The sequence below is a fragment of the Protomyctophum parallelum genome (assembly GCF_964188405.1).
Source record: "Protomyctophum parallelum genome assembly, chromosome: 10".
NCBI classification, from domain to species: Eukaryota; Metazoa; Chordata; class Actinopteri; order Myctophiformes; family Myctophidae; genus Protomyctophum; species Protomyctophum parallelum.
The window spans coordinates 13,697,030-13,829,044 of NC_139704.1; the positions used below are offsets into that span (position 1 = coordinate 13,697,030).

General features: G+C 41.9%; 10 protein-coding genes across 26 annotated transcripts; 5 read left to right on the forward strand and 5 right to left on the reverse strand.

Moving 5' to 3' along the window:
- Nucleotides 1–1,471: 1,471 nt before the first annotated feature.
- Nucleotides 1,472–2,839, reverse strand: LOC310865680 (neuropeptide Y receptor type 4-like; the record flags this gene model as incomplete). The annotated part of the gene is made up of 1 exon (XM_083774889.1): nucleotides 1,472–2,839. One exon carries the CDS (start codon nucleotides 2,837–2,839, stop codon nucleotides 1,472–1,474), a length of 1,368 nt encoding a protein of 455 aa, XP_083631015.1.
- A 6,879-nt stretch (nucleotides 2,840–9,718) lies between these two features.
- LOC310866149 (sphingomyelin synthase-related protein 1-like) lies at nucleotides 9,719–18,132 on the reverse strand. 4 transcript variants are annotated; one of them, XM_083775570.1, is made up of 7 exons: nucleotides 17,947–18,132; nucleotides 17,159–17,349; nucleotides 12,583–13,209; nucleotides 12,259–12,354; nucleotides 11,868–11,985; nucleotides 11,532–11,682; nucleotides 9,719–11,356 (listed from the first exon to the last, which is right to left on the reverse strand). In XM_083775570.1, exons 3-7 carry the CDS (start codon nucleotides 13,203–13,205, stop codon nucleotides 11,052–11,054), a joined length of 1,293 nt encoding a protein of 430 aa, XP_083631696.1. In that variant the 5' UTR covers nucleotides 13,206–13,209; nucleotides 17,159–17,349; nucleotides 17,947–18,132; the 3' UTR covers nucleotides 9,719–11,051. The 4 variants fall into 4 exon arrangements, with proteins under 4 accessions (XP_083631696.1, XP_083631698.1, XP_083631699.1 ...); XM_083775572.1 differs by lacking the exons at nucleotides 17,159–17,349; nucleotides 17,947–18,132 and adding exons at nucleotides 13,707–13,950; nucleotides 15,510–15,613; XM_083775573.1 differs by lacking the exon at nucleotides 17,159–17,349.
- LOC310866150 (dual specificity protein phosphatase 13A-like) lies at nucleotides 16,120–17,547 on the forward strand. The gene is made up of 3 exons (XM_083775574.1): nucleotides 16,120–16,361; nucleotides 16,875–17,089; nucleotides 17,186–17,547. The coding sequence occupies exons 1-3, from the start codon at nucleotides 16,165–16,167 to the stop codon at nucleotides 17,410–17,412; spliced, it is 639 nt and encodes a 212-aa protein (XP_083631700.1). The 5' UTR covers nucleotides 16,120–16,164; the 3' UTR covers nucleotides 17,413–17,547.
- Nucleotides 18,133–18,402: 270 nt separating the features above from the next.
- On the forward strand, nucleotides 18,403–19,960 carry LOC310866303 (dual specificity protein phosphatase 13A-like). The gene is made up of 3 exons (XM_083775888.1): nucleotides 18,403–18,568; nucleotides 18,827–19,044; nucleotides 19,201–19,960. Exons 1-3 carry the CDS (start codon nucleotides 18,444–18,446, stop codon nucleotides 19,410–19,412), a joined length of 555 nt encoding a protein of 184 aa, XP_083632014.1. The 5' UTR covers nucleotides 18,403–18,443; the 3' UTR covers nucleotides 19,413–19,960.
- Nucleotides 19,961–21,546: 1,586 nt separating this feature from the next.
- LOC310865354 (dual specificity phosphatase 29-like) lies at nucleotides 21,547–23,874 on the forward strand. Of its 3 annotated transcripts, none has more exons than XM_083774426.1 (4): nucleotides 21,547–21,736; nucleotides 22,068–22,292; nucleotides 22,505–22,732; nucleotides 23,437–23,874. In XM_083774426.1, the coding sequence occupies exons 2-4, from the start codon at nucleotides 22,114–22,116 to the stop codon at nucleotides 23,537–23,539; spliced, it is 510 nt and encodes a 169-aa protein (XP_083630552.1). In that variant the 5' UTR covers nucleotides 21,547–21,736; nucleotides 22,068–22,113; the 3' UTR covers nucleotides 23,540–23,874. The 3 variants fall into 3 exon arrangements, with proteins under 3 accessions (XP_083630552.1, XP_083630550.1, XP_083630551.1); XM_083774424.1 differs by having other exon boundaries at nucleotides 21,587–21,736; nucleotides 22,505–22,728; XM_083774425.1 differs by having other exon boundaries at nucleotides 21,599–21,736; nucleotides 22,071–22,292; nucleotides 22,505–22,728.
- A 650-nt stretch (nucleotides 23,875–24,524) lies between these two features.
- On the reverse strand, nucleotides 24,525–39,199 carry adka (adenosine kinase a). 3 transcript variants are annotated; one of them, XM_083774422.1, is made up of 12 exons: nucleotides 39,127–39,199; nucleotides 38,462–38,626; nucleotides 34,418–34,492; nucleotides 32,475–32,528; nucleotides 28,414–28,492; nucleotides 28,144–28,316; nucleotides 27,469–27,577; nucleotides 26,989–27,159; nucleotides 26,332–26,367; nucleotides 26,122–26,236; nucleotides 25,887–25,973; nucleotides 24,525–25,793 (listed from the first exon to the last, which is right to left on the reverse strand). In XM_083774422.1, exons 2-12 carry the CDS (start codon nucleotides 38,575–38,577, stop codon nucleotides 25,660–25,662), a joined length of 1,149 nt encoding a protein of 382 aa, XP_083630548.1. In that variant the 5' UTR covers nucleotides 38,578–38,626; nucleotides 39,127–39,199; the 3' UTR covers nucleotides 24,525–25,659. The 3 variants fall into 3 exon arrangements, with proteins under 3 accessions (XP_083630548.1, XP_083630547.1, XP_083630549.1); XM_083774421.1 differs by lacking the exon at nucleotides 39,127–39,199 and having other exon boundaries at nucleotides 38,462–38,699; XM_083774423.1 differs by lacking the exons at nucleotides 38,462–38,626; nucleotides 39,127–39,199 and adding an exon at nucleotides 37,172–37,245.
- ap3m1 (adaptor related protein complex 3 subunit mu 1) lies at nucleotides 39,016–46,249 on the forward strand. The gene is made up of 9 exons (XM_083774420.1): nucleotides 39,016–39,087; nucleotides 40,396–40,673; nucleotides 42,140–42,311; nucleotides 42,434–42,571; nucleotides 42,897–42,982; nucleotides 43,063–43,196; nucleotides 44,065–44,272; nucleotides 44,502–44,646; nucleotides 45,150–46,249. The coding sequence occupies exons 2-9, from the start codon at nucleotides 40,401–40,403 to the stop codon at nucleotides 45,248–45,250; spliced, it is 1,257 nt and encodes a 418-aa protein (XP_083630546.1). The 5' UTR covers nucleotides 39,016–39,087; nucleotides 40,396–40,400; the 3' UTR covers nucleotides 45,251–46,249.
- Nucleotides 46,250–46,721: 472 nt separating this feature from the next.
- LOC310866098 (vinculin-like) lies at nucleotides 46,722–96,651 on the reverse strand. Of its 2 annotated transcripts, XM_083775438.1 has the most exons (22): nucleotides 96,211–96,650; nucleotides 78,968–79,038; nucleotides 74,643–74,793; nucleotides 73,985–74,093; nucleotides 73,332–73,454; nucleotides 71,729–71,889; nucleotides 69,146–69,236; nucleotides 68,758–68,905; nucleotides 67,884–68,037; nucleotides 66,767–66,942; nucleotides 65,557–65,747; nucleotides 64,474–64,673; nucleotides 63,802–63,930; nucleotides 63,041–63,190; nucleotides 61,296–61,404; nucleotides 60,522–60,824; nucleotides 59,616–59,740; nucleotides 59,170–59,355; nucleotides 55,566–55,742; nucleotides 52,689–52,892; nucleotides 52,370–52,474; nucleotides 46,722–51,847 (listed from the first exon to the last, which is right to left on the reverse strand). In XM_083775438.1, exons 1-22 carry the CDS (start codon nucleotides 96,376–96,378, stop codon nucleotides 51,701–51,703), a joined length of 3,378 nt encoding a protein of 1,125 aa, XP_083631564.1. In that variant the 5' UTR covers nucleotides 96,379–96,650; the 3' UTR covers nucleotides 46,722–51,700. The 2 variants fall into 2 exon arrangements, with proteins under 2 accessions (XP_083631564.1, XP_083631565.1); XM_083775439.1 differs by lacking the exon at nucleotides 55,566–55,742 and having other exon boundaries at nucleotides 96,211–96,651.
- A 6,838-nt stretch (nucleotides 96,652–103,489) lies between these two features.
- Nucleotides 103,490–108,500, reverse strand: LOC310865316 (urokinase-type plasminogen activator-like). Its single transcript, XM_083774353.1, has 11 exons — nucleotides 108,315–108,500; nucleotides 107,581–107,690; nucleotides 107,429–107,468; nucleotides 107,193–107,337; nucleotides 107,000–107,097; nucleotides 106,710–106,781; nucleotides 105,209–105,383; nucleotides 104,877–105,022; nucleotides 104,578–104,718; nucleotides 104,025–104,173; nucleotides 103,490–103,912 (listed from the first exon to the last, which is right to left on the reverse strand). Exons 2-11 carry the CDS (start codon nucleotides 107,635–107,637, stop codon nucleotides 103,718–103,720), a joined length of 1,218 nt encoding a protein of 405 aa, XP_083630479.1. The 5' UTR covers nucleotides 107,638–107,690; nucleotides 108,315–108,500; the 3' UTR covers nucleotides 103,490–103,717.
- A 7,584-nt stretch (nucleotides 108,501–116,084) lies between these two features.
- Nucleotides 116,085–130,748, forward strand: LOC310865479 (inhibitor of nuclear factor kappa-B kinase subunit alpha-like). Of its 9 annotated transcripts, none has more exons than XM_083774618.1 (22): nucleotides 116,085–116,402; nucleotides 116,953–117,080; nucleotides 117,200–117,294; nucleotides 117,429–117,546; nucleotides 118,783–118,852; nucleotides 119,499–119,587; nucleotides 119,841–119,930; nucleotides 120,024–120,148; nucleotides 120,294–120,401; nucleotides 120,610–120,745; nucleotides 120,836–121,036; nucleotides 121,177–121,279; nucleotides 121,361–121,484; nucleotides 121,982–122,133; nucleotides 122,232–122,293; nucleotides 122,694–122,803; nucleotides 123,187–123,236; nucleotides 123,351–123,459; nucleotides 123,609–123,756; nucleotides 126,950–126,999; nucleotides 127,092–127,218; nucleotides 130,282–130,748. In XM_083774618.1, the coding sequence occupies exons 2-22, from the start codon at nucleotides 116,976–116,978 to the stop codon at nucleotides 130,339–130,341; spliced, it is 2,232 nt and encodes a 743-aa protein (XP_083630744.1). In that variant the 5' UTR covers nucleotides 116,085–116,402; nucleotides 116,953–116,975; the 3' UTR covers nucleotides 130,342–130,748. The 9 variants fall into 9 exon arrangements, with proteins under 9 accessions (XP_083630744.1, XP_083630746.1, XP_083630747.1 ...); XM_083774620.1 differs by having other exon boundaries at nucleotides 127,108–127,218; XM_083774621.1 differs by having other exon boundaries at nucleotides 127,108–127,207.
- The last annotated feature ends 1,267 nt before the right edge of the window (nucleotides 130,749–132,015 follow it).

The following is a 132,015-nucleotide window of genomic DNA, read 5'->3' on the forward strand; positions in this document are numbered from 1 at the left end:
AACCCAATATTTCAAGATATATATTTTTTTTTTCAAAACAACAGAATATGGATAATTAATTGCATTCTCCAGGTAATTACTTTCTCATCACAGTAAAGACTGTTTTTCTGTCCACAAAACAAGTCCAGAACCAAACACATCCACAGACCACAGCCAATTTAGAAACACATTAATGTTGCTTTAAAGTGTGAGTTATAGTGTACTGTGTACAGTATGTAAAATGAAAATGTATCTACAGGTAAGTAGCCTACAGCAGAAAGCATACAATTAAAGACTGATTAAAGGCCATTTATTCACAATGTCAACTTCACATTTGTCTTCCGACTGTTAATGTCTTAGAAAGCATTGTGTAAACATATTAGAATTCAATTGAACAAGCTGGATTCCTTCCCCACTGTCTCTAAACATTTTATTCATTGAGTTTCATTGACAGCCATTGAAATTTTTTGTCTTCAATGAAGAAATTGTTACACTAAATTCACAATAACATCATAGATATCAAATTAACAATGAAATACAACATACAAAAAACATGCCTAATTTAAGGCAATATTCTTACAATATTTGCCATCACATATTTATACAGAATATAACTTGTCATTAAAGTGTTGATTAAAACAAACTGCCACTGCGGTCACAGATATGTTTTGTAATAATTTAGAGGGTAACCTTTCAATGTAGGCTACTGCATTGACATTTATTAGAAACCCCATTATAAACGTCACTCAACTAAATATAATATTTTTTTAAAGTCAAAGCTATATAATACAACTAATATTTCAGAGTACACTTCTGACACAAACTTCATATACATTCTACATAATCAAAGCTAAACCAATTTTAGGCCTACAATTGGGACATTGCTGCCTTTTGGTGCCTTTATCCAGTGCAAACTACATTCACACAGGAAATCATGCAAGGCTTGTTGGGAGCAGTAGGATTTTTTGTGTGTTGCTCACTTGGACAACTTTAATATCCACAATCTCTGAATGCTATAGAGTCTGGAACTACACCTCCCGAAATACGAGCAAGGAAGCTGGCATTTCCGTTCATGAAAATATATTTTTAAATAACTTTACTTTTTTTTTATCAACTTCTGCTTAGCAGCAAGTTATATATGCTTAGATAATTTCGATTTACATTAGGATAAATTCACGCAACTGTAGACAAAACGGAAGTGGGGAGGAGGCTTCACTTCCACTTCATCGCTTGCTCATCAGAGCTTCCGTTCTACAGACTGTATGATGGAAGTCAGAAGCATTTGAAAATTGCTGGAGACAACAGATCTGGCCACGTGAGACTACTTGGACATTAACTCAGGGGATTGAACTGGGAAGTGGGAACCTTCCGTTTCCCAAGTGGCTGCTCCACCTCTGCCACTGCCCATGTGTACAAATGGAACAAATGTGTTCCATTTGTACACTCTCTGAGTTAAATGAACACTCAGGATTGTAAAGCGCATTTGTGCATATCACACAGAGTAGCTCCTACAATTGACGCGCAAGGAGCTGCCTCGGGACATCTCGGTGTGCACGGTGGACAAGTGGAAATGGTCGTGCTCTTCCTCCAGCGTTGGCCTACAGCGACACTGAAGCAGCGCTTCTCTGACCTCCGGGCGGAAATTGGAGTTGAGGAAGCCATAGACGACGGGGTTGATGCAGGTGGAGGACATGGCCAGCAGGTGGCAGAGGGAAAACAGCAGGTTGTGGTGGCAGACGGGCAGGGCCTCCTGGTTCCAGTCGGCCACCGCATTGAAGATGGTGAGTGGCAGCCAGCAGACGGCAAAGGCCGTAATCAGGGCCACCAGCATGATGTTGATTCGCCGACTTTGAATCATGTGCTGGCTCTCCGGGATTCTGGCACGATCCAGCATGTCTTTGCGGTGCCGCAGGCGGATGAAAACCCGGATGTAACAGAACAGCACCAGCAGAAGTGGGCCACAGTACTGGAACAGCAGGAGCCACATGGTGTAAGCCAGCTTCTGTTGCTGCGATGGCCACTGCTCCAGACATGCTTCCAGATGGGCAGACGTGGGGGCATGATAAAACACAGTGCGGTCTGAATTAGAAACCACAGATGAATTAGAATACACGCCAGGCTGTATCAGTGATGTGTTGGGATGAGGCTGGGGGTAGGGAGATGGTGGGCGATGTCCTTGGAACTTTGGCTGCAGGGGAATGTCAGTATAGGGCTTGTCTGTAAGCAGATGAACAACTAGGAATGGCACGGAAGTGAAGCAAGCAAGCATCCAGATGAGAACGACGCACATATAAGCTTGTAGAACGCTGGGTTTCCACCCAGAAGGATTGATGATCAACTGGTGTCTTTCCAGAGCAATGAATAGCAGAGACAACACAGATACACTCACAGACACACACTGGATGAATGGAACCAGTCTGCACAGTTCTGACCCAAACACCCAGTGGTCCATTAGTGTGTAAACAACAGTGGATGGGAGGCAACAGACACATATGACGATGTCAGAGATTGACAGATTACAGATAAAGATGCTGGTAACATTGGCCCTCTCCCTGCTATGGACTATGATGTGGATGAGGCAGATGTTTCCCATCAGCCCCAGAACCATTGTAATGCAATAACAAACCACTACAGACACTGCGAGGACAGGTGACATATGGCACCAGTCATCATCTTCCACCGGCACAAAGGGGTCAGTGAGGGAGGGAGTCTTGTTTCCAGTCCACTCTTCCCCCTGCGCCGACTGGCCGCTGGTTCTGCCCACCTCCCATGGAAGAGGAGGTTGAAAGGTTTTGTTGAAGGGGACAGGCAGCATGGGGCCAAATGCAAGAGACTGGTTTGTACTCCCTCTCCAGGACATCACAGCAAGACTACAATGCCACTAGGATCAAACCACCTATCCAAGCCGGCTGGCGATATCCATCTGAGTGAGGGGGAAAGAGAGATGCAGTGGTAGAAAAAGTACTCAAATGTTTTTCTTGAGTATCAATACTGCAATTTAGAAATACTCTATTACATGTAAAAGTCCAGAATTCAAAATGTAATTGAGTAAAAGTACAAAAGTATTGTCATAGAAATATACTTAAAGTACCTAAAGTAAAAGTACTCATTAAGCAGAATGTCTCATTTAAAAATATATATAAAAATCTTTTCAAAAACATGTAGAGTAAACGTACAATATGCCTCTGAGATGTAGTGGAGTAGAAGTAAAAGTACTGGAAATTAGAAATACTCAAGTAAAGTACCTCCAAATTGTACTTAAGTACAGTACTTAAGCAAATGTACTTACTAGTGGCCCCCAGCTATGGCCACATAGGACGCGATAATGCATGCATGCCCCGTGGTAAAGAGAATGAGAGAATATAGGACTGAATGAGTGAGTCACAGCAGGTGCAAATGCAATTGACAAATAATTATTATAATTCCATAGATGAAATGTAGCTTCACGCTTGTGATGATGATGAATACAAAATACAAATGAGTGGGCTTTTCAAAATCAGCTCAATCATTTGCTGATGTTGGTTTGTCATAATGTGTATTAATCAATCAACAGTTGTTTGTCATACTATATTCTGATTTTAAAAGATCATCTCCATTTATGCATTTATGCATTTAAATGATTATGGCCTTTCTCGTCTCAAAAGTCTTTATTCTCTGAAAAGTGCAACATCTTTTTCAAGATTACAGAATAAGGAGGAATGGCTATTGCCAGACAAATAAAATGGTCCCAGCCTTGTTTCCTGTGTAAACATGTGTAAACAGGGTGAAAATCACCCTGTTTACACATTCTACATCAGATCTAACAGTGTCTAAAGTGCAGAATAAAGAAATAATAAAGAATAATTCAATCTTACTCAAAGTACTTACAGAATGTCCCCTTATCCCATTTTCAAAATGTGTCAAAATCTTAATCTACAAGCTTGTAGACCTATTCTTTTGAATGTATATTTTGTAATAATATTCTAAATATGCAAAATAACCAATAAGGTGTCATGGAGTACAATATAGTAGCCTACAATATTTGCCTCTGATATGTGGAGTAGAAATACATTATAGTATTAGTATAAAACATTTAATGAAATCCTCAATTAAAGTAAAAGCACCTCAAATGTGTACTTAAGTACAGTACCAGTAAATAGTACTTAGTTACTTTCCACTAAAACAACCTCTGCAGCAGAAGGACAGCATGACCTGTTATTCAGTCTCACTCATGTGTCTTTCTAGCTTGTTCATTTCATATCAGCCAGTCAAGAGTTCTCGGTGACGTGCCAACAAATATAATGGTCTTCTGTGCCTGGTTAATGGTCAAATGTGTGAAAGACATTTCTCTAATGAGATGACATCTGCTGATTCTGTGTTCTGAAAAGCAACTTATTAACAGCTGAATATATGTCTCAGTCATGATTCATCTGCTCGGATGGCTATAGAAAAGGTCTATATCATTAGCCCACGTAATGGGCTAATACGGCAGATGATATATTAGAAACCAATTCTTCTTTAGAATTATTTAAGAAAGAAGTCCCATAACTCACCATAGATAAAGAGCGGTGAATCAGACTCCAGAATCTATGTATGCCAGGAAATTAAACAGACAGAGTGAGAGACATTAAAAACACTGTTTTTGTGTGTGTGTGTGTGTGTGTGTGTGTGTGTGTGTGTGTGTGTGTGTGTGTGTGTGTGTGTGTGTGCAGGGCCGGCCCTAAGCAGTTAGGGCGGCCCTAACTGCCGCCCTGGGCAATCTGCCGCCCTAGGCCATGGCCTATGTGGCCACCTGTGTGTGTGTGTGTGTGTGGTACATGCACTTTTATGTACTCATTGTACTGTATATAGCATTGGTTCTCAAAGTGGGGACTTGGGGGGGTTATGGTGTCCACAGCAAAATTATTAGTTATGGTGTGTTTAAAAATAGCAGATCTACAAGCTCACAACGCATCATGATGCGATGCGTTTTGAACTTGTAGATCTGCTGTAAAAAAATAACATTTTAATAACACAAACCTTGTATGGAGTCTCTGAAACAAAATATTTTCAGATGGGGGACCGCAGCCAAATACGTACATTTCATTTGGGGGTCAAGGGTCCTTTACATTTTCATGTAAAGGACCCCCAAGAACCACTGATATACAGTATGTAGGATGGAAATCTGACCTGCTTTCAGCTACCCAAACGTGTTGTTTTCACATACCTCACACACTATTCACACTTTTAAAGACTGTGTGATATTAGGCTATTTGCCAGTATTGGTGAAAATGAATGTTCCACAGCTATTCACCAACACTTTTCAGCATTTCAGCCTTACTAAATTCTAAATAGTATTGAATATCATACATGGTTTGAATGTATGAAAAATATGTGTGAATGTAGCCTATATGAAAGATATTAATGTGCAAATACATTATTAATAATAATAATAATAATAATAATAGGCTACTAGCCTACTAATAATAACAATAATAATCTGCTCAACCTACAAGTGAACAGATTCAGATTTGACAGATTCAGCATTTAATTCATTAGAGAAAAAATTAAAATGAGAAATGTATACTGACCATTTTGACTGATAAATAGTTCAATTGCACAGCACTCACCTGGTAGATTTGTGGGGAAATGGTGACAAAGGATGACAAGATGACTGACAATGTGAGTGAATCCAGAGTGAGTGGTCCAGAGAGCAAAACGACACACAAGCCTGAAGCCAGGGCGTTTGTATGAGAGAATAGAAGCACCTTGAACATGTCTGTTAATGGCTTGTAGGAGCCTTTGATGTCCCCAAATGACTCGCTCTACTGACACCCAGTGGTGAAACTATTGAACTATACCTTGTAAATAAAATAAAAATGAGATAAGAAAAGATGTATTGAAGCCCATGTGGAAATGCACCTGTGTCATAGCAGCATAAGCATGAAACACAGGACAGGTACAGGTATATTGATATGAATAAAAATAAGAATACGATTTAAAAATAAATAGACTTGTCTGACATTCACACTAGACATGTGTATGTTCTAACTGAATAAACATTTGTACATTTTAGAGTAGACTATAGATTAACTATAAATGCACAATCAGACAACTGTGAATATGACACGAGGCTACTATATCCATATGAGAAGCACTTTGTAGGCCTATAAAGACACTGGAACGAGGAATAAATGCAAACTCAATTCAAAATATGCTTTAGGTTTTTCCTGTATTAGAATGATCTATTTCGGATAATATATAACATCAACAGACTGTAGCAATGTGTAACCACATGGGTTTAGATAAAGAAAAGTAGGAAACCCCTTTGTGTTTTCTGATTTAATCACCATGTTGGCAGAACACAGACTGAGTAATAATAATCCACAACCACAACCGAATATACCAAGACATTTAAGATCATTGTAAAATAAACCGCTTTAGGTGGATGTGTACACACTGAAGAACAGATAACACAGAATGGAGGTTTGTTTGAAAAAGATTATGATTATGAAGATACTACATATACTGCTGCCATTTGTGGTCATGTGTGTCTGAAGTCTGGGGTCATTCCTACTTTTCCGGACCATTTCAGCCTAGTAACTTTTTCAAAACTAAATATTTTCTTTCTTTTTTTCTGATCAGTTCAGCTGTCAGAAGCTTGTCCAGCTTAATGCATTATTTCAATTTCCATATAAATATCCATTGACACTGTAACAGGGGGGACATAACAGGGGGACATTTTATGCTAAAGATGGCCATTACTTACTCATGTAATGAAGAATATGGTATCACAATGTGAACATAGAGTAAGATTTTAATATATTTATCAACCATATTTTCAGAATTATGAAAATGTATCAATTTCCTCTATGCTTTACCACATCAGTAATGCAACCTAAAACATTTGGGGGAAAGGCAATTTATACTTCTTCTTGTGTAGGGTTTCCTAAGATTTTAAGCATTAAAACTACATTTATCACAATTAATAACATTTGGTGAGAAGCATTACTATACTATATAATATCATCAATAATCATCAATAATACATAAAATCAATAATCAACATTTTGATTTAGTTTGAATTTGAAATCAAGTGCTGATAAAAAACAATAATACATTTCAGTGTTTCATACATAAAGTCAAAATGTGTCTAGTCAAAAGAACACTTCCTACAGTGACAGTGAACGTCCAAGTGCAATTTGTCCAAAATGTACCTGACCTAGTAGGTACCTAGTCAGTGTTTGTAAGATGTCATTAGGTTGTTAAATCCCTTGCAGAGCTAGAACTCCATTATGGCAGTACTTTGATCAAACTAACAAACTATACATGTTAAAAAATGAAAGAAAACACACACTATATTCAAATAAGTTGTAGATTTGACCTTTATTGGCACTGTAGGCCTAACAGTAGCATAAATCTGTGACAATTTACAGTAATATAAATTATCCACATGCATACTGAAGAATCAGAATTCAGGGAATGATTGAGAGCATTTAGTTCCATTGTGGGTCTAATTGGTCCAATCAGCCATTAACAGCTATTAGCTTATTTACATGCCATCTTATAAGAACAGGTCGCTTTATTCACAATTATCTCACAATTTGCAGGAATGCTCATTGTGATGGAAGCCTATGAATGAAACAGAGTTAAGATATAAGAAACCTGATAACAAGACGCCACCATCAAAATATATAAGCACACAATCCACACAGTGAAGGGTTATATGTTAGTGGGATTTGATTGAGTTCGAATGAGAGAAAAGTCTTACTTGGTGCAACAGCTCATGCCTCGCATTGAACAGGAGCATGCCAAGCAGTCTTTAGTAGTCCAGTGAGAGCCAAAGGCGTGCTCCTTGCTGTCCTTATCCACACAACCTGAACATAAAGAATAACACATAATATAATTATAATACACCTAGGCTACATATCCAGGTCTGACGAAGTGTTGCTAATAATTTTGTGTGTACTGCTGTGGTTCTCAAAGTGTTCTTGACCGCCTGGAACCCCCTCAAGGTCCCCAGAACGGACTTTGAAAACCAGTGGTGTACCGTATACAGACTGTTCCCAAACCTTTTTGCCCATGACTCAAAAGATTTGTTTTCTAATTTATAAAATTCCTTTGATTTTTCTTTAAATGACTGAAAACTTGTTTTCAATTCAACGATTTTCAACAATTTTAGAAAATGTTTCGAAATAATAATTAAATACAAAATGTAGGAAACGGAAAATAAGGGGACCCATAAAAATGTGTCCGAGACCCACAGATGGGTCCCGACCCAGTGTTTGGGAACCAGGGCACTACAGTATGCATGTGAATGTGTGTCCATTTGGTACATTTTGAGTCAGGCGGCATAAAGTAAAACAACTGGAACACCTCATGTCCAGTCAAATAATGGCTCAACCTGACACCAATCTCCTCAGCCTCTAGCGAACACAGAAGAGCCTTTCCTTATATTCCACTGCTCATGCCATTCCAATGTGTAACGTTTAACTTAAGCAGCATTTAATAGGCCTACTTACTTTGTCATGTCACTCAGTAGAAATAACTGATTTAGAAAATCAGTTTAAAAAAAAAAGAATAAGAACAATCAGCTATATTCAGCGAGCAACACTGCTGTATGATAAAGTATAAATTAGTGTTAATTACTCCCTGCGACATACTAGCGTCATGTCCAGGGGGTGTACTTGTACATCAAGCTGCCTCATGCTACAGAAACAGGAGATAGGCTCCTGCCCTATGGGCCTCATGGCTCGGCAAGGCTACTTACTTACTTACTACCGTGATTTATGTCTATCTATTCCACTGTTGACATACTGTATGGAGCTGCACTCACCTGTTGGAAGGTGGAATATGTCTGTTATCTTTAGCCTGTTGATGAAGCAGGAGGACTGACACAGCACAACCAGCCCCAGGAAAACAACGATCACTGGGAGGGAATTCTGAAATAGTATCAAAAACATATAATAATAATAATAATAATAATAGGCAGATAATATATGCATTCTATATATCATTCAATCAATCAATAACCAACACATCCTGTGTAAAATAAATACTCATCACAATGCTGTAGCGGCGCCTAGTGTGTACATCAATGCCAGATATGTATGTACAGTACTCACCATCCTGAGTATTGATGTGACCTTAGACAAGGAGCTGAAGTTTCTGAGAACTCTCAGATGCAGCCTTTATATATGATGTGTGTGCATTGCCCCCAATACTCCTTCTAGCCTTCTCTATATTACTATTACTATATACTTGTCGTAAGTTCTGGAAGGGCCAGTTAGTAGCCTAAGGCACATACACACCCTGTTGAAACATATATTAATTAATTAATATTAATTCCACTGCAAATATGCCATCTAAAAATGTTCATAGCCGAGAGACTCTTTACAATGACCTGATGCTTACATATCGACCAGTTAGGCAAGCATCAGTATCAATATTAACACTACTACTACTACTACTACTACCACCCTCGTGAATCAGCTGCACTCGTTTACATTTCCCATTAATAGAGAACGGGTCCGTCCCACACTTCATAACCTCTGTCTGTGAGAGATTAGTAATCAAATATTATTGCAAAGTTTTCCAGTTGTTTATCCAGAAAGTGATCAGATGAGTTATCTGTGCAGATTAATATAATTGCACATTGGGAACACCAAATGTGACCAATGTCAGGAACAGCGTGCGCAGTACACACACACACACACACACACACACACACACACACACACACACACACACACACTTTTGTAAACCTTTTATTGTTGAGCCAAAAGGCAAATAATCCATACAAAAAGTATTAACAAAATAAAATAACTTTCAGTAGACTGGGATGCTATAGAGTAGGAACAATGAGATAAGATACCCCTGAAAAGCCATGATCCAAATGTTTGGTTTGTTAATGAGGTTATTAGTGATGCAAGTATTAAGAAAGCTCATGATTGAAAAATGAAATCTAAACCTAAATGGATACTTAACTCTTGTATTCCATGGCAATGTATGGACCACAATGGAAACAAGCCTCTGGCTTTTTGTGTCATCCATTTGGCGTGTTCAATAAGGTATTCAATACATTAATTCTGTTTCTTATCATGGTACCCATGGTCTACAGACAATATTAAAACAAATAAGTATGAAGTTTAAGTCGCAAAATACAAAATCATAAAAACATGGAAGTGAAATTCCATGATAAATAAATTATGAAAATAAAAATAATACAGTTAATTGGCAAAATAGAACATATCCTGGATTTTCTGTCTTTCCTTCTTTTTTCGAATGATATTGATCTGGTCAAATAAAACACTTTCAGTATTTCATAAATAAATGGAAAATAAATGGTAAATCTAGCATCAATATAGCGCTTTACATAGATTTATGCATTCCATTCACCCATTCATACACTGATGGCGGAGGAAACCATGTAAGTCACCAACCTGCACATCAGGAGCAATTAGGGGTTCAGCGTCTTGCTCAAGGACACTTCCACACTAACTCTGGGGGAGCCCGGGATTGAACATATGCATCCAGCCACTCTACCAGTGACTCTACCCCCTGAACCACTGCCGCCCCATACATAAAATTCAAGTATGTCTGGTGAAAACAGTTCTACAGTGAACACCCAAATGCAAAAAAATAACCAAACCCCACCCCTCAACTGTTTCATAGCAAAGAAGACCGTGGCAACAACTCCAAAACATGTCAACTATTTAACTATGGTGTAGCCTTTCCATTTCTTGAAAATATAATTCATACAATTGACAACCCCACATTATTAAACCCCACGCTATGTCACCACAGTGGGCCATACAATAAATTAATAAAGTGAATAAAGTAATTAAAAGGCAGGTGTGACTGACTTGTCTCTCTGAAATACAGAAAGAAGTTATTGTCCTCTAATAAACCTCACACAACGCAGGATAAGATTAGTGTAAACACCATCTGTTCATAAATAATATAAAAATACTAGCAACCATTCTCAACAAAGGACCACTTTGCTGTGAGTGTGAATCAATTTCAGGCTACAGAAATTTATATTATAATTACAATATCCTCTATATTATAATTATGACATAATATGATCTCTATGAGTCTTTCAATGTGACATGTCAGCCAATCAAAGTCTTCATGAATGCAGGTCTACTGAAGGGCCAATGGTACTGGTTGGGTACTGGTCCGTTGACATTGCACTCAAAGAAAGAGAACATGGGGAACCATATGCGTGCTCGTCGGCTGTGCTGGTAGGCGCGAGTGTTGGCCAAGGTGTGGTAGTAGAGGAAAAGACGTGTGGTGATGTAGAAGGCTATGAACACGTCAATGGAATAGTGCTCATGAGCCGCCAGGATGAAAAAGATCCCAAACAAGTTCAACACCCAGGAGATGGTGTGGATCAGATTCCAGCTCCGTGGTGTGTCTGTGGGACACAACGATAACAGTAAGCAGCGGTGAAATCCGATATTTCATCCGTTTATTTTCCGGAGAGAAACACTGTCTCACGATTAAGTATAAATTAGGCTGAAGAGTCTTATACCATATGCAAATTACAAAAGAAACAACTTTTTCAAAACACACAAGTCATTAGGACTCACACTCGGTGACAAAGAAGTTCAGCATGGTGATGACAACGGTGTGTCCACTGAACATGTAGTCCCCACAGGTATGAACCCCTGTCAGGGTCATCCCAAAGCCACTCCAGATCGCCAGCGCCCTCTGGAGCTTTCCCCACATATCATCATACGTCTATGGAACAAACACACACCACATGCTGTAACATTTTCATAACACGTTATAATCGCTGATTCAAAGATAACAAGCATACAGTAAAATAATCATTTATTACCAGTGTGTGCGTGTGTTTGTGCGTGTGCGAGCGCTTGTGCATGCGTGAATGCGTTTGTTTGTGTGTGTTGTGCCTGCCTGCCTACCTTACTGGCACACTGTAGATGTTGACCTGGTACAGAGAGGGACGTGACGAACATGGTGAAACTACGGAGAAGAAATACTGTTCCCATCAAAGAACACAGACGTCTAAACAGAATGGATCTGAGAGAGAGAGAGAGAAATACACTTAAATGAGTAATATTAAAAGCAAATTTGTCTGATTGAAATAAAATAAACATTTGTATTTTATTTTATGTTATGTTTAAGTACAGTTGGAATAAACAGAGAATTCATTGTGAATGCATTAAGAAATCTGTGTAAACAATGGAACTACACAAATTCTAGTAAGTAGTAGTATGTCCAATAATATTGATGATATGTTGTTTGGCTTGTAATGCCTACAGTATTCGTAATTACAATGCAGTGGTGAGTTACCTATGTTTATGAAGCAGCAGGATCAAAATAAATATGTAACACAGGATCAGACCACAGGCCTCAGCCATCGCGAAGGCACAGGGGATTCTAGGAACACTGAAAAACAACAGTATCAGCATGTAGATTAGATATCACCTTGACTTGAACACTGATGTCAAGCAAGCAGTCTTGGCTTGCTTGATTATTGCTCGACATGGGGGGGGGGGGGGGTTGAATCTTCAATCCAACATTTACCTCACTGCTATAAAAATGAACAACGCCACCCAACGGCATGAAGGAAGGAAACACAAACGGGGTACCATACATTTTATACTGTAACTGTACCTGTCCAGAAATATGTCCGGCAGTGGCGGGTATGTCCTCATGTCAGGCACGCGTTCGTGCACGAGGACCATGACGAACGATGTGAATCCAAACACAAGCATAACATAGACGGAGCTCATGGCCGTCTTCCACAGCTCTGGGTCCAGACGGCCTGCCAGGTGCTGCCTACACCTCCCATTGGAGTGTGTGTGACAGGGCGCGTCACCCGACGCATAACTGTATCTGTCAATATTCCTCAGGCGAAGCTCAGTTCCATTACACAAGTGCTCACCCCCGTTACACCTCCTGTCGGCCCCGTTACGCCCACATTCAGTGCCTGCTGACGCCACCGAGGCCCCAACTGGCAAGCCGTCTGTGGAGCCGAGACCAAGCTCCTCCACCTGGGCCTGGTTTTGGCTCTGGAGCCGCCTAAGGGCTAAGGCCAGCCTCTTGATGTCGCCCAGCACGCTGAGACCCAGCGGGGGGCCGCGTAAGTCTGCTTCAGTCAGCGACAAAAGGCTGGTGCCGTCCAGACGGTGCGTTGTACACAGCAGCACTACATACTCCCCGAAGCCTTCTTCCCTCAGCCATCGGGCCACTTGCTCACAGCTCCAGGTGCTCACCATCACCTCCGGTGAATCCATACCCCTGCACATTAGAAGAGAGGCAGAAGATATACAGACTGTAAGACCCAAAGCAGAGACAGAGAATAGATTCAGCAACATCGCACACAACTCAATTCACACTGACCCACCCATACTGTTCTCACACAGTCTCTGTGAGAGGTAATCTGCTGTTACTGAGTAGACGGTGACTAACACAGCTTGTTAGCAACTTAGCATACAGTACTTATACCAGTTTGACCTACAGTAATGGTGTGTAAGCTATTTGGTGACGGTGTCATTATTTACAGCAACAGCTCAGTTAACTGTACAGTAGGCATGTAAGTACTGGGACCACATCTATAAAAATGTTTTTTAAAACAGTTTATAAAGTCTGCCAGAACTTGCCAGAACTTCTCCAAATTAGATGTAAAAAACTGTGCTGTATAATTCAAACTATGTATTACATCTAGACTATACATTTCTGGTTTGGTGATCATTGCAGTCTATACAAATAAATACAAACATAGATATAAAACTGACCAAATTAGCTGTTCCGCAGATCTTCAGTCAGTAATCCAGCACAGTCAATAATTCCAGTCCCTGGCTGGGTGGAGGTGAAGTGATACAGTATGTTCCACTCAAACAGCAGGACTTCTCTACTGATGAGACAATCTGCCCTGCTCTTTTACTGTACTGACCTGCTGATAAGCAAGGGTTCACCACAGCTCCAAAGTCTGCCAGGATAAGCAAGCACTCACAGCTTGCCCACAGCTCAATGTGAACACTGCAGTGCCCAGGTAATTTTATAATTTAGGCATTTAGCAGACACACTTTATCCATATCGACTTCACAGTACAGTAAGCAAGGTATATTGATAAGAACAGAATATTACTAAAATTACTCCACAGTCAATTATCTTCTTGACAATGAGTGACCCGTGGGACATTGTTTAGGCTTTTAAATTGCCATTTCTTTACAAATTCCTAGAAGTTCCTTTATGACATGATAAGTGATGGTTCAGATAATTATAGGCTGACAGATTCACTGCATGCCTGGTGTTATATATCAGGCATGCAGTATTGAGTAAATACGTTTAGAACAGCAGCAGTAAATGTTGTATGGTGTAGCAACTAGCCCAAGTGAATCAATCTGTTAAATCTTTATTAACAAATCCTAACTCAACTAATTGACCTCAGAGGAGTTGTTCTGTTCTGTTCTCCCTCATATACACTAGCCAATTCCTTCAAATGGCTAGTGTATGGCTAGTGTATTGTGGTTGCGAGCCAACCTCGCAACCACATTAACAGCATGTAGCCTAGTCTCTAGGAGTCTAGCGTGTCCGTCTAGCCATGTCAGCGTCTCTGTGAGGCTTACAGTAGTGAGTCACATAAGACGGTGACACAGCTGTGTGACACAGCTCTCTCCCGCATGCGCGCACGTGTGTGTGTGTGAGAGAGAGAGAGAGAGAGAGAGAGAGAGAGAGAGAGAGAGAGAGAGAGAGAGAGAGAGAGAGAGAGAGAGAGAGACATGAGAGAAAGAGAGAGAGAGAGAGAGAGAGTAATGCTCAATGCTCAGATTACATTGTGTGACTTGTCCTCATACGTTCCAATATGACAATGACACGTACAAGGAGGATATTCATTTAGGGATATGAAATAACATAAACCATAACCAAGGCTGTTCAAAACCATTCATTCATTACTCCTAGCCATATAGCCATGTGATATTACATATATATTTCATATATCTATATAGATCTATCAGAGGGTGTGTTCTGGCTGTGTATATGTAAATCATGTAACAAACATGTACTGTATATAATATCAAAGGCATTCTACTAGGCTACATTGCTCCCTAGCTGTACTCACTCACTATAATAGTGGTTATCCCCCCTACATAGTGGACTGAATATGTATAACTTATACTAGTACAATTCAGTTAGTACTTACAGTAAGTACTATATAGGCCTAGTGATCTAATCACTGAATTGAGCAGGAAGCTATGGGCCTTCTTGGGTTTAATTTAAATCCTCTTAGCAGACCTTGTATTGAACTGTACTTTCCTGTGCTTTTTTTTCTCCAAACTGTTTATAAAGTATTCAATCAATCAATCAATCAAAAAGAATGATTGAGTGATTTCAGACAGTCCAAAGACTAAACTACAACTAAATCTAAATCTAAAAAATACATGTTGTTTTTCTACACAAACTACTGTACGAGGATGCTCACCCCCGTTTACACCACATCTGTCACCTCACAAACTCGACAGTAATTAAGCCATTCGCCAAAAAACACATTTGACAACATCTAAAAGCCACAGCCTAGTTTCTGTAAAACGCCTTACCAAGAGACTAGTGCCACTCCGAGGACTCAGGACTGTGCTTGTGTTGTCTGTTTAGGTGGACTAACTTGTTTAAAGCAACAAGTGGCTCACAACTGAAGTATTTCATTGCCAACATGCTTCTGACAACTTGGCAACAACATGCCAAACAGGAAGAGACATATGGTGGTCAGTAAAACAACCGTTCAAAGAATGCCTGGGAAAACAGCGCCTCCACGTGCATGGGAGTATGGTTGCACCATTAGATTGCACCATTTGCATGTGTCCACTCCAAATCTGCTGGTAACTTGACCTTTGTCTACAACACAACAGCCTAGCCGTTATATTGCATAATTTGCATGTGTCCAAGTCCAAAACAGAGGTGTGTTGTGGAATGTAGTAGCTTCTTAATTTGCTATCTCATACAGGCGACAGCTTTCCTATTGATGTTTTGAGTTACGAGGAAATATCTGGTACCCGAGTCCTCTCCTGCTGCCTGACACGACCTGCAACACCTGTCTTTGACAGTCAGAGACTGTGAGTCTGTTGCTGCAACAGCTGAAATGTTGTTGTGTTTTACTTTTCACAGAACCCAGTGCGGTTTTTGTGTTGTGTGATTTAGTTTTAAGGCAAAAGAAAACCTTCCCTTTGTATATTATTAAGGCTACTCGCTACTTTGATGATGGACTCTGCAATGAGCGACGTGTCAGAAGTGAGAAAGGAGATGAAAGGCGAGTCAGGAGGGAAGGTGAAGAGTGAGAAGGAGTGTATGTGGAAGAGCCCATGTCTAATGGAACTGGAGCAGGTCTTACATTCAGCACAATCCTCCTGTCGCCATGGAGACGAAGTGTGGCCGAACTTGTATCTAGGAGACATGTGAGTGTCCCGCATTGTAATAGACTGTGAGTGTGTTGTCTGAATTGTTATCTCCGCCAGGCAGAAATCCGGCATAGAGATTTTGTTTTCATCCCCTGTGTGTGTGTGTGTGTGTGTGTGTGTGTGTGTGTGTGTGTGTGTGTGTGTGTGTGTGTGTGTGTGTGTGTGCGTGCGTGCGTGCGTGCGTGCGTGCGTGCGTGCGTGCGTGCGTGCGTGCGTGCGTGTGTGTCTGTGTTTTCGGCTAATCTGGAAAACTACTGGAACAATCAGCACCAAACATGTCGTGTACACTGGCTACGGAAGACATTCCCACATTTGTACACTTTGGCTGAAGTTTTGCAATTCCTTACACACACACCCACAGCGACCAACATATTAATGCACACAGACAAAAACACAGACACACATATTAAAGACCACTGTTAACTTTATCTACACATGATGTGCACAGGCCTGGCGAGTGCCCCTTTCTAGTTATTGATGCGATGATGTACTGTGTGTTATTTCTACCAGGTATATGTCTCATGACAAGTATGGCCTGTGGCAGTTGGGAATCACTCATGTTTTGAATGCAGCCCATGGTAAAATGTGCTGTAAAGGCAGCGATGACTTCTACGGGACAACAGTGACATACTACGGCGTTCCGGCCAATGACCTGCCAACATTTGACCTTTCACCTTTCTTCTACCCTGCTGCTGAATTCATTCACCAGGCTTTGACATCAGGAGGTACAACAAGGCATCACATACATTCTTACACTTTAACAACAACTGTACTGTATACTTTAATGTGCTCACTGTAAATGTAGCTGTTCTGTTTTCCAGGTAAGGTGCTGGTGCACTGCGCCGTGGGTGTGAGTCGGTCAGCTGCATTGGTCCTAGCGTACCTCATGATCCATCACCACCTCAGTCTTCTGAGCTCTGTACGGGCCGTACAGCAAAGACGCTGGGTTTTCCCTAACAGAGGCTTCCTTAAACAGCTTATTACCCTGGACCAAAAACAGAGGAACAGACACAAGGAGATGGACCCAGCCCAACACCCCTCTATTTGAACAATGAGGACCACGCCCGTCAGTATTGGGGAAGTTCACACGTACAGTATGGACATACAGACGGATGGACGGACGGACGGACGCTGTTCTAGACAGCTAACCCCTTTGGTGCCACGCCATAAAAGTGTAATGAGTCTGGAGACAAACTGTATAGTGATTAATATATGAAGTTTATATTATGATCCAGTGTGTAAACACACACATACTGTTACTCATAACAAGTGACATTATTATGTAATGTGTTACTTATATAATGCATATCCCCCCCCCCCCCCCCCAACACTGATTCTCACATGATAGATGGCAAAATAAATCATGCCTCCATACAGACAGAGCTCTTTTAATGCGCATGGTTTAAAGAGTGAGGAAGAATGATGAAAGGTTAAGCAGGTATAATTTACACCATACAAGATTGTGTGTAAAACCGGTAGTTACAGTTTCCAGTCACCAGTTGTACGGTACCACTGTCACCATTGTGAGCCTGTATCCGCACTGGCCAGCCAGGTCCCCTAGCTACTACTGTACTGTACGTACCACTATTCACAGAAAACTGTCCTGATATAATGATCCTCAGTGGTGACAGCTCAATCTTCACATGATGTCCTTGTCTTTGCAGCTTGGTCCTCGGCATCACTGAGTGAGCACGATCAATTTAATAGCAAAGAACATATAACTAGTGAGAGGGAACACACTGAGCCAGCAGCTAATTTTGGAGCTAACCAGGATCCTGAAATGGCCAGCTGCTCATATCTCTCACTGTCAGACTGCACGCACACACACACACACACACACACACACACACACACACACACACACACACACGCACACGCACACGCACACGCAACACACACACACACACACACACACACACACACACACACACACACACACACACACACACACACACACAACACACATCACACACACACACACACACACATGCGTATACACTGAGACAGACACGCTGAGTAACTCCAGTGTACACAGACAGTGGAGTAACAGTTACATTGGGAAGCACTGTCTCTCTGAAGATGTCTGGGAGAACTCAGCCACAGGACTTCGCGCTCATTAAAGAACTGGAGTATATCCTGGATTCCTGTAGACTGGAGCTCACGTCGGTCGACGAGGTCTGGCCCAACCTATACATAGGAAATGTGTGAGTCTCTCACCTGTTTACAAACCTCAAGGAATTATTACACTTACAGTCCCGTCCCCCCCCCTCCGACTTCTGGCAGGGTACAGGAAGTGTTGTACTTTTGGTACTTCTCACTTTTGAGGGCCTCTTCCATTGCCGTTTCATTCAAACTGTCTGTCTATATAGGCTGCATATTATTTAATTAATAATATTTAATTAAACTGTTTCATGTAGTTTGTAATGTTCCTCACTCACCCGTGTTTCTTGTCTGTTTCCCAGGGCCATAGCTCAGAACAGAAGTGCGTTACGTAAACTTGGCATCACTCATGTTCTGAATGCAGCGCATTCCAAACAAGGCAGCATTGGTGACCAGAGTTACTATGGGAACATGTGTGTCTACTGTGGCATTCCAGCAGAGGATTCAGACCAGTTTGACCTCAGTCAGTACTTCAAACCTGCAGCTGACTTCATACAGAAGGGCCTGAAGAGCAAAGACGGTATGCTATGATGTGTGCGTGTGCACTGTGCACACACATCTACATCAAGGCTTGTCGTGCCATCATGTCCGCTTCTGTTTCAATATTAAACAACGCAGTTTATTGATGACAATATGTTTACATCTACACCTTCTAATCCTTCAACCCTTTGTGCAGGAAAGGTGTTTGTGCACTGCATCATGGGAGTCAGTCGCTCTGCCACTTTGGTGCTAGCATTCTTGATGCTTCGGCAGCGCCTCTCTATCTCTGATGGCATCAAGCAAGTGACCCAAAAACGTGCCATCTACCCCAACAAAAGGTTCCTGTCGCTCCTCCTCACCCTTGACAGACAGCTGACACGCAGGAGGAGGCTGTGTCCTCTCCTCTGACATGTTCTGGTTTTACCCCCTGCACTCACGGACGGATTATAGACAGTGGGGCTGATGAGAATTACAACCATTAATGCATGGTCGGGCCCAGGGGCCATTAACCCTTCCTATATTCCAACTGTATATACTGTATATGACAGTAATTGTGCATTTGCATGCCTGCTATTTCAAAGACAAATATTGTACTTTGGGCCTTGAAAGCTAACTGGCCCAGGGGTCCCCATGAGTCATCTGCCTCCACTGTTTCTGCTAATGAATCCTTCCCCAAGGGTACATGTAATTAGTTATCTTGTCATCTTTTCTAAACTATACTTGAGATTATACTTCTGTACATAATATGATTAATGACAATTAGACAGACCAGGAAGATTTAAAGTATCTTTAAAATATATGTTTTGAATTTCCATTTCTGCCAAGCAGCTATAGCTGTCCAGCCTGTCCCTATAGACTAATCTATAATTAGATTTATAGAAGTATTTACATAATTGCCCCGTAGAGTTAAATAAGTGTGTGTGTGTGTGTGTGTGTGTGTGTGTGTGTGTGTGTGTGTGTGTGTGTGTGTGTGTGTGTGTATGTGTGTGTGTGTGTGTGTGTGTGTGTGTGTGTGTGTGTGTGTGTGTGTGTGTGTGTGTGTGTGTGTGTGTGTGTGTGTGTGTCTCTGTGTGTGCAGTGTGTGTGTGTGTGTGTGTGTGTGTGTGTGTGTGTGTGTGTGTGTGTGTGTGTGTGTGTGTGTGTGTGTGTGTGTGTGTGTGTGTGTGTGTGTGTGTGTGTGTGTGGTGGGAGGAACATGCGCTTTATTTTCTACTCATTTTCTGAGCTTCCGAATTACAGATTGTTAGGCAGAAGCATTTGAGAATTGCTCCCTGACCCATGGGCATATTTCACCACTAGAGATGGAAAGGCTTTTTCAAGTTTGTTGCAAGTGGACTTGCCTGAAATCTTACCACATACATCCTGATGCCTTCCCTGCTTGCACCCTAAAAACACCTCATGACACGACCTAACTATGTTCTAAAAGAGGACCCAAATGTTTTCTTTGCTATCCTGTGTTGTTGCAGATGATAAGAGCTTTTTCTGATAGTATGGTCTCATTCATTCATTCGTTCAACCAATCATTCATTCATTCATTTGTTCATTTATTCCTTCATTGTTGTAATATTGACTGAAACTGAGATGGGTTTTGTACAGTATGTCACCTCACCTGTTATAGGAAGAGGTCAAAGTTTATCTCTCAGGGTGTCTGGTGGCTCAGCCAGACCACATGCTCCCTGTGAGCTGGATGGGTCTCACATCTCACATGCGTATCTCTCCTCTCTCTGCCTTTCATTTCCTGCATGTTTCTCTAAACTGAACAATCTGAAAGGGAAAAAAAGCATGAACAAAAATCTTTGAACAGTTCCACTTTCAACGTGATCCATGCTGACAACAACCGACCAAAATAAACCAACCGAGTGAGCTGTCAACCCTTGATCTTAAAGATGTAAATTAAAGAGTCATAAATAGTTTTAAAAAGAGACAAAGACACCCTGCTCAGTCAGTGCACCTGTCTGCTCATCTGCTAACCCTAACACATGACTGTTGCAACGCTTGCAACTGTTACTGTAGGTAAAATGTTCCTAATGTTTCAACCGGATGACTACCACATGCAGTAATAATTACATCCGCAGGATGTTCAAAGTCACATTACAAGCTCAGCTCACTTTACTCAGGCTGAGTGAACAGTGTGTGCACACGTGTGTGTGTGTGTGTGTGTGTGTGTGTGTGTGTGTGTGTGTGTGTGTGTGTGTGTGTGTGGTGGGAGTGTGTCTGTGTGTGTGCATGTGTGTGTGTGTGTGTGTGTGTGTGTGTGTGTGTGTGTGCGCGCATGCATGTGTGTGTGTGTGTGTGTGTGTGCGCCTGCATGTGTGTGTGTGTGTGTGTGTGTGTGTGTGTGTGTGTGCGCGCATGCATGTGTGTGTGTGTGTGTGTGTGTACGCGCATGCATGTGTGTGTGTGTGTGTGTGTTTGTGTGTGTGTGTGTGTGTGTGTGTGTGCGCCTGCGTTGTTTTGTTATATGAGTTAGGTTTACAATGTGTGTTGAGTCTCTCTACTCACCTCAATGAATAGTGAGACGTTGTGGAGGTCAGGTCTCAGAAGGCTAAAAATACACACCTTAAACATAGCGCCTGAGAGTGCAGTCCCCTTTCCAGATCTGCATTTTACACAGCAAGTTCTACACACACACACAAACACACATGTAGGCCAACTCAGACGAGCACAGAAATCCTCTGTTTGCAAAACTGCTGATTAGAAAAGGATTAGTGCATCAATCATTGTGGGAAGAGGTGAGTTACACTCTATTTCTACTGCATTACATCAAAACCGTATCTATAACAGGGTTGTGCTGACAACACATTTTGCAGTTAATGAAGAGTCACGCTGCCAATGATTTGAACAAAGAGTTTAGTACAACTGAAACATGTCTATATACCGGTACGGACCATTCATGTCTGTCTATGACCAGCATGTTCTTGGTCCTGCTAGAGTTATTACCACACGTTTCCATGTTGAAAAATGGCCATACATTTTCAAGCATTTTTTTAAAATAGCAGAATGAAATTATTTGTGAAATTGTGTGACAATTAACCGTCAACTTAAATTTGTAATCATCTGAAGTAGAGCTGGTCGCTGGGTGGTGAAGGATAGGACATCAGAGGTGATCATGTCATCTTGTGTGGTGAAGTCCAGAGGTAGGAACCCGTACACCGCAGTGCAGGTGGACCCGGACAGCGACTACGCCACACCAGGAGCTCTAACCCTAGAGCAGATGTTCTGGGCTGGTTCTTTGCCTCAGTACACACATGTAAACGAGGTCTGGCCTAATATCTATATAGGGGATCAGTAAGTAAATATGCATATTGTACAGATTCTTAGACACAGACACACACACACACACACACACACACACACACACACACACACACACACACACGTTTTCATATTCAAACATTTGTGTACAATTCAAGTGTGTACAAATGGACCGTTACGCGTCCATTTGTACACTCATCTAATTGTACAGGTGATTTTACTACTGTATCTGTGTGTGACAACAGGAAAACTGCCCTGGAAGGTCCTGGTCTGAAGGATATGAGAATAACACACGTCCTGAATGCGGCCGAGGGGAAGTTTAATAACGTGATAACCGGTGCTGATTACTACAGTGATATGAACATCCAGTACTTGGGGCTAGAGGCTGATGACACGCCCTCCTTCAAAATCTCCCAGCACTTCTACACTGCAGCCCAGTTCATCAAAAATGCACTCAGTCACCAACAGAGTAGGTGCTTAAGTACTACTATACTAACAGCTTCAAGTGTTTCATAGATAGGTGTGGTATGTCTGATGATCATGAGACTGAAGAGGTCTCACAAATAATTCTGGTCAAACATGAGAAAATATGTTTTGGTGCCTGTCGTTGCCACATTTGCTACATACACCTCTGTGAATCTAATATGGACCCATGTGTTTTGACCATAGAAACAATAAATTGAATGTATAGCATTGACATTTCTACACATACCAAATGCTAGGTTTTTATGTTTCCTAAATTTGCACTTTGAACTTTTCTTTGCACTCTAGAGTCTAGACCATTTACCCAAATTATAAATGGCAAATAACAATTTGTTGACTACGGTTCATGCCATTTACTCTCATTTTGCGCTTTTCAAGTCGCTTTAAGAGCATCTGCTAAATACCTAAAAAACTGTCAATCCGTGGGTTCATAACAATTTCCCCACAAAGTGCAGTTGTGAATATTCTTTTACCCCGTTAAATCCGGGAAAGCATCCGTGTCATTTTAGTGTTGGCTATTCAAAAACAGCAGATCTACAAGCTCACAGTGCATCACTTTGTGACGCGTGAAAATTCTTGAATCATTTTGAATTACAAAATAGTTTGAGAACTACCGATTTAGAAGGCATTTGTAGAATCCGCCTCTGGTCTATAATGGGTTAAATCTATGGTTTTGTGCTGGTTTGTGTTCTAGACAAAGTTCTGGTACACTGTGTGATGGGTCGGAGCCGGTCAGCAACCTTGGTCCTGGCATACCTGATGATGGAACAAAGCATGACTGTGGTGGATGCTATTGAGCGTGTGTGTCAGCGCCGCTGTATCCTGCCCAACCATGGCTTCCTGAAACAACTCAGAACTCTGGACATAACGTTACAGGAGGAGAGGCTGAGACTAAAGAGAGAGACACAAGAACAGTAACACAGTGATAATATGAAAATGTTTACTTGTAACTTCATGGTTTGTTTTGTCTTAACTTATTTCGCTTATGTCTCTGTATTTATTCATATCGAGATGTTTTTTCCCACAAATGAAATTTCTTTCATATAATTCCCATTTAAATTAAACATTGTGAATGACCAATGACAACAGCAAATGTATAGAGATTGACATTTTGCATGTTGTTGTGTTAACACTGAAGTTTCAGTGTGTGCTATTATTTAAAGAATTTCTGAACAGAGATGAATGCAGAGTAGAATGTAAAACAATCACTTTATTTGTGGTAACTTGTATTGAGGAAAATTATGGCTCAGCTTTTCTTTTTTTTATTACATGCAAGGCATGTTGTACAGTTCTCTCAGCAATGATGAACATAATTATATTTGAACCATTTTTATTCAGTCAGTTTTAGGCAGCAGAAAAACAAGTGTACTTAAGGGCAACTTAAAGGCATTCACTGGCGTAATACAGAGTTGTGCTAAAATGTTAATTTGGCACAAACTGACCAACAAAAATGTCACATCTTTTGAACTATTGTGTATCACAGACATTTTTCAAATAACACTGTATACAATGTATAGGACATTTGTAATCAAGGATGTTGGGATTTGGGAACTTGTACAGTTATGCATATCACTATACCCGCTTATGCACATATAATTGACCAAAATCATATACCAATGAAAGTCATTGAATAATGCACTAATCATGAGTTGACAGCTGTGTGTCAGGCTGAATTCCAATTAATTCAAACTCTTCTCATAAAAATCGAAATTGTCACAAAAGGAAAGTATCCTTTCATATTGGAACATACAGTATGCGTAGTTGTTTCTGTGAGAAGCGGAGTCCTGGTAACAGGTGAAGGGTATGGGACTCAATGGTCCAGCAGCTGCCCGTCTCTGGACCAGCTGCCAGGTTTCCCTGAATTACAACCACAAACTCAGGACCGTGTTAGACGTTGTTCAACCCTCACCCTGCAGGCCTTTTCAACAAAAACATAATTCTTAACTAAACAAAAAAGCACATAGTATTGTGACCAGACCTGTTTGAAACAGGAGACATACGGTACAGAGTCAATAATGAAGATTGAACCTGCAGTATCACTGACACTAAGAACTTGAAACTCAACTCAAGATACAGCATGGTGGCCACGTAATGACTAGTGCGCAGAGACGTGAAAACATTTAAAAAAGTGTGCGTTTTAAAAGAAACTCTCGTTTCACAACTGGCCTGTTACAACAACAAACATCTAATAATTAAAATCATTTTCAAAAACAAAAGTATCAATGCACATCCTGATGCACAATCCTTAATTGTACCTAACATCTGACATATCATGTTGGAACAGCGCTCGCCTGCTGACTGTTTCCATGCATGGGGAGTCAGATAATCTGAATCCTCCAACTTGATTGGTATTCATAAATACAACATTCAGACCCTCTGAGTAGAAATATTAGCATTATTCCCTTTCAGTATCATTCAGATTCAACTAGCCTCCTGAATGTTGGCCATGGGTTGTGTGGCCCCATAGTGGCCCCAAGTGGAGGACACAGGAACAGGCGTCAGAATGCACACTTTTGAAAACGTATAAAATGGTAAATGGTGCATTTATGTAGCGCTTCTATCCAAAACGCTTTACATAGATTGTGCATTACATTCACCCATTCACACACACATTCATACACCGATGGCAGAGGAAACCATGCAAGGCACCAACTTGCACATCGGGAGCAATTAGGGTTTCAGTGTCTTGCTCAAGGACACTTTGACACCAACTCTGGAGGAGCCCGGGATCGAACTGGCAACCTGCCGCTGCACAAATATATAACATGGACGTGTTGCTAATTTACCAGAAAAACTAAAACTGGGGAGTGGGGGTAGATATAGACAAGGTGTGTCAGATGGTCGGAATAAGAGTTATGTAATGAACAGAGGTAGGGGTACGTCAGGAAGAAGAGATGGGGAGAGTTGGGCCAGGAGTTCAGGGGTCCTGATGGAAGTCTGGTTTGTCAGGGAAGGTGCATCCTGCTTGTCTGATGATGACATTAGCAGCGTAGTGTCCCGCTCTCACAGACTGTTTAAGTGCCTTCTCCTGGACCAGCTCAGAGAGAAACCCTGCAGGACACATGTGATGTGATGTAAGACACTAAAGATACATATCCCAACAGGTTGTTGAGTCTATTGACTCATCATGTAGGGAGGACTCACCTCCTACAAAAGCATCTCCAGCACCATTTGTGTCAACAATGTCCTTGGGGTCGATTTTCAGCACAGGGAAAGTCTCTACTTTGTCACCTGTAGACAAAGAGCAATGTTAAGCATCTAACAGAAGGAAAGGGAGAGCAAGAGAAAGTGAGATAGAACAGAGAGAGAGAAAGGAAGAGAAGAAGAAAATCTAAGGGAAAACAAGAATGGAAAGGAAAAGTGTGAAAGAGAGACTCACTTTGGGCCATAATTGTTCCATCCTTCCCCTGAGTGAAAACTACGACCCTCTGCCTCTTCTTGTTGGCTTTAGGTAGTGCTTGAGCTTTCTTCGCAATCTCCTCAACGTCCTTAGTCTATTATATAACATATTGTAAAACAACCAGTATAACTATTACATGAAAATATTGCTGTGGCTATATATAGAATCTATAGATGTCAGTTCACTCACCTCAAAGCCTTGCTCATTTCCGAACGCGGCTGCCTCCTAAAGAAAAATAAAATAATGTTTTTGATGAGAATTACACAATAATCATCTATTTCTACAGTTATTTCATGGCAGACTCCATCGGAACACACACACACACACACACACACACACACACACACACACACACACACACACACACACACACACACACACACACACACACACACACACACACACACACACACACACACACACACACACACATATGCAGTTTGCACAAGCTTGTGTAGCATGTTTTCTTTTTCATACTGCCCTATGTATTTATATTGTGTATATGAGACTGTCCAAAATCAAAACACCTGGCATTGTGACTTGGAGGTAGATGCCAAGAAAATGGGGCACACTTGGTTACAGCTGGAGATGTTGGCTCAGGACCAAAATGTAAGTAAGTAAAGACTGTCCATGTAGAGTTATACTGTCCTGCATAATATGCATATTGCATTTTGGAGCATGAAAAGATTTTATTAGCACTGCGCCGTTTGAAGGCTTTTCTAGCAGCTGGTCATGCGGTTTCGTCATTTTGTCCGTGGAGAGTCCCCTGTCATTTCATGAAGTATGAGTCTAGCTAATAAAGAGGACATGTGGAGCATTCCCTGTGAGTGCTCAAGTCTGCCTCACCGTCTCATTGCCAAACAGCACATCCACATAGGGTAGAACCTGCATGAGGTTGTCCTTGAAGAACTGGCAGATGAAGGGTGCAGAGAGGTTCAGACAAAACAGCTTGTTGTTTTCAGCGGCATGTTTGGCCACTTTCAGGATGGATTCCAAAGAGACAGTCAGGAAGAATCCCTGGATGGAAACCATACAATTAATTAGGACCTGATCATGTGCATACAGTACACGGCTGCCTCAAGAAGTAATTAAGCATAATACTTTCAGTCTACTACACACATTTGAAAATCAACCAAATGGGGGTAGAGGCAGAGGGGGTTATCAGGAGGCGTGAGGCTGTTATTTGCTGGCCCAAGGGATTTCGCTTTCGCAATTCACTTTCATATCTCAATGGAATTTATTTTACAATAGGTTATGAACAGTTAATAAATAAAGCCAATCTGTGGCAGAATGAAAATGCTTTTTTTACAGTACAGTGTTACTCACAGCAATGTAGTAGACTTTAGCCTTCTCCACCAGCCCCCAGTTCTCTTCCAGGTCTAGATGCTTGTCCTTCTTATAGGCGTTAGCAGCCGCTAGGTTAGCTACCAAAGACCTGAGAGAGACACAAGAGAGCCAGAGTTACAGACGGATGCAGTCAGGTGTGTTGGGCATGACCCAGTAGATGCCCTGACACACTGTGCTGGAATTCAATCAAGGACACCACACTCAAATGCCCACTGAAGAGATCTGGGTTTGAATCCTGGCAGCGATACCTCTGGCTGAGCTTGATTTTATACATCATCATACAACAGTGTCACTTGCAGAAAATAGCAAATCTACAAACTCACAATGTGTTACGTGTTGTGAGGTTGTGTTGCTGCTATTTTCAACAACTTTGTTCAGCATACAACAAAGTATAAAACGGGCTTAATCCAGCACTCTAACGAAGCAGTGTTCATGGGTGGGAACTGGGAAGACACCTGGGGCTTGTGTCCTTGTTTTCTTCTACTCAATCTACTGCCTACGTGGTGGTGCACAGGTGTCTGTTCTGCAGGGAGGAGAGCTAAGGGAAGTAGCGTGGACCACTGTCAGCACTGCGTGATGTTGGCAGTGACAGAGAACACAGTACCAAAGAATAAAAGGTTGTTCAAATAAAAGTGTGTAATTTCATGTGCATACCTGTTGGCTCCGGTGATACAAGCAGCACATGTTCCTGTTGGCTCCTCCTCCTGGTTATAGTAGTGGGCATCGACATGAGCCTCCTCTGCCTTCTGCTTCAGTATCTCTCCAAACTTGTCGTTACCGATGCAGCCGAAAAACGTGCAGACCTTATGAGGCTCTTGTATCATCCACTACAGAAGACATGACAACTGTTATTTCAGAATTACAGGTGTGAGCACTGAGAAAGTGACAAAGGTGCAAAGGTGGAGTTTCAACTGTTTCACTGACCTGAGCAATCTTCATTGAGTTCTGTGTAGCTCCTCCTGCATGGTATTCAACTTTGAACTTCTTGACAATCTCCTCAAATCTACTCACACACGCGCACACGGGCACACACACACACACACACACACACACACACACGCACACACACACACACACACACACACACACACACACACACACACACGTGTCAAGTCACAACAATGGGGGTAGAAGGCCGTTAGGAAATATAATTACAAGAGTAAACGCTACAGGGTAGAAGGCAGATAGGAAATATAATTATGAGAGTAAACGCTATAGGCTAGAAATATAATTATAAATATATGATAGTAAACACTACAGTATACTATTATCTTCATGCCTCCTTATGTGCCAAATCTATCACTTGCAGACCACTATCAAGAAAAATCCCTTCTGTCCTAGATGTCTGTCCAGCAGAGGGCAGCAGAGTAATCTTAAGCATATACCTTAAACTTAACCACCATTGAACGGCTGCCATCTTGCCAGCATGGTGCTACCTAGGTGCAACTTCCTATGGACAGCCCATTCATCCAAACAGAACAGTCCTATATCATTCTATTAAATAACGTCAAACTGTTCCTCTGAGGCCCAAAGGAAGCATCACCAACTTAACTGTATCCAAAAATAACATGTTCATCAGCCTATACACAGATAAGTGTGTGTGCACAAGTATTGGGACACCCCATTGGAAACTAAGGCCCCTTTTCCACTATGGGGTGGAACCAGAACCAGAACCAGAACTTTCCAGGACCCAGAACTACCAAGAACCATGTGTAGTTCCAGAACCAAGTTCTGCTTCCGTTTCCATATAACCAGAACCCAGAACCTGTTAAGTCTGCCCCCCCCCCCCCCCTATTCCCCCACTGCTGAGTAGCTCGGCCGGCAGGGCCCCCTCCCCCTTGGCACGGCCGGGGGGGTCCCGGAATACAGAGATATTCATGTTTAAATAATGACTGGTTATTATTCAACAGTGGTGGAAAGTAGCTGTATATAGTATTCTACTTAAATACATTTCGGCCATTTGAAAATAGACAAACTACAAGCTCGATGAGACACGTGAGCTTGTAGATTGTCTATTTTCAAATTTATTTGCTTTATTGTACTTTTTTAAACCAATAATATGAACATATTTTTATATGCCACATGTGCCACAGCTGTGGCAGCCACATGCCACAGCTGTCACATATATTTCCTATACATAATAGATATACTGTATATGCACATACTGTAGTTTATATGAACATGGATATATGCAGCATACATTATATATAGCCTATATTTGCCGATATGGATTTCCTTTCCATGTGGGGAGTGGGACAACAGTAAAACACCCGTTTTAAATGCATTCGACCAGTTGTTCTCCAACCTTTACCTGTCTACAATATTTTGCTTAAACTGCAAGAGAAAAATATATATCATATAGGCTATAGCTCATATGATAAATGATAACCCACCTTTTGAATATAGCATTTAACATTGTGTGGGTTGCAATTATAGTGCCTCTTGAGCAGATTGAGCAAATTGTGCCATAACATCCAGTCCAGTTGTAATGTCAATATCAAGAAATGTGCAAATACAAATCATTTAACCGTTGTGCTAGTTGAATTTAATTCTTCCAATGTGTAGTATTGTGTACAGCACATTTCTAGTAATGATATGCCTAATGCCTTGCCCTGAAAAAGAAAGAAAATTCTGTTCTGGCAATTTAGAATAGATTATATGGCGCTCTCGCGCGCGAGCACACGCACGCAAACACATACGCACACACACACATCTGCAGTTAGCCTAGCTGTTAGCTGTAGTGTAGAACAACAACTGCAAGCAAACAACTCGTCGCGACAGCTTTATGGCTCTCTCTCTCTCTCCCTCACGCACACACAAGCTCTGTCTCTCCCTCTCTCGTGGCCATAGTGTTTCTGTGTGCTTTTCCAGGTTATTTTTATGTGTGTCCGCTGTCGCTGTGTCGCACTTAGGAGTTTAAAATGTGCGCTGTTGTGTTGTGTGCGCTTCTCCTCGCTCCGGTCTCCTCAGTGCTCAGAGTGCTGTCACCTCAGCTCGACCAATCGAGAGCAGCAGCGCTGCTGGCCCCGCCCATAGGTTCCCAGAACTCAGCGTTAGTACTACCTCAAAAGCAGGGCCGAAAAAAGGTTCTGAGAACCTGGTCTGAAACCGTGCCGTACCGCGCTGTGCGCTGTGGAAACAAACCCAGAACTAAAAAAAATAGGTTCAGGTTCTGGATAGTTCTGGTTCCACCCCATAGTGGAAAAGGGGCCTATCTCAGCCGCGAAGACCTGGTTACCACACTGCTCCGGGCAGCATACCCCCCGCGCCTTACTTTATACCTGATGTAAACAAGTCTTAGTGCTTTTTATGGTTTTATCCCGGTTTTTGTTTACCCATTTACAAATGTCAATCAAGCTTGTTTGTTAAATGTAGGCTATATAATTGTACAATCCTATGCGGTAGGTAGGCGATATTAATGTCTACTCTGTAGTTATGAATGCCTGTAGTTATATGTGCATAGCCTACTACTTATCCGCGGGATTCAGCGTTTTAGCCAAAGCGATAATTTAAGCATGTTTTAGGCAAAGTGATGCAGGCCTAATTATTATATTATGTTCATTCCATACCAAAACTGTGTTGCATGCTCGCGGGTGCGTGTGTGTGTGTGATTCTGATCTGTCATCTCTGCGTGTGTTGACACTACACACACGCAGAAGAACTGGGAGGCGGAGGCCGCGAGGGGTGCGCCGCCCGGAGCAATGTGGTAATCAGGTCTTCACAACTCAGCCCTACTGCTGCTAAGGTCCTGAGACAGAGCCAGAGTTTGAAGAGGAGCAGAGAGACATTTGGGAGGAGGGAATAATGGATAGAGAGCCCTAACCCTCCCGGACTCTGTTTCCTATAAATTATTACACAGCGTTTCATGAGGAATGTATCTGAGGTGTGACGCCTCAACATTTCACCATAGTCTGTGTGGTTTGGTCAAATACAGCAAACACGCACACAGCTCCTTTCTCAGCACGAATAAATGTGGGTTCGTGAGTAAACTTCATGTAAACTTCGTGTTTGCAGAAAGCAAAGCAGGAAAGTATAGTGCAATACAAGGTCTGCATTGGGGTCCTTCATATTCAACTCATAGGGAAAATTCTACTCTACAATAATTGTGCCTCAGTACATTTATCCCTAGTCTGCATCTCCACAAGCAAACTTCTGAAAGCCAGTTAAGCCACTATGACTGAACCCAAGCAGCATTCCTCACTCTGTTTTAAATTATTTATACTGTATTTGACCTTAAAAGTATTATTTTAATGGGATACTACTTCATAGTTAAGTCAACCTGAATGTCTTAAATCAGGCACAAGAGAGTTGGCCAAAATTTGTGCACGTACACATGTGCACAAATGTTTACTGTACTTTTAGTCCTAATCTACAGTGGGAATGGGAGGTGTAGTGTCCTGCTTTATCATTGGTGGAGGCTTGTTCCCTGTACTGAATCTCCTGCTCGCTCATTGGATGGCATTGTGGAACAGAGGTTGAATGTGGTGAGTTTGGTCTGGCTGACTCCAGAACAGGGGAGTAAAAACTATCTACAAGATACACGTTCTAACATTACCTGCAAAATTAAACATGTATACTCTTTGTCAATAACAAGAAAGATACCAACTAGACCTGTCACAATTACTATATAATTGCCAGGTGATCATAATTATTTGAGTTAATCACAATGATTTTGCATAATCATCATAATATTTCCATTTTATTTTGGAGAAAACAATGCGAAAATAAACGATGTACAGTACAAGCTCACAACACGTGAATACGTGGCCACGTTGTGAGCTTGTAGATCGGCTTATATTAGTCATTTCTTTGTATATTTAAGTTATTTGTCATATCCGCCCTGTGCATCGTTTGTTTACAAAGCCTAAAGGGCAAACAGAAATGCAAATTTCATTTAAATATGTTCCAATGTTCATTGTCAATATATTTTTAATTATAATCTGAATTATTTGAACAATGAAATAGTCAACTAAAATAATACCAACAGGGCTTTGTGTTTGTCCTCTGCCAGGATCTGATCGTTGCTCTTCAGTCCATACCTGCGAAAGACAAAAAGAAAGCAAGCGAGGCTGAGTTCTCAAAGTTAGTGAATCAATAAACTAAAAAGTCACTGGACAAAGTCCCTGCTGTGGCCCTCATTTGTTAACAACAAAATCCCCTTGCATTTACTGATTACCTTTATTCACACAATCCAAGATTAGTGGCTGCCGAGCAGCTCTACAGAGATTACTCTCTTATATTATGTCACATTCAGGCACTGCAGTGGGCACAATTTTGGAATGTAAGATACACAGACACACTCTAAACTGGTCTGGGACTAAAACGAATGGGACTAAAGCTGTCAAAGTCGATTCATTGTGTTGGGCAATGCTAAACATATTTTCCGTGAAAAATGAAGGTTGTTTGAAGATTTGGTGCCATGTACTGTAAGTGTAAGCTCCGCTTTATTCTTGTGTGAGATTGAATTAAAACTGCCAGACGACTAATCCATCCCACATTGACAGAGCAGCCTGAGGCTGGACTCTGATCTAGGGCCTGGAGAAACCCTTTGACCCAGTCAACTGTGAGGACCAGGCCAGACCAGGGCAGAACTCTCCTACACTGACCGGCCTGATCAACCCGCTTCCCCAAGGACAAGAACCCAAAGAGGGCACAATTCCCCTGTGTCACAACATTTGATAATGTATTCTATGAAAGTCATACCTTTGCTAATTTCCAAAATGTTATATCGTGCTGATTAACAGAAAATAAATCCATGCAAGTCAGTGACTTTGGAATAAAGATCACTTTATCTCCACTTTAGATCTGTTGATTAGATTTGTTCTTAAGTGAATTTGTGCAAATTTTGCAAATAAGGCATCAGTACTGCATGCAGCAGATCCATTCTACTGAGGCTCTGACTGCTGTAGAGAAAATAGGAATGAACACAGATCATATTACCAGTAATTTACAGTATGACAGTCTGTTACTATATAGTCACTAGTACCACATGGTTCAGAAGAGGACACACGTACAGTGTCTCTATGCACATGACAAATGTTTGTCAAGAGAGAGAGATAGAAAGAGATAAAAAACAGTGTGGTCAGGTGTGTATACACAGTGATATTTGAACTCTTGTCAGTGGTAGTACTGTCTCTGTAGAGGACATACTTCTGCCCAACCCAGGACATTCACACTCATTCACTTAGCCACACACACCTTTTCCTCTCTTAGGCCAGTGTTTCCCAAAGTTGTTGTTTTTTGCCAGTGAATTAGGCTATGTTATGTGTGATATATATATATGACTTTACCATAATCACAGTAATCCTTAATCATATTCCATCATTCAAGGGCCTTTGGATAGAACATACAGTAGATAGAAATGAAACATACTCCATGCAGTCACTTTCAGTTAGAGTGCTGCAGAGGCTGAGTGTCTGTGACCAGCTGATTGGTGACGCTTAATTGATACATCAAGGAAGGCAATTATGTTTCTGTACTGTCAAATAGGTTTACATCTATTCTAAGTTAGCATCTTAAATAAATGTTGTGAAAATGTGTTGTGAAAGTTTTAATACAAATAGTTCCAATGACATCTAAAAGTAAGGTTGCAAATATGCTTATCGGTGTTGCGAGGATGAGGGGGTATCTGGAAAAGATTCTTCCCCCCCAAGGGGTACCTGGGCCAAAAAGGTTTGGGAACCCCTGTCTTAGGCCATATGTGGGGTCAGAGATATGCAAGAACCCATGAATAAGATTCCGCTTTAGCATTATGTACTGATGTAGTCTGAGGTTCTAGTATGACTACTCTGGAGGCACTCTGTAGAAATTTGTTTGAAAAGATTAAGATGGTGCATCTGCAGTCTTTTAGTTCCCTCTTCTCTAGCACCCATGCACGCTGAAAACCAAATATCTTTGCAGGTTCTTGGATTCTATTTTGCTAACTTACTTGTCCAGAAAGTCCTTGTCCACCACAGCTGAGATGTCCAATAAAGGATTTCCCATTCCAAAGAGGGAATTAGGCCTGAAAAACACAGACAAAACATTTATATGCTGAATTACTTAAAACCTATATATTTCGCTGTATGTCACTATCAATAATTGTCGATCTACAAGCTTGTAGCTGTTCTATTTCTGATGAATGTCTATTTTTCCATAATGTTAGCCGAATGTTTGCCTATTATAAGTCTGAAGTCTCTGACATGTTCAGAATATGGACGCTAGGGTTCATGTTGTTTAAAGATGTAATATAATTATGTATTTGAATGCCCCCTAGCATTGTAAAAACATGAACCTGATAACAGGATGCACTCCAGAAAGAAAACTGCCTCAGTCATCTACACAAGTCTGCTCTCGAAGCCTGGCCAATGCACTTGTTGTCCCACTTTCTTCAGGGAAAATGGTCACAAGGTAATAAGGACAGAACTAAACCAATCCCCCACGTTTTTGGTATTTTGTTTTTAATCCCTGTACACTACCTGTCTACCTGTTTTTGTCTCCACCAGGCCGAAGGCATGTGGGGAGAGTATGTTTTGCACTCCGTCCGTCCGTTTGTGTGTCCGTCCGTGTGTCCGTCCGTGTGTCCGTCCGTGTGTCCGTGAACAGCTAATCTCGGCCACCGTTAACCCGGTCGATGCCATATTTTGCACACACACTCCCTGGATGCCAACGATGAACCTCTGCCCCAAACTTTCCAGAACGGCCTGTTATAGCGCCACCAGGAGGCCGCTTTGTGCAAAACAACCCGGTCGATGCCAAATTTTGCACACACACTCCCTGGATGCCAACGATGAACCTCTGCCCCAAACTTTCCAGAACGGCCTGTTATAGCGCCACCAGGAGGCCGCTTTGTGCAAAACACGTTTTTGCACAGTACACCTACAGATTTTGTCCAAACATCACGCAAATTGGTACACAGTCTCTCTAGAGCCATTCAACGAAACGGGTCTTTCAGATTTATCAGACTCCATCCTGATTGGTTAAGATTGGCTTCCAAAGTTCACAGGAGTGCTCAGTTTCAAACAAAATGCTGCAAATCATGAACACATCGCGTGATTTCCGTGAAATTGTGCACCCACATTCCCACTAGGCCGAGGACGAAATGCCACATGAACAATTTCAACTCAGCCTCAAGGTGGCGCTATAACTGGCCGAAAAGTGTTTTTACCTCTAACTGCACGGATCTGTGGATAACCTGGTGGAGACCTGTGCCCGGAAGGGCACTTTTTCTAGTTAATCTTGAAGTTTACAGATGCATCTCTTTACTCTAATCTGTCCTGTGTTTCATACGGTGGTGCTGCTATGATAACTGAACCCCCCCCCTAATAAAGGTCTATACTATACACACAGGATTACTAAAGGATCATTCGTTTTAAATATATATGTTTTATACTATAGTGTATTTGTATTGTTTTGTCTTGAGCTTACAATCAATGTCTCACTGAAATGGTAGAAGTGTTGAATTGAAGTTCATAAATGAAATAAAAGCCTACATAATAGCTTTCACCTAAATTTGCATGCACTTTGTGCAGGGTGGCTACTTTCTTGGCAATACAAAACAAATGCCTGAGGTTTAATTCTAACATTTGAAATAGAATTGCAGAACAGAGAGATTTTCATTTCCATGTGACTTAACCACACGTCGACTTTAAGTTAACCATGTGACATCTAAGCACAGTCTGTGTACAATGATGGGAACACAGATGGTGCTGAAGACATTATTCAGCCATGCAAATAACCATGTTATAACTTATGACATTCACAGCCAGGCAACATTAGGCCAGCAGCTGTGTGTTTGAATGATTTCTGGAACAAACTGAGAGTTTGAATATTGTGGCAAATCATAACCTTGTGATGTCAAAGAAAAACGTCCTGTGCACCAAAAGGATCACTTGTTCCAGCATTTACCAGCAGCATTTCAACATTACTGTAGTAGAAGAACCACATGGCAGTCAGTAAGGCGCCTACAAACGTAATTTTTCCTCAAACATCAAGGGCAGTGAACTGTGAAAACTAGTTCTAGTGCAAACAATACCTGTAACAGAAACACAAAAAGCAGCAACTATTCTATAGGTTTGCTATTCAATAACAAAACAAATACATCTTTCTTTTTAGACAACTTCTCCACAAATGGATAACCAGAACCTCTCCTCTTTGTCCTTGATGTCTCTACCGGCTTTCCACAATGTCTGAGAACAACCCTGATGGGAACAACTGTGTTAACACAAAACACAAAGCTCTCAACAGGTGCCCCTCTGCACACTCAGCAATAATAATGCATATTGCATGTGCATAGTGCACTATGATTAATCTTTGACTGTACCCTCTTCAGCAATATTCATCATTAGCTTTTAGCAATTACCATGTAACAATGCATATTGGGATGATTAAGCAGCCATACAGTGCATATGCATATCCATCAGGCAGGCTTGAATGTGTTTTTAAATGTATTTTGTTGTAAATAAACCCTCACGCTCCATTTGATGCCACACCCTTTGCATAAAGCTATATTCAGTTTCAGACCATACACTAGTCTCAACATGCTGTTACATGAACACTAACCTGGTGCAACAAAATATACTGGCATGTCAATACCAAATAACTTGCCTTGGACCTAGATTGATCCAAGGCTAAGTTATATCAAAACCTTCTGTATTAGACAATAATATAAAAATGTTCCTCACTTCTGTCAGTGTATTCTTACCTTACAGCTGCCATGGTCTCTCTGTATCAGTAACACTCAGGACAGTGACAGACCTGCTGAACAGTCTAAAATAAGCCCAAAAAGAGCTGTGTTCAAAAACCACTAATTTGAGCTTGGATAGATTTGTGCGTGCGTACAGCAGAGCTCCTCCCACACGGACACATCTGATTGGTTACTGTACACATGAAGAAAGGGCACCAGAACACCAGAACTCGGCTAGTGATTGGTTGTCTCTTAACTAATTAGGCTTAAAGCGACTCGAATTGATGGACGGGATCACGGGATACGCATATTATGCATAATATTCAAGAGAAACAATATTGATCTATCAGCAGTTCAGCACCAACATGTTGGATCATGCAAGAGGTCTTAACTCTTAACAGCAGCAACAAGAACTAAACTGCTACGAATATTATTGGGTCGGGGGTTGACATTGAGACAGTTCACGATAGGACAGAAACATTTTTATTTCCTAAAGCACATGAAGAACTGTGGTCCTATTTTGGGACATTTTTCAACGTTGCCACAAATTGTGCAACATTTTAGCAGATCAATCACTAGGCAAATTCAAGTTCATCATGAGCTTGTAGAATATAGTTTTGTGTAGCTCTGCTCGACAATTTGCGTGTAGTAGCAAAATAATAAAATTGTGTTTGTGGTTAGCAGTGCTCAATAACACGATCATCATCAGAGACGCGTGATGACTGCTGAATTCAATCATAACTGACGCGTCAAAACAAAACAAAGCTTTTCCCAAAGAAAGGCAACGACCCTGAGGCGAGTAGGCGACTACATACAAAAGACACGTGGGGTCGTGTCATGCACGCACCGGTGCACACCACACGTGTAGCCCTGGACTTTAAACACAGAGTGAGGAGGACATGGTGGAGTGGACAGTCTGGGAAACTATCTGGAGAACACTAGACCCATTCAGTCAAAAAAAGACTATTATCGTCGCACCACGACGATGTAAACATTTCACAGCCATTTATTTTGAATCTCACACACACACACACACACACACACACACATGGATGCGCTCCAGCATGTGGCGCGGGCGCGTAAAATGCCTCAACAAGAATAACCAGATATATCAGTCCATCTGATCCAGTTTTCTATTCCACGACCAGCAGGCATGCATACCGCTATGCATGCATGCATAAAAGACGATGCTTTGATTATCCATCGTCTTGCACGACGCGGTACTGTTCTATAAAAGCATGTCTCAATCCCGGGGGTCCAGATTCTAGAACCGTTAGATCGATCGCTTATCGCCTTGCTTAATTTCACCTTAATTTGGCAGCAGCAGCCCTCGGAGGAGGAGTTTTTTTAGGTGGTGATTCTGTCTTCTTCCCCGCCGAGGACAGTCTGAGTTTCTTTGCCTTCGGTTCTCCAGAAGAAGCCATGGTTTATCAAAACTGCGTATCGATCCCCGCTTAATGTGAGATGATATGACTGACTGAATGGAAAGAAACAACCGCACGGTCCTCCGTTTATAGTCCGTCGTACGACTGAGCCGAGCGTCGAAAATAGCCGATCTACAAGCTCACAACCCGTCGCATCGCTACGGGTTGTGGGCTTGTAGGTCGGCTATTTTGCGAGTCCTCCACAGTATGATAGGTCCACAGACCTATGACGTTGTAGCCGTCCGCTTACATGCCTGTCGGCAAATTGAGCTTCCAATGCCCTACCGATTTCGAAATTCGAAATATCTTGTTATGTGCAGACTTCCAACACCCGTTCCTAAAAGTGCGGCTTTTGGACACGTTTCCGAAATGATCAGTTTACAATTTTATTACGTTATGTAAACTGTGCAGTTTACAGGCAGCTAGGCAGCTGTCCAGACAGACACGTCTTCTGCCATATTTGCCACAAATAAAGTTACATTCCTGCCACGGGCGAGAGTCCTCCAGCAGGTAAAACTTTTATATGCATATTTAAAAATAAAACCATACTGTGTCCAGATGATGGGTGATGGCCAGTTGTTGCCGATGCCATTGAGGTCTTTGAAAGTGGTCCGACGGATGTTTTGTGTGTGGTGCATATTACTTTACTTTTTAATATTTGATCTGTAGTTTGTTGAGTTTCCGAATCTCAGTTTGAGCTGGAGGCTACATTTCGGTCACGTTTGTGGTTTACCAGCACTTTAGACAAACAGTAGACGGGTGACAATATTTACACATCGTTTCTACATAGGCCAGGACTAGCCCCCCAAGCAGAACCCAATGGTACTGAAGTTTCTGACATTTCTTTGACCCAGACCATGGGGTCCTGTTCCAGCAGTACCCTGCCACCTGGTACGCGGACATAAATAAAACATAAACACCGTGGATAACGCCTGTCTGCGCTCTTTGACGACTTTTTTTTCTTCGTGTGAGGGCTTCTGAATCTGTGAAGTATAAGTACCCATACATACCGCTGCGAATATCTCCTGTGGTGCGGAAGCCGTCTTTGTTTGACCGATTTGGTCACTTTGATTCTTCTCTTCCTTCCTTGTTTATTGACACCTCATTGTACCGCCTATCTGGCTAGCTAGTGGCGCTATAGCTATGACAGAGCAGATCAGATGCAGGGACGTAGCCGCACAAGCCAACCGCACACCGGGAGGCGGTACAATAAACGGTAAACAAACAAGAAGAAATAAAGCGACCAAATCGGTCAAACAAAGTACTTAAAAAAAAAAAAAATACTTAACGGCTTCCGCGCCACAGGAGATATTCGCAGCGTATAGGTACTTATAGTTCACGAATTCAGAATAACTAAAAAAAAAAGGCAGTCAAACGCCGCAGATACGATGTTAGCGAGCATATTTATGTCCGCGTTCCAAAATTCCCATATGAAAATATAAATATGGACAGGGACCCTACACAAAGCGACATCCAAATTTCAGAAAAGCTTTATGGAGAGTTCCGAGAGGGGCTAGGCCAGGACCACAGTGGAAACTGGAAACAAGTCCCCTGGACCTTTTTGAGTCTGACTGTACGTGCGGTCTACATTTTTGCCTAATAAAGTATACAATAAATCAATCACACATTTCTGTCCTAATGCAGTGTGTTTTGAAGGCATTATCAAAACTATGATGTGAAGTTATTTCTCTTTCTCTCCCTCTACCCCCCTTCTCCCCCTGACATGCATTTTCTCACTCACACATTCTTGCTCTCTCAAATTCACTCCATAAAACCCCATTGTTGACACACAAACCACTGCATTGTTTCTCCTTCCAGCTGAGATGATCCACAGTCTGTTTCTGATTAATCATTCGGGAGACATCTTCCTGGAGAAACACTGGAAAAGTGTCATCAGCCGGAGTGTGTGTGATTACTTCTTCGAGGCAAAGGAGAAGGCAGTGGAGCCAGAGAATGTTCCACCTGTGCTTCAGACACCACACCATTACCTTATCAGTATATACAGAGACAAGCTGTTCTTCCTAGCTGTCATCCAGACTGAAGTCCCTCCGCTGTTTGTGATAGAGTTCCTGCACAGAGTGGCAGAGATGTTTCAGGTCTGTCTGTGGAAGGTCATTGTTCTAACTTTGTTATAGTCAGACATACTGGCCTAACGTAATCCAACATTGAGGAACCAGAGAATAGAGAGAAGAGGAAACGCTGCGTGGTCCGTATAGTTGTCACTATAGTAACTGAAAAACAGGTGCTCATTGGAGAGGTTACAATAGTAGGTAAACACATTTGAAGTTCTTTCCCTTGTGGTAAGTGGGCTGATAGCCTGATATCCAAAAGTGAAAATAAGGGTGAACTCAAAGAAAATCCAAAGCGCTCCCCTCGGTTGAATTTTAAAAGCGTTTATTGTCATCTGACTAAGTAAGGAATATATATTTAAAAAATTGTGTTTTGATCACACTGTCAGACTGTGGACTTACCTATCATCTTCCATAGTATAGAGTCTATAAAATGACATACTAGTGGTTGTTTAAATTTAAGAGGATCACCATAACTCTGAGAGGGTACAAATGGATCCAAATGGACCCGTTCCATTTGTACACTGAGACCCCTTTTCCACCGGTTGGTTCCCAATGGGAACCGCTTCAGTTCTTTTTGTTTCTTAGTCCATGAGCCAGAGTTCCAAAATTGGAACGTTCATTATGAACAATATTGTATATTAATACGATAACCCTTCCACAGTAGTAGCTTTTTCATATATTCTACTTTTTGCATATTTTCCCTATATAATGCCTCATTTGCATATTTAAAAATTGTAATACAATAAATCATTGTCTTTGTGTAAGTAATCAACTGGGGAAGTTTCATGGTGATAACAATCTAATATAGGTATGGTTTTACACATTCTATTCATAATTAACGGTCTAATTTTAGAGATCTGGCTCATGGACTAACTGGTTCCCATTAGGAACCAACCGGTGGAAAAGGGGTCTCAGAGTTACAGATTTCTAAGGAACCCCCTATAGCAGTGATTCTTAACCTGGTGGTACTTGAGCGCCCCTCTGGTGGTACACAGGTCACAGGAGTCACCCAAAAAAGGAGAACACAGACAAAAGTGGAATGAAATATTTATATTACTACACATAGTTATTCTGACCAAATCATTTGTTGAAATAGGCTCTCCAGCCATGCTGAAATGGGCATGACAACACCTAGCTGTTAATGGAAGATTTTAGAACGGATTAATCACATTAGAAATATCAGTTGTGCTTATTAGTGATTAGTGAGTTTTGTCAAAGCAGCAGCATTAAGCATTATTGGCTTAGGAATGGAACAAAAACAATACATATAATTTCCCTCCTGTGTAAACTGTGCATAGCTGAGTATGGGCATGTCTACGCTCTATTTTCTGAGGTGGTACTTCGGTATACTGACCACTGATCTTCAACCCAATCATTTTCCAAGGAATACGACATGAACATGTGAAATATACACTGGTCACACCTATTTCTGCAACAATTATTCATTAGCATGTCAATTTATTATTAATAACAGGGCTTGTCATTTCCAGGACTACTTTGGAGAATGCTCCGAGGTGATTATCAAGGACAACGTGGTGGTAGTGTATGAGCTACTAGAGGAGATGCTGGACAACGGGTTTCCTCTGGCAACTGAATCCAATGTCCTCAAAGAGATGATTAGGCCTCCGAATATCCTGCGAACGGTTGTAAATACGCTCACAGGTAAAGAGGTTTACCTCAGAACACTACCTGTACCACTGTTAAAAGTTCATGTGAGTTGTACAGTTTGTACACCCAAATCATTCATGAGAACCACATTTGTACTGAATGTATTTTCTTTGCAGGTAGTAGTCATGTTGGGGAAACATTACCAACTGGTCAGTTGTCAACTGTTCCATGGAGGCGGGCTGGAGTGAAATACACTAATAATGAGGCATATTTTGACGTGGTAGAGGAAATAGATGCCATTCTGGACAAATCAGGTACAGAGACCAGATGAGACACATCCTTAAGCCCTAACCACACCAAAGGGTCAAGATGGTTTTAGAGTTGTCCCTGTGGTGTGATATGTCTTGTTGCATGTTGACCCTAGTGATTCAACGCATGGAATTCAATGGCCCAAACAACACCAAATGGTCAAGATGGTTTTAGTGTTAACTCCTTGCAACCGTTTGGACCCAAGGAGTTGCATGGTGACCCTTTGGTGTGGTTAGGGCTTTAGATATAAAATTACCTTCAGAGATTCAGATTTAGTAGTATTTCAAATGTAGCTAACTGCTTTGTTCAATTAACGGGACTGGTGTACAGGTACTACATTGTTTGCAGAGATCCAGGGTGCGATTGAGGCCTGCGTTAAACTCACTGGGATGCCTGACCTAACGCTTTCGTTTATGGTGGGTTAATTTCCTCTTGGCCCCTTTATGGACACTTAACTGTGTGTTCAAATAAATCACATCTTGATCTTTACCTGCAGAATCCCCGTCTCCTTGATGACGTGAGTTTCCATCCTTGTGTGAGGTACAAGCGCTGGGAGTCTGAGCGTGTCCTCTCATTCGTCCCCCCAGATGGAAACTTCACGCTCATGACTTATCATGTCAGCGCACAGAAGTACGTTCACAAGTTCAAATCCCACTCATATGTCAGGATTACATTTTGAACCCATGCATAGGGTCATGATATGATACAATACACATGCGAACTAGTTGTGCACCCAGTTAAGGTTTTCAAACCCAGAAACCATGCTGGGAGCATCAGATAGGCAATTAAGGCATTGAGTAATTTTTGAATTTTGAACGGCACTTTGGCCTTGTGTTTGGCAAATATGAATTATCGCCAGAAATAAGACTACATGTGAATGTTTATTGTGTTAGTTGGCATTTGGCAACAGCTTTTGGTACTTATTGTCTTCCGAGGAGTGTCTTGGCTGTGGAATGCATGACTGTAGAATTGTGGAAATATTCACAGGCTTGTCAACAACGTTTCAAATGTTGCCATGTAATCACTAAGGTTATGCTCAGATGGTCAGCCCAAAACCTGACTTTTGGCCTCTCCCCATTAGAATCAATTTATTTTCTACTACTGAACTACTTTGAACAGCAAAAACAGTTTAATTTAAACTACATTCCTAAATGGATTGAAATCCGATTTTTAATGATGTGTCTCACTCTGGAGTCTGGACACAGAAACTATACTTTGTCGTATGACATTGTCGCTCACTGAAAATAACTGATGTTCAAGCTTGTTACAAAGCAACCAACACAGATAGGCAGACAATGTCTGAATACACAAATCCAATCAGTTCAGGCCTAACTGATTATAGACCTTCATTGTTCCTTGATAAATGGTAAATGGTGCATTTAGCGCCTTTATCCAAGGCGCTTTACATAGATTGTGCATTACATTCACCCATTCAGCCACTCTACCCCTGAGCCACCGCCGCCGATAAAGAATTGGTGTTCCTTGTCTCCCTTCTCAGTCTTGTGGCCATCCCAGTGTATGTAAAGCAGAGCATCAACTTCTTTGACAGTGGTTCCTGTGGACGCCTCGATCTCACTGTTGGACCCAAACAGACCATGGGAAAGCCGGTGGAGGGGCTAATGATAACCATCCACATGCCTAAAGCTGTGTTGAGTGCCAACCTCACAGCCACACAAGGGAACTATAACTATGACAGTGGCACGAAGGTACTGTAGCTATTAGTCAGTGTAAACTAGAGCACGGCCGATATATCAGCCATTATTTTACTTTTTTAACGACATCAGCAGTTAATTAGGCAGCAGCTGTACCTCATTTAAATGTTTGATCTATGTTTTTTGTATTTATTTGTTTGCTTATAAGTTTAATGTTCTCAAACCCCAAACATCGTCCTGGGCTTTAAAATGGAGTGCATTATGGTGGTCTTTGATGTGATAGGTGCTGGTGTGGGACATTGGCAAACTGAATCCGCAGAAGCTCCCTAACCTGAAAGGCAGCCTGAGTCTACAGGCAGGAGCCCCCAAACCAGAGGAAAGCCCCTCACTCAACATTAACCTGAAGATACAGCAACTGGCCATATCAGGTACCCATTGACCTTTAACTTTGACCCCTAGCTTGGTGGTGAATATTAAATATTTTGTCTTTACAGCCCTCCAAAAGCCCCTACTCTATTTATTTTGCCTGGCCTTGTGTAAAGTAATTTGAATTGCCTTGATGTTGAAATATGCTGGACAAATTCAGTTGCCTCGCCCTGTCTTATTTGTAATAGTAATGACAAAAAATAATTAAAAAAATCTTTGTACAACATATGTATACATTAACCACTTTCAACCTGGCCCAATTGAGCATGTCATAGGTTAAAATTATCTACAAACTAATGAATCATGGCTTTTTGAGAGAAAGTAGATGGGCTATTTCCACTGTTCATCACACAACGAAGTACAATATATAGGGCGTTAACATTACAACCTGATGTAGCATTTCTGCTGTGTTGGAAGGTAGGACAACATAAGGTTTTACACTGGAATTCTGTATTTTATGACATTGCTGATGTTCGTGTCTTCTCTAACCTTTGTTCCAATGCAGGACTGAAGGTGAATCGTCTTGATATGTACGGAGAGAAGTACAAACCTTTTAAAGGGGTCAAATATGTGACTAAAGCAGGGAAATTCCAAGTGAGGACATAAGTAGAGAGTAGAGACTGAAAACACCAAAGACGACAATTCAACGTGCCAAATATGGGCCAGGTTTACGACGAGCCTTTCATAGCTGCCAGCTCACTGGTATTAATTGCTTAATGGTTATTTATTATGTGTATAACATTATATGTGAATGAATGGTGTTGCCACTTGTTTGTAAAGGGAAGCCTTAATAACCAGTATTGTTTGTGCATTTGTTCATGAAGTGCTAATGCTGCTTTACACTAGCAGCGACAAAACTAGAAACAACCAACAACCATGGCCAGATACCAGATACTTTGCTGCAGTGTCGCCCTTGAAGTGTTGCAGCCACACATTTACAGAACAGAGCAGAAATTCTGGGGGGAGAGAATTCAAAATGGTGGAGACATTATTTATGGATACTTCATTGGAGCGCAGAAAAAATCTGACGCCTGTTAAACTGTTTTCTTTTTAGCTTCATGTTGAAGGCTTCCACTGAAAATGACTTGTAGCCTGTTACTTTGTTGCCACCAGTGTGAACTCATTGCAACCCAGCATAACTGTTGATGTTTCTTTTTGTTTTTTTGTATGCTTCAAACCATTCGGACCACTTTTTCGGACCACTTATCCCGTTTATGGATCAAGCGCTGTTCTGAGTGTTGCCATAGTCACAATAATGACCTCACAAGGCTCACTCAGGACTTGCGGTCTACTTACTGTGACACTACCTGCATGCCTTGCTTGCTGCCTGAGCATAGTCAGCCAGATAAGTCAGTTTTTGCAAAGGTTTTTAGTTTTTTACACATTGTCTCATAACTTAAAAAGACAGTTTTATATTATGAAGTTTATTTTTTAGAGAATTGAATGTCTTAACTATTCACTAAGTGGCTGCAGTGTCTGTTACGCTGATTCTCAAATGCAGGTGTTTGTGCAGCTTACTATCAAGAGTACACCAAGGAGGCCTTAGTTTGTTTAGTGTCTATTGGCAAAATTTGGCCATGGTGAAATATAAATATCTACACACTGTTTTATTGTTGGTGGTTTTTCTTTTGGGTTTTTTTTGTAATTATTATTAAGACTGCTTAATCATATGAACCCTATCAGCCGATAGGGTTACAAGTTCAAAACACCTCGTAACACGATGTGCAAGATATAGTCCATAGACCCTGGTCAACTACATAAGCTTAAGCATTTAAGGAATAGTGTGTACTGTAGATGAATCATCGTTAAATTAGCTTGTCATACTTGACACTGTTCCAGGCAATCTAGTTTAGCAAAAGCACCCCCAAGAGTGTTAATGTGGAATAACCCTTTCACTCTACACAGTATTTGCACAATCCCTTATCTAAAAGTGTGAAAAGTTTTACTCCCTAAAGTGCGTGTATGTGATGTCACTGTGTGCTCTTTAGTCTTTTTCAGCCAACACTGAACGACGAGGTTGTCCATTCCAGGTCAAAGCATTTATTTGTAATGGCAATTGCATTGAATGACCAAGTCAGAGCCTTCATTATTGTCCTTTTATTAATCCAAGGCACAGCAGATGTGTTGGCAGGGCTATAACTTATCATTATACATAATACATTCAGGGTGTGAAACATTGAGTGCACGCACCATCACATCGTGTCCCTCTCAGTCTTAGTCAAGAGCTCAGTGACTGCTACATGCTCTGTAGGCTATAATTAAATTAATAAATTGCAGTAAACAAATCTGTGCCACAACAGCCAAAGCACTGCCGTTAACCCTGGTGTCCCTATTGTATTTTGAGCATGTCAGAAATGTTTTGAAAATGGCTGATCTTCGAGCTTTTAGATCAGCAAATTTATTTAGTTTAGAACATTTCTTAACATTTTTGACAAGAGCTTAAGTTAACCACCATGGTGACAGGCTGACAGCCCATCACTGCTAATATCGTCCACAGCTTGATGAAACCTGCTGCTGAGGCCATCATCCAAATCTTTGATGCTTTGGGTTTTTTTAACACTGACATCTTAAGAAAATATATATATAAAAAAAATATTCGCGTAGATTTAACTAAGTTCAAGAAAAATCTAATTATCACCGATACTCAGACTGTATATAAACTGTTATTAGCAAGGTGCTTTAATGGTGTTGTTCACTTGCTCCAGACAAAACACTTTTAATTAAACAATTGCCTCTCAAAATTATAAATTAAGTAATAAGAGTGGCATAAGCCATGCCACCATATCACACAAAGTTTCACATTATTCACAAACCACCGGGGTCTCATGGAAATCCTCTAAAGAATGCTTGACAGCATCTAGACTACTAAACACACAGAGAAGGTTCCAGAGTGGGCTGCTGTTGATTGTCAAAAAAAAGAAAGAAAAAAAACATTGGCTTTGATCATTATTTTATGAAAAAGTCCTAAAGCAGGGGTCTTCAACGTTTTTCAGGCCAAGGACCCCTTATCTGAGAGAAAGTTGAAGCAGGGATAGATTAAACTTTTCCCTAGATTTCATAGATAGCTTCATAGACTTGTTTGGCAGCACTGTCAAGCGCTGTGGATTCATGTTAATATGTATTTTCAGACATTTAACCATTTAAACTGGACCTTTCACTCTGTTAAGACAGAAGTCTGTTCTTCTTTCCCTCTACACCAAACCTCTTGGCTGAAAATAGCCCAAGCTCACAATGCCTCGCAGCCAGGCAGTGTGAGGTGTTTGTGACTTGTGTGCTTGTAGATCTGCTATCTTTGGCTAAAGTTCTCCTCAGAATAGGGATGCTAGGGTTCAAGTGGCACTGGTTAATGCAAAATAAAATACCCCCTAGGGGTCCCGGACGCCCTGTTGAAGACCCCTGTCCTAAAGTAAACAGTTCAACTGTTACAGAGATTGGTCAGAAGTTCAGCAGTACATTTAAATAATGAAAGCAGAATAAAAACAATTAATTGTTTCTGCTAGAACATGATAAACCTCAAGAGTAACTCCCGAGCATCTCTGGTTTGTCATTAGCTGAATTGGAGCATGCTCTAGCAGCAGTAAGCACCTGGAATTAATTGGGCTAATTGACAAAGTATAAAATAGGGCTCAAGTGTTTAAAAGACATTAAGGCCTGGGCTATACCTATATAACCTGACGCTGCCAGATCCAAGAAGCTTGCTACACAAATTTGTTACCCAATACCGCCCTCATCTGGCAGAGTCAGGTTAATACCTATATGGATCTTTTGCAAAACGTAAAAAAATACGACAAAGATATCTGTGTTTACACAAAAACGCAGAAACGCATTGAACACAGGAGAAAATCACTGCAGTAGCAGGTTTCAATTGTAGGCTATTTGATTTACACTTATGAGGTGCCAAATACATAGGCCTATCATATTTTTTAATGAAGGAAATGAATAAGTACCCCATTTTAAAAGCCACCTAAATTGTGAGTGGAAGTGGAACATGCTTCTTGCATTGTCTGTCAGCATGTCATGCTACAGTATGTGCGTGAATCTCCAAATCCTGACACTCGATCTTCTCTCTCCAATGTCTCCATATAATTAAAAAATATGATTCTGATTCATACACCCAATGATAGACACTTTATCATTGCTCTGGCAAGCAGGGGAGGATTATCCAACGCGCCTGTTGGGCCCAGGCCCAGGGGCCTCTGAGCTAGGGGGCCCCTGAGCTTCAGCCTCCGCATGGCCGCTTTGTTGTCACACGGAGGCTCAAGCTTAGGGGCCCCCCAAAAGTGAAAAGTTAATAACAGTTATTAAATGACTGCATGGACGGTCATCAATGTCACCAGGTCATTCAGTTCACTGTTTCTCAACTAGTAGTAAAAAAAAGTAAAAAAAAAAAAGTCTGCTGGCAAGTCTTGCACAGAAAATAATAGCAGAGTCAGACATATAGAAGTGTGGTGTCCGCAACCAGTTGTGAGCTTGTTGAGTGGCTATTTTCGAGGTGTATAGTAAATGTCACGTTGTAGGCTATAAAGGACACATTCGGGAACTGCATGCAGTCAAGGGTGCGCCCTATTATATTATTATGCACGACTGGACATGACCCACTGCACTTTCTTCTCACCAACCACACTATTTGATGCGATTGCATTCACCTCTCTCTTATTTAAGCTTCGCCCTCCGCACCAGTACAATTCATATTGGATTGCTCGCTGGTGCAGTTGATGCAACAATGATAAGTTACTTATTAACACAGTGATATAAAACATGAACAATCGGATAGATATCTGTGTAGTTTCCAGGCGCAAGCTGCATTTCTCACCTATATCATAGTAAAAATGATATGCGCTAATGAGTGGTGATGTCATCGGTTCTCAAAAGATCTGTTTCGCATGACTACACAGATCCACTGATCCGGATATTTTGGAAAATCTTCACTTATTTCTCTGTTTTCAAAAACCTCCGTTTGAGTGGCCGAAAACTCTGTTTGCGTGTGGCTGAAAGGCCCAAACGCACAAAAAAATCTGTGTTTGAAAAAAGATCCATATAGGTGTAGCCCAGGCCTTAATCAGCCAAATAGGCTATTTCAGTCTTATGTCTTATTACAGTACACAGATTAGAATTGTGACAAACTTGTTGGAGCTAAACTGGCCTGAGGTTACTTAGGGCCGATTCATACTCCTATGTTACCGCTGTAGTGCGCTGTAGTGCCGAAATGATTTCAGCTCGTCAGAAATTTTCAGTAGCACCGAAGAGCTGACTTTAGGACGTTACCCGCCCCCCCGAACCTCAAATGACGTCACATTGTAGGCTCTACAGAGCCGAACCGACTTTTATTCGGCTCTAAAATAGGAGTATGAATCGGCCCTAAGGTTACTAAGTTTCATTTAGTTTATTAGTTTTAAACATTTCTGTGAAATAACTGAAGCTGCAAACCATAAATGCAATGCACTGAAGCATAATTATTTGACATAGATGACAAAAATGATGTCTTTTAAAGCCTGACAGGTAATCAACTCAATCCATCACAGGTGCACCAGACTCCCCATGATCCCCACTTGACAACAAACCACACTCCTTTACATTGCTCTCTTCTGTATTAGTCTAATGATAATAACATCATATCCTTTGGCATTTGTCATTGTTAATCTTTAAATAAAATGATACATAATACAAGATACCAACCACAAATGTAACTATCTCCTAATGCATTTCTATGCTGTCGGCTGAAAATTGTGGACTATATTTTTCAATATTCTTTAATAATGAATATTGCATAATGGGCTTTTGAAAATAATTTATACTGTATTTTTCAAATAAATTCAAAATCAGAACCTTCAGTCCTTCAATTCAACAAAACAAAACAAAACAATGAAATCACGTACCTGACCTAAATATTTCACCTGACAAACAGCAGCATCTGGTGTGTTGTGTCACCTTTCAGTTTTCTGACCAATCTCCCATTAAGAACAATGATATCAATAAAAGTAAACATGAAAAGAGGAGAGCTTATGTGAGCGATCAGCCAGGAAAAAGGTTACATAATACAAGTGGCAAAATCAGCGAGTTAAGCCCATAACTGAGTGTTGCAGATGATAAAACAATATATACAATAGACATTAAGAAGGTCTGACGGATAAAACTGAACCAAAAGTAAATTAAGGTCCTCTGAGAGCTTACCTCTTTATGTCATAATTTACCTTTAGAAAATAGAAAACATTTTCATGCAAAAAATATATACCTGGGATTTGGATAAACTCTTACAACCCAAAATACCAAAAATATATATTAAAAACTGTCTCTGATTAGCCTATGCAAGACCATACATACAGATAAAGGGAGGCATAGCGCAGTCATTCTCAACCCTTTAGGACCCCCAATTTGATTGCCACAGACCCCATTTGATACAGTTCTTATCTCTGGCCCAATCTACATACACTGTAAACTCATCAATGTTAATTTAACTCTGAGTCTGAGAGTGTACAAATGAGACCAAATGGATAATTTGGTTCCATTTGTATACTCAGAGTTAAGGTGTTTGCACACTGGTGTTTTTTTCAGCCGAATATCGGAGCGAATTATGGACGACGTAAAAAACAAATCAACCTCACTTTATGTCAATTAGGTTTGCACACTGGCGCCGAATATTTCGTCTGTATAAAGTTTGTTCGGGTCGGGGTCTATTTGATCAGTCTAGTCTAGCCTAGTGGGGTGTTGGTGACAGGCTAACAGTTAATGATAGCCTATACTACTTTCGGATCTGCAAAACGCAGCTAAAAAACGCAGCCACCTTTACAGACCTGGGAACCAGTGGCGTCGATAGGGGGCTGTACGGACCCACTCCGTCATGGTACCATGTGACACAATCCCTGATGTTACACATCCAGATGACAGTGAAGGATGGCTGGAACCCACCTGCACCACGTGACAGACCCTCCTCTTCCGGGAGGTTTGTGTGATCACTCGTTATCCCAACAACGAGGTCGTTGTGTGCTACCTGTATTGGAAATTGTTCGTTGTTGGTTCCAGGCTCAAGGAGTGGCCAGCCTGAGCTACCTGGTTGGTCTACTGGTACCAGGGGGTCTTGCGGACCCAGCGCAGCGTGAAACCTGCGTCCGTGCGTATCTTGATAGACGCTGCCTCTGCTTCTCTGACAGTCTCCTTCACTGATTGCATCAGGTTCTGGGCGTTGTGGACCAACATGTCTGTGGCCTAGACAGCAAGGATAGTTTGGCAGTGAGCGGGATTTCGGGAACACGGAGCGCAGACCTAATAGCAACGTTACATATAACTGACTGTGATCAGATTTAGATTTCAGATTTGTTATGATTTATTTTGTGTGGCTCTGCAAGAGGCTAGACACCTATGTGAGAGAGAGAATGTGTGTGTGTGTGTGTGTGTGTGTGTGTGTGTGTGTGTCAGTGCGTGCGTGCGTGTCTCTGTCTGGAGCTAATCTCCACAGTTGGCATTTCATTGCTATCGGGCAGAAACCTCTTCTCTATATTTTAACTTTATGGGTTTTTTTTTAAATGAATGCCCTACTTTGTTACACAAAAGTAGCAAAAACAGCAGATCCACAAGCTGAGCTTGTACAGTAAATCTGCTGTTTGCCATTTCAGGATTTTAATGTTGAAGTCCTTTGATTGTGTGTTTAATTAAAAGAGCAGTGTGATTGCACTTGGCCAACAAAATGATTGTGTAATGTGTAATGCCTGTGTCATTGTGTATGTTTACCTGTTCTGACTCTTCTTCACTGATGTTGGTTCGTCCCAGCATGGTGGCTTTGACGGTGGAGAGAATCTTCAACTGAGTGCTGATAGTAGGGATGCGCTCACACACCTTTGTTAAGACAAACATGGGTTATTATGTTAGAAGGTGTTTTGCAATCACTGTGTCCACGTCTTGTACTATAGGAGTAAAATATCTTCCTTGTCGATCACCTATTTTAGTTATTTTTGTCAGATATCGTACTTCTTCATTACTCGATTCATCAAAAAAGTAATCAATAGTAATCTCAGTAAAGCGCTGCGGAAGTGTATGCTTATGTTGATACCTGAAGCAGGTTTGTTCTGATGCGTCTGTCGGTGCACTGCTTTGCCACTTCTTTGGCCAGCCTCGTCACCTCATCTGAGGCCTTGGCGATGTCCTTGGCACACTGGATCAACGCTCGCTTGTTTCCGCTCCCACCACGCACCAGCCGAGACATTTCAGCCATTAGCAGAGCCATCCGCTTGGCTGCTCCGATGATGTCATTTCCCTACGATTGAAGTATTGGACAAGTTCTTTCAGACCACACCGGGAACACACACAGTAAAATCCTGAGTGTTAACAGTTTGACTGTTTTTTACGATTAACCCGCATTTTAATCAACCCCCCTTCACTGCCGAGATTGTTGTATTACCTTTAGAGCATACGCTGAATTATTTGGGCTTTTAATCCGCGAAAATCCATCAAAAAAAGCTCCCGTGGTTTGTTATGATCTGTGCGTAGCATCCACCATCTTGGTGCACCCGGAAGACGCACACAAGATTGGTTTCAATGAGGCGTTGCAGCCAATGCATTTCCATTGGCCTCAATTTCCCAGAAGCCCTAGCAGCCCACAGCATGAGACGATTTCTGGTTTCGTCATCACAGCGAAGGCATCCAGTCTCATACTCGGCGACGAAGACGGATTTTCTTTTGATTCATTACATTACGGCGGATTAAACACATAAAACAAAAGGCGGGTATGTCCGATACGGCAGCGACATTAACCTGGAGTAATCCATTCGGGGCACGGAAACTGTTAAGTTATCCCTCATAGTGGGAAAAATTACTCGTGCCTTGCGGGCACTTATGGACCCTCACTCAGGATTTTTCTGTGTACCTCATTGGCTGAGACATCTCAAACTAGTTTATTCAACAATAACCCCCAAAAGGTTTGTTTAGCATGGTCAAAACTCAAAACACATAATGAAAACATTGTTATCCAAAGACATTAAAATGTTAACATTGCAAAGTGATTTTGTAATAAAAGCAACATAGCCATTGTAACAGCAATTAAACAAACACAATTAGTTTGTGTTCTGCGATGAGCTGCATGCAGCGTGGATACAAGTTAGTGCGTGTTCATCACATCACCCATGACAAAGCTTTGCTTGTCATGTTGCTTTCAGTCAAGCCTCAGTCCATGTGCCCTGTTTGCCAGAGATGCAATGATGATACAAGGCTGACCAGAGAGTCTCACCGCCACCTTCTCACCACAAGTAGCTGAAGGTTACGTCTCAGGATCCCTGGCAGTTAGTACCATACGGTGATGTGCATAGTGGTGTGCAGTGATCTTAGTCTGACACATTCAGACTAAGCAGGCTAAGAAGCAGTTTGTAATGGCAAGCAACCAGGTAACATCAGAACTACGTTACCCATGAGTCTTTGGGAGACTGTCATCCTTGGCTTCACAGGTTGGCCAGACAACGAGTGACTGACAACAGCGATAAGCAGTCAGGGCCACTGACCCCTCCGTTAAACCACTTTACCAAATCAAGAACATAAAGGAGGGACTTGTGAAGCCAGTACCAATTTATACATCCAGGGCAAACAAACACATTTGCCATTCCAACAATCAAAGACTTGTCTTGACTACTTTGTTACACACGGTGTCGCGCAGCAAAAATAGCCGATCTACATGCTTACAACACGTCACACTGCGATGCGTTGTGAGCTTGGCTCAGCAATATTTTGGAACTATGTAAGTGTAAATCAGGGCAGGCTTTAAACCTTAGTGCAACCTTAGCATGACATCAGCATAAACGTGTCAAAGTGTGATGCAACAACAAAACAGCAGCACCAGCAGCCACAACCAGTTGTTGGAGTCCAGAATGATGGCGGATGCAGAGCTGAACGTTCCTGCACCTACTGTACAGTGCAATGAATATCGTTGCCAGTCGCCATCGTGAATATGAAGTCCAGGGAGTTGCTTTGCCTTGTGTGTGTGTGTGTGTGTGTGTGTGTGTGTGTGTGTGTATGCATGCGTGCATGTGCAATAGTGTGTGTGTACAATATCTGAATGTGCATGAATGTAGGATCCAGTTCGTGTTTACCAAACCTGGGTCAAAATATTATTTGCAAATTCTGAGTGTTTGTTTTAACCTGCTCGGCAGTACAGAGAATCGGGGTTTACCGCATGATAACAATTCAGGTAGTGACAGGTAGTATAAATGTATGGTTTTCTGTATGTTTTATTTTAATATATTTTATTGTAATTTCATTGTTTTTAGTTTAGTTTTTCTCCACGGTCATTGCCAATTCCTCCCAAATTCCTTGTCACTGCCAAACCCTAGTTGTTGGTCATGTGGAGAATGTAGACAACCACATCACATACACACCCGCAACTATTCTTCACCTGACAGTGAGAAGTTTCACCAGAAGGGTGCCATAATGTGTGCAGAGGAAGACGTTATCTCTCCCAGTTCCACTCCCTGCTGAACAGGTTCCCTGACAGCCAATAGGCCTCACTGCAGCCATTATGACATGAAATAGATGGGTAAAGAGTAAACACTAAACAGGTTCCAATCCATTTAAGGTCAGACAGAGTCAGAGTGCTGCTAGTGTGCATGATGGTTCACTGCAAAGCCTGTGCTATACTAAATGGAATAAAATCTTAGCATCATTGCTAGGTAACAAACACCTGTGTTTAACGTATACAATTTCATGTCAATATGGCTGCCGTAAATTAGAACAAATAGTTGTGAAAATAGCTGATCTACAAGCTCACGCTGTGCAGCTTGTAGCTATTTTCAGGGTATCTTCCATGCTATTCCTACGTGGTACAGAGTCAAAACAAACACTAAGAATTATCAGAAAATACAGGTTTGGTGTGCATGTATTGTACAGTATGATGTGTGTGTGCGTGCGCGTGCGTGTGCGAGCACATATCAGTGCATGTGCAGACCTTGCTGGACCACTTGCGCGCCTCCTGGTGCAACGACTGGGCGGCGAGCAGAATGGGTTGATTGACAAGTTGGCTGGACGTCATCATCAGCAGTTCTGGCTCATAGTCATCCTCCCCATCAGTAAACGCATCTTCATCATATACCTCCCTCTCCAATACTGCCTCCTCATCCTCAGGCTGGTGTGTGTGTGTGTGTGGGGGGGGGGGGGGGGGGTGACGGAGGGATTGAGAGGAGGGGGAGGAGGAGGGCATCAGACGATGGGAGTCAGAAAGAAAAGGAGGAATGTGTAGAAGAAGGGAGCAGGTGAGGAAAGAAGCCATGGACGGGAGGAGGGAGAAGAAGCATTGAAAACATTTAAAGGCCCTTAACACTCATGCAGGTGTTTTCAGAGGCTGTTGGCTAAACACCTCTTCTCAGGGTTGTTTAGGTCAGTGGTTCCCAAACGTTTTAGCCCCGTGATCCCAAACAGAATTCCCTGAAAATAGCTACAAGCTGCACAGCGTGAGCTTGTAGATCTGCTATTTTCACAACTATATTTCTTCTAATTTATGGATTTTTCTTTTCTTTGTGAAATTCCTTTTTTTAATTCATGAAAAGTTTGGATTTTTTGAAAAAAAGGCCAATTTACCTAAAGTAGAGGAGATAAAGAGAAATGAGAAAGAGCAACTGAAAAGCACCTGCACGAGTGTTTGTTCAGGCCAGGGCCTTTACTACAGCATTGGAAGAACAGAGGATGGAAGAACGGAGGACATGAGGTCTACAGGGAGGAGAGAAGGATACAGGCATCAGGGAGGAGGAGGAGGAGGAGGAAGAGGAGGAGGAGGAGGGGAAGCACAGTAGCATGTGCATACAGAGCAGGAGATTTTCTAGGAGCAATGTGTACAACAGAAGAGGAGGGAAGTGGGCTGGGAAGGTGGCTAGCAGGGTGATACTCTACATCTCACTGTGGATCAGTGGCAAAGAAACAATCCCCAACACGTGTCCCTTCAGTTCCCACTTGTTTAGCAGGGGAGAAGAGCTGCCTTGTTTTCACACACAACAGCGCAACTCCATTCGTTTATAACAGCAGCGTTTGGGGGTCCTGGCAGACTGGCGGTTTAAGGTGTGTGACCAGAACAGATCGTTTCACCTCCTGTGGTCTTGATATGAGCCGTCCGTTTAAGATGCCTGACCCTCCAATCAGAACACAAGTGTGAATTTAGAGATCATCAGCAGAGCTGAAAGAGTGAGTGAAGGTAGCAAGAAAGCACCAATCCTGAATAACATCATCTGCACAGACTAGCTGCTCCACCACAACTACACGCACGCACGCACGCACGCACGCACGCACGCACGCACGCACGCACGCACGCACACACACACACACACACACACACACACACACACACACACACACACACACACACACAGAGAGATAACTACAATACAAATAAATAGGATACAGTAGCGTAATGTAGCCATTAGGCCATAAGACAAAACATAATTGTATGTCTGCTCCACTGTTGTTATATTTCCTTAATTAACTAGTCAGAGAACCACGCCATCAAGATGCTGTGACACTGCCACATAACAATGTGTGAAACAATGTATTTCCTAATTCCTGGCCTGGTATGAGTATGAAAGAAAATTAAACAACAAATATGTTGGTTAAACTAGGGTTGAATATTTAACACTGAAATGTAGTGTACGGAGAATACAATATAATGTGTTTTCATTTTGTGTAGTTGAACCATGGTTATCAATTTTCTGTTGACAAATGACAAGGTTTGATCACAAGGGGAGCTGTGGGGAAATGTGGCTGAGCAATATTTCCAGGAAGCTATAAAAGAACAGGAAGTCAGGCGCCGAGCCTGGGTGCCATTTTGGGCAGTAAGAAGAGGGTTTGGTGTGGTTATGTTTCTTTGCCAAACACACTCTTTTAAAGGCCAATACTATGCCAATTCAGAAGTGAATGCAAAAAATGCCTGTCTGACAGAATAACTTTACCAAGGGAAGGAAAGAAAGTTTGGTAGGGCAGCTTCTGAGGTGTTAAGTTCTGACAAACAAACAGAGCTTGTATAACAAAGGACCCAGCAGATGACTCCGGACTTAAAGGTCGGGTGAGGTGGACATTTAATTTCCTTTTTTCGGTAAGCAATGCATTGCCCTTTTGTTTCCTAATTTTTTTGGACTATCTAACTGAATAAAAGAGGATCTTGGATTGGACTTTGGGGCACTTTTAAAGGGACATTGTAGGGGAGAATTTAAAGGGAATTGAACATTTAATTTACATTTTGAAGGGATTGATTCCTCAAGTGTATGATTTTGGTTTGATCTATCTTTAAAGAATATAAAGATATTGCAATTTCAGTTAAAATGAAATAGTTTAGTGTTTTCTTGTGCTCTACAATACTGTTAGTTTCCAGTATTAAGATTTGCTGTCGCAGGTACAGGACCTTTATTTCTTTATTTTATTTAATATAATTCAGTCTTATTACTTCAATAGTCCTGATTGTTATAATGCTAAGGGCTTCGGGGTGATTTGATTGGGTTTAAATGGAGCAGAAGATTGTTGTGCAGGGAGGAGTAATCTTGGCAAGAGTGGTTCTACGCCTCTCTAACATTAAACCTGAGCTTTGTACTTAGTTGTGCCGTACTGAAGGTGTCAACCTACTGAAAATAGCAAATCTACGAGCTTGTAGATAGCTATTTTCAGTATAATGTAGGCTTTAGTTGTCAAATCGTGTGTGTGAGTGTGTGTGTGTGTGTGTGTGTGTGTGTGTGTCTAGGTATTTGTATTAATCCGTTATTGAGCCTACAGTACATGCGGACACCTCTACCAGATGACAGTTTCCAGTTTTACTCTGAAATTGGAATTGAGACACTGATCTCCACATTTCAGGAACAACACAGTTTCAAAAGTAACAGTTTAGTTCTGAAAAGAAAGGAATATCAGAGGACACCGTATCACTTCATCACATGATAGAGAGAGAAGAATCCTGTGCTCACTATGAAAATGTGCTAACTATAAAATCCACATTTCTAGTTCAAACATTTACACCAATTTTACTAGTATAAAACTAGATAGCTGAGCAGAGCATCTATTAAATCTATAAATGTAGCTGTGCTCTTGAGGACGAGGAACCAGAAGTAGTGATTGATTCCATTCATTCTATAATTGTTTGGAGAAACAGGTCTCAACATCAAACTTTTAGCACAAATGAACGCAAATAAATCAGATTATGTGTTATGTACAGTATTGGCAGAGTTGCTGATAAAACGTCAGCACTCACATTGAATCAATATTGGTGACATATTGATTTTGCATTAATTTCTCATTTGTCATCAGACCTGTTCACAATGAGTGAATCTTGAGATGTATGTTTCTACACTGTTGTTGTATACTATACATATACACTACAGCAACATCACTGAGACAAATTAATTATACTAAAACATACCAGGAAATAGCAATAATTCTGATTCTAAATGGTTTCTTGATCACAGATTCTTGACCGCACAGTGTGTGTGTGTGTGTGTGTGTGTGTGTGTGTGTGTGTGTGTGTGTGTGTGTGTGTGTGTGTGTGTGTGTGTGCGCATGCGCATGCGCATGCGTACACTGACCTTGCTAGACCACTTGCGTGCCTCGTCATGCAGCTGCCTGGCTGCCACCATCATGGGTTCACTGAGCACCTCTCCAGCCTTCTGCTCTGGGAACTCTTCATCCTTCTCTTCAGGAGGAGGGGGGCGGGGCGGGGGCACCTCCCCTTCTGGCAGGGGAGGCTTGGGTGGAACCTGCTCATCACTGACCTGCGCGCACACGCACACGCACACGCACACGCACACGCACACACACACACACACACACACACACACACACACACACACACACACACACACACACACACACATACACGCAGGTATGATCAGTGGTTGAAAGTAACTAAGTACATTTACTCAAGTACTGTACATTTTTGTAAAGTACAATTTTGAGGTATTTGTACTTCACTTGAGTATTTCCAATTTCCAATATTTCCAATTTCCGACTGTGTGCGTGCGTGCATACTTACGTGGAGCTGGTCTAGATCAGGGGGTGGAGGTGGGAAGTCAGGCTCCTGAGGCTGGAAGGCTTCTCTGACCTTCCCCACTGCAGACAGTATCCTCAGACAGGAGTCCAGGTAGGCCTTCTGGAGAGCTGAACGAGAGAACGAGGAGGAGAGGGAGCCATAGGTTAAGTACTTCAGTATGAGAGCATCTCATGGCCTTGAGTCTGGAAGTCCTTAGCTCAGATTGCAGCAGTGGAGAGTAACTAAGTACCATTTACGGTACGGTACTCATGTACTGTACTTTTACTTTACTGGAGTATTTCCAATTTACAATACTTTTACTTCTACTCTGCTACAATTCTTGGATGCAAATATTGCAAATACTAGTCCACACTACATTCATTTGAAAGCTTTAGTTACTAGTTACTTTGTAAAGTTTTAGCATTATTACAAAACAGACATTAACCACCATTTAGGTCATTTGAAAATTGACGATCTACAAGCCCACAATGCGTGAGCTTGTAGATCTATTGTAGATGTGTTATTTACAAAAGATTTGTATACATTTGGAAAAACAGGACATTCTGCATAATTTTGGTACTTTAAGTACATTTTGATGCCAATACCTTATACTTTTACTCAAGTGCATTTTGAATTCTGGACTTTTACTTGCAACAGAGTATTTCTATATTGCAGTATTGATACTTTTACCTAAGATTTTACATTAACATTACCTAACATTTTAACTTTTTCCACCACTGTCAGATGGTGTTCCGTACCTTTGTCTTGTATGTTCCCAGCCACTGCCTTGGCGTCTTATCACCATGGGTGAGATGGTGTGAGACGGGACGTACCTTTGTCTTGTATGTTCCCAGCCACTGCCTTGGCGTCCATCACCATATGGGTGAGATGGTGTGAGACGGGACGTACCTTTGTCTTGTATGTTCCCAGCCACTGCCTTGGCGTCCATCACCATGGGTGAGATGGTGTGGGACAGGACGTCCGACGCGTGCTTCACCGTGTCGCGGAACCGCGGATCCTCTGAGTTCTCCACCTCCCTCTTGGCCACCAGCAGAACTCGATTAGCTCGTCTAGCTATGCTTGTTGCCCCGGCAACAAGCATCTGGGGTTGGACATTGGCCATGGCAACACGGCACTTGTCGATGTCTTTCTTTATAGCTTCCTCTGAGGCGTCTAGCAAGGACTTGGTGTCTATAGCCTCATCCACCAGACCTGGGGATATATAGGCACACGCGCACACACACACACACACACACACACACACACACACACACACACACACACACATTATAATACTGTAGTATCAGGTTAAACTTGATGTTGGCCCACTGAGGAGCGTAACATACAGAGACACAGACACAGTAGGCGCTGTTCATGTCATGTTTCACTTAATTCAGTTGTCTGATGGAGACCCTGTTCAGTTGAAGTTTTGCTAATCAATAATATGTTGGTCAATGGTGGCTGCAATCCAGTGTGTGATTGCAGCCAGCAGTGTGTGATTAGTTCTCTTCAATCTTCACATGTACCGGTATCCTGCACCTGCAATCAAACAGGTTGGATGTGCCCTCATCTACTGACTGTAGTTTCATTTAAGGAAATACATTAAGTGTACCCCAGAAACCCCAAATATTAATAGTAGTAGATATGTCAATACATGCTGTCAGACTTAAAGCACACTCTCACCAGTGAGTTTCTCTACATTGTCGATCCATTGGTTCTTCATGGTGTCAAAGTGCTCATACGCTGCTGGGTTTCCAGGGTTCTTCAGCTGGATCCGAGCAGCAGAAGTCACCTAATTATGAACACACATACACACAAAAACACTTGACTCCATCTGGCAAATGTAGTCTTTCATGCCCAATTCACACCAGCAGCATTGCAAGTCCACGATGATAACCACAGTGCTTAAATAATACATTGGCTGTGTCTGAGGTTATGATGAGCTAGCTGTCGTGTGCGCCTGCTACTGTATTGGGTAGCGCATTTTGAAATCAAAGGTTTAAACTAGCATATAGTATGTAAACGGGAAAGGAATTAATATTGAGCAACCTCTTTATCAGTTAAAATTAATAGATTGTTTACAATCACGCTGTCCAGTGTCCAGAAATGCAACATGTTGTCTGTACGCTAAACAGCTCTCCTGTCTGGGCAGAGAGGAGCTGGCGTGCATGTTCAAACAGAGCCGTCCTGGTCGTTTATGTACTTGTATGTAACTTGTATATCGACCTACAACATGCATACAGCAGTACATTTCTGTCAATTTCAAGTGATGTTGAATGATTGTGTTTCTAGTCCACGGCCAGAGAGCCACGGTGCTCAGCCAACCGTTGCCAGCTGACTGCACCCAGCAACAAAGCACAAAGACAGACAGGAAAAATGCAGGCAATATTATCTCACCTCCGGTGGCTTGTTTTTAAATGATTTATACATATTAGGCATTACATATGCTGTTGTATTCCTATCTTCATTCATTCCAAATGCACAGCTACTAGCAAAAAGTCACAGCTTCTGTACAGCAGCGAAATGCCTGCTGAAAGTGCCTGCTGGATGGAATGCCTGGCATTCCACCCGGGATGCCTCTGCAAAATGACACAAGAAATCTTTATGAATCTTAATGAATAAGCATAAACAAACTGTTTCACAGAAACAATGTGGGTGTAACTAAGAGATTCGCTAGGGAATATATATTTTATATACACAAACAACTAAAAAGATATAATCGTGATACAGTATGTCTGGGTTTTAATGTGATCCGTTCTCTGACGGATGTGGTGAAAAATATCCTGTCCCTGATGGTTGGAGAAATGGCGGGAAGAGGGGGCGGGGCCATGCACTTCAGCAAAGGATGCTAGTGGACTGGATGCTAGTGCAAAGTGGAGGTTTTCTCAGCTTCGATGCAATGCTTTTGCTGTCGAGCGTCCCAACTGTTGAGTGAAACTCGCTGCTAGGTGTGAATTGGGCGTGATACCTGAAATACTTATGCTTGAGTTATACTTGGTCGCGCATCGCAGCTTGCAACTAAAATAGTAGCTCTACGAGCTCACATTGTGTGCTATTTCAAGTTACAAGGTGTGGAAGGCAGCGATTCGAGTTGTTGTTGATCACATCTGGACCGAAATCCCACGGTGGTCAGATGGGTGGGCCAGCGTGTATGTTCAGAGCATGTTTATTTTAATGATCAATCAATCGATTGTGTTTCGACTTGGATCAATGGAACTAACACAGTATACTATAAGTTCCTATTTATTGCTGTCACATAGAAAACAGTGTTTTTCCAATCATTTGGGGGCCCACTTGCAACACCCTCGTGGCCCACCATTGGTCCCCGGCCCACAGGTTAAGAACCCCTGCCTTGCACACCAAAACAAATATACAGTACAGTACAGTACTGTGTATAAATAGCACATGACTGCAGCGAACAGACTGACCTGTGGTGTGAGCTCCCTAGCGTGTTTCACAGCAGCGTGTATCCCCTCTACTGTGCTCTTATTGGCTGTTCCCACGGCGGCAGCCTTCTCTGCGGTCGCCCCCAGACGACCTGCGTGAGCCTCAAAGTTCCCTGCGCGCTCCTCGAACACCTACGAACACACATGACTACTGTTACAGTCGCATTTCTTACAATTTAAAACGTAGGCATAATCCAGATGATTTACAGTAACAAGGTAAACACGAGTTAATATATCAAATGCATAGAATCTAGGAATAATCTAGGAAAATAGCTAATCCAAGAACCTATCGTCAAAATAAACAGTATAATATACAGTATAATATAATATAATAATAATATAGTATAGTGTAATATACAATAAACGGTTGGATGGCACTTACACTCGCCTTCTAATGAGAGTGCAAAATCTCTTTTGGAAGAGCCACCCATCGACTAATCTAATATAGGGAAACCTTCCCCGTGTTCATCGCTAGGGACACATGTTTCAGTAAGCAGGAACTGGGAATGGCAATGAACTGAATGAAGTCTGGCGTGGCATTGTGAAATCCATGATGTGATGATGATAATATATAAAAGAATACATTGACACTATTGAAACTATATGTAACTAAACTATAGGATGATGGATCTACAAACAAATCTGGCATCTGTCTACATAACATGCTATCTAAATTACATTTTAGCCTTTGCATAAGCCGCCACAGCAGCTTGTTGTTGGAACATCACTTGTGACTTAATTACCTCCTCTCTGTTGGGTGTGTCAGGGGGAGCAGTTGCAGACACAGCCAGCAATTTGATAGGAGTCGTAGTGTCACTGAAAACATCAGAAACTTCTTGGGTCATGACCTCCTGCATACGCCCCTTCAGGTCCTGTTAAACACAAGGCAGACAGACTACATGTGAGTGAGCCTGGATGGAACATGGAACATGCTATTGCTATGCAATGCTGGTGAAAGGATGACACATTTTCAGTTTACTATGAGCATACTTCACCTTATTTGCCACCAGGTGGCAGTCTTTACTAATAATGACTATGTAGGAAATGGTCCCTATCCTGAGGTGAACGTTTGGCGAAAATGATATGCTCACAAAGTGAGGCACAAAGTGGGCCTACTATAAACCCCCGGGGGACTCCGATCAATAGAGTATAGTATATACCGCAGTATAGTATAGGAAATGTATTCATTATTCACATAAGCAGACTGTGGTACCACTTATAATTATAGTGCCTGTAAGCCATAAGAGAGAGAGAGAGTGTGTGTGTGTGTGTGTGTGTGTGTGTGTGTGTGTGTGTGTGTGTGTGTGTGTGTGTGTGTGTGTGTGTGTGTGTGTGTGTGTGTGTGTGTGTGTGTGGTGTGTGGTGTGTGGTGTGTGGTGTGTGCGTGTGCGTGCGCGTGCGCGTGTGCGCTATACCTTGAGACAGTCCTGCAGCTGTGCTGCTGTAGCGCGTGCAGCAGGAGCCTCGGCCTCACCTCTGGCGGCCATGTCGGCGAGGGACACCATCAAAGCTTCAGTTCGGTCGGAGCGTCCAATCAGATCCTGTCTATATGGGCCTATGAGGCCTCCTGCCAGCCTCCGCCCCTCCCCCACCATTCCTCTGATCGCTGCCTGACCTGGGGAGGTGTCATCGGGTCATTCTCACGCACTTCACACTTGGCTGCCTAATTTCACACAATCTCTCTCTGTCCTTGTCCTTGACATTGTGTCTGAGCAGACAGAAAACACTGCTATGTCTTTCAATAATCTCTAAACAGTGAGATTCAGCAATCTCACTGTGCTGATAATGTAATGTATTCATTATTATTATTATTATATCAGTAATGAGTGCTGCATTCCTGAAGGTGTCAAGGAAAATAATAAATTGAAAAATAAATATAAATCTCTCTCTCAAACATTGCTATTGGCTACTGCATGCATTTAGTCCTGGTTGATCAAAGAAAGTTACATATAGTGATTGTTGACATAAAGACAACAGCATACCTGTAATGAATTGTAGTCTCTCACATTCTGCTCCATATGGAAGCAGGGGATTTAAGCATAAAGGGGAAACAATCAAACTACAAAACAGACATAGGGCAGCAGACAGAATGCTCACTGAATCAGACAGTTAGTCAGTCAATGGAGCTCTGTATGAGGCGAGTCAGTGCAGGTGTTGGGGGAAATAGCATCAATCGCCACCGAGGGCAGAGAAAGCAAGTTGGCCTCCGGGTGCTACGTTACAAACGATGCAGGGCCGAGGCATTTGATTCTCTAAATCCCCCCCATGGGCCCGTCTGCAGCCTCAAATCGCTCACATCTTTCATGATGCTGCACAACTGTCAGCTAAATGCTACACAAGCAATGCAAAGTCTTTCAGTCGGTAACATACCCACTTTCACACGCTATCCAAACATCAATAAAGGCTGACAACAGGTATGCAAGGTCTGAGGTTTTATTTTAGACACCAAATTGTGATGTCATCCCTCCCCCGGGGCAGCATTCAACACCACCACTCACCTACTCCTCTGTCGTCTAGCCCGGGACTGTTGACCCAGCGCAGAGCCTGTTCCATCTTGCCCTCCAGGGTGACGGCAGGCTTGGCTGGCCTCATGTTGGCCACGGCCCGGTTGGTTTTGGACTGCAGGGTCAGAAGGGCAGCGCCGATCTGCTTAGCCAACGCACGGGCTTCTGGACTATCACCTTTACCCCTGAGATCAGGAAACAGCAGTTCAGTAGAAGTAGCCATCATCCCCAATCAGAAACGAGCAGAGACAGTTTTGGCTCATGTAGGCACGTGATCGGAGATCTCTGCCTACCAATACGTCTGGTGACATTTAATTCAACTTGGGGCTTAAAATTGGGTGGAAACCATTCAGAGATTCAAGAAATAACTGCATTGTAGAACAAACGCAAAGACATCAGGACGGTTATTCAGACGGTATCAGGACTGGTTACCAAAAGAGTAGGCCGTAGGTTTGTTAGCAGATGTTTTCTCTGCTGAGATTTCCCCAGATGTATTGGTAGGCAGTGATATTTGTCTGGCTAGACTGTTTTATACTTCGTTGCACACCGGTTTCGCAAACCGAAAACAGCAGATCGGCCATTTCCGGTGGCTGACATGATGCGCAACAATAGGTTTCCCTTCTGCACCAAATTCTCCTTTAAGCCTAGAAAACATTTAGGACAACAGTTGACATCATACAGATGTCCTTCAGTGTTAGTTATTGACTGTATATTCAAAAACCTCCACCACACCAAGTCCACCACCAGGGTTATCACCTCATCATCCCATACACCACATCCAGCAATACAAAGGGTTTGCAACCTGAGGGTCATGGTTGGACTGATGCCCATGGCTGACAGACAACAACAACGCATTGTCCAGGCAGGAAAAACATGCCATTTAGTGATGGCATGCAGTTTGAATCTGCAAAAAGAAGACCCTAAGAATTACTCAAATGTCACAAATCACGTGTGTGTGTGTGTGTGTGTGTGTGTGTGTGTGTGTGTGTGTGTGTGTGTGTGTGTGTGTGTGTGTGTGTGTGTGTGTGTGTGTGTGTGTGTGTGTGTGTGTGTGTGTGTGTGTGTGTGTGTGTGTGAGAGAGAGAGAGAGAGAGAGAGAGAGAGAGAGAGTGTGTGTGTGAGAGAGAGTGTGTGTGTGAGTGTGAGAGTGTGCTTTGGGGGGATGTTAAGAGGGAGAGACAAAGAAGAGAATAAAATAATGTACTGTTTGCGTAGCTCGACGAGTCTGGCAGTGAGGCCTGCAATCTCGCTGATGGAGCGCAGAATGTCGTCCCTCTCTTTGGGGTCTTCACACAGATCTGCAATACGCTTGGCCTCTGCTAGCAAAGCCCTGATGTTCTCCTCTCCTTCAGGTCCACCGTTGGGATCAGCCAACCAAGCCTAAAGATGGCATAAAGTATACAACGTCAAATATGTTCACATCCACTGACATACACATACAGCACATAAAGTACTGTGCCCTAGGCTGTTGGTGAGGCCATTTCTTAACCACATAAACCCTAGCATCTCTATTCGAGGCATGTCTTAACTGTGCCATTGACCCATACATCATTTGGTGTTTGACTGGGGCTAATGTTCCCCCCAGAATAGGGATGTGAGGTTTCAAGTAATTAAAGATTTGCCTGCCCCCCTGCAGTATCTATGAGGACCCCCTAGGGCTCCCGGGAACCCCTGCTGATGACCCCTGAACTAAATATGGTTTAAATGTTAACCCATTTTGGACTGAAGCCGATTCTAAAAAGTCTTCTAAATCCTGACCTAAGTTTTCTGAAAAACTTCAAATATGTATATAGCAGCATCAATTTCTTGTCATTTTTGAATACTGTACATACTGTACAGAACAATAAGAGGGGTTCCCGTCCAGAAGGGTTAGAACACCTAAAGGGGTTCCCGCCCAGAATGGGTATGTGTTGGGTGTGTTTAGTTAATGGAGGCTGGAGGATGGCTGCATACACTATTAAAAGCCAGCGTAAAAGCCAGTTCGAGTTGAAGGAACATTATGGTGGTCTGGCATATTTCATTTACTATGACTCACAGTATACATATTACTGTAATGCCATTACCTTTCCAAAGCATACTGTCGTTTCTTTGTTGTTCGAGGAAGCCATTGAATTCCATTAGTTTCAGTACAATATCAAATTCTACTTGCAGAGACATGAAACTCACTGAATTGTATTGATGCAGGTGTAGTCCTTTAAACATTTAATCCATATAGCAAAAATAGCCGTTCTACAAGCTCACAACGAGTCGCAATACAACACATATTGATATGTCCAGATCAGGGACGCTGGGTTGAAATGTTGTGTCATTCAGAGACTGACCTGTGCAGCGTCCAGCCTCCTGGCGATAGACTGCTTGGCATTGATTAAAGCCTCCAGTCTGCGGGCAGCGCTGTCCACCTTCCCAAACAGCAGGTCTAGACCCTGGGAACACTGCAGCGCACGCTGTACACACCCTGGGGTTGAACCCTGACCTCTGAAGAAGAAACACACACACACACACACACACACACACACAAACACACACACACAAACACACACACACACACACACACACACACACACACACACACACAAACACACACACACTGTATGACTATAGTCTTGCATATCCAGACAACTATTCCACAATCTCTGAATGCTAGTATATAGAGTCTAGAACTACACCTCCCGAAATCCGAGGCAGGAAGCTGTTTGTTTGTCATTTCCGTTCACGAATTTTTTTTTTTAAATATCTTTTCTTTTTCTTTTTAAATTTCCATTTATGCTAAGGAGCAAGCTATATATGCTTCGATGATAAAGCACGACTGTAAAGAGCTTCCGTGCTCCAGACTAGTACACTATGATTATAATCTAGAAACAAACATGTTAGCTGAAGATTACGGTACGACAACAGTAACAGTTTTCCAGTCTTGATCACACCACAACACCGTTCCCAGAACTTCCCACACGCTTGAAATGGCGGCAATTTACTGGTATATTTAATTTGGGAGTACTATGGGAACGAGGTGTCGATTTGGACATCTGTGTGTGTGTGTGTGTGTGTGTGTGTGTGTGTGTGTGTGTGTGTGTGTGTGTGTGTGTGTGTGTGTGTGTGTGTGTGTGTGTGTGTGTGTCCGTGTGTCCGCGCGTGCCAGTTGAGGGTGGGTTCGAGAGCATAAAGTCGGATATAGTGAGAGAGAGTGAGTGTGTTTACCTGGAACGGAGATCTGAGATCTGCTCGGTCATCTGGCCCAGAGCTTTAGCGGTGCCCAGGACATCTTTCCTCTCTTTCCCAGCGCACAGTTCTCCGACCTTGGCAGCCTCATCCAGGATCACACGTATGGCAACCTCACCAGGGTCTCCTGTGGACAAGGACACACCACACAGTGTTGTAGATGTAAAACACAGATCAAGTTTATCAAAGGACAAGAAAGTTATGTATTGGATGTATTCTCTGATCAGAGTTATCTAACCCAGGGCTCCCTTAACTTTTCCAGGCCAAGGGCCCCTGTATAGCCATAGTCTCTGGCTGTGGACCCCCTATTGCAAAATGGCTTAAGAAAAGAAATGGAAATAGCCAATCTACAAACTCAATAACATACCTGGTTGTCCATGAGGGTCTTTGAGCCAAGCTTTAGCTAGTGCCATCTTAGACTCGATCAAAGCAAGAGACCTTTTCATAGCCTCCATGTCCTGAAGTGAGAATGAAACAGAGCATCATGTATACCTTTGTCAAAGATCCAGTCCTGGACATGAAATAACAGTTGTCAGATTGTATAGTTGTATGGAAAATACCAGCATCACTCAAAGCAATGCTGTTTACCCTACATCCAATGACTAAAATCTTCGGTAAGGGGCAAAATTGATATTGAGAAAGGTTAATCCTTTAGTAGTGATTTAATATAAAACAATATTTAAAGTTTAAGATAGCAGACCTACAAGCTCACAACGCATTGTGATGTCACACGTTGTAAGCTTATAGATCTGCTATTATCGCAATATGGAGGTGACAGTGTTTGGACAACGAAGTAGAATAGGGCTGGTTAATCAGACAAATCAATTTGGTCGATTATAAAGAAATCTAGAATTTGACGATTGTTGATACTGTAAATAAAAAATTAAATAACTAAAAACTATTATTTGATTAATTGAAAAAGTAATTGATAGAATAATCACTAAGACATTTTAAATAGTTGCAGCAAGTAATGATTATTGCCTCAGCTATATACTGTAGCAGTGAGCTCTGTGTTGCTTTGCAGCACCTGGTTGCAACTATAGGCTGTTTGGAGACACAAAAGCTTTTTTTCCAGCTCACGAAGCTCTCATAGTAAATGGCCTGCTCAATATCGGCCACCTACAATGGATGTGTATTGGACATCCATCAGTTTATCTACCTACCATTCATGAACTGAGCAGACATGCTGGGCCATGGTTTCTCACACACACTAAAGGGCTTATAACAGGCTCACTTGAAATATGCAGTGTATACAAACAGGTACCCGCACACACATCCCACACACATGAACCTAAACACAAACAAGTCCTTGGCTGGACAAGTTGTTAGCTGGCTATAAACATGCAGTGATACAGGTTAGACTTCTGAAAAAGAAATCCCCCCCCCCCTCTCCCAAACCACATCAGGGAAAAATCTCAAGCTGCTGCACATTGACTGGTTCATCACAAAGTGAACCAATGCCAGATACATGAAAACAGTCAAACAGAATGAGCAAAGACAGGGAAGAGACTAGACTCAAATTATACTTTGCCCTACGACTGTGTTGCTTGCCGGAAATAATGGATGTTTAAAAACATGTTAAAATCCGTTATTTTCGGCGAGAGTCATCACAGCCCTACAACAAAGTAAAAAGCTAGGAGCTACAGTAGAGCAGTTAATGGCTATTTAAATATGTCAGTTAAGCTGAAAAGTAGCACACAACATTATTATTCAAGTAATGCAGTTCATATAAAGACACACTGAGTGACAAAATGACACATACTGAACATATATTATATATATATACCGTATATATAACATAATATAGTGATGACATACTATTTATAATACAGTACAACATCACACAGGCTACAGACAGCCAGCCAAATAAAGACATTCACCACACGCTTACTTTAAGACAGTAAGTACCGACATGACGGGTTATGAACACACAAACATTGACCCTTCCTCACACATCCACATGCTGCAGCAGTGCGGAGGGGATCGGAAACAGGCTTACCTTCTACAGGGAGGAAAAGAATGGAGGAGGAAGAAAAAGAAAAAAGAAGAAACCAAGAGTTATAATATCAAGCAAAAAAAAAAAGTGGAGACAGAAGAGACTGTAAAGAGACTGAATACTGGGGCTGCTCTCTGCAGCGCAGAACGACATGGAGATGAAACCTCCGCTACTGTAGCTCTGGGGCAGTGTGTGGTACAACGGTGTGCTTGCCGAGAACAGGGCTTGCAAACCTCGCACCTTTGGTATGCAAATTCGGTTTTGGTTGTGATGAGTCACTACTATACCTAGCCAACAGATAGGCATACAGTAGTGGAAAAAGTACTCAATTGTTTTACCATTACTGCAATTTAGAACTACTCTGTTACAAGTAAAAGTACGGAATTGAAAATGTACTTGAGCCGATCTACAAGCTACAAGTTGCAAGCGACACCATCATGCGACGGTGTATAAATGAAGCATAAGGGTGTGTGGCTCTCTCCCAATCTTCCGCCGTAGTCTGAGAACTCACCTCTTCAGACTCCACCTTAGCCCGTATCACTTGCCGTAGCCTTCATTGTACAGATATTCTACTTTTAGACAGATGTTCTTAAGATCCTACATTCGACCTTGTGTTGTTCTTGCTTACTGTATATCGCTCTGGATTAAGAGCGTCTGCTACAGAAAATGCCTAAATTGTGGCATATAATTTCCCTCTGTGTTCCTGAGCACAATAAAAAAAATCTAATTACAAAAAATATGTATTGAACTTTTGAAATTGTGAAAATAGCTACTGGCATTAAAACAACTTTGGGTGAGCTGAGGGAGAGGATGCTGAGTTTGTGTGCGCCGTCAGTGAGTGAGTGATTGATGCTGAGGATGCAGGCTCAGTTAGGAGTGGACGGAAGAAGGTGATGGCTGAGAAACATGTCAAGTGGGTGATCAGTGGGCCAAGTACAGTATGTCCTGTCCTACCTTGTTAGCCCAAGCATCCTCGTCCCACGAGGTGAGGTGCAGGACTCGTATGATCTCATTGATTTCGGCGCTCATCTTTTCAAAGGTGAACTTCCTGTTCCGCTCTGCCTCTTCCACACCAGCACCTCGACTGCTCTTGGTGGCCACGAAGATCTTAATGGCTGAGGACAGGAAGACAAGACTTCTTAAAGGAGAATTCCGGACCAGCGCTTTTCTTTTGATCGTATTATATTAAAAAAAACAGTGGCACCAGTGGTGGAGGCGGACCGCAGCTCAGAGCATGTGCACTGGGTCTTAGGCTTGTTGGCCTTGTTACAGAAGCCCCTTTGGGAAAAAACACTGTGCAACGATTTTAGTCATTATGAAAGACAGATGTGTAGATTTCCTTTTTCCCGAACACTCAAAATAAGCGATTTAGCCTAGGAGCCAGCGTGCACGGTTGGAGCTGTGCTCTGGATGTTGTTATGTCATTTTTCACCTGTAACACTCGTTATTGGATATAATAACAACAGATTAAACTAAGAACACAGCAAATCCGGAATTATCCTTTAACCACATACAGTAACTACCCCAGCATCCGTATTGCGCTGCAACGCGTTGTGAGCTTGTCGATCAGCTATTTTCAGCAAAAGCTTTCCCTACAATAACAAAAAAACTGGTCTTCTATTCCAACACTTGGCCGTTCTCAGCACTCTTAACTAAGAAATACACTAATACACCTAATGCATCAAGCTATGGTCTTTAATATATTCACATTATTTCCCCCCCCTCTTTTTTGCACCAGAATGATGGCATTTTGTTGTTGCAGCCTCGCTAAGCCATGCAGACAAGTAAGACGCCCTGAGGGCGTGTGCACGCATCCGCCTGGGTGACGGCAGACGGCAGACTGCTGGGTGATCGCTGGTGCTTTGGCATGGGGGGGTCAGCACAACATATGGAATGAATTCTGTACTGGCCAAATGTATATGGAGCGTGTCTTGAGTGTACAGGGTTTGATGAGGTCAGATCAACATATGGAATGTCAGAACAGGTCAGCTCCATATATGGAGATCTAAGGGTTTGAGGTCAGATGTAGAGTTTCTGGCCGACTCCATATATGCAGATCTAGGTGATATTCCAGTCTTCCCCATGTATGGTTATCATATATGGAGATGGCCATATATGGTGGCGTGTCATGTCACGAGACATGATGTCACGAGACTTGACCATATATGGAGGCATTAAGGGTCTCCATAATGTCACGAGATGTCATCTATAGACAACCTACAAGGTAACATTGTGTGCTAGGGCTCGATGTCATGATATATAAGTTGACAATTAATTGTCACAAAAAAAAAAATTGGCATTGAACATTGGAACATAATTATGAATACAAATTTCATTTCTGTTTGCCTTTTAGGCTTCGTAATCAAATATTGCACAGGGCAGACAACACAGATAACTTATATACGGTATACAAATATATCATTTTATATTAAACTTTAAAAAAGGAAATAGCTGATCTACAAGCTCAAAACACGTCACAAAGTACGCATTTAAAAATGTATGAAAAATGTTCAACATAGAAATGATTATGACGATTATGTAAACTAATTGCACACACCTGATATGAGGACAGGCAGTAGCTGTTTGATGGTGTTCATGGAGTTGAACAGCATCTGTCTGTGTTCCTGATGAGTGAGCTCCTGTTGTCTCTCTTCAATCATCTTTGACATCTTGGTCATCCCTGAGGACACATAACAAACCTTGTATCTCCATATTACATCTTTGTACAGTGTATATGTTTTTCTATATCAAAAAAAAAAATCCATGTATGTTGGTGTGTGTGTGTTGAAAAATCTATAAAAACAATTTAATAATAATAATAATAAAAAATATCCCACGATTTTGCAACCCATTTTTTCACCCAGTGTCAATTATCTAGTGTAATCCTGGGCACTACACTTCCTCTGCCAACCTGGTCTTTTCACCTGACAGGGGAGTTTCCCCGGCCGGACGTAGCGCGTGGAAGGAACACGTTATTCCGACCAGTTCCTTTACCCTTCATCAGGGTAGGGGGAGGTAGTTTAGAAACCGAGATTACTGAATTTTTTCTTGTGAGGGTACCTACAGTACACCTAGTGTATATATGTTTTTAAATTAACAAAATAAACAAAAACATTGCAGATAGAAAGAGGATAATTCAAGCTTTCCATACAGCTGCAACGTTGGTGAGTTTAACGTTGTAAAAGGCAGACAGCACGCCCCATGCTTTACCTGGCCCCAGGTTCTTGGTGTAGGTGAGAAGGTCCTCCATGGTCTCCACAACTTCAGCTACTGCCAGATACTCTAGGATGCCTTTACACACTCGTATGATCTTCCGCACCTAAGACACAAACAATCACACACCGTCAACACTTTCAAATGCATTTGAAGCATAAAACAAGGGGCTGACTGTGAATAATTGTGTAACGGACAAATTCTAACCATTATTCATCTTAATAAACCCATATCAACCCCAATCAACTGTGCACCTTTTTTTGGCAGCCCTTGATGTCACTGCAGACTGCAGAGCTTGTGTAGCATATTGTGTGTGTGTGTGTGTGTGTGTGTGTGTGTGTGTGTGTGTGTGTGTGTGTGTGTGTGTGTGTGTGTGTGCGTGCACAGTCTTGTGATGAATGCCTTGTGACTGAAGCTGCACTGGGCTGTCAAAACGGTTCTAGTGAGTACAGTAGATATTGTGAGCATCTCAATGTGATTCCACTTATGGTGTTACCCTCCTAGACACACACACACACACACACACACCACATGCACGCACGCACGCAGGCACTCACGCACACACACACGTACGCACGCACGCACGCACGTACGCACGCACGCACACACATACACACAGATACACATACACACAGATACACATACACACACACACCTCTGCCTCATCAAAGGTGAGGAGCAGGTCTGAAGTTCCCGACAGTATTCCTCTGGATCCGTCAATGAGGTAGTCCCGTGCAGGAACCGAGTATGGATCTGCCTTCAGCATCTGTGCTGCCTTGACCAGCTTTGAACTGGAGTTCTCCACCCTACAAAAACACACAATTCAGTTCAATTTAAATTCCCTTTCATATTAGTGCTAAATCACAACAAATTGTTTCCATATCAAATCAGAGACATGACATACTGGCCCACCCCTGAACAAGCATTTGGCAACAGTTGCCATAACCACTAAGCCCTTTTTTATTTTGTCGTACGGTCAAGTAAGTAAAGTAATATATTACTTTCAGTAATATTATATATTTTTTCCAGTAACTAGTAACGTACTTATTTTGAGTAATAATATTACATTAACTTTTTTCCAAAAAAGTAACTAGTTACTATTTTCACGAGCCTGTGGGTACTGTGGGTTTGAGTGTTTATTTCTAATGGTAGACTGGGTTGGGGTCGAGTTGCTTTGCAGGCTGCTGATCCGGTCTAGATCTAGACTCTAGAGCAGATACGGAAACGTCTGTACGTGTGAACTTGAAGTATCAGATGCAGAAGGGTGGGCCTTAAACCGTCCGGAATGCGGAACAACAAACTAGTGTGTGACTCGTGGTAGACTGAGATGTAAACAAACATGGAGGTGGAGGAGACACCGGCACCAGCTATAGCACTTTGTTTGCTTTAATAAACAACAGAAGTTGTTCAAAGATTGCGTTTCATTATCATTTTGAGCTCAGGTGTGGTTTTCATTTAGTCTGTAATGTATGAATTCATACATAGTAAAAGTCTTAGTGTTCATTTAATTCAAATTAGTGTACAAATGGAACCAAATAGACCTATCATCATGTGTACACTATACAGTACACTTTTCAGAGTTAAATAAACACTGCAGAATAGGGAGGGGGGGCTGCTAATGTTGAAAATGCAAAGTAAGAATTTACTGCATGGGGGCGAAGAAAAAAAAGTTATAAGTAACGTAACGTTAATTGTAATTAAGTTAAACTGTAATTCTCTACAAATTCACATCCAACTGAGTTGTGAGTTTGGGTCTCTTCATTTACAGTCCTGCTTATACATGGAGTCCTGCTTATACATGGGTGATTAGCCTAGCCTTAGTAAGGAGAGGACTAGCCTCGATAGCCAGGCTTTCATTTCGTCTGCGCGAAAGATGAAAGCCTGGAAAAAGCCGTGGGCTGAACCAGTCTAAAAGTGGGAGTCAACCCTTCCGGGTGGGCGTCGCTCTAAATGATGTGACGTAGCGCTGCACTAGGGGGGAGAGGAGGGGCCGGGGGTGACGGACAGATCGATGAGATCCAATCAGGGTGCGCGCATTTCTGAGGCGCGACCCGCCCCTCTAGACGAGAAATGTCTCGCTCTGGGTCAGGCTAGGAGAGGACTAATGCTTATACATGGGTGATTAGCCTAGCCTTAGTAAGGAGAGGACTAATGCTTATACATGGATGATTAGCCTAGCCTTAGTGTTGGAGCCAAAATGCTTTTTGTTTATTTTGTTTTGTTTATTTTAACCTAATTAATGATGTCCTTCTTTACGATGACGTCATGGGAACAGTCAGTCAGATTGGTGGGTGGTTGTCATAGAAACACTCATTACCTGTCAGTGTGATGGCACTCAGGTGCGACAGGGGAAGACGACACAGTTTGACCGTGCGTGGTCGACAGGTTCAGTTGTTTGTTTGTTTGAAAGTTTACACAGTTTATTTAAGTTTGAATACTACTGATGAAAGAAAGTGGATCAATAAATGGATTGACATATCCGAAAGTAACACAACTCTCTGGACATTTGATTAATCACTGCACGCGTCAAACTCAGTACAACCCAGTTGCCCTGCTGTTTAGCCTAGTTGTATAGGCTTCACACTTAGTAAGGACTAATGCTTATACATGGATGATTAGCCTAGCCTTAGTAAGGAGAGGACTAATGCTTATAGATGGATGATTAGCCTTAGTAAGGAGAGGACTAATGCTTATAGATGGATGATTAGCCTTAGTAAGGAGAGGACTAATGCTTATACATGGATGATTAGCCTTAGTAAGGAGAGGACTAATGCTTATATGGATGATTAGCCTTAGTAAGGACTAATGCTTATAGATGGATGATTAGCCTTAGTAAGGAGAGGACTAATGCTTATATGGATGATTAGCCTTAGTAAGGACTAATACTTATAGATGGATGATTAGTCTTAGTAAGGACTAATGCTTATAGATGGATGATTAGCCTTGGTATAGGACTAATGCTTATAGAAGGATGATTAGCCTAGCCTTAGTAAGGAGTGGACTAAGGAGATGCATTTGGGAGGGCTTGAATAAAGACGAGTTCCTCCCCTTCCTGACCCCATTGGTCAGGGTATCGATGGCCATCAGTCCCTCTATATTTAGTAGAGCTCACATTCCCACATGCCCCCTCCTAAGCCCTGTGTGTGAGATTTATGGTGTCATGCACTGGTGCGTGTGTGTGTGTGTGTGTGTGTGTGTGTGTGAGCAGCATGGCTCTCTTTGAGATCTAAATTGTCCCTCCCACAGCTGCAAGGAAGAACGGAGAAAGTGTACAGAAATCATAGCGGTATGCATTAATGCTTGGCCTCATGAGACCTCCACACGCACGCACGCAGCCACGCACACACACGCACATGGACACACACACACACGCACGCACATGGACACACACACACACACGCACGCACGCGCGCACATGGACACACACACACGCACATGGACACACACGCACGCACATGGACACACACGCGCACGCACGCACACACACACACACACACATGCGCACACACACACACACACACACACACACACACACGCACACACACACACACACACACACACACACACACACACACACACACACACACACACACACACACGCACACACACACACACAGAGAGAGAGAGAGAGTTCCATGATTGCTGAGTAACACTTTACAGTAAGCCCTAAAATCTAAGTCAGCTCTTTGGGTCCAGGCTAGAAAACAACAAATGGCCATTAGCTTTCTAGACAGCAAGGCAAGGCAAGGGAAGCTCATTTGTACAACAAGGAAATTCAACAAGTGCTTTACTGAAAAACATTAAGCATTAACATTAAAACCACTTAAACCCTATACGGTATACTTCTTGACCGGAGTCCCCCAGGGGTCTATGCTAGCCCCCATCCTTTTTTCGTATTGTGAGCTTGTACAGTAGATCTGCTATTTTCGCAGAATATTCACCCAGAATAAGGATGCTACGGTTCAACACACCTAAAATTAAGTCAAGACAATTTAAAAACAGAACAGCCATGCTGGAGACAGTGTGGCCACAAGGAGGCGGGCCACGCTCATATATTCTGGACTTGTCCTACAATTCAGAAATACTGGCAGGATATCCACTCCAGCTTGGAGACCATTAATATACTTTTTATTGCTGGGAAATATCCCTGAAGAGTTTCTAATACATAAATAAATAATATTTAATCAAGATCCTCTTAGCAACAAGTAAGAAAGCGATCACACGACGCTGGTACCAACAGGACCCACCAACGAAAGAACATTGGATGGACATTACTGAGGAACTGTATGTTATGGAAAAACTAACATTCATACTTAGACTACAAGAGGATAAGTTCTATAAAAAGTGGGAAAAGTGGGATCTCTTCTTTCAGCCTAGCGATAATGTATGAGGATTTCAATGAATGTATCTTGTAATGAAGTGAATAATGCAGCCTTGTTTTTTGTTTTAGTTTTTCTCCCTTTTCTTTTTCCGTATTGTCTTTTTTTGTTGTCTGTCTTTTCATCAATAAAGATTAAGTGGATTTTTTAATATATATAATATATATATATATATATATATATATATATATATATACAGAATACAATAAAGAAAAAAGTTGTACAAATAAAACAGAACAATAAGATAATAAAATTACGGCGCAGAAGTACAGTATACTGTAAGTACTGCACAGACAGCCAGGCCATGTCTCAAACTGAATGAAGGCTCAAGGTACATGAGCGTCAGAACTGAAGCGGTTTTCCCAGCAGCTGGGATCACAGCCATGCTTCCTGCCATTAAACTGCATTAACATCATGAAACACATGGTTCACAGAGTTCTTCTTGTCTGCTGGGTTTAAATGGATTATTTCTATAATTTCCTAAATTGACATGAGAGTGAGTGACCATGAAAGAAAGGCAAGGCCGAAGAGAGTTCAGCGCATCCGTTAAGTCAACCCTGTTGACTGTAGTCTGGAGGAAGTGTTATTGATAAAGACTTACTTAGTGAAAGCAGGGGGCATGTCCCTCTTCATCACCTGATCCTCTGTGGTCTGAACAGTCTCCCTCCCCACCTGCAATACACAATACATTTGTTTTAGCATCACAGTCTCCAGGAAGACAGGCAATACAATTAGTAACAATCCTAACGAAACCTTTTAACAGTTCCGACGAGTAGAAGGCTACTCGTAACAAAGTAACAAAGTACTGCCGCTTTCGACACTGTAGATTACTCTGTGTCTGAAACTGTAATGCATGCTTTTATGACATCCCTCCTCAACTACTGTAATGCTCTGTATATTGGAGTCAACCAGGTCTCCATCTCTCGCTTACAGTTAGTCCAGAACGCCGCTGTTTACAGGTACACGTAAGCGAGACCATATTAGTCCTGTACTAGCCTCCCTCCACTTGCTTCCTGTGCGATATAGGATATCTTGCTCTTTGTTTTTAAGTGTTTAAATGGTTTGGCACCCATTTATCTATCTGAACTGCTGAAACCCTATGTTCCCACAAGGACCCTTAGGTCCTCTGACCAGCTTCTCCTGGTGGTGCATAAAACCAGACCAAAGCTCAGAGGGAACCGGGCTTTTGCAGTGGCATATCCTAAGCTTTGGAGTGAGCTGCCTCTGCACATACAGTAAGACAAGCCCCCACCCTTCAGGTGTTTAAATCACGCCTCAAGACTTATCATTTCCAAGCATACTTACTTACTTACGCCTGACAGTTCTCGGTCACAAGCATAGTATGAGTGGTTTTTATGTTGAAAGTGACATTGTGTATGTTACGTTGTGGTTTTCAATATTTTACTGTAAAGCACTTTGGTACAACTTTGTTGTTATTTAAATGTGATATATAAATAAATAAGTAAATATTCTGCAAAAATAGGCAAACATTCTGAGAAAATAGCCAGTCTTCAAGCTCACATCACAATCTGTCACATACGCACTGTGATTATGTAGATTGGCAACAGATTATGTACAAACCTCTGGGGGAATGTTAATACATTTTTATTAGCATCATGTCAGTGTGGATGTTTTTCACCTGTAAACCTCCATGATGACATGATTTTCTTTTCCCCCTGATACATTAAATATGTTAAATACAAGTACTTTATATACCCGAGGCGAGGTTGGTGAAAGGGCCTTTCTGAAAAGGGTCACCCCGTGTTCCCTAGGGTAGGTACCCTCACAAAAAATAACCTCGATCCCCCTGTCCAGCCGGGGCGCCTGATGGAGGGGAAAGGAACTACGTAGTCGGAATAACGTGTTCCTTCCACGCACTACATCCGGCTGGGGTAATTCCCTCCTGTCAGGTGAAAAGAAGCAGCTTAGACTCCTCATGCAGGGAAGGAAGCATAAGGCCAGTCCGCTGCCCCCCCAGGTTGGCAGAGGAAGTGTAGCTCCCAGGATTACATTAGATAATTGACACTGGGTGAAAAAGAAATGAGTTGCAAAATCGTGGGATAATTGTTTTAGAAAAAAAGTACTTTAAATACACGTTCATTTAGTGTTATCCTGAGAGTGAAATCAACACCCAGGATTTTGCAGTGTATCTTTCGAGACTAGAGAGGAGAGAGCTTGTTGTCCAGCTGGGTTTTGGCTGATGCTGGCCGACTGCTTGTTAGTATCGGGGCCAGATTGGGGACAAAGACCCTCTGTCTGCTGTGAGACGTAGGTTTGGGGACTGGCCAAGCACTCACATGGAGAGACATCCACTGGAGGTCTTATTGACTGCTGCTTCCTGACATGTTCTCATCAAACCCATGTGTTGTCCTTACAAACCCTAAAGATTTAAACTCGAGACAGTCATGATAAATTGATAATAGATTTTATATTTACTGATTATATTAGTGTTGTTAACCACAATGTAAACAAGTCCCCTGGACTTTTTTGTGTTATCCTTTTAGTGTGAATGTCTGACTGCATGTACCTTGTGCTGTTTTTGACTAAAAGTATAATAACTTAATCAGACTGTACTATACTGTCCATATACCCACAGCTGTAGGCCATCTTACACTGTACATAAATATCCATTAATAGACGATAGACGTATGTTCATATTATGGTGATAGATTGTACATTATAAATACTAGACCTGTACGTTGTAACCTCTGTGCCCAGAGTCACATTGTTTCTATGTATTTTTGTTTGCAATGTTTCAATTTTCATGTACTATTTTCCACCAAACCACTACTCTATGAGATTTTCCTATTTATCCGCTGGACTATATGCCACAAGAAGCCAGTGAGATACATGTGTTGCTATGGCAACAGGCAGTGATTGTGAAGCCCCGCCCACAGCTCACCTGGCTGATGGAGTGATGGGCAATCACAATGTTTGGGCCACCTGGAGAGATTGACTCTGTCAGTCCAGAATGGAGGTGAACAGAGAGACAGACAGGCTACTGGAGAAGCAAGAGGAATATTTCCCTAACCCTTGCCATATTTCCTTTCTGGAGTACTTTCCTGAACATTGGATATCCGCCATTGGATTTAGTGACCTTCTTTCCATTTTGGATTAGTTCCCTGGAGTTTGGATTTCGATTGAGGACGGACTTTGCGGAACAGTGTAAAGGGTGGTAAGAGGAGACTTGCCACTACACACAGCATTGACTGGGTTCCATTTGGATTTATTTTTGGGACATTTAAGTTTAGTTTTGGACAGTGCCAGGACACTTGAGCTTTACACCCATCCCTTTTGAGGCAGTTTTATTTTATTTTTAACATTTTGTTATGGAAAACTTTATTTTGCTTTTGATTTAATAAATTGCAGTTAAACTTATTTACTGATTCTTTAGTTATTCTTATACTGAACTGGCCCACCACCTCCCTCATTTTGGCTATAATTGGTTATGCGATTGTTATTGTTGCAACCGTTATAACATGCCCGTCGCACCGGCCTACTTGGGAACGATGCAACTTGGGAACCTAATGATATACGTTGTCATAGTACCCGTCAACCGGTGTCCCACATGGAGATTTGTGTATGTGCCTGTGTGAAGACTACAAACTGAAAAGTGTATGGCAATCAATTCGGCCCAATGGCAGAGCCTGATTGGTTGAGCCTCAATTGGCTGAGGCAGAGGCTGGAAATTGCACAGGTGAAAGGAGTTGGCCTCATTAGGCCCACTGGCAGAGCCTGAGCAGAGCCTTTTGTGGTGGTTCTAGAGAAGCGTGGGTCCGACCGACTCGATACCGGGTACTGCACTCCCTGTGGGGGTGTGGAATGCGTGTGTCGAATTTGAAGTCGGTGGGTCAAACAGTTCTCAAGTTATGTGCATTACAACCGTACACACACGCACGTACAGTACGCACACAGAGACGTGGCGCATTTATAGTAGGATGCCTTATATATTATGCTAGCCATACAGATTCCTGCTATAACCCAGTCAGATCAAGTGCAGATGACTACGGTCCGATTTTAAATTACATACAAGGTTGATTTTTCTCCACGAATAAAAGCATCAAATGTTTTTATTCTACTTTTCAGGTCGATTTTACAAAAGCCTTCTGAATCAGAAGTTCACACTTTCTAGATTTTTCGAAAAATAGCAGATGTATAAATAAAAAATGACATGCTGCGACAATCTGCTATTTCTGAATAGCTAACACGAAAATGCTTTTCTGTTTTATTGAGTTAATTAATCTTAGTTCTATTATCTCTTCTCTCACCTGTCTCATGCTTACTAGCTGCTGGTTTAAGGTTTTCTCCACCAGTAAAGGTCTATGCATTGTTTTGTTTGGTAATATGGCATTAAAACATAGAACATAGAGCTTTAAGAACTTGATTATTGATAAGCAAGCAACGCTCTCGCATTTTGTTGTTGTGGATGTTTGTCTCTTGTTCAACTGCCCAGAAACTGCTTGTCCCAACTCATCCACCAGATGACCTCGGACTTTCCCTCACCTGACTGCCATTAATTTAAGACCAACACATATGCCACCCGTACATGTGTGCAAGAGCCCCACAACATAAACAGATGTGAACTGTGTGTGCATTAATGTATTCAGGGACATTGTTTAGAGCAGTGGCACCTTTTAGCCCGAGACCCAATAGTGAAATTAGACGTTTGCCGCGAACACAAAGTAGTGAAAATATTTTTCAATACTTGTTAAACATTTGTTTTCTAAAATAGAGGGTATGCGCATGCATAAAGTGAATGGCAAATCGAGTGGCAAAGTGAGTTTAACATTGTTTAACGTTGTTTAATGCATGCAATCATATTGGACTTTTCTGTTTGGATGTATGGGCTGTCAAGGCTAGAAAGATTCTGGAAAAAAACCCACTGCATTTGATTTTTAATTCAATTCAATTCAAAAGCAATTGTCAAAGACAATTGCTTTTCTAGGAATGTTTTCTTTTTTTTTAGATGATGATAATATTGCCAATTAGTTCACAGATCATGTGTGTGCTATTGTTATAATTTGGCAAGCGTTGTGTGTGGTGGTTACATGAAGAAATGCTGAATGCACATATGAATGTTGATTAAATATATATAAATAGTCTGGGGATTATTTTAAGGTGTGTGTGTGTGTGTGTGTGTGTGTGTGTGTGTGTGTGTGTGTGTGTGTGTGTGTGTGTGTGTGTGTGTGTGTGTGTGTGTGTGTGTGTGTGTGTGTGTGTGTGTGTGTGTGTGTGTGTGTGTGTGCACTGCATTCTTTGCGACTTAATTAAAATGGCATTCCCCACTAGAAACATCCTACACTACAGCACTGCCCCTCTCCCCTTGTCATACTGCACTGTCCAATACTGCTACGACAGATAATTGCCTTTAATTCATCACTCCGGTTCTTTGACCTCCAATACTCAAACAATACCACTATATCCTGAGCACACCTTTCTAGTTACAGTCTCTGTTCTGACTGTTCTCTTTTCCTTAGTCCTGTCTCAGCCTCTGTATTCATGTTCTGGTCACCTTAACCCCATCTCCGAAACCCATTTCTGCCTCCCAGACCTGTTTCTGGACAATCTGGCCAAACATGGGCCCAGGCTGGGCCCAGCGGATGAGGTGATTCACAGTTCACACCATTCATTCAGCACCTCTTGAACTCTTGCAGAAACACCTCCAATATAGAGCCACAATTATTACATAATCGCCTAATCACACTTATTTGAGATAATCGCAAAGGGTACACAGGGTTTTACAAATCGAGAAACTAGCCAATCTACAAAGTTCATAACATGATGCATCGAAACCCAAATTGGGTCCTTTGACCTTTGTTCCTGCTACCCTGCTATAATAATAATGGATTGCATTTTTTCGCTTTTCTATGAACAGTCGACGCCAGCATCCTCACTTCCCACATTCACACACCAATGTGGGGTTCAGTGTCTTGTCCAAGGACACTTCGACATGTAGACAGGAGGAGCCGGGATTCGAACTGCCGACCCATGGATCATTGGTACCTGCTCTACCTCCTGAACCACAGCCTCTGCTAGTGCTAACCCTGACGGTGTTTTTGACACTTAAGTATTACAGTCAGGGGTTGACACATTCAAGGCCAAAGGGCTCAAAAGCACTTGCCCATCTGCAACTACAGGTCATGTTATACTTGCCCAAAGGTCATGTTCACTTAGCCAAAAATTAAAAACTGTGTGCGCAGCAGGGTGGGAACACAGTCAGATTTGTGAATGTAAATGTGTAGTGTACAAGTGAGGCTCACATGTTTACATATCTTTAAAGAGATGCTGAACTTTAGAAGAAGCCCCAGGGCGAGCTACCAGTGATGGATCAACCCCTCCGAGGGCTGTGGCGCTACACCAAATGAAAGGGCCCCATGCATGTGCCATAGAGTTATAACTTATAAGGCTGCTGGATCTGCTATTTCCGATTCTCCTCCCACCGAGTCGTTAAGAAACTGTTGGACGACCAAAACACTAGCAGGGGTTCCTGTGTTGTGTTACATTGAAATAGTCTCGCAAAGGGCCCTGCAAGCTTGCGTAAAAGTACAAAAGTAAAAGTGCTCATTATGCAGTATGTCCCATTATACAAGTTTTCAAATGTATTAACGTATTTTAGGTCTTATGTTTTATGTGTTTGTAAAAACAATCTAAAATAAAGTACTGATCATAATTCTTTGTTTGGCCCGGAAAAAAAAAGAAAGTATAAACGTATTTTGAGAATAGTAGATCTACACATTGTGAGCTTTTAGATCCGCTATTTTCAAAAGACTGAAATGTGTAATGTAATGTATGTTGTGTAATAATAATCTAAATCTAAATCTACAAGTTAGAGTAGAAGTCAAAAGTACACACACACACACACACACACACACACACACACACACACACACACACACACACACACAAGATGCAATTACAGCAAGATGATGACATCAGTGTCTCTGTGCTGCTGTGTCTGTAGAAGCCAGTTAATAGACTTTCCAGCCCCAGAGACCCAGGAGGCAGCCAGCCATTTATTCATCACCTGCTCCAGGACGTCAGGATGCAACCCATTATACTTCACATTATCACCGCTGTTGGCCAGAAAGCTTGCATGTCCAAAACCCTTAATTTCAGAAGAGAAGATTTATGTTAAAAAAAATAGCAGATATACAAGCTCGCAGTGTGGGATGAAGTGATCAGTGATGTGCTGTGAGCTTGTAGATCTGCTATTTATTTGCCAACATGGATATAGTGGTTAAAACGATTGTGATAGTACAGTATATTAACTACTTTCGCTGGGGACCCCCTGGAAGTTCACATCGCTTCCAATTTCACGTGTTTATCATGTATCCTGTATTATTTCTATCTCATTAATCCTAATGGGATAAAATTGTTATCCCGACCTGAAAATAATATTAATCATATACTGGTAACATAATAAAATGTCCTCTTTCACTATATCCACAAATCTCCCCTTTCCTGGCAGTTCCAACCTCAGCATCCTTCTACTCACTATCCTTCCTCTTCCTCTGTACATGTCAAAGCCATCTCAGTCTAGTCTAGCCTCTCTGATTATCTCCAAAACATCTGTGCGCTGTGACTATGATGTAGTGACTATGATGGATCCTATCCATCCTTGTTACTCCCAGAACGAATCTCAACATTTTAGTCTCTGCTATACCTCCAGCTCGGCTTTCCTGTCAGTGCGACTGCCTCTAGAGTCTCTAAACCATACAACACCACCGCCTTCTACACCTTTCCTTTCATTCTTACTGATACTGACCACACATATACAAAAATAATATATAAATGCTTAAATATCCCTCAACACCTGCAAGTTAATTGAATGTATATAAAGATATGCTGATTATTACAGAGCAGCAAGTAGCAACCGTTTGTCTGGTGAGAGAAAGGAAGGACAGAGGCCCTCTGGGCTTCAGTACTTCCCAGAACCACCACCAACTTAACATTGATTGTTCACTAAATTATTAATGCAGAGTTAAGTGATTCTGTGAGTGTAGAGTATTTTTGTGAGTGTGTGTGTGTGTGTGTGTGTGTGTGTGTGTGGGGGGGGGGGGGTAATCTTGCTCACATAGCAAGATTACCATTGATATGTAGACAGAATCCAGATGCTCCATTGTTGTGCTCCACAACAACACAGTAAAACAGTAGTGTTGTTCTTCTTTCACATTCTTCCTAAAGGAATCCATTTATAATTTACAAATTTGGCATTTTCTAGTGTGCCATCACTGCCATCTAGGGTTGGGATCCTTTAGGATTTTAACGATTCCGGTTGTTAACGATTCCATCTTAACAGTACAATTCCTTAATGGTTCGCTTTAAGGATTCCTATAGGGTTCCTCACCGTTCCTGTCACAGTCCCAGGCAGGGCTGAGTCTGTGTGGGCGTGTGTGTGGTCATAGGCTTGGCTCCAGTTACCACTTGGCTCACCTGTTCCCAGTCCCCTCATTCGCACCAGACAACGCATTTGCCTGCCATCAGCTCATCACCTCCAGCCTATAAAGTAGTAGATGCTTCTAGCCAGTAAACCTTTTGTAGTGATTGTTCCCTGTGAACTTCAGTATTCGTTGGATTTTGCCCGTACTGATTGTACTCCTCTCCTCCACCTCAGCTCTCACCTGGCTGCAGCCTGCCTGCCCACTTGCCTGCCTATTTCTCTGACTGCTCTGCTTGCCTACCACCTTTCCCTCCTCATTCCAAGTTTGTGTGAATAAACACCCTTGAACTTTGTCTGTCTGCATTTGAGTCTGCCAGTTCTTGGTATCGTGACTCTTCCAAATGGACCCTTAGACGTCTGTAACTCTGAGAGAGTACAAATGGAACCAAATGCACCTGGTCCATTTGTACCCTCTGAGTTATGGTGGTCCTTGAAATGTAAAGGTTTCAGAATCACTAGTATTGCAATTGTTTCTGTTCTTTGGTTGCAGTGGGGAATTCCAGTTTGGATCAAATAAACCTGAAAGTGGATCTTCATTGGTTCGATAAAGCCATTTTCAGCTTGAAAGAAGGGAGGTTTGTTCACAGCTAGCGTTAGCTTGCCTTTGTACATTAAGTGACTTTTATGCAACACTAGTGCCCTTCTAATCATAGCCAACAGCAAAAGCAAACCCGGGTGTACTTATACTAACCACCATTTTCCTGAGAAAAAAAAAGAAAGAACAAAATGGCGTTCATAAGATCGTAAAATGTCCTCACAAGTAGGCTATATACATAGTTAATACAAACGCGCGTGTGTGTGCAGTGTTTCCCTGGTGTTCCAGGGATCAGGAGGCAGCCTGGAGGTGTCTTGTAGTGTTTTAGTGATGTCAGCCCTGCTTTGGGATCTAAAAGAGTCATGGTCAAGGATGCATGTGTGTGTGTGTGTGTGTGTGTGTGTGTGTGTGTGTGTGTGTGTGTGTGTGTGTGTGTGTGTGTGTGTGTGTGTGTGTGTGTGTGTGGTGGCTAGACATGGTCTTATTTGAAGACGCGTGACACCATAGACACTGTCAGGAGCCGGTGTCCCACTACAGTTTTAAAACTGTTTTACGTTTTAGAGCTTCACTCCACCACAGCACTGTCATATCTATTCCAGGGTTTCTCAAAATGTCTCAGTCCAGGGGTGCCACAGAATTATTTGATCATTTTTACAATTTCAATATCACATTATATCACATTAGCTCTTAAGATAGCTGCACAGGTTTTGGGTGTGCTGCTGCTGTGTTCTCTCTTTCATATAACATACCAAGCACTCCAGGTCTGGTCCCATGCAGAGCTTTGAGCAGTGTTCACCCATAAAGTATCAGCTTCATCCAGTCACTTAAGTTACTCTAGGTACAGTAGAAAAATTACATATTACAGCACCATGCTAATAAGAACATCTATCTAATCTTATTACACAGCTTGGTTTAATGCTTGATTCTGATTGGTCAATCGGCAAATTCATCTGACTGTTATTTCTGGATAATGACCGCTCCGCTCTATAACAGACCAATGCCTAATCAAACCCTCGGAGCACCTGCTGTGCTCCGCTGATTTACTGCTGTTTCCAACATGACAGCCATGTTGCACACACACACACACAGTGTCATTTACAGCAAAACATTGCTCTCAAAAATGTTTTTGAAAACATTTGAGCGAAAAATAGACGAAGCAGTACCCGAAAATCGATTCTATTTGATCAACTCACTTCCTTGTTGTCCGACTGTGCTGCAGCTGGGCAGACGCCAGCCAGCGCAACACTTATGGGAATACTTTCATTACCAAGCAAGGAAATATTAAGTAGCCGTGTAATAAGTGGGATAATGTATGGCTATAAATCACCTTCAGGCTGGTTAACCACCTCCGCTGTCGCATCGGTGGTTAATCAGTCTGTGATTTATTTATAAACAACGACCACTCAGCCATACATTATCCCTTACATATCTAATCTTATATTGCCACTTTGAAGACACCCTACAGGTGTTACCAATGATAGCAATGAAGGCGCTGTTCCATTCTGGTCAAGTCAGGGTTCTACTATTGTGCATGTTGGCACTTGTTGGCACACACACGGAATTTTTGCAGTTACGTGTGCTTATTTGCCTTTTTTTGGCATATTTTCGTCCATTTTCTTCCTCCCCCTTGGAGCCACGGTATGGCAGCTGCAATAGCTTACCATACCCAATTGACGCCACTGGTCTCAAAGTGTCCTTGAGTGTGTTCCAAATGGCCCTGTACTGTTCCATGCACGATGAGCAATTTGAGTGATTAACATAATATGTGACCAGTCACCATGCCATTAACAAATAAGGCAAATAAAATAATCTAAATTTCATCATTCTTTAAGTAGCATGTAACTTGGGTTTTTTTCATGATTCTAAATCCATTCCAAGCATTAGTTTTGCACAAAAAAGCACTCCTTGGGCTAAAAACGGCGATAGCCACTTCATCACACCTTCATCAGACCTCATCACATTAAGTGATGACGGCTATGGCCTCTATTTTATATATATTTTATAGAGGGATAGACAGTAGGCTTACAGGAAATGAAGTGTTTTTATGCTAAACTAATTCTTGGAATGGATTCAGAATCATGAAAACCCCCTAGTTTGACACGTCACATACTAGTTGAAGAATGATGACATTTAGAATTATTTACCTTATATAGATTGTTAAAGGTATATTCAGTGATTTCACTCAAAAAACCTTAGGTTTCGTTTTTGGCTGTGGGACCCAGCCTTTCGTCCAATCAGGATAAAGAGTCAAAAACGAAACCTAAGGTTTTTTGACCCCCAGGGGACAGGGAGGAACTCCTTATATGGCCAGCACACTCTATAGTAGGGAGGATTATCACAACAAAACAAAAAAATAAGTGATATTTGAATTAAGTGAAATCACTGAATATACCTTTAATGGTATGGTCACATATTATGCTAATTACTCAAATTCCTCAACGTGCAACTTTTAGCAACCAAGCTTAATCTCATCTGCTAAACCTATAGATGCCATTTGAATCATAAAAGTTTATATACTAACCAACATTTCTGGGTCTAACATGGGAGCTATGGGGGCTTCCAGTAGACTACCATACTTGGAGAGCCTCGCTGTGCCAAGACCAGGAAAGGTTCCCTGCCGATTAGACAATGGAGGTGCTCATCCACACACCTTCCAAACAAACACCAAACGAAAAGTACAGACAGCAATACTTTGAGGTCATGGACACGGCATCATCATCCCTGAACTGCAGATTTAGTGCTTCTGTACTGAGTGTACTCAAACACATAAAAGATGTCGAGGATGTTGTGGTCGGAAAGGGCGATTGCAAACGCATAGTGCAGTTCTATGGAAATTATTTTGATGAAGTCAGGCTGACACTGCATCGTGACATGTGCATGGACATGGCAAATAAAAAAGGACTTTGCCTGTCTACTTTTCATGATGTAGTTGAGATCTTGAAAGGTGATCCGGGAGATCACTTAAGAGACTATCCCTGTAATCAAGCAGCTCACATGCAGCTTATGCCTGCGGAGACTTCAATGAATCTTTCAACTGTCACAAGCATGTGGCACAAGAGAACATCGACCTGGATGGCATAGCCAATATGTTCATCACCTTCCTCATAAAGAAATGAATGGTAAGTGAAAAACGTATCATTGTTACTGCATGCACTTGTATGCTTTGTTCACGACACGTGTCTACTGTCTATGGTTTGTCTAATAGGCTAATATAGGCTATAATTACTGTAGCAATAGCGGTTGTTTCAGAACCATGGACAGCACTGTTTGTTGTTTGTGGTGATGAGTGATGTCAGTTCTGACGTGTTTCGTGGTTATAATACTACCGGTATATTTTAGTTTCTTTCCATTTTCTTTCTTCATTTTTAGCAATCCATGATGCATGATGAAGACACAGTCAACGGGAGAGAGAGAGAGATGGAGAGAGTTGATTCGGGTTTAGCAGCCTTGAGCACGAACATAATTTGGCGCCTATGAGCTGACCTCAAGCCATAGAACAGCAATCTTTTAAATCCAAAACTTTATTTATATAGCACACTTAGAAAACCACTGTAGTCAACCAAAATTCTGTAGAGGTCCAAAAAACTAAAAACTAAAGCAATATGATCAAAATACAATCAAACAAACAACAATCAAACAGGAGGTGATTACGTTAAAATTAAGAAAGGACTTAAAATCCTTGATGGACTGGGCAGATCTAACATTAAAGGCAAGGTCACTCCAGAGCCTATGGGCAGCCTTTTTTTCCCGGGTGGTTGGCTGAGTCAATAATGAGAGTTCAGCTGACCTTAAAGCTCCGACTCTGGGTTATGGCGTTCAATAGGTTCAGTAAAGGGGGGGCAGCCCATTGAGGGATTGTTGATGAACTGTTTATTATGCCTCTGTACGTTGTTTACTATTGGTGGTTCTTTTGTGCTGATGAAGTGTTCTGTACAGCAAAAGTTGTTTTTGATTTGATATAACTTAAAACTATGTGAGTGTAAAACATTTCGTGATATTTTATTTGTATTTGTGCTGCCATGGGGATGTGGGGGGGAAGAAATATATGTCAATTGTTTTGAAAATACTTCTTTGTACTGTAAAAGAAATCAAACATATGTTTAAAAAAGAAAAAACTATGTGAGTGTGAATGTCAAGTTACAGTACAAAGTTACAAAGTACAGTGACTGAAACAGATATTCTCTCACAACAATATTTGCCCCCCCTTGCATTCTAGACTTCTTGGGAGGTCCGTCCCAAGAAGTCACCTGTTTGACGTCTTGGGAGTGAGAATGCTTCGTCTCTCAGTCTCAAGCCTCTCAAGCAACACATCTCGGTGCACTTAATGCACATAATAGTAAAATTTGCCATAAATATAATGTGCTAGTTAAGTAACAATGTAATTAGGGGTGCCGTAGATTAATGAAGCCCAAAAAGTTTGAGAACCACTGATCTATTGATTCACATCACCTCCTTCACTGCTCCTTCTCTCTCTCCCCCTCCCCTATATTCTGTGAGTGTGTGGTTACTTCCCTGAGCAGTAAATCTATTTATTCCTTCTCGCCCCTCCCCCTAGTCATACTCAGGAGTCTATGTTGACGACTTCAGGAACACGCATGCACTTGAAGTTCAGTCTTCAGACACAGCGGATCACATCAGCGAGGCTCATCTAGCCAGGACATCCCGACGACACTAACCAACTTCACAACGTCAAATCACACACATTGAAACAAGCCTTCAGGACTTTTTGTGTTATCCTTTTAGCGTCATTGTATGATCGTACCACTGTATTATTTATTTGCTAACTGTTAATAAACTAAACAAATATCTAGGGGTGCTTCGATCAGGTTTTTTGGGAACGATCCCGGACCCGGTCACTGATTTTCTTTTCTCTCACGATTGGCCGATACCGAATTTGTGCGCGAGGGCAAAATTATAATATTTCCAAAATATGATATGTCAAAATTGTTCCTGTCTATGTAGGGGGAAGGGGGCATTTGATGGGCCTGTCACAAAGCTGCAAAGCAATATTATACTATATAATATCATATCATAAAAGATCGGTTTCTCTGGATCAGATAAATTGCAGATCAGAGATCGGCCAATTTATACCGATGGATCGGAGCACCTCTACAATCATTCAAAAACACTTTGAGAGAATTATTGTGTGTGGTTGAGTGTATGCATGTACATATGTATGCATGTATATGTATGTTTTTCAGTGTCCCCCTCCCACCTAGGACCATCTACTCTAACAGTAGACGGTATAATGATGACATGATGCTGTCTATGTTCTACTTCTAAACCATCACTCGGCGATGAATCTGCTTTCTAAATCAAAGTGTGCACATGACAGGAGGTCCTGCACTCAACAGGAGGTGTCTTTTAACCCTTTAAGACCCGTTAAGGCCGATTCTATAAATGCCTTATAAATCAGTAGTTCTCACAGATGTTTCAAAAATGTTCAAAAAATAGCAGATGTACAAGCACAGCCTTTAAGTCAAATTAACCACTTACGCTATATATACAGGTCTTAGTCATACGACAAATAGTGAAAATAGCTGATTTACAATCACACAACATTGTGAGCTCATAGATGAGATATTTACGTTATTGTTGTATCTGCTATATATTTGAAAGATTTAGAAAATGTTTGAGATCTTTTAACAATCTTATGGAACATTTTAACATATGACGGCGTGGTTAATTCATTCATTCCAGTCATAACGCCACAGCTGGATTTTATAGGATCTCTCCTCAACTCTCCTCATCCACCTCTGGTTCTCTCTTTCAACACCTTTTAAACAGCTTTGTTTCCTTTCTCTGTCTCCCCCTCTCTCATTCATTGAGTTGAATCATCTATCTCTATTATTACTCAATTATCTCTCCCTCTCCTTCAACTTTACACCTTCCTTTTTCCTCCATGCCCGTTCATGTCATTATACAGTAGGTGAAAAATGTAAAAACCTGTCAAATGTCAAAACCTTGTCAAAACAATTCTTCAAAGTGTCATGCTCACAGACTGGGAGGTAAACCAGTGACCTTCTGATTATCAGACGGCCTCTCTCTCTTTACCCACTAGCTAAGGCTGCCCCAGTAGCAGGTACTACAATGCTCATAATGCATTGCAACGTGTTGTGAGCTTGCTAATCTGCTATTTAAATTATTCATTGTACGAGGAAGTATAGCTATGAGGCTATATGAAATAAATTTTAGAATTTCCATTTCTGCTAAGCATAAAATAGCCTACATTATAGGCTTTGAATAATTTGGTTTACAGTGCCTGCGTTATTTATGCGACTGGGTGAAACATTAAGTGTGGACATTTCGTGACATCCGCTTCATTTTCTACTCAATTTCAGAGCTTCCGAAGTACCGGACCATTTGTAAATGACTCAAGCCAACAACACGTCGTCTGTCTTGAGGGACTGCATTCTCTCTGTCCCACACCTGCTGGTGTCACCGTGACCTCAGCCCTTATCTCTGTCTACACAGCTCACAGCATCACACATCCCCAACGCTCAGCAGCAAGCCTGAGGCTGCCATTAGCCTCCTTATGCTCCCCGTCTGGATGGACGGGTCAACCGATAGATTAGAACGCGCGAGATAGAAGACCACAATAGCAGAGACAGAGAGAGTGAGAGGCAGGAGGGGAGGGGGTTGAGAGAGACCGAAAGAGGGAGGCAGAGTGAGAGAGACAGAGCAAGAATCGGTGTTAATTTTGACAGCACATTCTGATTTAGTCTTAGTCTTTCAAATAACACACCATTTAGTTGTAGTCCTATTTCAGTCATCTGAAATTGTTTGGTCTTAGTCTAGTCTTAGTCAACTAATATCAAAAATATTTTAAAGTCTTTTAGTCTTTAACCCATTCTGATCGGGCACCCATTTTGGTGTCAGCATCATGTTATGCTTTAGCTATTTAAAAATAGCAGATCTACAAGCTCATATCGCGCCACCGAGTGGCGCGATACGAGCTTGTAGGTCTGCTATTTTTGAAAAATCGAAGAGCGACTGACATTTTTAGAATCTGATCTCAGGTCAGAATGGGTTCATCAGACCAGTGTGTGTCCGGCGGAAACCTCGTATGAATCTGATCTCAGGTCAGAATGGGTTAATTAACACTGGCCAGGAACACTTGCATGGGCAATGTAAATGTATATTTTATTATTTGCCATGCCAATGAAACCTCTTCAGGGAGGGAGAGGGAGAGGGGGCTGGTGTATTTAGGAGCAATGAGACATCAACAACAATGACTGATGCTATCAGATTCCTATTGGTAAGAGGTCGAGGACACATTAATGTGCAGTGTGTGCAGTCTATGCACAAGCTCCTGCCTGAGATAAGCACACCATGTCTAATTTCAGACTAAATAAGATCAATGAGACGTCAATGAGACGTTTGTTCATGGAAATGTTTCTTACTAGTCACACAACTCTATATGCCTTTAGGGACGGTTAACGGGAGAAACAAATCAATGTTTGAATGGGTTACTGTAAATGAATGGTCCACAATTTTTGATATTCAGTTGTGATAATGACACTAGTATCATTATTGGTCTAATAATGCCAGGATAAAATAGAGCAGCTGTATCTGAGCATTCAAAATTCTAATCTGATACGAAACAACCACAGTCATGAAGCACAGAAAAGCAACATGGCTCTGCCTTTTTTTTAACACAACCTTCCTTCATGTCTGTTCTAGTAAGTAAAAACATTCAGTCACCACTGAGAGTAGAAAATATTTAGGCTAACTTCCCATCCTTGGACCAAGACTATTTCTTATCTAGATACAAAGGTCAGATTCGTTAAAATACACCTACAGTATTGTGATAGTCTTGATCCAAGGCTACTAACTTCCTAAACTATATGTATACCTGTTTTGAGGCCTAAAATGTATTAATTCAATGAATTGACCACCCCATCATCGACATTATCACATCTGCATCTCCTGAAGTGTATTCTATAGATAAATTTCATTTGGATTCATCGTGAAAGGATTAGGTTGTTGCTAACACTTTGCAACCTCTATTTCTGGTGATATAAGACAGGGTTCAGACTGATTATTATGGTACAATAACATGGTCATTCTGTGCAAAAACAGTGGTAATTTACTAAATATATCATTATCTTCCCACTGCATCATCAATTATCCTGTATCAATTGTAATGATGTCTCTTCTGCATTGATTTTAAGAATAGATAAAATTGTCTGTCTGCATGGTTTCAAATTCCTGCCATCCATCTCTCTCCCACTGAGATAACAGCATGAGAGGATGACTGAGGAGGAGGATGTGACAGTGACACAGGACAGGTCAAAGGCAGACTGGTTTATAATATAAATTATTCAGAATAGGCAGGAATTGGTGAAGAAATTACGGGGAGACAGTGATGCATGAGCCAACAATTGTATATAATCTATTAATGTCTGGAAAGAAAAACCGGGTAGCCTACATTCACCACTCTGTGAAGAAACCGCAAGCTCAGCAATATATCCACCAAGGCTAATTTTGACTGTTATGAAGGAGAGCCGAGAGGTGATACGAGCTCCGGGCAGCAGAGCAGCAGCAGCGGCATAATAAAACTGCACCTCTCTCCCTGACAAGTGACATTTCCCTCTGCTCGTATTGCCCCGTGTGACAGTCAGTCAGTCACTGTCTGACACACATTCTAATCTGTTGGATGAATCGTTTATTCCGCCCCACAAACTTGATGTGGCCCAGTCCAGTGCCCGTCTTCACTCAACCAACTAATCAATCAATAAATCAATCAGTCAGTCAGTGGTTCAGAGCAAAGTTTGACACATGTCATTCAATCAGCTCGGCTCAAAGCAGTTCGGCTCCTGCAGTGCAGATGTGGAACATAAATACTGGGATTCTGGGACTCACTCACCCGGACGAGGTTGCTGACCGCCGCTTGCACCGCCTGCACGGGAACCGTGAGATCCGGGATGGCTTTGCCATCCACCTCCCCCTCCTCGTGCATGATGACCAGGTGGGAGATCTGCTGCGCGACCGGCTCCAGGATACTCTCGATGGTCTTGGTGTGAAACACCGGCATTGTGACAGACTTCTATTTTACCGCAGCCCGACAGGATGAAAAGGCGGCTGGATGGAGCGATCCTCCAGCACAGACGAGGATCTCCCCCCCGGCCGTTTCCCCACCGAGAGGAACGGACAAAAAAAAGAAAAGAAAAAGGACAAAAAAAATCCCGAGTTATCGGCCCAGCTCCTTCATGTGACGAACCCCTCACGGACAGCCCTGGCCCCTGTGCTGTGTACAGCGGTGTGTGATCGGCGTGCTCCGGTGGGAGCGACACGAAATCGTGACAGAAGGAATCGCCGCCCTCCATCCAATCACAGCTAAGCAATACACCGCTCATCATCACACACACGCACGCACCACGCGCGTTGCCTGCAAGTGAGAGCTATTCCCAAATTACGTCATGCATTCCATACTGTGGCTAAAAAAGGAAAGTGTTGGGGTACCTTAATTTAATGAGAGTAAATTGGTGGAATTTATTTGCCTTCACTTAGGCCTACACAGGGTTAAATATAAGTGCTGTCACGGGCTCACAGAATGTCCACGGTTGTATACAGTATATAAGCCCTATGGCCAATCAAATCATTGACCGTCACCACTCACTTTTGCACACATGTCATTAAGCAGAAAGGAAAGGTCAGGTTTGAACTTGGGAAATAGTAGAAGACGCATATGATACTAACTGAATGCTCTCTGTATGTATGGCTGAGAGATACAGTGGTGTGCATTCTATTAAGCATTGAACCTGCCTCTGTCATATGATCTACATTCATTAAAAGGTGGGTCATGAGTTCATGTCTCCTGGTCTAATTTAAGACCAAGGCAAGGATTCAGCTTGCTGTTCACTGTATGTCTGAAAGCAGGAAGGCATCTGAAACTGAAACACTGGGACACACAGAGGTCCAGGACCACACCCAGAACTCGTTTCCAACACTTGCCCAGTGCTTGCCGTGCTGTAGCCTATTTGACCAATGAATAGATTAAATTGGTCCTTTAAGAACTATAGCCCTATACCACCCCACCCCACCGGTTTGGTTTGGTTTGGTTTCACATTCAGCAGTGATCAAGTGAAAATCACATGAATTCTGAATAAAGCAATGGAGAGAAATCTCATCGTAAAATGTAAACGCAGAGTTTACATTTTGGTGGGTTTGTACGTGTGTGTCTGTGTGCGTGCGTGCGCGTGCGTGCATGCGTGCTGCATACACTGCAGGTGTGACAGTGTGATTCCCCCTAGTGAATTAGTGCCAGTCCAAATGTATGTTCAGGTAACTGGAGACCCCAGCAGCAAAACTTGGGTATTTATACCACAGAGCCCCACGCCTCAAAAGACCATAGCTCTGACACATTAGGATAGTACTTCATACAGTGTGTGTGTGTGTGTGTGTGTGTGTGTGTGTGTGTGTGTGTGTGTGTGTGTGTGTGTGTGTGTGTGTGTGTGTGTGTGTGTGTGTGTGTGTGTGTGTGTGTGTGTGTGTGTGTGTGTGCGTCAGTGTGTGCGTGCGTGTTTGTGTGTGTGTTTGTGTGTGTGTGAGACTGTGTGTGTGTGTGTGTGTGTGTATGTGTGTGTGAGAGAGAGAGAATGAATTAAAGAGAGAGAGAGAGGAGACAAACAACAACATCTGAGAGACTAGACTAGTAGACTACTAGACTCTCTGGTCTACCCAGTTAAACAAGGAAGTTTTAGGAGGACTCGGGCCTCAAATCAGTTTCCCCATCTTGCACAACCCTGGAATTTACCTCACCTCACCTCACTTCAACTTCAAGTTTATTGTCACATCGCAACTTACAAGAGTAAAATAGCTTTTTACTCCCATCGCTTTGCATTTTCAAAAATAGAGAAAGAAGCAAAGGAAACAGATAAAAAGACACAACGTTACTCATACATAAGGTGCAGGGTCAACATAGAGATAAATGAGGCAGAATATCATAGTCTCCTGTGGAAGTAGAGATAGCATATTTATCAAGGTCATTATACAGTATATGTGCAAGATTCAAGGTCATATATATGAAATGACAAAGAAATGTAACAGCCTATGTCACCATGTTGCCGGACGTGCCAGCAGGGCTGGTTATCTCCTATAGCGTTCCGGAATGGCCAGAAATGCAACACACACGCACACACAACAATCTGCATAACAACAGCATAACACATCTGTTCCTCACTTCCAGCCAGGTGAGAGAAGGCGGGATGAAGAACCATGACAATTGCATCGTCAGTAGATCTGTTTTGACAATAGAGACATTGCTATTGGTCCACAGTGGCAGGCAGCCACTGTGGACCTCTCCTCTCCTCTCCTCTCCTCTCCTCTCCTCTCCTCTCCTCTATCACTAATATTTGTATCTTTATTAAAAGGCTGAGATCATGTGAGGACACGTATGTGCACACACACACACACACACACACACACACACACACACACACACACACACACACACACACACACACACACACACACACACACACACACACACACACACACAAACAGAGAATCTCTGTCTCCATCAGGAATTGGCCGTGGATGCATATAGTTTCACCATGCTCCTACTATTCAGGAGTTGACCATAAAGAGGCGTACGATTCCAGCCTCGGTGTGCTTCGGGTCCATATATGGGACGCAGACAGAGAAGAGGTGAAGTAAACTGTAACAGCCCAGCCCAACATCTCTCTGATGATTCATTAGGAGGAGGAACAGAATGAACCGTGACTGAGTTCAGTAGCACTGCTGTGAGTTCTCTGTGTATCTGGACCTGTCTAAACACTTTGTGATGGAAGCCATTGCTGGGACGTGTTTACAGTGACTTCGAAGTGCGCTTTCAATAAAGACGCGATGACGCCCGATCGAGGTCCACATCATCATCATGCATAACAAACTGTTAACCATTATTGGAATTTATCCCAAAATGTATCCCAAATCCATATGCATTCCTATTTAAATTTATTCCCCTATTCATGTTTGTGATAGATGGGCCATCTGATGGTTGGTTGTTTGTCATTGTTGCAGGTCCAGTGCTTATAGCGTTACATTGACATGTTTCTTATTTGAGAGGGGTATGGCCGTTGAGAGAGGTATGAGGTATTAGACAAAGAGGTGTGAGTCAGTGGATACATGAAAACATAAACACCCACTGCTCGACGCAGGGTCTCTGCTTGGAATTCTAGGCCCTGTGACGTGTGACTCCTTCACACCGCTTTCAGCTTACAACTCTGCCTCTAACTTATTCATATAGTAAAACACTGTTTATCTGGACATGCAGAGCCTTGCCAAAATGCATACTTGTGCCATAAAACAACAGTCTGTATAACAATGCATTAGCTAGATACACATTTTCTATACTTTAGCCTTAATCTTATTCTTGATCTCAATGTATTGAGATCAATTAAAGTTCTGAAGGGGGAGCACCTGATGAGGCAAAACACTGGTACCACTGTACCACAGTAAGATAAACCAAAATGAATCCAGTGAATCTGTCCAAAAGCTGCATAATATTTCTTTCAGTCCCTTAAAGGAAAATAAGAAAGCAATATTGTCACAGCCAGACTTTTGAGGCAGTAGGTTTTTTGTCCATTTGTTATGAGGAAGAGAAAACATGACCAGGTGTTTCCACTTTCCAACTGTCCATGACAATACAGTCAGCTTGTCCTCTATGCTTTTTTTTTTGCTTGCTAGGCAATTTGTGTCACAGGCGTTGCTTCCGTAGCTATTATACTGTTGCCTTGGGTGATCCAGCTCTAATTAACAAAATGCAAGAGTAGACTGAATTAAGACATATTGGAATGAAAAGCTAAATACTAAATCCCTTACAAAGAGAAACCAAACGCTTTACATAGCCTTACTACTTGGCCAACACCTCCTCTAGTCTAATAGCCAACACTGGCAACAACTTAGAAATCTAAGTATGTGACACAGTGATGTGTTGGGTGTTAACCTAGCTACTAGTGAGTCTATACACAGTTTCACCGGACAGACAGAGGCATGCACTAAACTTGGGATTAAATAATTGTAAATGGTTGTATACTGATGATGGGGGTCTCAAAGTCAAAGTTGGTTTATTTTACAGTATTACACCTTCACTGGGGACGTTAAGGTATTTAGCATCATTTGAAAGACTTCCTTTGAAAGCAGAACTCATTACACGAACTCAGACACATTATTGGTGATGTAAAGTGGCAGCAAGCAGCCACCACAAATACCTCACCTGTAAGTTGTAACCTAACCACTACTAACTCAAAGCAATCAAAACTTTGTAAATAAGATCATTAGAACATCCATCTTATAAATGTGATCTAAATAGTTGTTTCACTGAGTTTAAAACAGACCTGCAGGGACTCAGAATACATAGTCAAAATCCTCACTGGAACGCAGTGTTTCATGTATTATATGAAACAAAATTTAAATTTACATGAAATGTGTCACATTTTCTCATTTCTGTACAACAGCCAAATAGCCAAATATATATATATATTCTAATCAATTCCCTACTAACCAATCCACCTGTATGCTGAGGCACTGAGCTGCTGCCAAATACTCACTCAACAGCACCCTCTAGTGTTTTATAGAGAAACTACTGCTCATTACTGCCAAGTCTTGATTTTGATTGAAATGTATTGATTGATTGAAATATTTATAACAGCACAACTCAATACAAAGACTGTTAATTGTGAGTGGACGACCCAATAAAGCATTACACTTGTTTACAAGAGGGTCCACCTTGTTCAAATCATCAAAACTCACCAAGCAACCCAGTTTCACTCTCACCATTGACAACTCCTCGGTTTCCCCCTCCTGTCTGGGTGTCGTCCTCGACAGTACCCTATCATTCCACACCCACATCAACACCACCATCCAGTCCGCCTACTTCCACCTCAACATCAACCACCTCCGCCCCTCTCTAACTCCCCACATCCTGGTTCACTCTCTTTTCACCTCCCGCCTGGACTACTGTAATTCCCTTCTTTTTGGTCTCCCCCACAAACTCCTCCATAAACTCCAACTAGTCCAGAACGCTGCTGCCCGTATCGTCACCAGAACCCCTGTCATCAGTCACATCAACCCTGTTTTACACCAACTCCACTGGCTCCCCATCAAATACCGTATCGACTTCAAGATCCTTCTCCATACATTCAAGGCCATTCATAACCTGTCTGACCTTGTCCACGTCAACATCCCCACCCGGTCTCTTAGGTCTGCCTCCTCCAACATCCTGAAAGTCCTCCCAGCCCGTCTCTCCACCATGGGGTCAAGAGCCTTCAGCCGCTCTGCCCCCCACCTCTGGAACTCCCTCCCCCTGACATCAGAAACAATGGACTCTATCACCATATTCCAAACTCACCTCAAAACCCACCTGTTTAGGTAGGCATATGGCTGACCTCTGTGTCTTCTGCTGCAAGCTGTGCCCTAGTTTTGTTTTCCTTTTAACTTGTATCGGCTATTTTCAATGCACAATGATACATATACACAAAGTAACTATTATAACTAAAGTTTTCAAATAATTGTAATAGTACGATATTTGTCTCCACCAGGCCGAAGGCATGTGGGGAGAGTATGTTTTGCACTCCGTCCGTTCGTGTGTCCGTCTGTCCGTGTGTCCGTCCGTGTGTCCGTCCGTCCGTCCGTCCGTCCGTCCGTCCGTGAGCAGCTAATCTCGGCCACCGTTAACCCGGTCGATGCCAAATTTTGCACACACACTCCCTGGATGCCAACGATGAACCTCTGCCCCAAACTTTCCAGAACGGCCTGTTATAGCGCCACCAGGAGGCCGCTTTGTGCAAAACAAGTTTTTGCACAGTACACCTACAGATTTTGTCCAAACATCACGCAAATTGGTACACAGTCTCTCTACAGCCATTCAACGAAACCGGTCTTTCAGATTTCTCACACTCCATCCTGATTGGTTAAGATTGGCTTCCAAAATTCACAGGAGTGCTCAGTTTCAAACAAAATGCTGCTAATCATGAACACATCGCGTGATTTCCGTGAAATTGTGCACCCACATTCCCACTAGGCCGACGACGAAATGCCACATGAACAATTTCAACTCAGCCTCAAGGTGGCGCTATAACTGGCCCAAAAGTGTTTTTACCTCTAACTGCAGTGGATAACTTTGTATGCCAACTCCCTAGAGGCCAAGGAAAAACCTTTGCCTGGAATTCTTCACATCTGCTCTTTATAGCGCCACCAGGAGGCCGACATATGTAACACATGTAACACATTTTCTATTATTACTCCTTCACATTTTATCCAAATTTCACGCAAATCGGTACACATGATCTCCATAGTCATGTGATCAACACGGAGCGGCACCATTTCCCATCTTCCATCCTGATTGGCTAAGATTGGCTTCCAAAGCTCACACGATTCGTCCATTTCCAAAAAAGGCCACAAATCACAAACACAGTGTGCAATTTCCGTTAAATTATACACGCACATTTTCACTAGGCCGAGGACGACATGCCACAATTCTTTCCTCAAAATCAGCCTCACGGTGGCGCTATAACAGGCCAATTCCTGTTTTTAGCTATAACTGCATCGATCTGTATACAACTTATGTATGCACACATGGAAAAACATTGTACCTGCATCCCTCCAACACGAACCTCCGGCCCAAATCTTCCTCAACAGCCTGTTATAGCGCCACCATGAGGCCACAACCTGACCTGCCCTGGTGGAGACCTGTGCCGATTGGCACTTTATCTAGTTGCCTCTGAGATGTAGTGGATTATTTATTAAATTGGAAATAATTGGAAATACTCCAGTATTATAATTAAAAGTACCTAAAAATTGTACTTAAAAGTACTTGTGCTTAAGTATGCTTATACTTTCCACCAGTGCTGAGGAGAAGAAGAAGAAGAAGAAGAAAGGGGAAGAAGAAGAAGAAGAAGAAGAAGAAGAAGTATTTATTAGAAGTAAATATTTATTAGCATGAGATCATTATCAAAAACATTTAGCAGTAGGTCCAGCCTTCTACAACACAAGACAAGTTTTATAAAATAAATAAATGTATCTGTAAAAAAAAGGCATAAATATTCTGTGCGCTATAAATTATAGTTAATAATACAGTTGGGAACTGAATTGGTCTACTGAGTTGGAGATCGGCGTTTGACTCCAGCTCAGGAGTCCAGCTCAACAATAGTTTATTTGCATTGCAAAACAATTCGATAACGATTATTTCCATTGAAAAACGATACAAAGTCAAACGATACGATATGTTGCTGTTTACATAGTGTATCGTTACACCCCTAGTACATAATAATGTACTGTGTGTGTAATATTTAAATAACAAATAGCTGCCATATTGTCCATTTTATGCATCACATTCCATAAATCTGCCGTGTTGTTCTTCTTTTTTTTACAGATCATTTTTCAGGGTACATGACACCAGCTGTAAAGGCAGAGAGTCCAGTCTTCTCAGCTATCCAGTGGTTGTAGTTGGTGACGCGTGTGTAAACACCTGGTTTGTTCTCCTTGGCACACCCGTCACCCCAGCTGGTCACTCCAAGCAGAAACATACGACCCCCAACATCACACACCAAGGGACCACCAGAATCACCCTGTAAGGAGAGAGAAAGGAAAAACAACAACATTTCAGTTAACTGAAATAAATATTACAAACACATGCACGCACACACGCACGCACACACACTCTTTATTAATTTTGCTCACCTGGCATGCGTCAGTGCTCCAGTCAGGACTAGCAGCACAGAACATGTTCTGGGTGACAATGTCATAGTTTTCATAGCCTTTACAGTTGTTCAGGGACATCAGAGTCACTTGTGTCTGCTTCAAGAGCTGTGAGTAGCGTGCAAATGGTCCTGCAGAAATCACATCATCAGTTTGTTAGGGGTTTGACACTACAAAGTTCATCACTAATAGTAGAACAATGGTGATTAAAATGTTTACACGTCAGGATCTAAACTTCTTAAACTCTACTAATCCATTAAAAATATATAAAATGTAAAACTAATGTAATTCCTTAAAGTGAACTTTCCTGAATGCTGTAAGGTGAACGATCGGATGAGGGTTAATGAATGAGACAGACAGACAGACAGACAGACAGACAGACAGACAGACAGACAGACAGACAGACAGACAGACAGACAGACAGACAGACAGACAGACAGACAGACAGACAGACAGACAGACAGACAGACAGAGAGACAGAGACGGAGAGAGTTTTCCATCATGATGAGGGCTCAAAGTTAAAAGTTATCCATACTATCGTTCTCCTTGCCATATCCAGCGATGTCGCACACAGCCCCTGGGGGCAGCATAGTGAGAGGAGGGGCGAGACAAACTGTGCGTGCAGATGGTGTCTGAGACGCACATCCACCTTCTTTGCGAGTGATCTGCACCAATGCTGAAAGACACACAAGTACACAGGTTTGAGTTTTGGTTAGTCTTTTCATGAAAACCTATACATAATGCCCCTCCCTCACCCACAGACACCCCCCCCCCCCCCACACACACACACCCACACCCAAACACGCACACATTCATGTGCTCACTGCAGCTCACCTATGTCATTATCATAGCTTATTTCATCGTATTTCTGGTGTGTGATGACTTGTCCAATGGTGAACATCTGCTCCCTGTCAGCATCAGTAGCATTGATGGAATTTCTGCCCAGATGTACAGAAAAACGTCGAGTCGAGGTACGTTTTCTGAGAAACCAATACACATTTTATCACGTTACACACAATAACAAAACTCACAACTCAACATACATAACATACATTACAGAATCTGACCAATAGTGGGGGATACGCACGTGTGCGCGTGTGCGCGCGCGTGTGTGTGTGTGTGTGTGTGTGTGTGTGTGTGTGTGTGTGTGTGTGTGTGTGACTCACCCAGGAAAGCAGTGTGCAGCAGTGAGGACCCAACAAGGTGAGATGAGAGAGCCTCCACACACAAACTCATCACCCTTAAAGATGGCTGCCGTCCATGGCTGGGACTCTATGGGTGTGATGGATCCACCCACTATCTTGCTCTGCCTCCGTTCTGTCCTCTCTCCACACGTCAGCTCTACACAAACGGAAAGTAATTGACAGCAGGTTCAGTCTCATTATACAGGCCCAAGGATATGTTTTCGGACGCAGACACAATGTGCTCAAATATCTTATGCTAATATTATCCCAGTAGTACCCCCCAAGATACGGAAATACTGTTATCTCTTGACGCGGAGAAGGCCTTTGATAGGGTCGAGTGGGACTTCCTCCTCTCGACCCTGTCAAAATTTGGGTTTGGTCCAACCTTCACTTCATGGGTTAAATGGGTCATTGTCAAGGATATTCTGAAGTTGTCATATACAAAAAATCCCTAATAAAAACAGTATTAAAAAAATATATATATATATATCTTATGCTATAATGCTGTGAGCCTGTGATGTTTGAGTGTGACAAAATAAAGGTTAACCCATTTTGGGCGGGAACCCCTTTTGGTGTTTATGTTGCATTATGTTGTGCTTTAGCTATTGAAAAATAGCAGATCTACAAGCTCGTGGCGCGCTACGAGCTTGTAGGTCTGCTATTTTTGAAAAATCGAAAAACGACTGACATAGAAACAGCTTTTTCAGAAAACTGTCATTTTCAAACTGACATTTTTTAAATCTCATCTCAGGTGGCAGATAAGACTGGCTTTACCAAGAAACAAGGAAACTGATGTAGGCTACTCAACTCGAAAGTGTCAAAGGAAGTAACACTATGAAGCAGACTCAGAGTTTTTTTCACTGATGGGAGGTGTGAAGTCTCTGTATTTCGTGCACATCACGTCATGCATGTGAACTTGCTTGGTTCCGTTGGTAGGCTTTTTGACAGATTAATCAGTCAAACATTCTTAGGGATCATCTATTAATCATTATCAACATATTATCATTGTTTAACTTCTCTGGATTTGTTATTTGCAACTGTCCTAAGTTATAATGATTAAATAAATACGTTAAGCAACCCTCTATAGTTTTTTCTTTTCTTTTTTCTGAAATGACACTGTAGTAGTAGTAGTAAGCCTTGCCGAGCGAGCCATGAGGCCCATCTCCTGTTTCTGTAGCGTGGGGCAGCTTGATGTACAAGTACACCCCCTGGACATGACGCTATACAGTATGTCTCAGGGACTTGATGCTGAGTGCCAAGCAGGGGGCACTGGGTCCTATTTTTTCCACAGTCTTTGGTATGACCCAGCCAGGAATCAAACCCTGACCTCCCAGTCTCAGGGCGGACACTTTAACCACAAGGCCACTGAGCTGGTCTCAAATGACACTGTACATGCTATTATTTATGCTGTATGGGAAAAATGATGAACCAGGGTACAAACATCAATATTATCATATACTGTATAGTTCGGTAGTTAACAAACCTGTGTCCACTGAAATAGGGGGCACTGTAGACGTTGCTGCTATAGTAGTAGTAGTAGTAGTAGTAGTAGTAGCTGTAGTGATAGGAGATAAAACAATGTTAATTTTATGGGCAAAATGTCCAACCATTAATTTTGTTTATTATTTTACCCAGTTACAACATGTCATGCCTATGTTAAGCTACAACAGCAGATTTACAAGCTCAAAGCATGGTGATGCAAAGCGTTCTGAGCATGTAAATCGGCTATTTCCGCTATTCAAAGGATATACAGTAGGGCAACCGTCCTCTCACCAGTCTCAGTTTCACATTTAGAAATTTCACAGAATTCTCTCATGATCCTTCTTCCTCTCCGGACGCGACACCATGGCATCAAGCTTTCGTCAGGATTTCTATTAATCAAAATCAACAATTTGGAATCAAAATGTTCACAAATGCGCACTTCAAAGTACCAGGTATGTAAAAGTGAGTGGTTCTGTCAACATACCTGCAGTAATTGTTAAAACCAAGTCCCAGTGAGGTCTCATATTGTCCAAACCTGCTCCAAAAGAGGCACCTGTGGCCTCTAGCAGATTTAGAAATAGAACCCCTGTAACTTGTCCCATCGTCAGACAGACACTCTGATGATCGTACTGGAAACATATGAAAGGAATTTTGTTATTCATGCTACGGATTACCAAAACATTAAGACAAAAATGTATTCATAATTGAACAGGGCCTCACTTCTTTGTGTGTTTTGGTATGACCGCTTCCTTGTAGAAACCTGAGAAACACAAACAAGATGTGTTATTTTTGTCAACATTATATTCTCAAACTCTGAAAGAAGCAGAATAAGGTTTTAAGGAAGCAATCATTTCCTTTTTTTGGGTGCTTACCGCATCAGTACAGAAGAGGCTGCTAGCGATAAGCACTAGAATGACTAACAGGTTCATATTCACTTCAGGTTCCTCTTTTCCTTATAAGGGCTTTCTTTGCTGCAGACGGGCTGAAAAAGCAAAATAAAAAGGGAAATATGAAATCTCTAATCTATGGGAATCCAACATAAGTAATTGAAAACGTCCTCTTCCCTTATATGGCATTTTCTTCATCATAGACAGACATGTGCACGTGCCTCACTATGTCAGGTTTTAAGTTGTACCACCATTTAGTATGCACATACTGACATACACCATTGCATGTTTTCTACTGAGAATGTGAAGTTATCCCATCTAAATTAAAATAATTTCTGGCTGTGTTTTGCAGACAGTTAGAGCATGGTAATTTTGTACATGCTGTACTGTATTGAAAAACATTCAATGATTGAACAAATGATTGGTTGTTATGGTTGTTGAATGCAGTATAGCCTACATGTGTCATGTTTTGGGTTGCTGTGTATTACACATCTTGTTATTTATCTGTCTTTCACACGCTATCAAGAATATTAAGAATGAAAGGTTTTTGTTTATCAAGCATTTTTGGGTGCAATTTTGATATTTGCTTCATAAAATCCACATTTGCAATCACTCACATATTCTGTTGTCAATCACCAAACTGATAAAAACCCACACTATATCCATTAAAGTTTCACCAAAGCATGCAACTGAATCCCATAGCATTGCAATCTGCTTACCTTATCACCCAGATCTCTTCTTTGTGATTCTTTCTGTAGAGTCAACTCTTATGCGGTTCTATTACTACTTGGAATTTCTGTTTTCAAGATACGTCTGTACAATCACCTTAAAGAATTGGGAACCAGTCTAATGAGTAGGTCCCTCACAAGCAGTAAAGAACTCTGGCTTTGTAGCTGTCTCTCTCTTTGTAGCTGTGATTCTCTCTGTCTGGCTGTCATCTGTTGGTGCTCTTATTAAAACTGTTGGTGGGAGGAGGGGCTTAAGACAAAACACAATAGGGCCTAGTCATAATAGATTATTCACTATATTGTTCACCAAATCGTAAACCACAGACTATGTCATATCCTCTGGTATCCAAACATCGCTCTACATTGCCATATTCAAAATTTGGTAAATGTTTTCTTTATTTTTTTAACCGTGCACTTAAACCCTTACATCACTATTCTGGGAGGAACATGAAAAGGTTCAATATGCAACACAATTGTATTCAACATGATAATGATCTTTGATTTACTATGGTGGAAGAAATGCAAATGCCACTCCTTTCCTTGCCATAAAAGGCAGCATTCAGGAGAATTGCTTTTTTACGAAGTCTCCTGACTTCCTTGGAACGCAGAATTTTGCACTGAACAAATTAGTTTTTAAATCCATGTCGTACACCGCATCTCCAGTAGATATAGAGGGCTGGGTTATGGCCCGAAAATAGCTGATCTACAAGCTCAGCCCCTGCCTCTCTAACACTCTGTGCACGTCGCTCCATGTGGGGGTCCCTGTTTCATCTCATTGTAAGCTTGAAGACCCCTGCTATATATTTCATTGACCAGTGTCAATCAGGGTCCATACTAGGCCCGCTACTTTTTCCTTCTACACCAAATATTTTTGTAGAAACTAGACATGAGCTTGTAGATTTGCCAAATGTTTGCCCCAGTCAGAATAGGGATGCTAGGGTCCAATTTACCTTGGAATTTTTCCGATATGATGTCATTCTCTGACAAATCTTTGGGAATATGGGAAATAATTTCATTTCATTTTGAAACTGATCAGAACTGATCACAGCAATGTTGGAGCGGCCATATATGTGGCAATGTGTTCCTGAGTAAGACGCTACCTTACTCAAGTAGTATACTAGGGGTTCAAGTCTGACAACTTGGGCAACAATGTGTGTGCTCGCGTGCGTGCGTGCGTGCGTGAGTGTGTGTGTGCGTGCGTGCTTAGGCATAATTTGACCAATTGACCTCAAACTTGCCGTGAGCAAGACACTGTATGTGCCAGATCAGATGACGGTGGTGTACCGTGTGCCTCTGTATGCAATATGAAATGACACTATATGATTTACTCTGCTGTAACATTCACCCATCAGACATGTTGTTCCAGCAAGGCACAAAGATAGACTGGCTTGCTCTTGCCTGAGGTTTAGTTTGTGTGAGTGAGTGTGTGTGTGTGTGTGTGTGTGTGTGTGTGTGTGTGTGTGTGTGTGTGTGTGTGTGTGTGTGTGTGTGTGTGTGTGTGTGTGTGTGTGTGTGTGTGTGTGTGTGTGTGTGTGTGTACGGTATAGTCTGAATTGTATACTGTTTATATTGGTGCAGATACAGACCAATAAGCTGTTCTAGACGGCTGACCTAAACATCTTTTTGTAATAAGCAGGGGGATTTCTGGACTGAAATCATGAGCGTATAAGGGTGACATCACCATAGACTCATCACTTCCTTTCTTCTGGAGAAATAATTAAACCAGTTACTACGTGTAGGATGGGATATTATTTATATAGACTTACTTGAAGTACTTGAACTGTATAGAGGGTATGCACATGACATCATCATCATACTCGGAAGTTATGCGGGAACGCCTGCGGGGGTAGCTACTTTCTGGCTTGACAGCCAGTACATCCCAACGTTTAACTCACTTTGCCATTCACCTTGCCACTCGATTTGCCACTGACTTTATGCATGTGCATACCCTCTATAGAGGCTACATATGTGGCGCAAAATGACATTCATTTTAATTACATTATTATTTCATTTGTTTCCTCTATTATATACATTTTCAATATTAAAGGAAGTCATACAGTTACTTAATTGGTTGTTGAGCAGCTGAGCAGAGCAAGACTATATTGCATAATTAGATTGGCATGAAATCTCCAAAGAAAGAAATATTACAACCTAAAAAATGTGAAAGATTCCTACAGTATCATCATCACACATCTCTATTCCGTAACTTCAATATACTGACATTTTCCATGGTAGTTGTGACGGAGGAATATGACATAATATCTGGTTGTTTATATGGTATTTCATGAAATTAACCACACACCACAGATCACACGCTCAGACACACGCACACATGCACACACAATCTGTTCTAAAATATGTTACTATTTACACCCACGATTAAAAACATTACTTGCATACCAGACATGTCAGTGTGGAAAACAATGAGGAAGGATGCTATGATTCATATTCTATTTGAAGACAAAATAGCAAGCCTCCAGCATAGCTGTTTTGACATACTGTTTCATTACATGACATTTACTCATTATGCTACTATGGAACATTTTGAGGGTGAATTCACATGCACATACATACTGTACAGTGTACACAGGCCCACTTACACATGACACATGAACGTGCACATTCACGTTCACATTCAGTTTCCACTGTCTATTTTGTGCAGAATGTACTGTAGATAGTTCCACATAAAGGAGAGTGCAAAGAGAACAATGCAGTGCCTCAATTAAACTATAAACTATATAAGTAAACATCAAATCGAGCGTCTATCTAAAACCATGGGTCTTCAACAGGGAAAGTAACCTCAGAGTTACTATAGGGGGGTCTCCAAATCTTTGTGTTATTGTTATTGGTCGCGTGCACACATCCGCCTGGGTGACAGTAGACTGCTGGTGCTGGTTGACCGTCTAGAGTTTGAATGGACATGGTATCAGTCAAAAGGGAAACATCGAAGAGGAAGGATGGATGGGGAAGGATCAACAATTATGGAATGTCAGAACAGGTCAGCTCCATATATGGAGATCTAAGAGTTTGAGGTTTGAGGTCAGATGTAGCCAATATTGATGACATCAGGGATCTCCATATGGGCTTAATATTGATGACATCAGGGATCTCCATCCTTGATGATGTCACGTGATGTCATGTGCTCCATCCCTGTTGACGTCTCGTGATGTCACGTTCTCTCTCACCCGACCAACCAACCAACACACACTGACGGTAAATGCACGATTCCATAGTTAACTGCGACCTTCGGTCGCAACAATACTGATGATAGTGCTGTCAAACAAGTCTATGAAGCTACTGTATCCATGAAATCTGTGAAAAGGTTTAATCTGCAACATCATTTTCTACAATATGTAGGGGGGTCCTTGCTTCGATCTCTCTCTCAGCTAAGGGGTCCGTGGCCTGAAAAAACATTGAATACAGCATGATTTCCTCACAGCAAGTTGTTTCGATTGCAATTCGTTTACAATTTAGGCATTTAGCAGACTCTCTTAATCCAGAGCGATTTGCATTAAGCAAGAACAAAAAGCATGGCAATACATCACATACATACAAAATAGTTATCATGAAACATGCATACATAACCGTGGAATATCTATATAATGAAACTATACATATAAACTATACATATATGCTATACATATGTACTATGAAGTGCTCTGACTACATACAGTACAATGCAATTCTAGTGCTGTCTACATAACATGCTATAAGTCTGTATCAAATGCTATCTAAGTCTACAAAAGGTGCTATCTCGCTATCTAAGGGGGTAGGGACAGGGGTAAGTGCTACAGGCCATGATGGAGTCTGAAGAGGTGGGTTTTCAGACTACGGCAGTGATGCTGCAGTTCTGACTGCAATGGGAAGTGCATTCCACAGTTTTGGAGCCAGAAGGGAGAAGAGTTTGGGACGTGTGGAGCGTTGTCCCGGCGTTTTTAGTAAGGGTACTAACAGCTTCCCTGCGTTGGATGATCTGAGTGCGCGGGAGGGTTTGTAGAGTTCGATCATACTTGCAAGATATGGGGGAGCCATACCTTTGGTTGCTTTGAATGCCAGCATCAGAGTTTTGTATTCTGTGCGGGCAGCGACCGGGAGCCAGTGGAGGGAGCGGAGAAGGGGAAACAACCCATGAAACAACCCATTGCATGTCATAGGCCCTTTAAAACGATACATTCAGGGGTGCATGACCGCAGTGGTTCTCATCTCAACCTTTCATATTTGAACTGGGGACACCCCATCCTGATAAGCACTTGGAATGTAGGACTAGGAGGCATTAAGTTTGACTCGGTTCCACAGATAAATGTTGTGAAAATAGCTGAGCTTCTAGATCTGCTATTTTCACAATTCTTGCCGCTTTCTTATATTATTGTCTCCACCAGGCCGAAGGCATGGGGGGAGAGTATGTTTTGCACTCCGTCCGTCCGTCCGCCCGTCCGTGTGTCCGTCCATGTGTGTGTCCGTGAGCAGCTAATCTCGGCCACCGTTAACCCGGTCGATGCCAAATTTTGCACACACACTCCCTGGATGCCAACGATGAACCTCTGCCCCAAACTTTCCAGAACGGCCTGTTATAGCGCCACCAGGAGGCCGCTTTGTGCAAAACAAGTTTTTGCACCTACAGATTTTGTCCAAACATTGCGCAAATTGGTACACAGTCTCTCTAGACCCATTCAACGAAACCGGTCTTTCAGATTTCTCAGACTCCATCCTGATTGGTTAAGATTGGCTCCCAAAGTTCACAGGAGTGCTCAGTTTCAAACAAAATGCTGCAAATCATGAACACATCGCGTGATTTCCGTGAAATTGTGCACGCACATTCCCACTAGGCCGAGGACGAAATGCCACATGAACAATTTCAACTCAGCCTCAAGGTGGCGCTATAACTGGCCGAAAAGTGTTTTACCTCTAACTGCACGGATCTGTGGATAATTTACTTTTGTTGCCCTTTTATCCAACCACCAGATGAAGGCAAGCTGCAATGTCCTACATTCCTATCCTGGTGGAGACCTGTGCCCAGAAGGGCACTTTTTCTAGTTTGACTATTTTTTTATTATGTTTGACGATGTTGATAGGGTTGCCACCCGTCCCTTAAAATACAGAATCGTCCCTTATTTGAGAATTAAATGATGCGTCCCTTATTGAACCAATAAGGAACGCAGTTTGTTCCTTATTTTCCTAAATAGCCCCTACACGTCAACACTGAATTTAACAATAATGAACAAAACAAAACACAGGAAATATTAAAGTCAGCACAATTGTTCTAGCGGGAGGCACACACTACCTAAAGTAGCCTAAACCAGTGGTTCCCAAAGTGAGGTCCGGGGACCCCCAGGGGTCCTTGAGGGAGTTCCAGGGGGTCCCCAGCTAAATTATAGTTTGGAACCAAATGGACCCTTATGGGTCTGTAACTCTGAGAGTGTACAAATGGAACCAAATGGACCATCAGAGTTAAATTAACATTGATTTTACAATATGAATTGGGGGTCCCAGAGATAGAATGCCATTAAATGGGGGTCCGTATACTTAATGCATGTCAAACTGGTACTTGAAATTAAATGGGTTGAGAATCACTGTGTAAAAATCTTCTCTTATGGGGGTCGCTGGCATATATTTTATAATGGGCTGCTGATGTTGTTATGCTCATTTGGAAAACAAAATTCTACTTCAAAAGTTGTGGAAAGTTGAAGGGAAACTTCAACTTATTGCTTCAACTTATTGCTTCAACGTATTGCTTCAATTTATTGCTTCAACGTATTGCTTCAATTTATTGCTTCAACGTATTGCTTCAACGTATTGCTTCAACTTATTGCTTCAACGTATTGCTTCAACTTATTGCTTCAACTTATTGCTTCAACGTATTGCTTCAATTTATTGCTTCAACGTATTGCTTCAACGTATTGCTTCAACTTATTGCCGGCCTTGCCGCACACGCCTGCGCCGCAAGGCCGCGGCAGGCGTAAAGAGTGTCTCTTATTTCAATATCTCAAAGGTGGCAACCGCAGCAGTAATTGTCTTTTTTCTTTTCTATCTTTTTTTTAATATATATATAAAAGGTCTTAAAAGTCCATGACTTCAGTGTTATCTTGGACCTCATAAATCATGTGGGGACCCATCATGAGTCACGAACCACTGCATTAAACACGGGTCTACCGGGCCCAAGAGCTCGCAGAGGGCCCTATAGCCAAAGCCTTTGTGTCAATTATTGTCACTGTTATTATTAACTTTGCATCTATTGTCGAAGGGCTTGGCCATTCATGTCAATAGATAAGCAAAAGCCCTACTGAAACCTGAAGGAATAGCCTAAACATTCACAGTTCACTTTTAGTAGATGTTACCAGAAAGAAACCATCATAATACTTTAGGCCTTTAGGGGCATGCAAAAAATGCAAACCAGCATTGGAATCTCTAAAAAGGTGAGGAAGGGAGCTTCATGAAGTCAGTCAGACATCTGCATCATATGAATAAGTGAGAACTGAGAACATGGGGAAAGTGCGTGTTCGAGTGTGAGGAAAGGGCTTATTTGATTTCTAAAGAAGGTCTGATGAAATATCAAAAGAGCATAATACTTGTGCATGAATGAAATGATTGAGGAAATCAGTCAACATTGATTTCACAGTAAATAAACTACCTAACTGTAAACGGTAAGAACCACAAAATCAAGATTCCTCACTTGGCCATTGAGCACACACAGTCACACACACACACACACACACACACACACACACACACACACACACACACACACACACACACACACACACACACACACACACACACACACACACACACACACACACACACACACACACTGCACATTCAACCATGATGGGTTTAGATGCAGGGTAAATAAATAACTACAAAATTAAGAAATATCCACACAATGAAAAATAAACATCCTATTTGATAAACAGAATGCCTGATACAAAATTCCCTGGTCTATTCGACCATAATGCTATTCAATGACATCTGGAAGATAAATAACCATAAATTAACTCCTGTCACTAATACTATTAATCATCATGGGGAAGGAAAGAGAGTGATGGATGAGCCAGAGTAAATAATATATACGCATGACATTGACTCTGTCCAAACTGACTTACCAGCAGCACCACAGTGACTCCTACGGGTCATCAGATGCATCTGCAGCAGAGGCATATTATCCCTGTTGCTAATTTATTATCCCATGAATAGAGTTTTCTTCAGTGACGTCCTTCTCCATTCCAATAGAGACATTTGGAAACATATTTTTTATTCAAAACAATATATAGTCTTCAGTTCAGGCTAGGCTAACAAGTAACTACACTACAGTTGAATTTCAATGGACTGGCCGCTGGCCTGCAGTACACCGATGATCGTTATGCCTTGTTATTTTTTAATTAGGCTATATCTCGTTTTGTTTTTATATGAGCAGCATGTTGTTATTATACTGCACATGTGTGATTGAATGAATTACAAATAAACCTTCTTGAATCTTAAATCTAATACCATAGCAACAATTTAACAAACAATTAAATGAAGGGTAAAGCAATGGCACGTGGTTGAGTTTAAAAACATTTTTCTCCCTGTTGGACGTGGGTTGGTCGGGGAAATCCCTAAATACAGTCGTATATTGCCTCTAAGCGTAGGCAGCAATGTCGCTAACCTACACAACATGTGTGAGACGGGTCTTGTGCGCTGCAGACAACCAGGCTGTCGATCCCTATGCTATGAAGCTTAGCTCAGTTGTGTGTGTCGGCGCATGCGTAGAGGCGATGTCTGGCTGTCAGTTCAGAGTGCAGTAGAGTAGTTCGCGTTTATACTTAACTTTCACTTTTTGAGGCGGTACGGTGTCGGTGTTGTTGTTGTTTTTGGTCGTTCAGAGTTCTGATAACATTTAATACCAACACACAACGTTTGATGGCCTTGGGGAGGCTTGGAGGTTTAAACGAAATGCGCATTGGTATCTTTCGTTAAGTTCACTTCGTCGAACTGTGCGACAGAACGTCGCACAACAACAGCTCACAACATGCAACAGCTCTGACAGTGACAAATAACATTGTCGCTCAAGAAGAACATCTGTGATTTTCTGGACTGGCCCAGGTGAGTTGCAGGAATTATGTTTCTCGATTGGTAGCCCTAGCTAGAATGGATAACGTACAGTACATTTCAAATTCATGAAACATGAATACCACTGTAATACCTCAGGCATTCTAGGGCTACTATTACTGGATTGGGTTGGTCGTGTGTCTATAGACTCTTGACCCAACCAAATGGTCAAATGGATCCTCCATTTGGTTTAATTTTAACACTCAAGTGTTAAATTATTGTTAAAAATCTGCATTACTTAGTTATAGTTACAAGAAGACCAAACAATTAACTTAATTGTTCTTTTGATCAATGTCGGCCTGTTATATTCTAATGGATGTGGATGGTACCACAACAACACAGCATATAGTTGTTGACAAAATCTTATTCAACAATAACAAAATACTAAAGGCGGTCCATGGCCTCAAAATAATACTGAATAAATAATGGACCTTGATATGATAATTGATAAAGGTTGAAAACTGGTCTAGAAGATTATTTTCGTAATTCATGGTTTGTTACTGTGTACCATATAGCCTGTCAATGAAGCACTATATGTTCACAGGTGACACAGACGACCATATTACTATGGAGAGGGTTCCCCTCAGACAGAATCAGCTGTGTGGCTCATGGGAGATGAAGGAGCGCTTGGGAACAGGGGGATTTGGCCATGTCTACCTGTATCAACACCTTGTAAGTTATGACTCCACCCCACTAAACATACCGGTTATATACAACACTCATGGTCCTCCTGGGACAGCTGCCTCCACGTGCTGTTACTTATTGTTTGTTTGTACGTATGTCTGGTACAGGATACGGGAGAGAAAATCGCTGTGAAATTGTGCCGCCTGGAGTTGAACTGTAAGAACAAAGACCGCTGGAGCCGAGAGATACAGATCATGAAGAAGTGAGTGCAGGTGGCCATCGACTCGATGTCTTGCCAATGCAAACAATGCCTTTCACACACACAGTAACTTGTATAACTAACCACCTTGACTCCTGCTGACCCATCAGTGCATTTTGATCTTCTCTTCATGACAGGTTGAGCCATGTGAATGTAGTTCAAGCCAAAGAGGTTCCAGAAGAAATGAGTTCCATTGCTCTAAATGACCTTCCTCTTCTGGCCATGGAATACTGCTCCAGAGGAGACCTACGCAAGGTATTGGATGATGAGACCTAACAACCAGGCCCATAAAATATACCCCCTGTGAAAAGGAAGGGGGCATAAATACAGGCCCTGCCTCACAACAAATGGACACAGACCTTGCCATAAATATTAAAATTAAATAGGGGGCACTTTATGATATCGCCATCTCAGTGGCCTTGTAGTTAGAGTGTCCGCCTTGAGATCGGGGTTCGAGTCCCTGACTGGTCATACCAAAGACTATAAAAGTGAGACCTAAAGCCTCCCTGTTTTAGCATCAAGGGTTGGATTGGGGATAAGTCGCTGCGACATGACATACTGCGACGATGTACCAGGGTGTGTACTTGTACATCATGGCTTGGGGATGTACATCAATCCGCCTCACACTAGTACAGAAACAGGAGATAGGCCCCTGCCCTTTGAGCCTGCAAGGCTTACTTTATGATATTTAGCTAATTTATGAGCCAACATTGACTTAACACATTGCTTTATAGTTCAAAACCTTCCTGGGGAATCCCCTTTCATGGTTAGGGTTAGAATGAACCGCCACTGAATGCCAAGGAGCACTTCAATGAATTTACTCAGATATAGAAATTGCAAAAGTCCCATGTAGTTTTCGTGGCATGCAAAAGGTCACAAAGAGATTCATGTTTTTATGCCCACAAGAATCCAATGAAGAGCTGTTTAAATCAGCAAGTCTCTTAGCTGACCAGTATGAAGATGATTTGGTGGACTTTCCAACACAGTTCTGTCAGAAACATGTGGACCTTGGCTCAGGTCCACATATTACTCATAAAGCACCACTCCTTTCTGCCTATTGTGTCCATAGCCACTGCAATACAATTACAGAACTGTATGTCTAACTATACCTGCGAGTCTGCGACCACAAGTTCCAAAAGATCTTTCTCCAAACCTTCATGAAAACATTTGAGAATGAGAGGCAAAGTTGGAGGAGTGTCGATAAGCAATCTTTTGAGGCATTTGATTATTTAACTACTGTAAGTTCAAGGTTCAAGGAGTTTTATTGTCATTCCATACAAGTACAGAACGATATTAGTTGCTCTGGTCATGGCAGAATAGCATGGCAAAACAAATAGTTCAGATGAATGCAAATTAAAAAAGATATTTCTTCCCCATGCCTTGTGTTTAGAGTTGATATTGATTATTATCGATATATCAGCACAATTTCCCCAAAAAAAAGAACTGTAGTGCATGAAAAGAGTTTTAACATTTTTGCATTTCCCCACTTAGATCCTGAATAAGCCAGAAAACTGCTGTGGGTTAAAGGAGAGCGAAGTGCTCTCCCTGCTCCGTGACATTGGTATGTTTTTTCTATCAGTCTTCATACTATGACAAAAATGTATTGTTGTGATGTTTTGACTTGGAAAGCAATTGGATGTGATGGGAGAAAATGCGTTGCACACTCCAGCACCATATGAAGTTCTCTTTGTATTGTATCTTTTCCCCTTTTTCTCCCATTGTTGTAATAATTATGCCAATTCCCTTTCCTCACACACGTGTAGTCCCTGTCACTGCTAACGGAGGGTGAAGACGAGCACATGTGTCCTCTGATATATGTGAAATCGCGGAGGAACACGCTATGCGACCTAGTTCTTCTAACCATTGAACAGGTGCTCTGACCAACCTGTACGAGCCGCTGGTGTAGCGAAAGAGAACACGCTCCCCGTCCGGCTTCTCACCCTTGAACATGGCCAGTTATATTCATTGCCAGGCACTGCTCATGCTGGTGAGCAGGAGACTTTACCCTGCACCATCTGGACGCCACATGTATTTCTCTTATTTGATGACCTTCCAGAAGTCCTTGTTCTAGAGATCAAAGAATCAGATCAGAGAGTGTGACACATTTCCTCTTCTTACAGTAACTTGTGATCTGCTCCTCGCCAATATACAGTAATTGGTGTGTATTCTTCATGGGACATGATATACATTTCTGATCACATGCTCAGGTTCTGGTGTCCAGTATCTCCATGAAAATAAGATCATCCACAGAGACCTGAAGCCTGAGAACATAGTATTACAAGAGATAAATGGGAAGGTGAGTTCATCTTCTCATATACTTACAGTATGTAGCAGAGTATAGTATTGTATTAGAAGCCTAAAATCTCCCAGACTAAGAGACAAATTAGTCTTGGATGATGGGTATTTGTTTGGTTTAATTCCCATGAAGGAGAACTGGGTTCAAGATCCGGTGGTTAAACTTACATATACACATTCTTCTTAATCTGTCTATCCCCATCTTCTTTTGTCTGTACTTACCATAACATTTTACACTTACTTTCACATTTTAGCTGGTGCATAAAATCATAGATCTGGGTTATGCGAAAGACCTTGACCAGGGCAGTCTTTGCACATCCTTTGTTGGAACTCTACAGTATCTGGTAAGTGTTTTGGCACTATCAGTTAATTACAAGCAAACAGTGTTTGAGAGAATAAGAATGAATAAAGAACGGACTATTGTCTTTGTGTCCCAGGCCCCTGAAATGTTTGAGAGTAAACCCTACACTGTGACTGTGGACTACTGGAGCTTTGGGACCATGATTTTTGAATGTACCTGTGGCTTTCGTCCCTTTTTACACCACATGCAACCTGTACAGTGGTATGTCTACTACAGTACATATCTTTGTTCTCTTTTACAGTCTGATTCTTATTCTGGAGGTGTATTGAAGACAAACCTGAGGCTGTATTTTTAAGTGGTGCAGGGTAAAGATACTTTAATGGTATTTTCTATCTGATTTTTGCAGGACAACTAAAGTCAAGAATAAAGGTCCCAAAGACATCATGGCAGTAGAAGACATGAACGGAGAAGTCAGATTCTCTACACATGTTCCTTACCCCAACAATCTCAGCAGGTACAATTTACAATTTGGGCATTTAGCAGACGCTCTTAATCCAGAGCGATTTACAGTAAGCAAGAACAAAACATGGTAATACATAAAATACATAAAAATCATAGAATCATACGTAAGCTAAGAACCTAACTGTGTGTGTGTGTGTGTGTGTGTGTGTGTGTGTGTGTGTGTGTGTGTGTGTGTGTGTGTGTCATGCACATCCACGCAGGCCTGTGTTGGAGCCAATGGAGTCACTTCTACAGATGCTTTTGCTGTGGGACCCAGCAACACGTGGTGGTGGGCTGGACGCTGACTCCAACCAACCGAGCTGCTACAGTGCTCTGCAGAATATTCTCAACATGAAGGTTGTTGATTGCTTTTAATCATGGTTTTGAGTGCCTCCTCAGTAGACTGCATGCTAAATGTATTCCATTCTTTCTCTTGATTATTTTCAGGTGATCCATGTGTTGGACATGACGTCTGCTCAGTTGCACTCCCTGGTTTTGGATCCTGAGGAGAGTTTACACTCTCTGCAGCAGCGTCTGGAAACACACACTCACACACACATCCCCCCGCTTAGTCAAGAACTGTTATTAGAGGCTGGGATCTCGCTCGACCCCCGCCAGGCGCCTGCCCAATGCCTCCCTGATGGACTGGTAATCCACTACACTAACACACAGACACAAATACATAGACCAACTGTCATGTTAAACAGACCCAATCAACAAGGCACTCTTTTTCGACAAATGATCGACAATGATTTCTAATGTTGTTGTTTTTTTGTGTGTTTCATCAGCAAGGCTGGGACAGCTCTGTTGTTTACCTTTTTGATAAGAGCCTTACCAAATACTCTGGACCACTGACTGCTAGACCTCTGCCAGACAACGTCAACTTTATAGGTAGAACATTTACTCTGCTGTGACGCTTTGTCTCTCTAATGCTTTCTACCATGAAAAACATGAATGTGGTTGGTATCTCAGTTAGGGAGACCAAGACTCAGTTACCACTGGCTACATTAAGAAAAGTATGGGGAGAAGCAGTGAGCTACATCTGTGGACTAAAAGAAGATTACATACGTCTGTACCAGGGACAGAGGGCAGCAATGTAGGTACACATGTGCTACAGAGTACAGACAGATTTCAGCATCTATAATCTGATTTGATACTAAAGTCTGGACGCAGGCTATTAACTATGGCTGTTACCATAGAGTCTAGAGTTGTATTATACATAACTCAATCAGTGTTAATAATACTACCTTTTGTCAGAGATGATGTGGTGCAGCAGTTACAGTAGTGTCGTGTATACACACGACACATTTCATTCATGTTTTCATTTTTGCTGGCTATATATTGACAACAGAATTGTTTATTTATTCATATTCATGCTGCTAACAATGTTTTAGAAACTGCATTTAATTAGAAATTATGTTACCAAATTCCAGACTTTAGTATCACTCCAACGTATAGATATTAAAGTCTGTCCGGACATGTACGCATACAGCACACATGCACACATCCTGCCAAATGGTGTACTGTGCAGTATATCTGAAATGTTTTCCTCATTTTGTTTGCATGGATGTCTTTATCTCTGTGCACATGTAGGCTGAGTCTGCTGCATTACAACACCAACTTAACGCGTTATAAGAACCTGCTGTTCTCCCAGTCGCAGCAACTCAAAGCAAGATTGTCATTCTTTAAGAGCAGCATTGATTACGACCTGCAACAGTACACAGAGCAGAGACATACAGGAATCTGTGAGTAGACTTTCCCCGCTCTGTCAAAAAACCTTACTGAAAATAAACACTGTAGCTCAGTCAGAAGGTGTAACTATACAAACATCTGTTGTCTATAGCATCAGAAAAAATGCTGAAGACCTGGCAGGAAAATGAAGAGAAGGCTGTTGGGTTTATACAGGTATGGTGCTTTGTAGTACAGTAACAGTTACAATACAATTACAATTTAGGCATTGAGCAGAAGAAACTATTATCCAAAGTGACTTACAATAAGCAAGGTCATCACACGTTCTCACATGGAATAGTTACATGGAAAGACTGTAGTCTAAATAAACTAGGGTCCCAGGTAAACCAAGACAATCTTCACATTGAAACTATAGGGCACCAGCTAAACAATGAATCTAGCATTTGTTACAGTATGTACATGATGCTATCTAAATTACATTCAAGTACACAACTGTATATAATTAAATCAATTAGTTGGATTAACTGTTTTAGCCCTACTGTATATAATATTTATGGCCAGAAATTGAAATTTAGTGCACAGTTTTAGATGTATTGTTGTTAAACATTTTTTGTAGGTAGCAGAGGTGGGGTATCTTGATGAAGAGATAGTGTCACTGCATTCTGAGATTGTGGAGCTTCAGAGAAGTCCATTTGCCAGGAGGCAAGCAGACATCATGGAACAGCTGTCAGTGTCTATTTGGCCTTATTTACATCACGTTAATTTTGATCTTATGTCATTGACGCGTGATTTGGAATCCCACCAACACTCCAGGATCCCACCACCGTTCCAGGATCCAGGACCCGCCTTACCCTGTGTCTGATTGGCTCCCGGGCAGGCATAGTTTTACTGAGGTTAGGTTTCTGGTTTAAGGGTCAGGTTTAGGTATAGTTGCAAAAACGAGAACTGTCAATCACAGCGACTACTGGCCAATCACAGCAGGGTTTCCTGGAGCTGCGGTGGGATTCCAAATCACGCATCATTGGCGGGCTGAAATGCTTGCCATGTGAAACTCACCAATGTCATAATGATGTTCTATACAAACTAACTGTAGTTATTTATCTTTTCAGGGAGGAAAAGGCCATTGAACTCTACAAGCAACTGAAAGCTAAATGCAAAAGTTAGTGTACACTACAGTCCATTTAGACTGAAATATGGTATTCACTTGTGTGGAATACTATAATGTAGTATGCCTTTCATGCTCTGTACTTAAATATTATTATTATTGGTGCAGGTCCTGACCCTCCACATGGCTACAGTGACAGCTCAGAGATGGTGAAGGCAATACTGCAAACTGTTCAGAACCAGGACAGAGTGTTAAAAGACTTGTACACTCACCTAAGGTACATAATCCACTGCTGTAGTACACACACACACACACACACACACACACACACACACACACACACACACAATAAAATGAAATAAAATATAAAATACTTCATATAGTTGTATTTACGTAGTCTTTTCTCCCCATCTCTTCCTTTTATAGTACGATCCTGGTGTGCAAGAGACGCATTGTCAATTTGTTCCCAAAGTTGGAGAGAGCGGTGGAGAACATAAAAGCTACTGAGGCAGCAGTGATGCAAATGCAGATGAAAAGGCAAAGAGAAATCTGGTACCTGCTAAAGATTGCCTGTGTAAGTGTATATATGAAAAGTACAGGGTAAACTGTTGCACCCTTCTTTGGGGTCGATTATGCAAGTGGAACAATATTACATATAATATTACAGTTTTAAGAGGTGGGGGCGTGTGGAATGTCATATAGCAATTATGGGCATGGTAAGAAGCGCTTTCGACACCCCGTGGAGTGCGCAAAACGGCCTGGAATTAGTCATGGGAGTGTTTAAGGAGTGTTTGAGACGTACCCAATCAACATGTCCATACTATTCTCTTTACCAGTCAGCTGATGTCACATACGGAATGCGCCCTTTGGGGATCGTGGTATTACATTTCTTCAGGCTGGCACCATAGAAGACATGACATGACTTTGTCACATTTGGGTTAATTATTCCTATTGCACTGCATGCTATCACCTTTATGCCTCAAAAGTACAGACCCACCTATACCTTTCAGATCGGAATGGAACTGCGAGTAGATAGCAGCATATTGGCAAATTGGCAATCCATGCGTAATGTTCCCAGAATCGTCTAACCCCTGAACATGCAAGTTCGTTTGATATTGTTTCATTCGATAACGATAGAACCATGTACCATACAGCGAATGAAAGCAAGATTCCTAAGGAATATGGAGATTTTTAAATTTAATAAAACGGTTGAGAAATGAGAGAACCATGAGTGTTTATAGGCTAATATATCAACGTTTTTTTATGAAAGACAAACGGGCTGTGAACTTGAAGAGCTCAATCACCATCCCGACACGGAAGAAATATAGCCTAGTGCATGCATGTATATGCACTGTTGCACTTGCACACAGTAGCCTACACACGCTCTTTATTTGTTTCTATTGAAAAACACCAGTAAAATAACGTTTATTATATTTTATTTCATTCAAGTCACGACGAAGGAATGAGTTGAATGCGTGCTGCGTAATGCTGTGGCCCCGATGGTATGGTCTTTGCTGAGTTCGCTCGTAGCATTTTATTGAAGAAGACTTGACTCGGGTGTGATACAGCGTATGAAAGCAAACTTCCCACGGATTATGGAGATGTTTTTATTTACTTTTAAGGTAGAGAAATGAAAGAATTATGGCTGTTTCTAATCTCAACATTTTACAAAAAAAGACGCAAAAGAGGCTGTTGCCATGTCTCATAGAAACAAGTAAATAGGTCTATAAAAATAAGCGCATATAACAGGGGTCTGTAACCTATTTTAAATGAAGTGCCATGTTTTTATTTTCTAGATAGTGAGTCTGCCATATCCAGATTAATTTTAATGACACCACATTAAAATAAAAAAACATATTTTGATTGTCCACAAATATAAAGTTCTTCCTTCTTTTTAAATATGTTCTTGCACATTGTTATAATGATCAGTATATATATCCCCCTGCAGTCAGAGTTCATAGTTTTAATGAATGAATGTGATGCATTGTGAGCTGGTATAGATCTGCTATTTTCAAAAGTAATCTTGGAAATTTTTAATTAAATTTTTGGATTAGCCGTCCTTAGTTGGGCAAATGCATTCATCTGGGGATCCTTGACATGGGAATGTGCTGTGTGAGGATCACTGGTTTAAACAACATTAGGAGAAAAGCCCAAATAACCACTTTAGAAACAAGAAAAGCAACCACAAATAGTACAACTACCAATATTTACAAGCAACTTTACAGAAAAAGAAGCCGCTTATAATAAACAGACATGGCAACACTCTAGCAGCCTCCCAGAGCCGCTCAAGTGTACAATCAAACAGTGCTTTTTGCGTTTATGAGGTGGTCAGACCCACGTCTAATCGTTATGCGCTGAGTGTTTTTAGGTCAAGGGGCTTAATAGCAAATTGCGCAAAGCGAAAATAATTAACATATGGACACTCCCACAATGTTAAAATATTCAGGAACGCCGTATGCCATATGTGTGTGCGTTCAACACGATATGCCTTTCATAATACGAATGTGCGCAGAGCGAGGCCAATTTATGTATTAACACATGGTAAAACGCACCTTCAAAATCTAGGCCTTTGTCCTTTGTTTGGTGGTCTCAAAAATATAAAGGAAAACTGGCAGAAGAATACTACATAGTACATACCAAGGAAGAAGAAAATAGCAGTTTTTCTTGTTTTAACAGTCTGTGCTCAAAGTGAAAGGTGCAATGAAATAGCAAACGTTTCGGTCATACAGTAGGACCATATAGCACTGACGAAACCTTTGAACAAATCGTTTGCTATTTCATTGTACCTTTCTAACTAGGGGCATGGTGGCACAGATGATAGGGCTGTCGCTACCAACCTAATTGCCTCACAGCAAGAAGGTCCCGGGTTTGATTCCCGCCGGGTACGCTGTGGGTGCTGGGGCCGTGTTCTCCCCTCCGCAGCATCAGCCGCGACCGCTCATACCCTAGGTTGGCGAAAGGGCCTTTCTGTGTGGAGTTTGCATGTTCTCCCTGTATCCCCTAGGGCAGGAGTTTTCAACTGATTATGAACCAGGGACCACCACCCTGACTGAGAATCAACCTGGGGACCACCACCCTGACTGAGAATCAACCTGGGGACCACTGTTGTGTTGGGAGGGGGGATATGGGTGTGGTGTGGGGGGAAAATTAACCTTACATATTAAAATAATGTTGCTGTTCATTGTAACTTACTCTTACTGTATGTATGAGCCACACATGAGACACATGCAATTAATTATGGGCACATTTCCTTATAATGGTGACTCAACCAGGCAATCCGGTACAGTTTTCCCATGAGATTTTCACTCCCTTTTCTGTGGAAGTTCTTGACGTCCGACTTCCCAGTAACTGACAACATCGATCGAGCGTCATCATATGTCACCACGTCATTTACTGCATTGTTTCTCAACTTGTGGTCAATACAATAAATTAAAATACAAATCTTCCCTTTCCTACATTACTAAATGCATGGTCAGGGACCACATGCAATACCTTCATACCACCTGTTGAAAACCCATGCCCTAGGGTACATACCCTCACAAAAAACATGCAGTAATCCTGGTCTCTATACTGCCTCCCCCTGGTCAGCCGGGGTGTCTGGTGAGGGGAAAGGAACTGGTTGGAATAACGAAACACATTGTTTAACGTCATTTGAGAGTTGACACTTGATACAGAATGCACCTAGAAAGTGTCATGTCAGATTTTCAGGTTGAAAACCGGTGATATGTTTTATATATAATTGATATTGTCTGTGGGTGTATCTTTAGGCCCAGAAAGGTTCTCCTTCACAGTCATCTCTGCCAGGGTACATTGAGAGGTAAGAACCACACAAGACTCAGCTCACTGGCACAAGTTCAGATCTGTTTCATCATGTGTATCTGAAATTCTGAATATGTTGTGGATAACCAGTTTATTGATCTCGCAGAGAGTCGGTTCAATACTTACTGGGGGAGAATCAGCATTATCTGAATCAGCTGACTTCTCTGCTGCAGGACACTACCCAAGAGATGGAACACAGTGTCATGGTACGATATGGGTGAGAGTGAGTTAATGATGTTGTAGTCTCAATCCTGCCGATCTCTTCCACAATCTTCAACATTAAATGCCATTGACAATGAATGGAGAATTTACGTCATATGTGTCTGAGCAAATCGGCTTCACTAATCACATTGCATTGTTTTAATTCAGCTTAGGGCTTATACTGTATATATATATATATATATATCACATAAATTCAGTTGTCATCTTACATGATCTTGGTGAAAAGATGAGTTTTTTAAACATTGTATCATCATGGTTAAAAGATAATAACATAAGTTGACAACATAAATCATGAAGAAGTATATTCATTTTTTATTGGATGATGTACGACGACAGGATGCCCCTCACTTCACACGGGTGTGATTTTTAACAACTCAAACCCTATATACTTCATTGTCCGGGGTCCGCCGCCTAGGCCTCTATCCTAAACCCAGTCACCCATTCAGCACTCCATCTGCAGAGAACTTGATTGGTTTCGGCAAGCCAAATTATTTTCTTTTTTTACTTATTTTGAAATATGCGGTCAGCTTTAGTGCATTGATTGATTGATTGATTGAATAGTTTATTGAACATAAATGTAAAAACAGCAACAGAGTACAGTCAAACACTCAGTTCAGAAGGGATAGCACCAAAAAAAGTCTGTGTGGTCTTGTTTCCATTTAGGCCCTAATATGCAATCAGTTCATAGACATGACATGAAGAATAACAACAAAATTCAATATCATCAATAACAACAAAAAAATCTATATCATTTCAGGAAAAAATAAAAACTGTATGTAGGCCTACAGAGTGGCGGGGGGGGAAGGAAGGGGGGTGATCACCTGTTTAAGGGGGGATGATTTCCTCTCCCTTGGGCCTGCTGAGAGGTGGATTTTCAGGCCTGTTTTAAAAGATGTAAGTGATCTGCATTTTTTGAGGGAGGGGGTCAGGGCATTCCACACCTGTGTGGCCGTGTTGTAGAAGGAGAATTTACCCATATTTGAGGGCAAGGCTGCATTTATAATTTTGAATGTCAAACCCATTTTCAATTGCTTAACTCTGTCTTCCCCCCGGAGCCAGTTTAGACTAGCAAAATGGGTTGGAAAGAGGTGGGTCAGGGCCCCAGGCCGAGAAGTAGTCACATTAGTTTGTTTTGGGAGGTCTGAAGCTTAGTCTTAAGTGGCATAAAACAGGGAAAAAAAATTACTGTGATGAAATAAAACAATAATCTATTATATATTAGAGAACTTGTACCCAACACATGGCAAGAAACCAAAAGCCACAACAGCTACGTCGCTATTGCAACACCCACAACACCATCTTACACACTACACCCACACACACTCACACGGCAGTGACGATCTCCTCCTATCGCGCCCAACGCCAACACTCGACACCACCCGCCAAAAAATGTTCATTGCAGTGCCACCAAAGATGCCTCCCGTCCACACTCACGGCGCCAATGCATTTGTTTACTACAAACATTATCGCCCGAAGCACCCACACCCCCGGAACACTGTTGCCCTTTCACCACGCTAAATTCGCCAGGTCTATGCAAGTGAGCACAAATTACATGTGAGAAAATTCATTCACAAGCCCACAAATGCCATTCAAATGCCATTCAACACACACTACGACTCGCTTACAATTCGCAAACCTGGCAACACTGCCCTGTCTTCTAATAGGCCCACACTAGCTCTCAGAATCTCATTCTGATCTCCCGCAGGAGAAGAGAAACGAGGAAGGGGAGAGGAATTGTAGCCTCACGATTTTGCTTATTCCTTCTAAAACTCTGTATTTAAAATATCGCTCTCTCAGCGAATCTCTTAGTTCCATCAACATTGTACTTTGTCTGTAGTTTGTTTGTGCCTACATATTACGATTACACTGAACGCTTTGGCTATTTTCGCCTGCCAGCCAACTGCCGAGTACACACGCCTGCACACGCACACGCACGCCTGGCTTGCACACACACACATGCACGCCTGGAAGCCACGATCTCTCTCTCTCGCCACGCCTCTCTCTCTCTCGCCACGCATGACGCACCACACATACACACACAGGCTATACACGTACGGCGGCGCCGCGGCAGCGAGACAGGACGTTATAATCTTGAGTTTCATTAAATAACTGTCTTTCTCCGCACGCGCACGTGCGCACACAACATTATTCAAGTGAAATGCGTAACGCCAATATTGGGCTAATATAGGCTACCAATAAACAACCAGCTCATATACCCACCAAATAAAACTATCATCCCATTGCAGAAAATAGTTACAAAATGTAATTGAGGCTACATACAGTGGTGTCCCCTTCGTCTGTACCAGGCTGACTTCTATAGGTTTTGAAAGGTACCTTTCTTTTTTTTTCTTTACCCAGGGAAGTAGCTGAGCACAGGTGCTCATTTTCAGCAACGCCCTGCACATCGAAACACACACACACACACACACACACACACACACACACACACAAAATGTCATGTCAAAGGTACCTCTGGAAGCCACACCTCTGATTGGTCGGGTTTAGTCTTAAGGGGTGTGTTTTTTTCACCCACTGTGTAATACAATGAATGGACGGTAGGTGGCAGTAGTACAGAGGCCAGAGAAACTATAAGACAAACGCACATGGAATGGGAAATAGAGGGGGGAAAATGGAAATGGTAGGATTTTTATTTTTGGTATTTGACTTTGCTACTGATGATTGTATGCAACAACAACTATTGCATTGTGTGTTTGAGCTGACAGGCCCTTTTTTATGTCAATCAATCAAGTCATCTCAGGTCATCTCAAGCGGCAGATGCAAAAATAGTTTTTTATAGGGCCATGTCATGTGCTCTACCTGCAAAGCCTTTGTGATCTATAACTTTTGGGCACCGTATGAGCCATAACGTGTTGACTACACTACACTAATAAGGACACATAATAATAACTAATAACCCATCCGTTACTACATGTGGAGTCAACTCCCGCAATTTCCTTCTTCCCATAGTGCGCGGCAATGTAACTCTGGGATGAGCGGCCGCAAAGCGGCCGCGAAATTCTAGTATTACTATATTCTAAAACCTTTGTTTGTAATCAAGGAAGAAGACTGGAGCTGGATTCAGTATGGATCAGTACAAGCTGATTCACAGAAGCTATAGAGACTGACGAGAGGGCTCAACAAGTGAAGAATATAATAAACCAGCAATATAGAGCGTTGCAGTCCCTGTTGTGGGCAAGAGTTCCGCTCAAGCAGAGCGACTGGACTGCCGCTGAGGGCGAGAGTTCCGCTCAAACAATTGGGGCGACGGTTCCGACGACCTATTTCACATAAAACTGCTCTATGGGACACTTTATTTTAGACGTACTGTATATGTATATTTCTTTCTTATTTATTGTATTAGTGAATGGAACAATATAAGCTGCTGAAAAGCCAAGCATGAAGTGTGTGCATTCATTTTATAAAAGTATGCCACAATACATGTGTTTTGTTTAAAACATCAATAATTGTTAGCCCTCTGGTGTCTGGCATTAAAAAAATCTAAATAAATAAGCTTTTTCGTCAGGACTTATATGGCCTACTTTAAGGGATTAATTAAAGGGGATATAACGTTCACATTCACTTAAGTGAATGTGATCTCCCAAGTGTTTTTTTTTTCTTCTCCCAAGTGTTTTTTTTACACCTGTAAAAGGGTGGGTGAAATTATTTTGTTTGTACAAAACATTTTGCACTTTCAAGTGTCATAAGAGAAGGGAATAGTGAAATAAGTCGTATAACAAGAAGACAATGTCAAATATATACATAAGGTGAAAAATGGGAGTAAAATTAGGCAGAATACTTCATGAGCAAGTACAGACATTTGCGACATTTACAAGTGGATACAATATGTACCTTATACCAGGGGTTTTCAACTGATTATGAACCAGGGACCACCACGCTGACTAATAATCAACCTGGGGACCACCACCCTAACTAAGAATCAACCTGGGGACCACTGTTGAGTTGGGTGAAGGGATATAAAAAACTCCCTTTCTGTGGAAGTTCTTGACATCCGACTTCCCAGTAACTGACATTGATGTCATCATACATCACCAGGTCACTTAAAGGTATATTCAGTGAGTTCACTCAAAAAACCTTAGGTTTCGTTTTTGGCTGTGGGACCCATCAGGATAGAGAGTCAAAAACGAAACCTAAGGTTTTTTGACCCCCAGGGGTTAACTGGGGACAGGGAGGAACTCCTTATATGGCCAGCACACTCAATAGTAGGGAGGATTATCACAACAAAACAAAAAAATAAGTGATATTTTAATTAAGTGAAATCACTGAATATACCTTTAATGAACTAGTTCATTTCCCAACTAGTGGTCGATAAAAATGCATGGCCAGGGACCACATGCAATACCTTCACGGACCACCAGTGGTCCACGGACCACCAGTTGAAAACCTCTGCCTTTTACCGATCCTCAATATTTCACAAAGGATTGGTTGTATTACTATAGTCCTAGTGTAACTTATGACAGATACCATAAATCAAACATTGAATTGTACATTATATATTTTTTTTTATGTATCCCTATATTTATTCTGCCTATGTCAAATTCACTGTGTTGTGGGTAGTGGGTTGTGTGTAAATCTTTTTTAAACAGGGCATAATTGGTTAAAGGCATCACTGATGACAAAATAGATGGGACCTTAAAGGACAACTTTATTTTTTCACGGTTCATGTTTTAGGTTGTTATTAGAGAAAGTAAAAGATGAGTGTTCATTTTCTTTCATTTGCTGCTTTCTTTCGTTTTGGGGATTTTAGCAGTTTCTGACAGGGGGGCGGGGGCAT

Bases quoted from the DNA above. Each gene is read 5' to 3' on its own strand.
- LOC310866149 (XM_083775573.1), bottom strand. From the start codon at position 13,205: ATGGATTCACCGGAGGTGATGGTGAGCACCTGGAGCTGTGAGCAAGTG. The intron at 12,355-12,582 runs GTACAGTTACAG...GTTGTTTTTCAG, and splicing joins CCGGACATATTTCTGGACAG to TGTTCCTAGAATCCCCTGTG. The intron at 11,683-11,867 runs GTAGGCAGGCAG...TTTGTTCCATAG, and splicing joins ATCTACAGTGTGCCAGTAAG to ACGTATGATGATATGTGGGG.
- LOC310866150 (XM_083775574.1), top strand. From the start codon at position 16,165: ATGATGGACTCTGCAATGAGCGACGTGTCAGAAGTGAGAAAGGAGATG. The intron at 16,362-16,874 runs GTGAGTGTCCCG...TATTTCTACCAG, and splicing joins AACTTGTATCTAGGAGACAT to GTATATGTCTCATGACAAGT. The intron at 17,090-17,185 runs GTACAACAAGGC...TCTGTTTTCCAG, and splicing joins CCAGGCTTTGACATCAGGAG to GTAAGGTGCTGGTGCACTGC.
- LOC310866303 (XM_083775888.1), top strand. From the start codon at position 18,444: ATGTCTGGGAGAACTCAGCCACAGGACTTCGCGCTCATTAAAGAACTG. The intron at 18,569-18,826 runs GTGAGTCTCTCA...TCTGTTTCCCAG, and splicing joins AACCTATACATAGGAAATGT to GGCCATAGCTCAGAACAGAA. The intron at 19,045-19,200 runs GTATGCTATGAT...CCCTTTGTGCAG, and splicing joins GGGCCTGAAGAGCAAAGACG to GAAAGGTGTTTGTGCACTGC.
- LOC310865354 (XM_083774424.1), top strand. From the start codon at position 22,114: ATGTCATCTTGTGTGGTGAAGTCCAGAGGTAGGAACCCGTACACCGCA. The intron at 22,293-22,504 runs GTAAGTAAATAT...GTGTGACAACAG, and splicing joins AATATCTATATAGGGGATCA to GAAAACTGCCCTGGAAGGTC. The intron at 22,729-23,436 runs GTAGGTGCTTAA...TTTGTGTTCTAG, and splicing joins TGCACTCAGTCACCAACAGA to ACAAAGTTCTGGTACACTGT.
- adka (XM_083774422.1), bottom strand. From the start codon at position 38,577: ATGGCTTCTTCTGGAGAACCGAAGGCAAAGAAACTCAGACTGTCCTCG. The intron at 32,529-34,417 runs GTAAGTTAGCAA...TGTCTTTCGCAG, and splicing joins GACAAGGACTTTCTGGACAA to GTATGGACTGAAGAGCAACG. The intron at 26,368-26,988 runs GTGAGGCAGACT...ATTTTTCTTTAG, and splicing joins TGCTGTTTGGCAATGAGACG to GAGGCAGCCGCGTTCGGAAA.
- ap3m1 (XM_083774420.1), top strand. From the start codon at position 40,401: ATGATCCACAGTCTGTTTCTGATTAATCATTCGGGAGACATCTTCCTG. The intron at 40,674-42,139 runs GTCTGTCTGTGG...TGTCATTTCCAG, and splicing joins GAGTGGCAGAGATGTTTCAG to GACTACTTTGGAGAATGCTC. The intron at 42,312-42,433 runs GTAAAGAGGTTT...TTTTCTTTGCAG, and splicing joins GGTTGTAAATACGCTCACAG to GTAGTAGTCATGTTGGGGAA.
- LOC310866098 (XM_083775438.1), bottom strand. From the start codon at position 96,378: ATGCCGGTGTTTCACACCAAGACCATCGAGAGTATCCTGGAGCCGGTC. The intron at 63,191-63,801 runs GTAATTAAGTCA...GTGTGTTCGTAG, and splicing joins ACACACCCAACAGAGAGGAG to GTGTTCGAGGAGCGCGCAGG. The intron at 60,825-61,295 runs GTGAGAGTGTGC...ATATATCCCCAG, and splicing joins CAATGTAGAGAAACTCACTG to GTCTGGTGGATGAGGCTATA.
- LOC310865316 (XM_083774353.1), bottom strand. From the start codon at position 107,637: ATGAACCTGTTAGTCATTCTAGTGCTTATCGCTAGCAGCCTCTTCTGT. The intron at 107,098-107,192 runs GTATGTTGACAG...TTTGATTAATAG, and splicing joins GGTTTTAACAATTACTGCAG to AAATCCTGACGAAAGCTTGA. The intron at 104,719-104,876 runs GTGAGCTGCAGT...TGTGTCTTTCAG, and splicing joins AAGCTATGATAATGACATAG to CATTGGTGCAGATCACTCGC.
- LOC310865479 (XM_083774613.1), top strand. From the start codon at position 116,976: ATGGAGAGGGTTCCCCTCAGACAGAATCAGCTGTGTGGCTCATGGGAG. The intron at 117,295-117,428 runs GTGAGTGCAGGT...TCTTCATGACAG, and splicing joins GAGATACAGATCATGAAGAA to GTTGAGCCATGTGAATGTAG. The intron at 120,402-120,609 runs GTACAATTTACA...ACATCCACGCAG, and splicing joins TACCCCAACAATCTCAGCAG to GCCTGTGTTGGAGCCAATGG.